Genomic DNA, 124,513 nt, shown 5'->3' on the forward strand with positions numbered 1-124,513 from the left:
TATGCAAAAAGACCCTTGTACGTTTTGGCCGGAGGTAGGCATTAGGGATGAACTGAAAGTTCAGCATCAGCCTAGGAACTTGTGCATTAGCTGCTCCTCAGATTTGGGTTTAGTTTTTGCAAGGTCTAACCACCGAATGCCAGCTCCAATCTGCCTTTTGGCCTCTACAAGTTGTGTGTGATCAATGACCATGTAATTCCATAGGTTATGGTCATACCCAGTTGGTATGGCATCTTGATTTATGATTCATAATTGAATATCTGCTCTCAAATACTTTTTTTTATAAGGCTTTTACTTATTCATTAGAGACATAAGGGAAAGCACAGGTAGGCACAGTGGCAGGGAGAGGGAGAGGGAGAAGCAGCCTCCCCACTGGGAGGGAACCCCATGAGGGGCTCCACCCCAGGACCCTGGGACCATGACCTGAGCCGAAGACAGACACTTAACCGACTGATTCACCCTGGTGCCCCAAGACAAACATTTCAGATATAATTGGAGTGGAGATCTCCTTAAATTGGATTCTATCAGTTTAAGTACAAATGTGCCTTTAGAATGTAAGGATTTCTTACATGATACTACTTGTTGTGAAGATTCTCTTTCTACCACAAGATGCCGAAATTAGCATGCACACAGTTAAAGATAATATGCAAGTGGAAAATTTAGTTGCATTTGTACCACTGTCACATTTTTAGAACCAAAGTCTATCAAAAAATTTTTTCTCAAGTAATTATGATGCAGTAATGTATGCAAGAACTTAGGAAAAAATAAACAAGGGCGACATGTTTTAGGTTTGTTTCTGGAAATACCACCGAATAATGCAGGAAGTTTCAGTTTGGGAGAATACTGCAATGAAATTTTATCATTAGCACTGACCCCCAAAACTTCAAATGCAGGAGTTAAAGAAGAAATGCCTTTAACTTATTCAGTTACTAATGGAGAAAAAGCAAATCTTACTAATTTGATAGCAACTTCGTGAGTTGCTCTCCACTCTCCACTTGAAAGTCAGTATTTAGGGGCACCTGGAGGGCTCAGTGGCTGAGCATCTGCTTTTGGTTCAGGTCATGATCCCGGGGTCCTGGGATCGAGTCCTGCATTGGGCTCCCCATAGGGAGCCTGCTCCTCCCTCTGCCTGTGTTTCTGCCTCTCTCTGTCTCTCATGAATAAATAAAATCTTTTTAAAAAGTAAGTCACTATTTAGAATTTTAAATGAGTGGTTTAACATGAGCACAGGAGCAATTTAGCAGTTGATAGAGGTGAGAAATGAATGATTCTGAACCACATTACACTTTAAAAATATAACTGACGAGGGATCCCTGGGTGGCGCAGCGGTTTAGTGCCTGCCTTTGGCCCAGGGCGTGATCCTGGAGACCCGGGATCGAATCCCACGTCAGGCTCCCAGTGCATGGAGCCTGCTTCTCCCTCTGCCTGTGTCTCTGCCTCTCCTTCTGCCTGTGTCTCTGCCTCTCTCTCTCTGTGTGACTATCATAAATAAATAAAAATTAAAAAATATATATATAACTGATGAAATAAAATTATAATAATTTTTAAATAAGACTTGTTCATATGTCTTAGAAGCTTATATTCTATAATGGTGATTTTCCTCTTAGGCCTTGGCCAAATATAATTCCAAGACCAGACGATTGAGCATTTGGTCAGTATGTACACTACGAATATGACTTAGCCTTATACCACAGTTAAGACATGGCAATCACAGGTTGCTTATCCAGTATCGTCCCATCTCCAGGCCACCCATGTCCCAGGTTTGTGGACCTCATGCAAGAAGTTGACCAGAACCCATCCCTCCACCTCATTCTCGAAGTTAAGAGAAAGTAGTAAAGTGCATTTAACTGGAAATAAGATATGGCCTCTCTGGCTAGGTTCCTCACTTTGATTTGCTAATTTATCTTACATTGTTCTTTTTAGGTCAAAACGACAGCCTGAGAACCTTTCTTGGAAATGAAGCATATTAGAGTTAGGCATGCTTGACCTGAAACGGTAATGACAGTAACGTGTATGGAAAGTTCGATTCATATAAATATCCAAATTTCAATATACCTAAAGCAACTTTCCACCCTGAAAATAATACCAAGTGGGCTCAATAAATACTGATTTTCCTTTCAATTCAACAGGACCAAATAACTAAATATCCATTTGTCATTAAAGATTAAAACATTTAAAATTTCAAACCAATCTTTTTATGAAAAGACAAGGGTCACAGCAAATCTTTAGAAAAAGGGGCACCTAGATGGCTCAGCGGTTGAGCACCTGCCTTTGGCCCAGGTCATGACCCCAGGGTCCCGGGATTGAGTCCCGCATCGGGCTACCCACAGGGAGCCTGCTTCTCCCTCTGCCTGTGTCTCTGCCTCTCTCTGTGCCTCTCATGAATAAATAAAACCTAAATAAAAAACTAAAATAAAGTAAAAAAGAGCCATTGTTTGAAAATCCAGGCCAATGCCATCAGATGAAAACGGGATGCCTGCCCGTGGGCCGTAGTCCTTGTTTGAGCTCTTACAAAACGCAAGAAGTGTATAACCCTGTAAAAAACTACTCATTGTCAGGAGCCCTTCTTGACTGTGAAGAGTGTGTTTCCCCAGCCCCTGGCCCAGCGTAGGCTCCAAGAACTCCTCCTGACCTCTAGAGATACTAAAGGCTTGCTCATTCTGCGTTAACACCTGTAAATTCGCAGAAGCCTTTTCTCCAGGGCCCTAATCCTAGTCCACTGAACTTTGGAGTTTTTCCATCCCATCTGGGTTAAGAGATCGGCAACACTAGCAGAACAATCAGCTGATTATGACTTAACAGCAAGGTGCACTCTGAGCTCCCGGAAGGTAGGTGCAAGATCTTACACGTCGCTTTCATCCCACTGTACGGACATATGCTCTCAGACCGACTGCACTACGGAACATTCTGTGACCGGATTTCCTGCATTAGCACCATCTATGAAGGTCAGGATTACAGTAAATAAAGATGACTTAATGACCAGGCAGCTTTTTTCTCACAAGGAATTATCTTAATTACATTTAAAATAATGTATGATATAGATTCCATTTCCTTTATGTATTTTTTCCTTCCTATTTGTAATAACAAAAAGGCCACTTTAGGAGCACCGGGGTGGCTCAGTTGGTTAAAGACCAACTCTCAATTTCAGGTCAGGTCATGATCTCAGGGTCATGAGATTGAGCCCCACATGGGGCTTGACCCTCAGCATGGAGTCTACTTGTCCTTGCCCTTCACTCTTCTCCCTGAACAATCTATCTCTAAAAACAAATAAATAAAATCTTTTTTTTTTAAAGGCCACTTAACCTTGGCTCTGAAAAATTTTGTAAAATGGAAAAACTTTCCATAACTTGAAGGCTGGGGTGGAATGAATGACAGAAACAATTTTATCAAGCCCATTAAAATATAAAGAGCTTTACAAATTAACTTTAGAGGATGTAACTGAAAGACAAAGGTTAACATTAATTACACTAATTTAGTTACTGAAGTCCTCTTTGGTCTTTTTTCTCTTTAAAAAAAATGATGTGTACCAGACTATTGGTATGAAAGGCAAGGAGTCTTACAACTTTTCGCCTTCTGATTGGTAGACATTTTTACTGAGAACATAGTTTTTAAAATGACATCTCCAAGGAATGAAGCTAAAAACTGCTGTGTATAGTCTCCTATATAGTATTTAAACACACAAACGGCATCTTTCTGAATTAGCTTAATATATAATTCATAATATACCTATTTAATAGAATAAAGGAATTGCAATCTCGGTGTAATTTTAATTGATTCTTAAATTCATGTATTAAAGATTTCATTTATTTATTTGAGAGCGAGACAGAAATAGTGACAGAGCTAAGTGAGAAAGAGCAAAAGCAAGGAGGAAAAGGAGAAGCATATTCTCCGCTGGACAGCCAGCCCCACGCAGGGCTTGATCCCAGGACCCTGAGATCACGACCTGAGCCCAAGGCGGACGGACACTGGGCCGACTGAGCCACCCAGGGGCCCCTAAGTTCATGTTTTTAAATTGGACATCTTTTCATTCTCTAACAGGTATACACACACACACACACACACACACACACACACACCCCTTTTAAATGAATGCCATTAACTTGGACTTGGAAATAAATGTCATATACTTCGAAAATTCAATTAAAATTCAGTTATCAAAGTAGCTGCATCCATGGGCAGCCCGGGTGGCTCAGCAGTTTAGCACCTGCCTTCAGCCCAGGGCGTGATCCTGGAGACCCGGGATCGAGTCCCACATCGGGCTCCCTGCATGGAGCCTGCTTCTCCCTCTGCCTGTGTCTCTGCCTCTCTCTCTCTTCTCAGTTTCTCATGGATAAATAAAATCTTTAAAAAAAAAAAAAAGTAGCTGCATCCTAACATTAATTACTATGCACTACTAGATTTTAACAGTCATATGACTACACTCAAGATTGTCTGGGAGCTATTTTCAACCCTATTATACTAAAAAATGTTTACATATGCAAATAAGTGTTCAATTGGTATTTTAAAACAACAGTTTTTCAACACTCCACTTAAAACAGTGAAAATGAAAAAAAATAACACAGTGAAAATGAGAAATTCATTTAAGAAATAAAAATAACCAATTAACACAAAAAAGATATTCCATCTCCCTAATGAATAAAGATATGTGAATTAAAACACAACATGTGTTTCACTTTTTGAAGAGGCAAAGATGCATTGGCAGTTAATAGAGGAAATTACATTCACATAACTGAAAAGGTAAAATTGATACAATCTTACTGGAAGGAACCTAACATGTTTCAAAGTTTAAAATGTGTACTTACAGATGTATTTATTTTGAGAGAGGCAGAACATGACTATATGAGCAGAGGGACAGGGAGAGAGTCTCAAGAAGACTCCCTGCTGCTGAGCATGGAGCCGGACTCGGGGCTTGATCCCAGGACCCGAGATCATGACCTGAGGCAAAATCAAGAGTTGGATGCTTAGATGACTGAGCCACCCAGCGCCCCAGAAAATTCCTTTTCTTTTCAAAAATCCTCACTGAACTACTGAAAATTTTCAACAGAGAGTGCTGACTATTCCCTGCTTGAAATATAGATTGGAAGGATCACACACAAAATAGCAACATGATAATCTTGTGGCACCTCAATTTCATTCTACTCTCTTACCTGAACAAAGAAGAATAATATATAACTGAGTTCATAGTAGCTTCCTTTTCTCTTAACGTGCTACTAGTGTATATTTAAGAAGCTGTGAGCAAAAGTTCTACTTGATATCCAGATACAAAGCTGTTGAGAAATAGTCTTTATAATGCCAATCAAAGCGCAAAACATCTGGTTAGTTTTTAAACAAAATTAGCTGCTCTACCCTCGGCCAACCACTAAGCAATTGGTCTTTCCCATTCATTACTGACTGATGTAGTAGCTCTCAGCAACACTTTACTGGTTCCATAATCAATCATTTTATTCCCATTCTTTCAAATAAAACTGTCCATTTGGTCACATGAAACTGCAAGCTGATGGCACATGAATATCCTTTTAGTGCTTAATTCTTAAAAAAATGTCATATGATTTTATTTTCTGATTTTTATTCAAAAAAAATTTTTTTCCAGTGGGATGTTTTTCAAAATATTTAAGCAGATTTTTCTGACAGCTGACTTGGTATCAAATGCTACAGTTAGACATTTCTAAACTAAAAGCTTATTTTAAACTAAATTGAAACTAAAACTTTCATATTTTTAATAAATTTCTAGAGATCCAAAATTAAAGAAATAATTCAAAATGTGATACAGTCTAGTGTTTATTTTATGTTATGGCAGGTACACTTGAATTTCAAAAATTTAAAACATATAAAAAGTGGTTAGGGACTAACATTTGTATCAACAGTTGATAAATGTCTAAGATTATTTATTATACAGCAGGGTACAATGGTAGTGCTATTGCCAGTAGGGCACCAGGGAAGTTAGTCTAAAAATCATCACCAGGCTTTATACAAGCAACAACATGTGCTGCCGTTTTAGAATTTCTGGACATAGCCTGCTTCTAATGCTAAGCAGTCCTTAAACATTTTTAATGTTATACAGTGTTACAGTATTTAGTTTGGCAAATGTTTCAAAATAAAGTAGAAATGTATTCATAACATCACAGAAATACACATCCAGTTTTGTTTTCAATGCGGACCATAGGTACAGATCAGAACTCTTCCCTATATGAAATAATTTACACACAGATGAATGCTATAATATCACTATCTAAAATAATCACTAAATACAATTCTTTTTCAGAAATAAACAAGCAAAGGGTTTTTTTGTTCATTTTCAAATATCAAAAACATAGAGATAAATGTATATTTCCCAAACAATGATATTCTAAAATTATAGGAATAATTTTAGTGAATTCAGTGAATGTGAAACCTAAATCAACCAAGTATACTGTAATACAACCATATTAAATGAAATCAATGATCAGAAAACACAACCGTATGAAAGAAATTTATAACCACAAAACTGTTTTTCAGGCCTTAAGGTAAAATTGTTCCACAGTTTACAGGTAAAACCAGACCAACAAAAATGCGTGCTTGTCTTCAATAAGTAGGTATTTTATGCAGAAGATGTAACACTTTGCTTGTAGACGGCATGGTATGCATTTCTCAGCAAGACGTAAGGAAAACAAGATTCCAAAAGATCCATGGTCAGGAATGGGGATTCCTGTACAATCTGAAAAGTGGCAAAAATGCATCACAGATTTGGGAGTTATTTATAGCAGCAACATTTACTCACAGCCAGTATTACAGTGTTATTAGAAACAGAAAATTATTTTCCTTTTAACTTTAAAACCTGAAATCTAAGTGTGCCACTGTTTTGCTATCAAAAATGTTTAAAACATCACTTTTCAATTAAGTCTATTAATCACAGGAACAGACTGAGTACTTTCATTTGCCCTCAACGGTACACTAGACATTTAAGAGAATATAAACATATTTTTTTGAGAATATAAACATATTTAAAATACGGTCCATAGCATCAAGTGTAATTGGGTTCTCAAGTCTAAGCTAGGAGGCCAGATCACACATAAGACCAACTGTATGTAACTAAGTGGAAAGCTAGAGGAGTTCAAAAGGGATGAAAGATTAACGTGGGGCAGAGTCATCAGGAAAGTCTATCCAGAAAAAGACGGGAGTGATGGGGTATTCTGAATCACAGAACAGATAGAGATCTCTGCAGGAAAAGGAAATTACTGTGAGAGAAGAGGGACGGTGTAGAAACAAGCAGAGCTGGTTCAAACAGTGAAGAGAAAGAACCGACGAGGCACAGAGACTCACAGGAAATTACAGTAGACGGTGGAAGAGAGTCAGGGTGTAGAAAACCAGAGGCGGTGAAATATAAGGCCCCAGGTGCTTCCCAGCTGGTTGAAAAACTACTCAGAAAGAATACCTTAGAATACCTTATAGATAATGCTACTCATCTTTGTTTTCTGACCTGATTATCATATGGTAAAGCACAAGCATGTCGGTCTTTCCTGCAATATTTAGAAAGTGTGTGGCTTGAGTCAACTACACAGAGGGGATCAAAAGGAATTTCAGCTCATGTTGTTATTTAATTATCTAAATGCCAAGAAAGACTATCAGACTGGAACTGTTTTCTTGTTAATAAAACATAAAATGAGACTTACCATATCTAGCAGTAAATACACAGATTCTCTGTTTCTCGTTGTTGTTTTATCTGTCTCCTGGCCAATTTTCAGTAGACTGGAAGATGCCAGCTTAGAAGGATACAGACAATTTAAGGAAGTTTTAATGAAATGTTCACAAGTTACTTGTTTATTTTCAGTATGTTTCAACTTACAATATATTTCAATTATTCAGTGGCTATCTGTAATATAATGGGCAAAATTCTAGGCAGTCCAAATACCAGCTTAGAAAAAAAGGTCATATTGCAGAGCTCTAGAAATGAGAGACAGCTAAGGGAACAAATGATAACTGGCTCCTTTATTTGGTTCTCCTTTCAGGGGGGGAAAAAGGAGACTGTATTCTGCTTTATTTGATAGTTATCATTTTAATTTTCCTTATAAAACATCATGAGTTCTGCTATTTGAGTATACCTACCGCCAGAAATTCCTTAAGACGGTCTTCAATGCTTCCTTTGTGAATTGTAAACAAAGCTGCGGCAATCTGGTTGATGGCTTTGGCCAAGCAATGTATGTTGTTGCAGTGCCCTGAGAAAGTTCATATAGGGTTTGTGGTTTCTGTGTGACTCCGATATTTCAAATAATACATAAATGGCAAGTCTTTAATAACTTCACAATCTATATAAATAGTGACATTATTAAAGAGCTAGGACATAGCCTGCCTTGCTCTCCTTTCATTTTCATGTGGACTAGTGCTTTTAAAAATACTATAGTAGAAAAGCAACAAGTGATGATGTCTCTATTAAAAAAAAATTCCTAAAAGAAATCATGTATCATTTTTATATTTCCTTAGAAACTTAAAAAAAAGAAGCTCTTAGCTGCTGTAGAAACATTCTGTCATTCAATCTTTAAAATAATCTTAAGAGTTGGGTACTCCTTCACCATCCCCTGCCGCACACATTCAGGCACCCAAAAGCTCACCCATACATATTTCATTTATCAGGAAACTAGGGCTGAGAAACTCAAGAAAAATCTATTTTCTCTTTCTAAAGAAAAAACTATTTATGGTTATCAAGCTAGTAAGTGGCTACTAAATTAATCCGCATTCTTTATATACAAACATTAATTACTTGAAAACTACCTATTATATCAAAAGTTACTTCTTCATTGCCAAAACAGTTTTAAAGCACTATTACCTTCTATAGCAGGGCTATACTGAGACATCACGTTACTTGCCAGTGTCGGCAAGGAAACTGCCACAAAGACCATAAGGAGGCAGGCAATTTTATATTCTTCTTCTGGACTTATGTTTTCTGAGGGAGAAAATTAAAAATAAAACCAAGGTATTTCTTCAAGATTAGTTAAGAGTTATCAATCTAAACCAGAAAATGCAAATTTTAATTTTTGTATAAAGTATATTACTGAGCTTCTACAGAACTAATCACAACTTTGCTGTAAGAAATATAGAAGTAACATATATTATTATTGGCTATTATTAACTATCCAAGAATATTTCAAGGACCTCTAAAAACCCAATAAGGCAAAAAAACAGAGGAGATGATAGGACAAAAAAGTACGATTAGGATAAGTGGAATCCTAAAACTTCCTAACTGAAAACTGATAAATTATTATTTCATAAGATAACTGTGTACTACAGTTTAGAAAATTATCTCATAAATTACTCTGTAAAATCTTCCTAAAAAATCCTTAAATAGATGTAATTAAAAAATTACTATTTAAAAGACATAAGTGTGGAAAGTGGACTGGATTTCCAACCTCTCCATTCTAAAAGACAGAAGGAACCAGTCATAAATGAAAATAACTAGCACTGCTCTAAGTCCTTGAAGACATAATCCTTTCTAAAATATTTACTGTAATGTGTACTAGAACTCTAGGTCACACCTCGGCACTTGAATTTGGTGCCTGGGAAATTCTAGTTACTCTACTATTCACCCTACCACGCATATGTAAGAATTGAACATAAGAGCCAGAATAGGTCTTAAAAATTTGGCTATGAAAAATAGAGCTGTAGCCAAACGAGTAATAATGGCAACTGCTCATGTGACCATAATTAACATATTGCACGAATGATAAAACAAAAAGCAGTGTTAAATAAAAAAAGAACTGATGAGCCCAGCCAAACATGCTGAGTACAACGGGATAGGGAAGGGCATTTTAGTATCAGAAACAGATAAAATGTTACCTACTTTGGAGACAAATTTAGAAATATCTAGAGCATTCTGGGTACTATATTTCGAAGACCTGGTTTTAAAATCTTTTTTTAAAAAAGATTTTATTTATTCATTTATTCATAGAGACACAAAGGGAGAGAGAGAGGCAGAGACACAGGCAGAAGGAGAAGCAGGCTCCATGCAGGGAGCTCGACGTGGGACTCGATCCAGGGTCTCCAGGATCACGCCCCAGGCTGCAGGCAGGGCCAAACTGCTGCGCCACCGGGGCTACCCGGTTTTAAAATCTTTTAAATATAACACAATGATGCACTGACTGGTAAATAGCTCTAGTCCAGTGAAAACAGGACACCCTTTTCCAGGTATCAATTTTGCTACCTACTGGTCCATCTCCATCAGTACGCAAATGCTGTTACTCTCTCACCTGAAAAAAATCCTTCTCTTGATTTTATTCCTGCCTCTGGCTACTGTAATTTCATTTCTTTGTTCCCTTTTATAGTAAAACTCTTTGATAGAGTTATTTTATACTTATTTCCAATTCCTTTTCTCGTGTTCTGTCTTAAGACCTCTCTAATCAGCCTTTTGCTCTGAAAACTCCACTGTAACTGCTTTTGGCAGCATTACCCATTAATTCTACATAGCTGATCATTCTCTCTCCACTTTGCTGGAAGCTCCTCTTTCCTAGTTTTTTTTCTCCTTCATCCATCCTTCTTTCTCAGCTTCTTTTCTGGTAATTACTCCTTTTCTTCCTGAGTTCTTGAAGTTGAAAGTATCCTAAGGCTCAGACCCTGATCCCTCTTACTTCTGCATTTATGCTAACTAACCTTAGAAATTCCATCTAGTCTTATGGCTTAAGTATCATCTGTATGATGACTATGCTAAAACATAAGTTCCAGAAAACAGGGATTTTTGTCTCTTCTACATTGCTATATTCCAACTACCAAAAAAAAAAAAAAAAAAAAGGCAAATATGACATTAAGTGGGTATTTGAATAGTGCCACAACCTGCATACCTGTATCTGTATTGCCCTGATAATTTTAACTAAGACTGATATGTATTTACTAATGCATTTTACCTGATTTTTGTGAGGAGAGAGCTACCACCAAGGCAGGATCAATCTCGCAAGGTAATCCAGCAGCTGATGATAACTCATACACATTCATTGCAACCTGATGAAATATGTAAGAATTATAGAGTAAGAAATATTTTAGCAAATTTCTAAGAAATCTCACTTTAAAAAAAAAAAAAAAAAAAAAAAAAAAGAAATCTCACTTTACTAAGAAAAGATATACTGTTTAAATTAGAATCTACCTATAAGAACACTAGAGAATTTCAAAACGTGGCTGAAATAGGAACCACAGCACACCCAGCCTACAATGAAAAACTGAGTTATTACTTCATGACGTACTGCTTATTTGAACTTCCTATTGTCATACTAAAGAAAGTTTGTATACTCTCTGTGGCAAATACCAACAAAATCATCCTAACATTATTTTTCTTGGAAGCATGGATGTAAAATATCAAGCCAAAAGAGATGAATAAATGAACAAAAGTGAATCAAAATCACTGAACTTTTATTTACATTCATACTTATTTAATGAGAAATTGGGGTGGTTCAATGCCTCATCATATCATAGCTAGTAAATTACTTATCCTTTTTTTTTTTTTTTTTTTTTTTTTTTTTTGTATGATAGTCACAGAGAGAGAGAGAGGCAGAGACATAGGCAGAGGGAGAAGCAGGCTCCATGCACCGGGAGCCTGACGTGGGACTCGATCCTGGGTCTCCAGGATCGCGACCTGGGCCAAAGGCAGGCGCCAAACCGCTGCGCCACCCAGGGATCCCTAAATTACTTATCCTAATAGATTTTTTTTTTCAAGCAAGCTCTATGCCCACCGTGGGACTTGAACTCACAACCCAGAGATCAAGAGTTGCATGTTCAACCAACTAAGCCATTCATGTGCTCCACAACAGATTTTTAAGGAGTAATGATTTAAAACCTGATAAAGGAATTTCTAATGACTAAAGTAATTCTTTTTGGTTCTCACATATGGATTTCAAGTATTTACAATACTCTGTTCAATACTTCAGTTAAAAACCACCTACACGGTTGGTTACCTCTGATACTACTAGAAGAAAAACCCTCAGGATAAAATATGAAGCAAAACTGTGTATCTTAAAATTAATGGAAATTGTCATGGAATAAGTTTCAAAAAAATCATTTGAGGGGGGTGGCTCAGTGGGTAAAGCATCTTGATTCCAGCTCAGGTCATGATCTCAGGGTGGTGAGAAGCCCTGCATTACGCTCTACACTCAGCAGATGAGTCTGCTTGAGATGCTCTTCCTCTCCCTCTCCCTCTCCCCACTGTGCATGCAAGCACAGTCTCCTTTTCTCAAATAAATCTTTTTTTTTTAAAAGGAAAAACTTTTTTTTGGTGATTCATTACTCACTCCACATACAAAAATTAACTCAAAATGGATCATAAACCTAAACATAAGAACTAAAATTATAAAATCCTTATAAGAAAATATAGATATAAATCTTTATGACTTGGGTTAGGCAATGGTTTCTTAGGGCACCAAAAAGAAGAGGCAACCAAATCAAAAATAGACAAACTGGACTTCACCAAAACCAACAACTTTTGTGCCACAGACGACATTATTAAGAAAATGAAAAAAACATCCACAGTACAACAGAAATTTGCAAATCATGTATCTGTTAATAGACTTGTATCCAGAATATATAATGAACTCTTAAATCTCAAAATTAAAACAGCAAAAAATCCAAGTGAAAAAAACAAGCGAAGGACATGAAAATATTCAATATTCATCGTTTCAGGAAAATGTGTAACAAAACAATGAGATACCATGTCATACATACTAGCATGGCTATAAGTAAGACAAACAGCAACAAATATTGACAGGATATGGAGAAAATGAAACCTTCACACATTGTTGCTTGAAATGCAAAATGGTACAACTACTTCGGAAACAATCCAGCAGTTTCTCAAAAGGTTACACATAGAGTTTCCATGTGACCTGGCAATCCAACTTCTGGTATATACCCAAGAAAAGGAAAGCGTATGTTCACACAATAACTTGTATATGGATATCCACAGTAGCATTATTTATAAGAGCCAAAAAGTGAAAACCACCCAAATGTCCATCAACTGATGAAAGGAAAAAGAAAATGTGGTATATCCATATAATGGACCACTATTCGGTAATAAAAAATGAAGTACTGATACATGCTACAAGATGAATAAAACTTGAAAGCATTATGCTAAGTAAAAGAAGCTAGCACCAAATGCCTACATATCATATGATTTATATTAAGTGTCAAGAATAGGCAAACTTGGGATGCCTGGGTGGCTTGGTGTGTTAACCACTTGACTCTTAATTTCAGATCAGGTCATCCTCTCCTGGGTCACGGGGTCAAGCCCTGTGTAGGGCTTTGTGCTCAGTGGGGAGCTGGTTTGAGGATGCCCTTCCGCAATCCCTTCCCCTATGCACACATGCACGTGTATTCTCTCTCTCTAAAATAAATAAATAAATCTTTAAAAAAAAAAAAAAGAGCAAACTTTAGATATAGAAGGCAGGTTAGTAGTTAACTAGGGTTGGGGACTAGGAAGATTTCTGGAATGACTGCTAATGGGCACAGGCTTCCTACCAGGAGATGAAAATGCTCTAAAACTGGCTGCAATGACTGCTGCACCGCTCTGTGAGTATACTTAGATCTGCTGAATTGTATACTATAAATGAGTAAATTTTAAGATATCTGAGTTATATTTTAATAAAGCCATTAAAAAGTATATATTTGGAGAACTGGTGGTTGCCAGAAGGGAAGGGAACTGGACAAACAGGTGAAGAGAATTAAGAGGCAACAAACTTCCAGATATAAAATAAGTAACTTGAATGAAAAGTACAGCATAGGGAATAAGTCAACAACGTAGCAACCTTGTATGGTGCCAGATGGCAGCTACACTTACCATTGTGAGCATTTCATTATGTGTATAAATGTGGAGTCACTATGTTGTACATCTGAAACTAGTGTAATATTTTATGGCAACTATATTTCAATTAAAAATAAATTTAAAAATATATGACTTTTCAAAAAAATATTAAGTTCTGTTGAAAGTTTGCTAAAAACTAAACATAATTATGTTGGGTGCTGAGAGAGCTGGATGGTTGCTTAGAATATTAATTAGTATTCTCATAATTCACACACCTGTGTATTTTTTTAAAATATTTTATTTATTTATTCATGAGAGACTCAGCGAGAGAGAGAGAGAGAGAGAGAGTGAGAGAGGGAGAGAGAGAGAGTCAGAGACACAGGCAGAGGGAGAAGTAGGCTCCATGCAGGGAGCCCGATGTGGGACTTGATTCTGGAACTCCAGGATCACAACCTGGGCGGAAGGCAGGCGCTAAATCAGTGAGCCACCCAGGGATCCCCACACTTGTGTATTTCAAGGAATGATTCTTCTTTCATGTTTTCTTAACTTTTTTTTCCTACAGTGTTTCCATTTAATCACTTTGTACTAATCATAATGGTTTTCAATCATAAAATCATAAGACAATCATTGATCTCTAACGATCACACTACATACTGTGTACACTAAGCATCGTGAGACACACAAAAATAAAGGAATAAAGGTCTTCAAAAAGTTCACAATCTAGCATAAATTGAGGAGAAAAAACACAATTATAATACAAGGCAGAACATATGTAACTGCACAATGGATAAACAAAAAGTTTTCTGATAATAATAATAAAAAAGAAAACCTTTACTGCCTGGGGATCAACGAATATTTCTTAGACGAGAACAACTGAATCTGGCCTCAAAAGAAATGCAGGATTTCCAAAGGCAGAAAATAGAAAAAGGGCAAGATTTTCAGGTAAAATAATTAAAGGATGAAACAGACAGATGTGAGATTGCACCCAGGAAGAACTAGTTACCTCACAGGATACATATGAAGAGAAGCATAGTGTAAGAAAGGGAGTAGCATGGGAGAAGGATGGAATAAGCCATGGAAGATAAGCCTCAGGAAGTGAGTGGCATCAATCTGAGAAGACCGGAGTGTCATACAAGAGAGTTTAAACAACTTTTTTCAGACGGTGTGCTTTAAAACATGTGAAACAAAATAATTTCTCCAAGACACATGAAAGTTTAGAAAACATACAGAAGAGATCACTTACTGGATGTGTAACCACTGGTTAATTATTACTGGGGTTAGATAAGGAGTTGGATTTCATGATCAAAAAAATTTCAAAACAAAAATTGTAAACTCATATATGGCTACTAATATTCTATATTTATAAAAACAGGATATGAAAATTTTAAAAAATCATACCCTATAATTGACATCCTTTTACAAGACTTTTTAATATCAATTTATAAAAAACTGATTTAATTTTAATTAAACAAAACAACTCTTATTTCACGGGCTTGTCAAATTACTCTGCTTAAGGCCATGTATAGACAGCTATCAGCAAAAGGGATAAACATCAATACCAACCCATTTTACATTGCTATAGGTAATCAAGGAAGATGAACTTTCAAAATGCCTATGTAGTAGCACTCTGGTGCTGAGCTCTCAAAGATGTATTGTGTTTTTTCTTTTCTTCTCACTTTTTATTTTTTAAGATTTTATGTATTTATTCATGAGAGACACATAGTGGCAGAAACAAAGGCAGAGGGAGAAGCAGGCTCCCTGCAGGGAGCCTGATGTGGGACTCGATCCCAGAACCCTGGGATCACACCCTGAGCCAAAGGCAGACACTCAACTGCTGAGCCACCCAGGCATCCCTCAAAGATATATTTTCAAAGGCAAGCATGCTAACTGATCACTCTAAAATAGACACTTTACAGTAGTTTAGAATTTATTAAGTTTTATTGCACGTGTAACTCAAATATTTCATTTTAAACACTGTAGAATTGGAACAGAAAGTTTATTACCTTCATATCAGTTTCCCTTGGAATGTGATCCTTGAAATCTTCAATTGAACTTACAAGAAAAGGAATGTGGTAAGATAAGACCTAGGCAGGACAACAAATAAAAATGCAGTTACTTTTAATTGTGAACCCCAAATTTATCAAATATTACCATTCAATTACTTCTAGTTTTCATAACTTTTTTTTAATATTTTCACGTGATTTTCTAAAGTATTAAGAAGAGTAATGCCAAACTGAATACAGCCAAAATGGGAAATGCTTCAATGAAGAGTAAAGTTGAAAAAGTAGTACAATATCCAGACAAGCTATACCCTCCCACCCCAATTTCAAAACCAAAATTAAAAATGTTTAAATAACTCTAATTTCTATATATTTGATTTTATATAACTATGTAAACTAGAATTTTAAGTAACTTTTAATTCCTGGGAAATTAAAAGGGATTATTTGACTATAGGATGTGTACTTATAATGGTTTCTTACATCTCTAAGTGCTTCTTGTGCCAACGATCGGAAGGATAAAATCACACCAATTATTGTCATCCTCTTCAAGACACTGTCGACAGCTAAATTGGAAGAAAGGAGAGGAGAAGAGTATGAATTTGATTCTTTCTTAACTAGGAGAAAACTCTTAGTCATAAAATTCCCATGATAAAAGGTACAAGAGCAATTTGATTACAACATTAAAGAGGCAAAGGTACCAAAAGATGATATTAAAAGGAAATTACAGTTCACATCAAGTACACACTATTCTTTAAAATGGTTTAGATGGTTCACCAGAATCTTGAAATAATCCCATAAGTAGCCACTTGTATAATCCTCTCAGAAATGGCAGAAGTAGGGGGAAGGAGAGAGAAAGCCTAGGGGAGAAACAGGAAGCTGCCAGAATGGAAAGGAGCTAAGTCCTCAAATGGTCCCAGAACTTGGAGACACTAAATTCTTAAACTGTTGAGGAGGTCTGGAGAGTCAAGAAACAAAAAAATGACTACTGAAATCACAAGCAGTTTTGGGAAGACCAGGTTGCTGACGACTACGAATGGATTTGATCATTTAACATTTTGGTTAGAAAGCATTACTTTGAAAATTATTACTATATATTCAATATTAAAACTTAGTTAACAAAATCAAGGGAGATTAGAATGGGAAGGATCAATACCTTCATATTTTAAAAAGCCAACATTTATGGAATTACTCCAAATATACAAGGCATCGTACTGTGTAATAAGAACACAAATATAAACAGAATAATGATCTAGCACCATGTAGGAAAGGAAAAGGGCAAATATAAGGAAGAAACCATTGAGAAGATGCAAGAGTAAAGTAACCTTATATGTGACTTTAAATAAAAACTTAAAATGAAAAAAAAAAGAATAATGATCTAGACTAAGTAACAGTCTAAATGGACTATCAAGAAAACTAAGAAAATATGACCCTATTTATAGGAGACAAAAAGATAAACAGCGACCCTTGAATAACACGGGTTTGAATTGTGTAGGTCCACTTACACATGGGTTTTTTTCTTTAAATATAGTGCTGTAAATGTACTTTCTCTTCCTTATGATTTTCTTAATAACATTTTCTCTTGCTCATTTTATTGTAAGAAAGCAGTATATAATACATATAATATATAAGATATGTTAACTATTTTATCAGCAAGGCTTCCAGTAAACAGTGCTACTAGTAGTTAAGTTTTGGAGGAGTCAAAAATTATATGCAGATTTTTGACTGCACCGGGAGTCAGCGACCCTACCCATATGTATATATGGGTGTGTATATATATATATATATATACACATACACACACACACATTTGTGTATACATAACAAATTTCTAGAAAGATGTACAGAAAAGCATTAACATAGTTACCTATGAGAAATAGGAATGGAGAGAATTGTTATGACTTTCTACCTCCTGCATGGTTTGCTTTAAACTGTGACCATAGCATCTTTTATTAAAACATACTAACAGCCAAAAAAAAAAAAAAAAAAACACAAAAAAACATACTAGCAGCCACAATATAAGCCAAAATGTGATGAAAATTAAAACAGTGGTGTTCACAAAATGAAGTAAGGCACAAATATGTTATACATTCCACATGAGCAGTTATCAGTTTAATCAATCTTTTCATCTTTCTTTAGCACTCAGAAAACTACAAAATGTTTAATGAAATGGTTATTCAAAAAATGAGACTAGAAAATTGTTACCATCCAGAAAAGGAGAGAAGAAAGAAGGGTGAAAGGAAATAGTTATCTGAGAAAATGTCATCTAAGTTGGTCATAAAGGAGGAGTAAGAAGACAAAAGCATTCCAGGCCAGGAAACAAAATAAAAGGGGATCTAGAAAAAGGAATGGCAGAGAATAAGGTGAATAATCAGAAAATAAGTAGTGGGGTAGAATCTCATATTTTCCAAGGGATGATACCCAGAATTCAATCAATTAATTTTGCCAGAACTATATCTTACGACCTCCTCTTGAATATACACAGTAATAATGACATATTAAAAGTTCTGAGAAACTTCATGGTAAGAAATGTTGTTTAACTGATCATTAATGGACTATTCGCTATACCTTTTTAAGCACTGGCATCTCCTTTTATCCCCCGTAATTTCCATTAACATCCTGCTCTGGTGTGAATGTTTATGTCCCTACAAAATTTATATATTAAAAACTTAAGCCCCCACAGCTGATGGTATTAGAAGGTGGGGCCTTTGAAGTGCACTCAAGCCATGAGGGTGAAGTCTCATGAATTTGATTACTGCCTTATAGAAGCTTCAGAGAGAACCCTATCCCTTTCAGTCACATGAAAATACAATGACGAGTCTGTGACCCCGAAGCGGGCCCTCACCAACCATGCCAGCACCATGATCTTGGACTTCCAGCCCCCAGAAATATGAGAAATAAATTTCTGTTGTTTATAAATTACCCAATCTGTGATATTTTGTTGTAGCAGCCCAAATAGACTAAGGCACATGCCAAGGAACTAACACTGAGCACAGGCTATGTTTGGATCTCAGGCCAGGCAGGCAAAAAGTAGTGGGGGGAAAAGAGGTTATCTAAATAATGGCTTCTGAATACATGCTAAGGATTTTTAGACTATCCTCCAAGCAAAGAGGAGGTAGTTCAGGGTTTTTAAATATAAGGAGTAATATGAAAAGAAATCTTTATCAATATGACTCTAAATGTGAGAGATGGGCTAGAGAGGGAAGACTGGACATGTTAGGAAACCAAGACTGGAGTTCACAAAATAATGACAAAGCCTTAAATGAGAACCATGGGAATAAAAGGAATAGATTTAGGCATCATATTTAAGAGGTGGGATCTGCAGCAGGAGTTACAGGCTCAAACATCTACAGTAGGTAACATAAAATAGTGAAGTAGACTAAGCGAAAGAACATTGGGGCGGGGGGGAACTGAAGAAAAACATTTCTAAAGGGGGCAACTGCTACTTAGCTCCAGTCCATCACTGCCATGTGGGGAAATACTGCCTAGGATTTGGGGGGAGGGGACCCAGAAGTTTGGATGTTTATGCAAAATCTTCCATTTTTAAAATAATGATCAAAAAATGTTTTTAAATTTAATGCAGCATAGAGTCAAAAATTTTTTCTCTTTGGGCCAAATGTGACCCATCAATTTGCAAACTCTGATCTGGAACATACAGCTACTCATAGATATGGAATGTGATTATAGGAAAAGTCAAGATAGCACACCCAAGTTTCCCTGTGAGAATCACTGGGTGAATGGCATGGGAGGTAATAAAATGGTCAGTAATAGAAGAAATCAGGCTTTTTCTCCTCACTCATTCATACCTCCAATGAGGGGAATATCCTTCCTATTCCAGAGATATTGCAAAGTATCTGTGGGTCATATAGCTGTAGATAATCTAACAATGTTTCTCAAACTTCAATGCAAATCAGAATTACTTGCTGGGCCTCAGCAAACTGATTTAGTAAGTCTGGGGTGGAAATAATTTACATTAACAAACTTCTACGTGCTATGCCTGCTTGTTGCTTGTGGTCCACAGACCACACACACCCTGACCAAACCAGCCCTTGGTATTAAATTCCTAGAGCTCCATATAGAGAGTCAAGGATGGGGATGAATATTTTAAAGATACACTGATAAATACGACTGGATGCATTTTCCCAATAGGATTATTAAAACAATGGCTTAAAAAGGTAAAATTACCGGAAAATGAAGAGAATAAAATTTCAATAAAAAGGAGGAAAAAAGAAATCTTATTCAAGTAGAATAAGAGGAAAGAGGCCCAGATTTTGAAAATGCGTAGTCACTAATGACCTCTTCCAGAAAAGTTTCAGAGAGTAGCCACATTATACTACTGAAAGCAGAAGACCAGGAAAACAAAACAGTGAATACAAGCTAGTCAAGAATTAAGCAATATGAAGAACACTAGAATGAATAAAAGGTAGGCTTAACAACAGACTTTAACAAGTGTTATTTTACAAGCAGTATCTGGCTTCCACGGAGCAGGAGACTTTTCTGGGATCAGGAAAATTGTTTGGAATGACAAACGTAGCAGAAAGTCAAAGATCTGATAGCAGAGGAGAATGCCATTAAAATCACTGAATTTTAAAGTCCAGAATGGATAAGGAAGTAAAGCCAGGAAGAAGCTGATTAGAAAACTAGGGAGACATCCAAGTTTCAAGGAGATAGAACAAAAGATTTAGTAGGAGTGAAGTGGGAAAGCTGGAAGACAGGACTATGACCTGAGAGTAAAGCTTCAAATTCAAGATCTTACCAGTGCAATAATTTCAGGTGATGACATTCAAAGTACTGCTAAAGTAAAGGTCTCTGGAAGCAACTTGTAGGTTTGTAGATGGTGGCAAGATCAGGGCAAAAGTGAATGAAATGGATTTTAAAAAGGAAGAATAACTACAGGAAAACTAGAAAATGAAGGTCTCTAGTAAGGGAGCCAATAAAGTGAGCCGAGCCCTAGGAGACACACTGTGAGAAAACAGAAAGAAATAGAGACAGTATTAAATTTGCTCAAGTCACATGGCTAAAAAGCCCAAAAACTGAAAATTATTTTGAGATTACCTCCCAATTCACAGCTACTTTTTAAAAAAGATTTATTTATTTGAGAGAGAGAGAGAGAGAGAGAGAGAGAGAGAAAGCCTGCATGCAAGAGTGAGCACAAAGGGAAGGACAGAAGGGAGAGAGATTCTCAAGCAGACTCCATGCTGAGCCTGAGGCCCCACGACTCTGAGATCATGACCTGCACCAAAATCAAGAGTCACACGCTTGACCGACTGCACCATCCAGCTGCCCCAATTAGGGTCACTTTTAATAAATTATATGGCTTTTTAAGGGTATTAAAAAGAATATGGTTGTTGACTATGAAAATCCAACTGCTACAAAAGTGTATCAACTTCTGGATATAAGGTGAAGGAAGTACGAAGATAACAAAGATAGGAATCCGAGACAACAGAGAGTATTTTAGAAAATATTTCAACTGAAAGAACAGCTTTCTCTAGTCCCCTAAGTAAGCCATTCTTGAGCAGCTTTTCTAATTTACAAAAAAGAATTAATAAATTCTACTTATAGGCAAATTTGATATACATGGGTTATTCAGACTCAGCAATTTAGATTTTGATTTTGGACAATTCCATAAACCATGACTCACCACTACCATATCCAGAATTCAAGTAAACAGAATCTACATAAAGGATTACGGATTTTATTTTGAAAATTTACAAACTGAAAAAAAAAATTTACAAACTGTCTGGAATTTTAACAAACTCCATTTTGTTTCAATTCCACAAACAGGAGAGTTAACATAACAGTAAACAGGCAATGAACAGTACGGTGGATTCCATGCTTCTCACCAGATGATACAGTGAAAACGTTATTTACTAGTAAGAAGTTAGGTAATTAGGCTGCTTGGGTGGTCAACTGAGTATTAAAAAATGGGAGAAACATGAAAAATATAAGAATAAAGAAAACGAGACTGGAAAATATAAGTATATAATACAACAATGAACCAAAGAGATCAGTCAGAAATTTAAAAAATAACCTCCTATTAAGTATTCATACTCTACCTCCCTTTAATACTACCAAGTCAGTATTTTCATTTTTATCATTAATTTCATTTCTTAAAGTCCCATATGGTAAACCTGACCTTCCTTCCCTCTTTTGGTAGATAGCTCTAGGAAAAAATTTTAACACATATAGATTTGTGTCACCACCACTGCCACCATGAGGAACAGTTCCAACAACGTAAAAAACTCCCTCATTGCCTTCCCAGTTCTGGCAACTGATCTGTTCTACAAGGTCACCTATCATGTAGTTTAATTTTATATGAATTTTTATTAAAGAAGTTTATATTTTTGAAGGTAGGCATAAGATAGCCTAATAAAATGATTCTCTAAAACTTTATACATTTATAAAATTTGAAAAAGCTACATAACAGTTAAAAGAAAAATATCAAAGGCGAAGTATTGAGTAAAATACATACATGGCTATAATTTTTTCAGGATTATTTTTTATTTGGGAGAATAAACTCTTTGGTTTTCTCAAACACAAAGAATATTTTATTTGGTATATCATTAATTTTTTAATGTTGGAAAGGCTTTTAAATGAATCAATAAAAGTATGACTTTAGAATGATTTTTAATTATACTTCAAGTTCCAGTGCCAAAGCAAATGAAAATGAAATTAATTCAAATGCATCTAAAATAGTTACCTGGCTAAATATAGTTTAATAAATATTTAAGATTCACTGTTATTCCACAATGAATCTTATTTCTTCTCCTACAAAGAACCAATGTCAAGAAGATATTAAAAACAATTTTTAGTTGTAGGGCTCAGGTTTTCATCCAATGGATACTAGATAGCAATGAAAAGGAACAGATTACTGATTCACTTCACATAGCCAGTGAAGCTCCAAAACACACCAAGTGAAAAGAGGCAAATACAAGAGTATATGCTGTGTGATTCCATTTAGGTGAAGTTCTAAAACAGGTAAATTTAATCCACAGTCATAGAAATCAGATCACTTTTCGTCTGGGTTTGGAGGATGGCCAGAAACTGGCTATGAAGGGACATGAGGGAACTTCTGAGGCAATGCAAGTGCTCTATGTCTTCACTGTGATGATGGTTACACAGATATACGCATCTGTCAATATTCATCAAAGCGTTCACTTACATGCGTAACTTCATCATATGCAAACTAAACCACCATAAAGTTGATTTTTAGAAAGTTATAGACTCAAAAGTTAATTCTCCTTTAGTCTAAATTAATATAGACTTACTTGGATTAAATGACTTTATAAACTAGTAATATTCATCAAGTATTTCATACATGGTACTAAGAGTATAGTAAAATAAATGTGAAATACGTAAGCCATAGACTTAAAATATTGTTTCACTGCAAATATTTTCTGCTCTCTTCATAAGCTAAGGAGTACTTATATTAACGTTTTAGCAAAAGCTAACTACTGAGTATCAAGGTCTTCTTAATGCTTATAGAAAGTTTCAAGAGTTACCCACATGATAATCTTTTAAAGAGTGCGGCCATCTGGTCTGGTTTGTCAAAGCTGGTCCTCATTTGTGTTAGCACATCAACATTCTCCACCACAAGTTTCTAAAAAAAAAAGAAAAGAAAGAAAGAAAGAAAAAAAAATAAAGATCCTAGGTTAGGCATAGACCACCTTGTGTTAATAGGAGCATGCTTGGAAATCATAATCCAGTAAAGTAGGAAATACAATTCATGAAATCCGGATGTTCTATGCTATATACTTCTGTTGGTGGTTTAATTAAAGAATCTTAAAATTATTCACATAGGATTAATGTTTTTCTTCAGTTTGCAAATTCAAGAAGGGAGGATGGTTCAGGAAAAAGCAATAAAGATATGCAGTAGGATAAAGGATTACCTAATGCTTAAACACAGAACAGCATCAATAATAAAAAACAGACACTGAAGTGGATATAGAGAGCAATAAATTCCAACCAAAATAAGAACTTGCTAAAGTTAAAGCTAGCCAAAGATAGCCTACAGTTCATCACTGGATGCATACAATCAGAGGGAGAATAACTTTTGGGGTATATACCACTTCATGGGGATTATAATAGAGCGAGGTTTCCCACACAAATTATAAAATGAAAGTGTTAACTATCTACCTTCTCTTTCAGAGACCACTGAGAAAAAGAAGCGAAGAGCTAAAAATAAGGGAGAGGAAGAGTAAAGGATAGTTACTCAAAGAAAAGTATAACTCATTAAAGAATGTTTTTCTTAAAAGGTACTTTGGAAAAGTAATTTAGTTTAAAAATTAAAATAAAAACAAATATAATTAATTTGATTCTGGCAGAGATAATGCCTATATATGAATGTGGAGAGCCTTGATGTAGTATTTAAATATCCAGGGAGGAAGCCTAGTATATTTCAAAATACATACAAATCCAAGCTTCATCCTTAGATATTTCAATTTAGCAAATCTGGTTGCAAAGATTTAACAGCAAACATACTGTTAAAATGCCATAAGGGTTTTGTTACAAGCCAAAGGATGATGGTAACTGACTTAAGAGAGCATGAAAACCTATTCAGAAAATTTATAAAAATCATTTTCCTATACTAGTATGAATTTTGTTTAGGTTACTTGATATTACAGGTATACCTCAGAGATATTGCAGATTTGGTTCCAGACCACTGTATTAAAGCAAATACTGCAGTAAAGCGAGTCAAAGGAATTTTTTGGTTTCCCAGTACATAAAAAAAGTTATGTTGACACTACACCATAGTCCATGAAGTGTGTAACAGCATTATGTCTAAAACCAGTGTACATACCTTAATTAGAAAATACTTCATTGCTAAAAATGCTAACCATCATTTGCACTTTCAGCAAATCATAAATCACTGATCACTATAACAAATATAATGAAAAAGCACAAAATACTGGAAGAATTACCAAAATGTGCCAAAGACATGAGCAAATACTGCTGGAGAAATGGTGCCAGTATACTTGTTCGACACAGGGTTGGCCACAAACCTGTAACTTGTAAAACTACAGTATATGTAAAGTGCAAGGAAACAAGGTGTTCCTGTATTCACATTATTTGTCTTCATGCTCCCAAAGAGATACATATTTCCAGTCATATCTGTTTGCTAAACTCAACTTCTACAGTCTCTGATTATAGTATCTGCTCCCTCCTGGGGCCAATTCAGTATCTGTTCCATGCTAAACCTTGATTCAATCAATACACACTCAAATATATGCTCAACCCTGACAGTGGTCCTGCACCTTGAACATGATACCACATGTATCACTGAATCAGACACCACTGAATTTTAAATGTACCATTATCTTATATGGCATTAAGGGAAAAAAAGTTTTTTTAGCAATTAAATTGATATAATGTTTCCAATCAAGTGACTTTAAGATACCTATAATTTCAGAAACATTAATATGTAATAACTATGTTTTAGAATCAATAAATTGTAGTGTATATTTAATGTTAAAGCTACTGTGATCACCTTTTAGCTCTGTACCAACCAATTTACAAACAAAACCATTTATCTGGTCTACACAAAAGAGGTGTTATTCCAGTTTTACAACTGAGGAAACTAAATGAAGGCTTAGAGAAATGAGGTAACTAGTCCAAAGTTGTAGAGATATTAAAACAGTGAGTTTTGGAATTTGAATTCAGGTATTTCTGATTTAAAAATCCATGCTCTTAATCCCTAAAGAAATGGTTCCCAATTTTTAGTGTATGAACAATCTGGAGGACTTATTAATTAGAACACACATTGCTGGGTTCTGGTCCCACAGATTTTGATTTAGCAAGTCTGAGGCAGAACCAAAAGTTGTGCATTGTTAAGTTCTGAGGTAAGGCTGCTGCCACTGATCTGAGGATCATACTTTTTACAAATTACCCTAAAATATTTGTTTGTACATTATTCCTTAAAAAAAAAAGTTAATGATATCTCCACTTAAAAAATAGTTTACATATTAAAAAACATTTTTTTCCTCCCTCAACTGCATCCTGAAACAGAGCTCTCTAAATATTTTAGGCCATTGATTAGTATCACTGGCAAATAGACCCTAAGCTGGAAGTAATACTAGTGAATACAAATCAAGTGAAATATATCAACAGTACTAAAAATAAATTTGGTTTTCAGTTAATAAGAAAGTGTTAAATTCTTGGCATAACTCATATTTAAATTTCCTACTTCATTTGAAAAAAAAAAGTCTTCTATGAAGAACTAGAAGAACTGATCTGTAAAATGCCAAAAAACGATTCTTTTGGCAGGATTAGAAGGAGACACTGACTCAATGGGCACACCACCAAATGAAACACTTCAAGAATTTTAGTAGGAAAGAAGACTGGCTGTTTTCTTCTCCAAAGAGCAACGAACACATTTTACCATGAATATGCATGCACAGTGTTGACTATGTCTGACACATGATTTATTCACAACCATTAAATATAAAGAAGTTCTCCTTTTTTCTGACACATAAACTTACTCTTTGAAACAATGAAGGTCATCTTTAAGATAAAAGAAAATATGTGACCACATATTTAGTTGATGTCAAGTTAGATTAAACGTGAAAAATAAAAACAGAAAAATAAAAGCTAAGAAGTTATAGAAATTATCTTAAAAGAATTATAATTCTCTCCAAAACATTTTATATACCAATTTAATTGTTTATTTATTTTTAGAAATCTCTACACCCAATGTGGAGCTCAGACTCACAACTCTTGAGATCAAGAGCTGCATGCTCTTCCAAATAAACCAACCAGATGTCCCTTTATATACTAATTTTAAAAAGATAAAAATGCGGGGCTGGCTCAGTCAATATAGTATGAGGCTCAAGCTCAGTGTTTGATTTCAAACCCCATATAAGGTATGGAACCTACTAAAAAAAAAAAAGGATAAAATGCTATTAGAGGCATCCTCATGTTCTAATGTGAAGAGTGTGAGTTACAATCTCTTCAGAGGGATACTTGGCAATATTAGAAAATATTTAGACATCCCTATCTTTTGATCCATTTTCAGAAATTTTTCCTATGCTCAAATTAAGTTTATAAACTATGCGGAAGTGCTGGTTAAATGTCGAGTGTTTTACACTCTAAAACTCTTCCAGAAATTCACTAAAGTGAAAGGAAAAGAATGAAAAAGAATAAATCCACAATAAATAAGAAAACATTACAGGAAACAAGATCAAATGAGAGAAGTCAACAAACTTCTAGAAGATGGAAACTGGACCAAAGAATAAGTAGAGGGGAGAAATGTGACCCAGCAAATTCCTGCAGGGGAGATACGGTAGAGAAGGCAAGCTGATACATGCCTTTAGGACCCAAGTAGGATGTAAAAGTTGTAGGCAGTGGCACAGAAAGACTGGAAGATGAAAACAAGACAGTTATTACATGTCTAAATGGGAGGTTGTCACACACCTCTCACCATCTTAAGAAGTGATGCCATTTACGACAACTCTAAAATCAGGAGCAAAAGTTGACAGGAGGAAGAGAAGGGGCAGAAAATGACCCGAGACAGCCAGACAGATGTATAAAAACTCCTACCTCCACATTCCAATGATCTCTAACAGACTTCTACTCTCTAGCTGGAGGTTACTGTTTTTGAAAAAGGACTGTAGGAATCATTTGAAACCTATGATGAAGATACCTTCCTCCAAAGAGTATTTGTTAGCTTTTGTCAAGCCCTTTGAGGCAATACTAATCTAGGACCACCTTAATCCAAGTTTCAGAAAACAGATTCCTTGGTCAAAAAAAGCAACACCATAACGGCTGGAGATCCTGGGCAGGGGCAAATCATTTCCAGTTCATGATTACCCTGCAGATACAACCCTTTGGGGGTATATGTGTAAAGAAGGTCGAGAGGAATTTAAACAGATTTTCCACTCTCCACTTTAGCAGGCTTTTTTACTACAGAACCCCACCAGTACACAAGGCCACAAAACCTACGTATTACTCTCACAAATATTGCTTCTAGATAAGCAAATGTCCTCAGGTCAAGGGTAGCTTCCAGTGCTAGCCTTATGTCTCTGAGTTCCCACATTCTCCTAATTTTGGCCTACACCTTTTTCACTTCTTTAAAAGAAGAATCTTTATATCTCTCTCCAACTTTTTAAGTTGTCTTTAGGAGAAAAGATGGTCTAAATAACCTAGCCTATCAATACTTGAAGCAAATATTTGTATACTATTTTGTTTCTGTGTTTTCATAAATTAGGTCCTTCTAAGGAAAGTAACTTTATACGACATTTAAAAATGTAAAACAAGTAGAATCATCACTGAGAGACTGAATACTTTCAAAGATTTATCTCAATGGGACAGAATAGTACACAACACATTGAACTTGTCTATGCGATACACCAATGTATTATAAGATTTCTTACATTATAAGATACAAGAATATACATGGAAGTATGCCTCAGCATTCAGAGGCTAAGAAAACAAAGTCATAAATAACATCTTCTCCAGTTCTTAATAATATACAAGTAGTTGAATCCAGATAAAACTGGATTACATCTTGGGGTTGTTAAAAAAGGATCTGTAAGAAAATGGCTGTAAAGCACTGTGCAATTCCAGAAAATTGAATCATTAGGACTAGCTTTGTTTTGAAGAAACTTAAAGGTAAAGGCACAATGCTAGAAATGTAAAGCTTTCATATTTATGGCTGCCTACATGAAGGAGCCTTTTGAAAATATTTAAATCAGGATTTACTACTTCAGAAGTAAAAAGGTAAAAACAGGAAGTCCCTAAATACCAAAATATAATCATGGTTTTTAAAAAGTCTTCCTGTAACTACAACTTCTTGTCATTAATAAAATATGCAAGTTTCTATGAAGATAAAATGAAAACTCAAGTAAAAAAATCACATGGATTTCCCAAATGCTAAAATCTATGAAAAACTACATGCCAACAATTTGAACAACCTGGAAGAAATGAATAACTCTTAGAAACCTATAAACTACCAAAACTGAAACAGGAATAGGAAACTTGAACATACTGATAACCTGCAAAGAAACTGCATCAGTAATAAAAAAATCTCCCAACAAATGAAAAGTCAAGGACCAAACGGCTTCACAGGCAAATTCTACCAAATATTTAAAGAAGAGTTAATAGCTATTCTTCTCAAACTATTCCAAAAAACAGACAGGGAAGGAAAACTTCCAAACTCATTCTACAAGGCCAGCATTACCCCGATAACAAAACCAGATAAAGACTCCACAAAAAAAGAGAACTACAGGCCAAAATCTTTGATGAACACAGATGAAAAAATTCTCAACAAAATACCAGCCAAGAGAATCCAACAACACTTTACAAAAAATCAATCACTACGATCAGGTGGGATTTATGCCCAATATGCAAAGGTGAATCAATATTTGCAAATCAATCCACGTAATACATTACATCAATAAGGAAAAGGATAAAAATTATGTGATCATTTCAACAGATACAGGAAAAGTATTTGACAAAGTATAACATTCATTCTTGATAAAAGCCCTCAACAAAGTAGGAACATACCTCAACATAATAAAGGTCATATATGAAAAGCCCACAGTGAACATGACACTCAATGAGGAAACACTGAGAGCTTTTCCCATTAAAGTCAGGTACAAGATAAGGATGTCCAATCTCCCACTTTTTTTCAACATAGTACTAGAAATCCTAGCCACAACAATCAGACAACAAAAAGAAAGAAAAGGCATCCAAATTGGTTAGAAAGAAGTAAAACTCCATTTGCAGATGATATGATACTATACATAGAAAACCCAAAGACTCCACCAAACACTACTAGAACTGATAAAAGAATTCAGTAAGGTCACAGCATACAAAATCAATGTAGAGAAATCCACTGCATTTGTATACACTAATCATGAAGCAGCAGAAAGAAAACAATCCCACTTACAATTGCAACAAAAAATAGTAAGATACCTAGGAATAAACCTAACCAAAGAGGAGAAAGATCTATATTCTGAAAATTACAAAACACTGATAAAAGAAATTGAAGATGGGGTGCCTGAGTGGCTCAGTCAGTTAAGCATTCAACTCTTGGTCATGATCTCAGGGTCATGATCTCAGGGTCCTGGGATGGAGCCCCATGTTGGGACTCCATGCTGAGGAGGGAGTCTGTCCTTCTCCCTCTGACTTTGCCCCTTCCCCAGCTCACATGTGCACGTGTGTCTGAGCACACACTATCTCTCTCATAAATAAAATCTTAAAAAAAATGTAAATACATGTCATGTTCATGAATTGAAGGAATATTGTTAAAATGTCTATATCACACAAAGCAATCTACACACATTTGATGTAATCTCTATCAAAATACCAAAAGCATTTTTCATAGAACTAGAATAAACAATCCTAGAGAATTTATATGGAACCACAAAAAATCCCAAATTGCCAAAGCAATCATGAAAAAGAAAAGCAAAGCTGGAGGCATCACGATTCCAGACTTCAAGTTATACTACAGAGCTGTGGTCATCAAAACAGTACGGTACTGGCACAAAAATAGACACACAGATCAATGGAACAGAACGGAAAACCCAGAAATGAACCCACAACCATATGGTCAATTAATCTTTTGCAAAGCAGGAAAGACAGTCCCTTCAACAAAAGGTGTTGGAAAAACTGGACAGCAACATGCAAAAGAATGTTGCAACCTATCTATGTACACTATATACAAAAATAAATTCAAAATGAATTAAAGAACTACAAAAAAATAAAAAATGTAAAAAAAAAATGAATTAAAGACCTAAGTATGAAACATGAAACAATTAAAATCCTAGAGGAGAACATAAGCAGTCACCTCTTTAACATTGGCTGTAGCAAGTTCTTTCTAGCTACGTCTCCTGAGTTAAGAGAAACAAAAGCAAACATACACCATTGGGACTATATCAAAATAAAAAGCTTCTATACAGTAAAACTAAAAGGCAACCTACCAAATGGGAGAAGGTATTTGCAAATGACATATCTAATAAAGTAATATCTAAAATACATAAAGAACTTACACAAACCAACACCCCTCAAAATAATCCAATTAAAAATGGGAACAACAGACATTTCTCCAAAAAATACATACAGCCAACAGACACATAAAAGATGCTCATCATCACTTATCATCAGAATGCAAATCAAAACCACAATGCAATCTCACTGTATACCTGTTGGGATGACTAAAACCAAAAACACAAGAAACAACAGGTGTTAGCAAGGATGTAGAGAAAGGAGAACCCTCTTGCACTGTTGTTGGGAATGCAAACTGGTGCAGGCAGCCACTCTAGAAAACAGTATGGAAGTTCCTTAAGAAAACTAAAAACAGAACTACTCTATGATACAGTAATCACACTACTAGATATTTACCCAACAAATACAAAAATACTAATTCAAAGGGATACATGCAGACCAATATTTATAGCAGCATTTTCTACAATAGCCAAATCACGTAAACAGCCCAAATATCCATCAACTGATGAATGGATATAGAAGATGTAGTCTGTGTGTACACACACTGGAATATCACAGCCATAAAAAAGAACAAATTCTTGCCATTTGCAATGATGTGGATGGAGCTATAGAGTATTAGGCTAAGTGAAATAAGTCAGAGAAAGACAAATACCATATGATTTCACTCATATGTGGAATTCAAGAAACAAAACAGATGAACATGGGGAAAAAGAGAGAGAGGCAAACCAAGAAACAGACTCCTAACTATAGAGAACACACTAGGGGTTACCAGAAGGGAGAGGAGGAAGGATGGGTTAAATAGGTGATGGGGGATTAAGGAGTGCTTTGGTTGTGGAGAGCACCAAATATTGTATGGGAGTGCTGAATCACTAAATTGTACACTTGAAATTAATATTACGCTGCATGTTCACCAACTAGAACTTAAAAACTTAAAAATAGGGCAGCCCCAGTGGCTCAGCGGTTTGGCGCCACCTTTGGCCCAGGGGCGGATCCTGGAGATGGGGAATCGAGTCCCACGTCGGGCTCCCTGCATGGAGTCTGCTTCTCCCTCTGCCTGTGTGTGTCTCTGCCTCTCTCTCTCCCTCTATTACTCTCATGAGTAAATCAATAAAATCTTTAAAAACAAAATAAAAAATACATTAAAAAAAACTTAAAAATATTACAGTATAGCTACCGAAAGTGTCAACATAATCTTTACCTGTACTAGTAAACATAGTATCCAGAAAAGGTAAGTGCATCTTCACTAATCGGATCTCTAACTAAAGTTTATTCTCAATTCAAGGCACTATTCTCTAAGGATGAGACAAACAATTTCAACAGAATTTGTACAGGGGAGACTAAGCATCAGTATATTTCACATGCGGAAGACAAAGGCAATACACTACAAAAGTTTTTAAAATATATGAAGCGTAATTTTGTCAAAGGCAATCTTTACCTCTTGATGTTAGAATAAAAAACAATCAAAAATCGCTACTTAGATACTGACTCAACAGAGATATGTAGTTAACTAAAAAGACTGCCTCATTTTCAAAAATACCAGACCATCCTCCTGGAAAAATGTAGTATATTTTCCTGCATCATGTAAGCGTGGGTAGATGACTGCTTAGATCCCTTTCATTTCTAAGAACAGTCTAGCACAGTACTAGTAGGATAAGCTCTAAGTCTAGATTGACTAGACAGGTTCAAATTTTAGTCGTACCACTTCTAATAAGCATGTGAACCTAGACAAGGTACTTAATATTTCTTGGTTTTATTTTTCTAGTTTGTATATTAGGAACAATACCAGTTTTATTTAAGGAGCTTAGAAAAGTCCTGGAAAAAAGTAAAAAGTCAAAATAGCTACCTATTTTTATTTCTATACCCAACAAATATTTAGTGCATACTTTCTATGTGTGGATATTAATTTAGTACCAAAGTTTTAAGAGAGTTTATAACTGAGACTTTATTCTAGTGACAGGGACATAAACAAATACCTGACATGAGAGTCACAAGTAAGATACACAGGAAGCTGAATAAAGAGAATAAAAAGTGATGCTTGCTATTTTACAAAGTGTGGTGAAGAAAGGATATTCTGATAAGGCAACATTTGAAAAATACATGATGCATATTACGAGAAAGTAAGCTAAGACAATACCTCAGTGAAGAGTATTTTGAAATAAGAACAAGTAGGCCAACCACGCTGGGTGAGTTAAGGTGAGAAAAGTGAAAGGCTAGCTCTATATTCCAGGCTGCCTTCAGTACTGTTAAGGACATCATGCCTTTGAACTCTCATGGGATATGGATACAGAGATCTAAATAGGCTAATTTCTTCTACTACATGACAATATTCAATCTATCACATTAAATGGCAAACAAGCACTAAAAATACTTAAGAATTCTAAAAGTACCTATTATTCAGTCTGAAATAAAAAATAGCTGGTGCAAGTAAAATTCTTTTCTAGAATTCAAGAACAAGAATATCTTGTCGTAAAAAAAAAAAAAAAAAAAAAAAAAGAGTACCTTGTCCTAATTTTTCTCTCCTACTGAAAAGAACACAAGAAAGTATGTTGAGAAATTTGTTACCTAAGAACAACAGGATGGAAAAGAGATCATGTATTTAGAGGTGAATGAGTCTAATAAACAGAAATTAGACTGCCTGTAAAGAACCAAAATTGTCAAATGTTTATGTCTTCAAAACTATATCAAGTATACAGCTTATGTATTTAAAACCCATATTACAAAGTATCTAAAAGTTAACTTTTATACAAAAATTGCAAAACACTCTTTTGAAAAAGAACAGTAAGAGGATAATGGACATGATGAATACCAAGTAAGATTTATTTAACGTTTATTGTGGGCCAAGGACTAGTCTCAGAACCCAAGTATCTGATATGTATTATCTCATATATTTCTCTCAAAGTAAAAGTTTAGGAATTTAAACTTTGCCCAATGTCAAAGCTCCTAAGTGAGAGGAATGAAATTCAAGATAATTTCAGTCTCGAAGGCTTGAGTTCTTGGGGCACCTGAGTGGCTTAGTCAGTTGTGTGTCCAACTCTTGGTTTCCACTCAGGTGATGATCCCAAGGTCATGAGACGGAGCCCTGCATCAGGCTCCATGCTCAGCGTGGAGTCTGCTTGAGATTTTCTCCCTCCATTCCTCTCCCCACTCATGCACTCTCTCTCTAAAATAAAATAAATAAAATCTTAAAAAAAAAGCGTGAGTTCTTAAACACTGGGTAATATCACCTCTCCTTTTAGTCACAGACTCTTGCCATCTATTTTATTCATTCAGTAAAATATTTCTCACCTTGCCGGAACTGACTTATCCCATATATTTGCTCAATTTTCAATAAATAAGATTATCACATTTAGACCTCTCTAAGTGCTACATTTAAAATGCAAGCTACTTAACAGTGCTATATACTATATTGCTAGGAAATTAAAAATGCAAGGCACAAGTAACCACCAAAAAATTTCACAAAGGGCATATCTTTCTACAATTTGTTTTAAGATTTTATTTTCTCTACACCCAATGTGGGGCTCAAGCTTACAATCTCAAACTCAAGAGTCTCACACTCCAGCAACTGAGCCAACTAGTTGCCCCTAAAAGAGCACATTTAAAAATATGCCTCTTCTATTTTGTTTGTAAGTTGAAAAGTTTTAGTGGCTCAAATTCAAATTCTTTCAAACACTTGAAAGCTACAAACTAAAACTAACTCATTCAAAGTAAATCACCTTGACACTGGGATATTTCTAAAAGGCTTTTTTAAAAAGTCATTTAAAATGCTGTTGCTTCAGCTCTTTTACATCTTTAATAAAATGCTAAGCATGCTCAGAGCACCTGGGTGGCTCAGGGGTTGAGTGTCTGCCTTCAGCTCAGGTCGTGACCCCGGGGTCCTGGGATCGAGTCCTGCATTAGAGAGAGCCTGCTTCTCTCTCTGCCTGTGTCTCTGCCTCTCTCTATCTCTCTCATGAATAAATAAACAAAGCCTTTTTTAAAAATGCTAAGTAAGCATTCTAAAGACATTTTTTTTAATCCAGCGTAAAGGGTATAAGATAATTTAAAAGATTACTTAGAAAAGTGAGCCTAGGGATGGCCTGACTGGTTCAGTTGATAGATCATGTGACTCTTGATCTCAGGATCATGAGTCTGAGTCCCAAAGTGGGCAGAGAAATTAAGATTACTTAGGGAAAAAAAACAAAAAACAAAAACCAGTGAGCCTAATAATGTTTGTAATATAATCTGTGGAAAGCAATACATTCAAACTACAAATTTAAATAAATGACTTTAAACAGAAACACCATGGTACAATAGAATAAAGACGTGACCAACGGTCAAGAAATCTGAGTTTAGCAAGTCATTTCACCTCTCTAGGTTCTCAGTTTTTTCTTCTGTAAAAGAGAGAGTACTAAATGAAAATGCTATTGAAAGGCCATGCTAGGGGCACCTGGACGGCTCAGTAGCTGAGCGTCTGCCTTTGGCTCTGATTGTGATCCCAGGGTCCCAGGATCGAGTCCTGCATCAGGCTCCCTACATGGAGCCTGCCTCTCCCTCTGCCTGTGTCTCTGCCTTTCTCTCTGGGTCTCTCATGAATAAATAAATAAAATCTTAAAAAAAAAAAAAAAAAAAAAAAGGCCATGCTAGCTCTATAATTTCATTTATATATGAGAACTTTCATGTTGGGTTAAAGTAATTAACATTCTAGGCTTGCTGTTCATATTCTTAAAATGTTTTGCAGGAAATAGTTTTAATATTTCAAAGCTAAAACCGATAAAGACTATATTACCTTAAGTTCAGCAACTTGTGATGAAATGTGCCACATAAGGCTCTCACTTAGGAACTTCATACCATATGGGCCTAGGAGCTCTGATAACGATCTCATTTCTGAAAGGAAATGTAATTAATTTTATACTTTGACAGAGCAAACACTTTCAGAAAACGAATGTTAACACACTGGAATGTTTCATTATAGAAGCAAATTATTAATGCAAAAATCCTGAGAAGTCTCTAGAATAAACAAGGTAACACAAAAGCAAAGTAAGTCTAAGATATAATGTATGATTATGCACTGAATGAATTAAATGAAAACAGTCATAACAATCAAAAGCCAAAAGAATCGAGGTGTCTTCACTCTAGAGAACATGTCCGTTTTATTCACCTGATATGTCAGAGTATTCCTCTGCATTGAATGTTAACTCATTTTCTGTAGGTAAGTTCACAAACGCTTTCATTGCAGGGAAATAAGCTATGTGACCATTGCTGACTTGTCTTAACAAAGTTTCCAAATACCTAAGAAGAAAAAGTAAATTTAAAATCAGGAGAAATTAAGTCAATACTTATTATGGTATAAATTCCTACATAAGTTGACTGATAACAAAAATGAGCACTTATTAATAAAAAAAAACTTCCCTAAGCAGTTCGTTACAAAGAAACTTTGTATCACTCCAAATTTCTAAATGTGCTTACCAATTTGTGTATAGACTTGTGATGGTTGGTTCTCCATGACTGTCTAAATGTTGTGTTTGTTGAAGAAGAACGTTGTTAAACACTCTTGTAATGTCAATTTGCACATAGTTTTCTATGGACTGTAGTACAGTCATATATGCTCTTACACTTGTTAGAAGCTCTGATGGTTTTGCAATTTCCTGTGTGGCTTGATTATACATAGTCATTCCAACAATTGACCTGTTGGGGGTGAATAAAAGAACTGACTTTTCCATTTATTAAGCAGGCCATTTAACCTACTGGTAGCAAGAACATTAATTTTAAAGACAATTTGTTACAAAGCCATGAAATTACTATCATTATCTCCAAAAAAAATGAACACCTAAAAGCTACAATAAAGTAGAAATATGATTTTAAAAATTCTAAGGACATCAATATTAAAAATGATTTAAGGATAAAGAGGGCTTAAAAAAATTCCTTAACAAGATACACTGTCTATAGCAAGTACAATGGATTATTTAATCCACAGCTCAAATTTATCTGGCACTCTAACACACCAGTAAGCTTTATACCGATCATTCTCATATTTAATAACTCTACTATGTAGTTATTATCACCACCATTTCACAGATTTAAACACCACCACCACCACTACCTAAGGCTCAGAACTCAAGTAAACTGAATAAGGTCACTTTGTTTGGAAGTAGGGGGTCTAGGGTTTGAGTCCACATCTGCCTGACAGTGCTGCCACTCAACAAAATGCACAACAGTCAAACAAGGCAACAAAAAACCTCCCATGTTGTTTTTTAATCATTTGCAGCACACAAAACACAGTTCTGTTATATTTATACCCCAATGAACTATAAGCCTGAAAGGAAACACAAATTTTGAAAATACTTTCCTACCTGTTCTTTTCCTATGTTGGCCACCCCATCTTACCATCTTTAAAACTCTGAGCTTTGGATCTGTAAAGATCTTAAACTTGTGTTTGTAAGGATAAATCCTTAAAGACAACATCAAATTCCATCAATAGAAACAAACCCCAGAAGATCAACTCAAGGCAATAACTGCTATCCTTGCATATAACCCCTCAAGTTCCAAGACTGTACTCAAGTGATCAGCAAAAATCAACAAACTAATGCAACCTATTGTTTTGGCATGAAAATCTTTCCCAGGTAAACAAGTTTACAGCCTTGCTTTGATTCTGATAACTAAGTAGATGTTTTGTCAAAAGAACATCTGTTTCTCTATGGATTAACAGACCAGACTACTTACAGAAGGAAAACAAGGGGGGTGTAAAGTCAACCCTATCTTCCACCCACCATCCTCTCATTCCCACCGAGTTGAGAATAATAAATACCAGAGTGCATAATGTCCCTTTGGTTTAAAAACTATTCTAGGTTTCACTGTCAGAATGCCTGCCTTACTAAAGGATAGCAAAAGACAGTCTTTGTTTAACATCTCACTAGGCAACTGATGACTTAACACACAATTTAGTACCCACTTACATATTCTCCTATTTTGTTCTCTAATTGTTGTAGCCTTCTCACAAACTATAGCTCTAAGCTTTATACTATTTCATTACTACTTACAGGACCTAACACAATGTCAAGCACATGGTATAAATACTACTTGTTAACGACCACAAAACTGAAAAATCTTCAGCTAAATTTTGTTTTATAAATTGATGTTCAAAGAAAAACTTCTCAAATCAATCAATATTTTCTTGAATAAATACATGTGTAACTTTAGAAAAAAGCTGAAGCAACATTTATAAAACTGAAAGGTTTCTGATATCACATGCAATATGACTTCAAGAAACATATATAAGACTTATAGAACTCTAATTAGGGGTGCCTCAAGAGTCTAGAATTCTACTGACCTAAGAGCATACATGTGAACTCAGAAAAAAACAAGATATCATCTAGTCCTGATGGTTTCAAACATTTGACTGTGACCGACTTATAAGATATGTATGTGGCATCATGACTGGGTACATATATACATATAAGTGAAAAATTTCATGAAGCAGTATTTATACTTACTACATGCAGTGGATGATTTTTTCTATTCTTGTTTCTTTTCCTTCCCTGCCTCTTCTTTCTTTTTTTAAATGTTTACTACAACCTTCTACATTGATTTCATGACCCGACTTGGTTGCTACCTACCAGCTGAAATATACTGATTCGCTTCAATCTTCTCATTTTACTTATAGGGAATCTAAGGCTCACAGAATTAACTGGCTTGTCCGGTGTTAAAACTGGTTAATAACAAGTATGGGACAAGAATCTGGGTAACTTAAGTGATTCCTAGTTCACCACTCTCTATACTTCCCCATTCATTATTCTTGATACTATATCAGTTCTACTACTACTTTTCCTCGTAACAAGGATATGAAGTACATAACAAATTCATTAACTGAACCAACAAAAAAGTTTGTTATTCTTTCTTACTTTGTAAAGCGGATTTCCAGATGAGAAGTCAAATATTCTCGTGGGGTAAAAGTATGTTCCCAAACCACCATGTTTGGTACATAATTTATAGAGAAACACAACTCAGAAAGTGCAGTGTGCAATTTATCAAGGCTGAAAAAATATTAATGAACAGTAAATGAAATGTTCAATGTTTCATCATAAAAATACAAAATTACTTTTATAAATGTATCAGATCTCATTTGGGGATAATAATTCCAGAATTCAGTATTTTTCTTCCTAAATTGACAAGTTCAAAATCTTTAAGGATATCACTAACATGAGAGCAGTTTTCTAAAGACAGTATCACTCATTTGTTTCTCCATTCAGATGACAATTACATTGATTTAATATACAAGAAAGTTTATTACATGCTCATAGACAATCTTGCTGTACTTTCTGTATTGGAGGACGAAAGTTGTCTACAAAATGGCAAACAGCTTGCTCAACATAAAAAAAGCCAAGAAGTAAGAAATTTACTTTAAACAAAACAAATGTTCATCCATTATTGTCCACCAATGCCTACCCTCCAAAAACACAATCCTTAATATCTAGTCTGATATACGTACTATAAAAATGATTTATGTTCTAATACAACAATATGCCAAAATAAAGTCTCAGATTACCTGCTTTTTAATAAATGGAAAATTATGGATTACTTATAGTGTATCCTCCCAATTTTTAGACAGATTTTTGGCCTTTTGCATTCATTATATATAGACAAATATTACCTATTAAATGAATTTTCTTTAAATCCAAAATTTTCAAAAATCCAAAATCTGTATTTTGGAAATAAGCACTAATTATTCAAATACACAAAGGTAAAATAATAGTAATAATAATGATGATACTTAATGACAAGAAATGAAGAATTTACAACTATGAGCATTCCCTCAGTACTAATGCCATACAAAAAGTGAAAAACTTCTACTTGTAACAAAAAGATACAATAAAATTGGATGGCTTACTTGGTCACTACCAGCCTGTTTTTCCTCATACTCTCAACTCCTGGCTTTTCCCTTTCAGGTTCCCCTTTCTTACCAGTCTGTTTTTTTGACTTCTTATTCACTGCTTGACTAATGGTTTTGGCACAATGCTTGGGCAACAACTAAATTTAAAAAGAAATTAAATCTTATATTACACCAATTATTTTGAAAAAACATTAACTATTTAAGCAAATCTCAGCTGAATCCAGACAAGGTAGCAAATAGCATCTAGCACAAAGAACAGAGGCATATGTGAGATGCAGTTTACCTACCCAGGTCAGGGAAGTCACACAGCTTGGTAGAAAACAGAAATAGGTAAATCTTGTGTGAAGAAAGCTTCATAGAGTAAGTTATATCAAAACTAAAGTTTAAATGGTAAGTAAAAACAGACTAGACAAGCAAAGAATGAGAACATTTTACTGGAAAGAAAAGTTCAGAATTTAGTGAGAACTACTCGGTGTTAAAACACCAAGTGAAGGGTGAAGTAGATGGTTTGAGCTATGAGGAAGGGACTTGAATGCCAAGCTAGAGGCTGGATTTTAAACAGTAAGACAGTGGCAAATTTTTAAAAACCTAAAAATGATGTTTTATAAGAAGAGGTAAGGAGATTTACTAACATTTTAACAATAAAAAAATTACAACTGCCTAACACTTAATTCTCTTGCCTTCGTACACAAAAGTCCTGTCTGTAAGGAAACACGTAAATTATTACCTGGTCACTAAGAGTACACTGTTCTGTGCAAATATCAGTGATGAGATTTCGAGCTTGTTTGGCCATTTCATCCAAGAACATATTACATAAAGAAAGACTGCGATCTCCAATATGATGTCGCTGTCAAAGCCGAATGATAACAATAATAAAAGTTATAAGAAAGTAGCTTGAATTAAAATATTTTTTTAAATAAACACGGAAAATAAAGTTAAAGTCCATTGTACACTAAGGAGTGGTAGTAGAGAATGTTCTAGATTACTTTTATCTCTTAGAACAACTAACCTATCATACTGTTTTTACATAGTTGACATAAAATAAATATTTGGTGATTATACAAGTCAAGCACAATTGGGGAGATCTTAGAGGACCAGTAATTTCTTTACCATGAAAAGCTATTAATCTTCAATTTTTGCAAGGTCCTACATTCGTTCTTATTTAAATACTGAACCATCAAACAGAAGATGTGAAAGAACACATTTAGAGTAATGTTCTCTAATCTTAACTGATACACACACACACACTATATATACAGATAAATGTAAATCTTGGCACAAAAAATAACTTGGTAATATATAAACAAAAAAGCTTAAATATTTAATTAAAATTGTGAGAAATCGTGTCAATAAAACAAAGTCACAAGACATTCAACTTGCTAAAATCAAACTCCCCAACCCAGAAGAGATAAAAAGCTGACCATGCATTTTCTGAACACAACAGCGGAAAAAAAGAATTATTATTTTTATATTATGTTTAATTTTAAGGAGATTTTATATATATATATATATAGAGAGAGAGAGAGAGAGAGCACGCCACACACTCACTTAAATCCATCCATCTTTCTCTATAGGAATCTGATCTTTTTAGTTTTGGTGGGTGCCATAATAATTTAATAGGTTTTTCTTGTCAATGGTAACTAGAATGTTGAGTATATAATGCAATAAAATTTTGTATTACACTTTTGCAATACTTTACAAAGAGATAAATTTTTGAAAGTTTACCTTACCAAATCTTCCGTAATTACATAACAAATATACCGAGAGTTTACATTTGGTATTTCTATGTGCTAAAACAAATGCAATATACAAGAATATAAAAATACTTCAATACCTAAAGTAACAGTTCCTAGATCTATCATGATACCTTAATGTATTTTATTCTAAGCACCACTGAAAATTTTAATAGGAAACCAAACCAAAAGGAACCTCCAGGACAGATACAATTAAATATTGGTTTACATAAGGAAAGATTTCAAATAGTAAACATTTAAGGTTTTATGTAACCAAATTCTGACTCCTGGAAGATGAAACATATCCCTTGCTATCACTTAATTCCGAAAAAAGACCACTGAACTAGCATTTCTTCAAACTTACTAGACTTATTTAAAATACAAATCTGATATCACTACTCCCCTTCAATGGCTCAGAAATGCTGAGACTGGGTGAAAAACAGAACAAATAGTCTCTTAATATCACAAAGTCTCTCCATGATCTGCCTCAGCCTCGGGCTACAGTGCTGAGAAAGATTTTAGGAAAACAATGTCAGAAGTGGAGACCATTTAGGAGACTACAACAATAATCCAAGAAAAAAGATGTGGCTTTGACAAGGATGAAAAGAGGGAGGAGTTTGGATAAGTTTGGATATATATGAAGCCAAAGGCAGAAAAGGCTTCAAAGGATGATGACTGAGTAACGTGGAGAATCAAGTTCTATTCTGGACATGCTACATGTCAGATGGCTAAAAATACCTGATCCAGAAAATGGAGATCTTTCAGTAAAGGTCTGGAGTGGAGATAAAGACCCAGGCAACATCAGCAATATGCTAACTGAAATAAGCCAGACACAAAAAGACATATACTGCATGGTTCCACCTATATCAACTACCTAGAATAGGCAAATTCTTAGAGACAGAAAATAGACTAGAGGATATACCAAGAGTTGGAGGGATGAGAAGTTCAACTTAATGATTACAAAGTTTATCCTTCGGGTGACAAACATTTTGGAAATGGATAGTGGTGGTGGCTGTACAACACTGTGAAAGTAATTAATGCCACTGACTAAACATTTAAAAATAATTTAAATGGAAAAGTTTTATGTGATATATATATATATCACATATATTAAATATATGTATATACATATATTTTTAATTATAAGGTTTTTGTTTTTAAAGATTTTATTTATTTATGAGAGACACAGGCAGAGGGAGAAGCAGGCTCCCAGAAGGGAGCCCACTGTGGGACTCGATCCTAGGACCCCAGAATCACGCCCTGAGCCAAATGCAACCACTCAACTACTGAGTCACCCAGGTGCCCCTAATTACAGTTTTTTTTAAGAGAAAAAAAGAATGAGAGTCCAAATTGCTGAAGATCTAAGTGCTTTGGTGAGAAATGTTTACTTTCTCCATATGCAACAGACAACCACTGAGGATTCTCCCAGAAGGAAAGAGACTCTGGTGGCATTGTATTAGATAATCTTAAAGGCAGAAATACTGAAGGCAGGAAAACTATTTAGCAGTACATGTGGGGGCAGCCCGGGTGGCTCAGCGGTTTAGTGCCACCTTCAGTCCAGGGCGTGATCCTGGAGACCTAGGATGGAGTCCCGCATCGGGCTCCCTGCATGGAGCCTGCTTCTCCCTCTGCCTGTGTCTCTGCCTCCTCTCTGTATGTGTCTCTCATGAATAAATAAATAAAATCTTAAAAAAAAACAAAACAAAACAGGAGTACATGTGAAGAGTACTGCAAATTTGAGCTACAATAGTCACAAAAGCAAAACTGAGGGTAGAGGGTGAATTCAAGAAATGAAACCAGACAAAATTAAGAAGACTTCATGGGTGATTGAATGGGAAGGATGACTGAAGAAAAAATTAATAGTATACCTTGGGTATAAAGCTCAAGGAAAGAATCTATTACATCTAAAAAGTCTAAAATTTGCTGGCGTTGCTATCCCCTCACAGTTAATATTCCTAAAAGCAATTCCTCCTAAACCTCTTGCAGGCTAAGTTCTGTCTCAGAGTCCCCTTCCAATGCACTGAGGAATACAATCTGCAACAGATGTTACTTAATGCTTAAAGACATTAATAATGCTACTGCTATTTGTTAGTTTCTTTTCTCCAAGCTCTGTAGTTCTAAGTAAAGGGACTCAACATAAGTTAAACTATAAAAAACCAGACCACTTAACTCTAATATATAGTCTTATCACACTTACAAAGTGACATTTCTTCTCTAAAATCAGGAGAAATACTGCATACTTTTTTGATACTTTTTATTGATAAAAGTACCAAGTAATTAAAATATTCAATAACTATGTGTGGCTGTATGTCTTACAAATACTAATAATGTTAATTTTGTTTACTATATCTATCATATTAACATCAGTAAAATTCCTCCTTGACATGTTTTATGTTTACAGTCAGTAATCGGTAATTCAATTTTTGATTCTTTCCAATAATAATTTAAGAGGAAAAGTAAGCATACAAAATCAATTACTGTATGTAGCTTTACCATAAATATGAATATTTAATCCATTTAATAAATGTAACCCCAAGTGATTTTATAATATGTTCTTAAAAATATATATGTGTATTTATTCATCTGTGGAAGTAAATGCTACATCTATTTTAATCTATTGAAACATTCTTCTGATTCTGCAAACAGAGAAATTAGGTAAGAAACTAGATTAGGTAATTGTGACTTTGCAAAATGTAGCCAGCTACATTTTGGTGTACTCTGGTGTATTCTACATACCATATAAATCATAATACTACCCTGAAATTACCTCTTCAGGACACAGTTCATGTGTGCAACTCATAAAATGAGTGCAAAGTAGTGGAAATGCAATGGAGTATCTTGACTGAGAGGGTAACTCCAAACACTGTTGAAACATCTTCTCGAAAGCACGACTATAAAAACTATATAAGGAAACAAATTAAAAATTAGAATATTTTATAGTAAAAAATTTTATGATACAGTTAATTTTGTTTGATTCAAGTGAATGAAAGCTATCAACTGGTAGCCTTTATTCCCTTAAGAAGAGAGTAGTTATTTCTCCAAAGACTATCTTTTATACACCAACAATCATTACAGAATAAAAGAAATATTATTTTATAATATTAACCAAGTTTTAAAATAAAAAAACACAAAATAAACTGTATCTATGGCATATGAACATATGACATTCAAATCTCACACTACCAGATTTATCAAAGCCAAGTCATTATCAATTTTAAGAAACACCACTATTTTATGTACCACCAAGAAAGAAAAGCACGGTCAATTAAATAATGATGCACCATCAATTTAAAATTACTTCTGGATTTAGGAGATATTAAATATAAAAGACTATGAGTCAATAAAATATAGTACATCTTGGAATAGACAACCAGAAGTAGTAAACATGTCTTTATTTTGGATGTAGTAGACAAAATAAGAATGTGACAAGAAAAAAATGGGTAAAAATTAATTAAATATGACTGAAAATCACAAATTTTAAACATTACTCAATGTATTTTTACTTCTAAGGAAAGGGAAAAGGATTTTTTATTGCAGCAGCTTTCTTTTACCAATAGGTACCTTGCTGTAGATCAAATATATGTAGACCTAAAATGTTCCATTTTTCTTTCCAAGTCAGACAATAGTATACAGTTCTAAAAATAATCTTAAAATTCTTACAAATCTGACATGTGATATATTGTGTTTCAGTGATACATTGTTTCAGGAATTCCCTTAAGAAACCTCTCATGCCTTCCCTATCTGATGACCCGGATTTCTTCTGCAATACTGTTAATTAAAGCTATCCTAAGAAACGGCCCAATCAGTGTGGACTGGGGGTATCTCCCCACACTAAAAAAAAAAACAACAACAACAGAAAAACAGTGAGAAGCTATTCATAATGATAGCTTTCAACACACAGAAACTACTATTAGTATCCACTGAGATTATCTCAGCATTGTAGAAATAAAGGATAATAGGTTACTCCAATTAGCCTCCATACACAGAAAAAAAGCCAAGAAGCAGATACAGCATTGATACTGCACAGCTTAGGAGCCAGAATACTTGAGTATGAATCCTGGTCCCACTGTTTATTAGTTTGATCACAATCAGGTTCATTTATTCTTTCAAACATTTATTAAGTATCTACCATGTTAGATACTAAGAAAACAAAAACCTGACCTTCCTTCAAGGACCACATTATGTAAGGGGAAAGAGAGGGAAGAAAAGAACTAAAAAGGCTATGATAAGAGCAGAGGAAAAAAAAAAAAAGAGCAGAGAGGAACAGAGCACCATGGAGGAGTAGTCACCACATCATCATAATATTAACGTCTAATTTAATACTGCAGAGCGAAATTACTTGCCATTTAGTTTCCAACATTTGCTCTATTTGACCCTGATTCACAACTTCTTTTCCTTCATATAATGATGCAAAAGAGGGCCTTGAGGCAATCTAAAGTGACTGTTTTTTACCTCCTCAAAAAAAGTAAAATAAATTCACAACTCTTAGAACTAAAAAAAAAAGACATAAGATCCCTAACTTTGTAGACTTTTTGTTAGCAAGTTGCCAACTATTCCATTTATTTATTTTTTTTTTGAAGATTTTATTTTTAAGTAATCTCTACATCCAACATGGGGCTCAAACCCCTATCATTGAGATCATGAGTCACATGTTCTACTGGTTGAGCCAGCTAGACACCCCTGTTCTTTTTATTCTTAGGAGTCTTTTACTGAATGGGCTCAAGGACTACAACACTAACATAAAAACAACCAACAAAGATATCTTTGAATACTAAAAATTTCAAATTCTGATTTTTAAAAAATTACCACATACCAAAATATGGAGAGATCTGATGTTTCCACCAACATTTCCACCAAAGAATCTACCATTTTTGTATGAAAAATTATTGTATTCATCATCTTTCCAAGTTCTCTGTGATCTGCAAGGCTAAGTGAAGCCTTAGAAACACTAGTATATGCCTGTGAAAGTCAAAAACAAAAGTAGTTTAAGAACAGACCAATATTTCAGCCTTGACATTCTACAGGGGAAAAAAAAAAACCCACTACTGAAAAATTTCTAGTGTTTATTTTGACACTGTATCAATAACATCACCTTTTTAAAGCTGTCAATAGTGACCAACTTGAAATTCCTATCAAGAAAATTATTTACATAAACAAACAGGTATTACTGTCAATAAAACAAAATCTAATATGTGGGTCATTCATATTGAACCCCAAAGGAACTGAAGTTACAATATCAAAAGTATAAAACAGTGAATTATCAGTTAACCCTACTAAAAGAAATTTTCAATCTAGTTTGAAAGAAAACATACGTGGGAAACACAGAGATGAAAGGAAGTACTGTACGTTTTGATTCACTGAGGTTTTAGATTATACTGAATAATTAAAAACTAGGTAATATGACACACTGTACTAACTGATGGATTCTAGAAAAGAACTGAAGATAGTAAAAATTAATGTAGGTTGACCAATAAGGTGACAGAACTTAACCAAAACCATGAGGATAGCTTTATGGGAAAAGAAACACTGTAACAGTGTTTATTACAAGGGTATCAAATCAGAGAGCAGAAATCTGTCCATGGACAGTGAGCATTCCAGAAAGGCACAGAATGAGAATAGGAGGAGTGTCTACAGAATAAATACTGTTCACTATGGCTACAGTTAAAGTGAAAAGAAGAGAGGGGATCCCTGGGGGGCTCAGCGGTTTAGCACCTGCCTTTGGCCCAGGGCGTGATTCTGGGGTCCTGGGATCGAGTCCCGCATTGGGCTCCCTGCAGGGAGCCTGCTTCTCCCCCTGTGTCTCTGCTTCTCTCTCTCTCCCTCTCTGTCTCTCATGAATAAATAAATAATCTTAAAAAGAAAAAAAAAAAAGAGAGAGAGAGAAAGTGGTATAAGACGAGAGTCCACCAGATCTTGTAGACCCCTTTCATGAACTAAAGGTTTTGCACAGTGGCCAATTATTGTTTTAGAAAGATTATTCTATGCAGTGGAGGGAATTGGGGAAAGGTGGACAGAAAAGGAATAGGAGGCAGAGATCTGTTAGCAGGCAGGAGTGGCAATAATCCAGACAGGATCATGATGGTCTGGTCTACAATGGTGGTATAGTTTAAAACAGTTTCATCCGGGAAATGACTAGAAATGGTGGGCAACTGAAGAGCTACGAATCGTGGCCAGGGTTCTGGCTTTTGGGAAATACTTCCTCGTGGATCTCATGTATGCCTACACATTGGATATGCCAAGAATGCAAGACCCAGAGCACTCATTACTCAGGCCATTTCTCAAGGTTGTATTTGCAGCTACCAAACTTGAGGAATGAGGTCATCTCGACCTCTGGATCAAAGAGCTAGTATGCTTGTATTGGTAAAAGGGAGGGTGCATCAAATTCAGTGTTCCCTAGCTGCAACATAAACCTACTGTGTACCCACCATTCATCTGGGTTCCTCTGGGCCTTCCACCATGGGTCATGGAAGCAAGGGGAAAAAATGATACATATACACTAATGCTCATGATGCTTCCTGTGCAGTGAATAATTAAGTCCTTTGTCTCTGATGCAGGGGCCCCATGTCTTCTGCCAGTTTCCATGAAATAGTAGACTATAAACAATTATTTCCTTGTAAACTGGATAAAAATCAACTCTTAGCCTCTACAATAACAAGGGGCCAGAGCATGGATAATTACTGTTTACTAACACAGAAACACCACAGACAAAACAGAGTTTTATAGTTTTTGAATAAATGAAGAAGAATGAGGGCAATATTCTGACGGCATGGACATATATTACAAATTAAGTCTAACAGAAGTTTATCTTTAATCAGCTTTACAGTTTAAAGAGGAAACACAGTTGTGGCCATGAGCTTAATAAAGACTTTCATTAACTGACCTTCATTTCAAAAATTCTGAATTAAAATATCACTGTGGAAACAATTTCAGATGAAATGGATGGTGACAAAATGAGATAATTTAACGTAAAAGACTTATTTGAAATACTTGACAACAATGAAAGGAGAAATAGGTTATTTTTTTTAAAAAAAAAAGGTTTAAATAAAAGTGTAAGATATGAACAACCCAAGTAAATTTGATGACAGAAGAAAAGAAGATAAATGAAGATAGATGACTAAAGATGCTTAAGACACTACTGGAATACATAGGGGAACAAGAAGTAGGAAGGAGAAAAATAATGACAGAGAATACATGGAGAAAGAATGCTTTAAAGATTAGAAAAAAGGAAAAAGATCAAAATGACGTATAAAAGACCAATGACCTTAAGATCAAATTGGATAGGACTCCAGTTAAGGCAGAAAACAATTACAAAATTCTCCCAAAGCCTTATCCTTCTGGCCCTGCACTACAAGAATTACTGCTACCTAGAGAACTCTACACCCTCTCGGGCCACGCGCTCATACCCAACTCTTATCCTTCTATTTGATCACTCATCAGTCATCTCTCTTGTGAAGGCTTCTTCCCTCTTGTAGTAATACTTTACACTAAAAAGTCTCTTTACTTGCCCTTTCCTCCTGTGTAGGCTATTTTCCTATTCAATTTCTACCCATCTTTCAAGATCTGGGCAAAATGATGCTTTCTCTATAGTCGTTATTAGCAATTCCAACATGAAAAAAAGCTTTCTCCCCTCTAAGAAAACTATAGTTAATTATAATCATACTCTGTCAAGTAGCATCTTTTACACTTTCAACTGCTACTTAATTTTCATTATCTTTTATGCCTGTCTCCACACCCAAATTTATAATATCCTCAAAACAAGATTTGTACTCCTCTACAGATTATAAAATAATGTTCAATATTTTATCTCCTGTATCCTATGGTCTAGTCAGTAGGCATGGAACCTTCATTGCTGACCTATTCTTCATCACCTATGCAAACCTTCTGGATTCTCACCACTGCCTCACAAGTTGCACTTTCCCGCTCAGACAAGACTTCTCTGGCTTAGTTGTATGTCCCACTGCTTTCTTCCTTGTATGCTCTGCCCTTCTGTCACTAAAAATGAAGAGTTATAGAGAGTGACTTTATGTCCCAGTCACGATTATGAGCAATGTTATGGGTTAAATTCTATCCACAAAAAATATGTTGAAGTCATAGTCCCCAGTACCTCAGAAAGTGACCTTACTTGGAAACAGCGTCTTTACTGAGGTAATCAAGTTAAAAAAGAGGTCATTAGAGTGGGCCCTAATCCAATAAGACCGGTATCCTTATAAGAGGAAAAATTTGGACACAGAGATATGTACAGATTATATGAAGAGAGACAGGGACAATGCCATGACAGTGACTCATCTACAAGCCAAAAAACATCAAAGATTGCCAGCAAATCACCAGAAGCTAGGAAAAAAGCATAGAAAAGATTTTCCCTCATAGCCCTCAGAAGGAATCAATCCAGCTGACACCTTGATTTCAGTCTTCTAGCCTCCGTAACTATAAAACAACAAATTTCTATTGTTTAAGCCATCCAGCTTTGGTATGCTATCACGGGAGCCTTAGCAAACTAATAAAAGCAAGAATACAACATATGAAAAAATCAGAGAGAGTGATATTCTTATAATCACTCATAAAAATTAAAAATACTTACAAAGGGATCTGTCAGTTCTACATTCTTAATGCTTATACAAATGCTTTATATTTTGCCATATGACTGAACACAGCTAAATTATCAAGTGATTCCTTCAAATGAGTAAGCTTAATAATCCTGAAAGTATTTAATAAGGGTAAATTTGGGATGTACCTAAATCTCTATAATTTTCTGAACCCAAATGTTGGTTTAGGCACTCTCACAAACTGACAGCAGAAGACTTAAATACTAAATAGTTCAAGCTTTTTGACAATGAATGACTTTCAAAATTCTAAATGTGGATATCCTTTGGCAGAGCAATTTCACTTTTATTTTCACCTTATATGCTCCACTTCTATATTGTTTCACAGATCTTGTTAAAACAAAGAAATGTTCATTTCTAAACTTTATTTTTAATAGGAAGAAAAAAATCTTTTATACATACACACTTATTATTTTGGGGTAGTGGTGTTAAGTGTTCTTCCCTGATTTCCCACTAACCAACTCTGCAACTTCAGGCAAGTTACTTAATACTAGTGGTCTTCTTTATAAAATCATCTCCAAAAGTATGCAACCACAGAACAAAGAACGAGAATGAAAAAAATGTCCATGTATTTTGAGGTTCGAAGAAAAGAACCTGAGAGCAAAATTACCTCAGGGAACTAAGCAGACTGCCAGAAAAGCATGCTCTTCCTAGGAGTCCTTCCTGAGACTGGGCTGATCTAAAAATGACTTCCACCAATATATATTGGTTATATTTTTACTTTATAATTAAACAAACAAAAATTAATTTAAGTTGCACAGCCATGTGTATATATAGTATAATCCCACTTACCGTTTGAATACCTAAAAGGATATAAGCCACTTATTAAGTGAGTATTTCTGAGGTATGAAACTGGGAAAAGTACAAACTTTCATTTCCTACTTTACCTCTGGGTATTCTGACATTTTATAATGAGAACATAATATTATTATTTTAAAAATATATTTTAAAAATATGCAGTTATTGAAAAAACTGGGCCATAGTCTCCACATAATTACTAGAACTATTTAAGGGGCAATTAAATCCCATCATTAAATTCATAGTATACACAAAGATTTTAAGCTTGAATTTAAAAGTCCTTAAAAACTATGTATGTGAGTTATATATTAAATGAAAACTGAACTTTTAAAGTCTACTACCACTTATTTCTGCATTTCAGAAAAATGAAGCTTATGACACTATATCGGGACAACAAACTACACCCTGTGAGCTGCCTGCTTGTTCTTTTCTAAAGAAGATATCCAGACAGCTAACAAACACATGAAAAGGTGCTCAACATCATTAATCATCAGGGAAATCAAAATCAAAATCACAATGACATATCACCTCACATCTGTTAGAAAAGCTATTATCAAAAACACAAGGCAAGAATGTGGAGAAAAGGGAAGCCTCATGCACTTAGTGGGAATGTAAATGGATGCAGCCACTATGGAAAACAGTATGGAGACACCTCAAAAAATTAAAACTACCATATGATCCAATAATTCCATTTCCAGGTATTTATCTGAAGGAAATGAAACACTACCTCAAAAAGATTATCTACAAACCCATGTTCACTGCAGCACTATTTGCAACAGCCAAGACATGGAAATAGCCTAAGTGGCAACTGGTGGATAAACAGATAAAAGAAATGGCATTGTAAATACATATATGTATAAACACACACACAATATTATTTAATCAGAAGAATGGGGCAAATCCCACCATGCCCAACAACACGGGTGGACCCTGAAGGCATTATGCTAAGTGAAGTAAGTCAGATACAGAAAGTCAAAGATCAAATGATCTCACATGTGGAATTTTTAAAAATAACAAAACCCCCAAAAATCTAAAACTGAACTCTCAGACAACAGATTGCTGGTTGCCAGAGGTGGGGAGCCAGAGTTGAGCATTATGGGTGAAGGTAATCTGAAGGTATAGACTTCCAGTATTAAGATAAATAAGTCCTGGAGATTTCATGTACAGCATGATTACTGTCTCAGGAATACTGTACTGCATATTTGAAATTTGCTAAGACAGCAGATCTTAAAAGTCCTCATCATAAGAAAAAATATTTCTAACTATGTGTGGTGATGGATGTTAATTAGACTTATTATGATCATGTTGCAATATGTACAAAACTCATTATGTTGTAAACCTGAAAACTCATATGTTGATACCTTAATAAAAATGTTTCTTCTATGAGGTAAAAAATTATAGTTACACAAAACTAGTCTTTTCAACACATACACAACAATGAATCTTTTTCTTATTAAACGTTTTCATGTTAACAAAAATATTCAATACTCAAAACAGAATGACAAAATTATTAATTATTCTTACCTGTAATCTAAACCAATCTAATCTCATTCCTCTGAAATCAAATACTTCCCCATCTTCAACTACAATAAGAGAAAAAAGATTACAAAGGAAGTTAATGTTTCACAGATACAGAATCAGAGTTTTAAAATTTAAGATCTAAAACAATTCCATGTATGGCCATCTACATAAAAGAATTAAAACCAGAGTCTTAAAGAGGTATTTGTACACCATGCTCACAGCAGTATGATTTACAAGAGCCAAAAGGCAAAAGCAGCCCAAATGTCCATCAACAGAGGAATAGATGAACAAAATGTGGTACATTATTCAGCCTTAAAAAGGAAGGAAATTCTGGCACATGCTATAGCGTAGTTGAACCTTGAGGACATTATGCTAGTGAAGTAAGTTAGTGACAAAAAGACAAATACTACATGATCCCACTTATGAGGCATCTGGAGTAGTCAAACCCCTGGAACCAGAAAGCAGAATGGTAGATGTCAGGGGCAAGGGAAAAATCAAGAGCTGTCTTTAATAGCTATGGAGTTGCAGTTTTCAAGACGAAAAGTTCTGGGGACTGGTTGCACAACTATGTGAATACACTAAACACCATTACACAGCACACTTAAAAAAAAAAAACAAAAATAATTTAATCACTAAGACACTGAAGTCATTCTCAAATCCTATAAAGATGTTGATATAAGGAGGGAGTTATATGCTAGGAGAAGTGTAAAGTACAGACTTCTGCCCTAAACTCTAAATGCCAATTTTGAAGAAGCTAGAACAGAGCTTGAGAAGTCCTGTTAACAGAGGCTTTTGCAGAGCATGGTGAAGCTCCTCCAAGTAACTATAAACCAAGTATCACCAGGCAACTTTACAATAGTTTCTCTATTTTTAAGTGTGATAAAGACCGATTAAAATTTATTACTCGGGATCCCTGGGTGGCTCAGCGGTTTAGCGCCTCCCTTTGGCCCAGGGCGCGATCCTGGAGTCCCGGGATCAAGTCCCGCATCAGGCTCCTGGCATGGAGCCTGCTTATCCCTCCTCCTGTGTCTCTGCCTCTCTCTCTCTCTCTCTGTGTGACTATCATGAATAAATAAATAAAATCTTTAAAAAAAAAAAAAAACTTATGTGAATTAAATAGGATAATATGTATATGCCTACCACTTTTTAAAACATTTTATCAGTGGTACCAAATATTGTCATAGCTGATGCTTGGGCTGTATATACACTTCGTTATGCTTTGTTTTTTTAATTACAAAATACCTTCTTTCTCCCTGCTGAAAAATAAGATATTTCAAGCTATAATTCTCATTTTTTTTAAGACTTTATTTATTAATTCATGAGAGACACAGAGAGAGGCAGAGACTCAGGCAGAGGGAGAAGCAGGCTCCTCACAGGAGCCCGATGTGGGACTGGATCCCAGGACCCGAGGAGGTAGACACTCAACTGCTGAGCCATCCAGGCGTCCCCTCATTATTTTGATAAACATTATGACACACACACTTTGGCAACTTTTGCTTCAGAGAGAACAAATTAAATGTGTCCAAAAATAAGTATATAAAAATTAACTGTTAAATCCCCTCCTTAATAATCACATTTGAAAACCTAATCAGAAGAAAATATGCTTTTATTTGGAAGACTTACCTTGTTTTACACTCAAGGAAGTCATAGTGTTAACAAAAGAGGACATGATGATTGATTCATCTTCAGGGCAAACAGAAAGATTCTGAAAAAAGAAACAAAGAACAATGTTAAAAACATCTAACTCAGGAAACAATTCATAGGTCCGTCAATTTGGTGGATGGATAAACAAGCTGGTATGGCCATATTATGGAATATTTTTCAGCCTGAAACAGGAATGAAATGTTGATACATACATTAATATGGATCAATCTCAAAAACACTATGCTAATTCAAATAAATCACAAACAATAGATTATATAGCATATGATAGCATTTATATGAAAAAAAAATTTTTTTTAAGGTAAAAGTGACAAAAAGCAGATCAAAAGCAGATCAATGGTTGCCCAGGGTTAGAGAATGAATCAATTACAAAAGTACACAAGAAAAAAAAAAAAAAAAGGACACAAGAAAACTGTTAAGTGTTGGAAACTTTCTAGGTCTTGACTGCAGTGGTAGTAACATGAATGTACACAGTTGTCAAAATTGAAATGGTATACTGAGAACAAGTGACTTTTATTGTGTATAAATTATACTTCATCAAAAGACCAAAAAATCCCTCTCAAGCCAGCTAAAAAAATGAATACCTTATAAACTGCACCTGAAGTGCATGCTGAATAATATTTTTTCAAAAAGTAGATACTTAGCTCACAAACAGCATAATTTTCTAAAACCTATACAATATGTGCATAATTTCACTATACTGTACACTTAAAAATAGTTAACATAAAAATTTGCATATGATACTTATTTTACCACAACAAAAAAATTTAACACCTATTACAATGAACTATATTAACAAATTAATCTTAGTTCTAAATTTAAATCCTAGTAAATGGGTAAAAACACCATGCATGTACCTTACAACCAAAAAGGGTATAAGAAGCTCGGGCTATGGAGTTAATAAAGCCTATGCTCAAATACTGGTTCTATTACTTATGAACTGTATGATACTGAGCAAGTCATACAAAGTCTTTTTTCCCCAACAAATGGTAACAATACCTACCCCCAGAGAATTGTTGTATAGATATAGTAAAATACATCATCAACAGATCTGATAATAATTAGTATTAGTATTATTATTGGTAATGTGACTGTAATTCCAGAAAAAAATAAAACATTATTTTTCCTAGTATTGTTAAAACACAACTGATGTAAAAGATACCTAAAGAGATGGAATGACTTAAAAAATTTAATATTATATAACATAAATCTGAAATGTATTAATTAATATCCAACACTTCAGCAAGTTTCAAAATGACATGAAAGCAGGAGTCTGGTTTATTTTTTAAATTGTGATAGCACAAAAGCCTCTCCTTTATCTGGTAAGTGACAACTATTTAAATAAAAGTACAGAAAACAGTAACATTTTAGGGATAAAATCAGCTCTTCCATTTCCTTTTTTAATGGACATTCTAGACAAGAAGCATCTGAGCTCCATCTAGTGGATAAAGGAAGAAATACACCAGTTCAGGATACCAAACTATAAGGTGTGTATGTTCCAAGATAAACAATTTACAATTTTTTCTTTTCTTATGTGCATTTTTAGGTAGGTTTGAAAAAAAATCAGTATTTCAAAGTATGGTTATTTCATTGGAAAATGAGTAATTTTTTTTTAAGATTTTATTTATTTATGAGAGATACAGAAAGGGAGAGAGAGAGGCAGAGACACAGGCAGAGGGAGAAGCAGGCTCCATGCAGGGAGCCCGACGTGGGACTCGATCCTGAGTCTCTGGGATCATGCCCTGAGCTGAAGGCGGCACTAAACCACTGAGCCACCTGGGCTGCCCGGAAAATGAGTAATTTCAGAATAGTCTTATAAAGAGAATTCATGCTGTTCTTTATACTGTGTTAGCTTATGACACTCTTTAGACATCTTTATTTTTATAAAATGAAGTGAAAAAAAATTTTCCTTACAGTTAGCTTATTTGGAATAAAAGTAAAACAAATTTATATTAAGATGAAAAAGACTGAATAAAGAAATTATGGAGACAAAAGTAAGACTAAAAATCCATAGAGGAAGTCCAAATTGAAAATAAAATAAAATCAGGACAACTAGATGATTCTTTTTTTTTTTTTTTAAATCTGGTCATTTACTAACACACTATGCCAAAAGATTTATATTCTATTTTTCCTCTAAAACTTGGTTACCAATTATAATGTCTCCATCATCTCATCTTTATTGCCATAGCCGCCGACCAAGTTCAGGCTCTCATCAGCTCTCTTCTGACCTCTCTGCCTCCTCCTTTGGCCCCCAGCAAATCCATCATCCACACTGAGCCAGAGGGATTCTGTTAGTAAATCTTTTTGCAAGGCCTTCTAAAATTTTGCCACTGTATACCTCCACCCCCACAGTAAAGAATTATTCCCTGCATTGTGTTCACTCTGAGCTTTGTACACACTTAAGCATAACACCTATTACATATCTCCTTGACAAGATATGACAATGACTTACTTATATTTGTATCTCCACCACCTGACACTAAATTATTTTGAGCAAGCAAATTAGTTACTAGAAAGGAGGGAAGGAAGGAATAAGAGGGAGAACAGCATGAGACAGTTTTTACCTGCACAAGTTCATTGAGAACAACAGCATCAAAGCCAGAAAGGTACTGTACATAATACCTCTGCATTACAGGTCCGTATTTCCTTACATGTGCTCTAAGCTCTTCCATGTAAAATATTAATTCAGCAATGTGCCTTTTAAAAAAAAATTCAAGAGAAGTACACAAAAAATAAATTCATCAATCTCAAGGAACACATAAAATGCCTTTTCTTAGAAAAAGCACTGCTAAATATCATCTTATGTGAACTACTTTTTAAAGATATCTCCTATGATGGAAAGTAAAATTAAAAAAACAGCAAAACAGCTATAACTAAAAAATTAACAAAGGACCACCCAAAATGAAAATAAAATTAGGGTATCTCAAAAATTACATCATTAAAAAAAATATCACAAATAAAAGACGATTAGAGGATTGGGAAGAAATAAGATTTTTATATATGCTCTTACTTCTCTGCTTCATTTATCTAACTCTTATTGAAAGACTGTAGACTAAAAAGATAGACATTTCAAATAACACACTTGGTACAACTCTACTTCATAAGGATTCTTATTTAAATTTTTGTGTGGTTAATCATTTTAAAAACTGAATTCCAAAAGAAATATTACTGGTTATAGCAAGAAAACAAGTAAGAACTTTACTTTATACCTAGGGTATTGGAAAGGAAACATTAAAAGCCCTAATATTAAGCTACAGTTGACTTTGCATTATAATTTGTATCATCTAATGATATATTACAAATATTACTTTACTATGAAATATGAAAAGCCCTAAAAAAGATTTTTCAAAATAATTTAACTCCACGTTTTCAAATTCCACATTCCATATATCAAAATATTCAAAAAATAACTTTTTAAATGTCGCTAACTTACTTGTCTATAAAGTCATCTGCACTCTTCTTTGGCATGTTATCTGCATGACGAAGTAGCCAGATAATTTCATCACGGGCAAAGGATAATGCCATAAAAACAAAAAGTGCCTAATTAAAAAAATAAACAACATTGCTTATTCTCATGCCAAGATTATAAACAAAACCTTACTCATAATCTTTCTGTAAGCAAAGTCACTGGCAAAAGCTAATAAAATCAAGTTCAATAAACAAAAATGAAAACAGAAGAAAACTTGGGAAAGTATACATGTAAGGAAGAAGTGAGAAAAACGCAAAGAAGTGTGATATGTGAGTGTCAATTCATTCTCAGTTTTAGTAAGACTTCAAATTTTAGCACAACTTCCCATAGAGTATTTTTAAATTTTAATATGGTACACCAATAGTTGAGATAAGAATTAAAACAAATTTTAGTAAAACTTCACAATGAGTTTTTCATTTTAAGAAGGCATACCTATAATTAAAATAAGAATTAAATTAATTACCTTAGGACCTAGCAAGCCAGGTTGATCAGAGAGGACAGTAGCCAATTCTTTCAGCGCAGACCTTAAAAATTTGCGTCTTTCTCTGTGCATTGAACCACTATAGGGAAAGACATCATTATAATTTATCTGTTTCCACTAAAATCATTACTGGCTATTAAATGACTTATCATTTCAGGTCAATTTCCAAAGATTTTTTTAGAAAGCAGAAGCCCTACAAATATCTTCTATGGTATGTCATCTCATTAAATGACTTTCCAATCTTATGTTTATCCTCACCTTTCTTGCATTGTTTTTATAACCATGTTTATTCTGTTACTCTCCACCTATCAAAATCCTACTCAAACTTTAAGACCAATCCTTCAAGAAGCATTTCCCAAAATCCAGATGTCTGTTTCTAAATAATTTCCATAAATTTAATAACATTTAGCATAGCACTTCATAAACTGAACTGTGAAATCCTTGAAAGCAAGCAATGCTCTACTATATAGTTTCTGTCATCCCCACACACACACACACACAAAAATCAATGAACACAAGTTAATATCTGATTATGTATATCCTAGTTTCCTAAGTACATTCCTGTTAAATATGTGAGACCCTTTAAAGAGCTATATACAATAAAGATATTAGGATGAGATCATTTGGCACTCTTGTTCAAAAGCAGAAAGATGAGGAAGGGAAGAGATAATTATAAATATTCATTACTAGGTATTTTTAAAATACAAAATTTTAAAAAATAATTACTCTTACATATTAACATGGAAAAAAAAATCACAGAATATCCTAAGTATTCCAACTCTTCATCACACTATGCAAGACATACACTGTCCCAATTTAAGTTTTAATTTTAAGATTGTGATAGGTTTAAAAAAAAGGCAGTCCTCAACACACACACACACATACACACACTATGTATATATGCCAAAACAGCAAGTATAAAGAATACAGAATACCAGAAATTTGGCTGGGACACAGCAGGTTAGTTTTAGAAGACACAGATACTTCTAGTTCCAGCCTCTCATCTATAAAAAAGGGATGATGATACCTGCCTCAAAGGATACATCTTTCATAATGGCTGATACATAGTACTTTTACAATGTTAGGTTAATTCCAATGACAAGCACTTTTTTAATCTAACGATAACAAAGTCATCCAGTACGATTTCTAAGACGAAAAAGGGCAAGGTTATTTGGACTATTTTACTACACAGAGTTGTTGCAAGGAGCCTGCGGTGTTATTAATACAGAGAGAAAAGGTCTATAAAGTAGTATGCCTGGCACATGGTAATGAGGAATTCCTATGAAAAATTACTACTGCTTACTGTTTATGATTACTTTATAATAATAAAGGGGGGGAAATGCCTTACCTTTAAAAGAGTTTCATAAAAGATAGCTATGACACCATATATGTGCTTAAAACAGGGTGTATCCCATGAAGAAGTGAAAAACATTTGTATTTCTGTATGTTAAGAAAGGAATTCTAACACACTCCAAAGTATGTTATTTGTACTAGAAAATAACTTGTTAATCATATAAGCATTTCATTCAAGTAAAAAAATATGCATGAAGAAATGATATAGCACTGACAGCAATGAATAAAGATGGTTTAAATTCCCAACATCCATCCCTTAACTTAAACCTAAATTCTAAAACTTCTTGCTTGTGGCTTTACATCTGGCAGTGCTATAATGACAAAGGTGCATTATCTTCTCTCTGGCTTATAGAAATAAGATAGGTCAAATATTACTTCTACCTAGGCTCACCAGAGAAAAGATATACACAAGTATACCATATATTTAACAATTAAGTTGAAATATCAAGTTATTTATAATTATTTCTGAGAAAATTGGGAAGTTGCTCAAAGATCTTAAATATGCTAATTTTTAAGTTATTCTACTTACTAATGTAAAATATTTACCACAATTCAGGAAAGCCATATTTTGAAAAGTAAATACTATTGAGGGGAGTGTAAAGATGTCAATTTTCATGAAATAGTACAAAAATCATCACAACTTGCAAAGTATTGACACAAAAGCATGGTAATAGTAAAAGACTTGAGTGACACCTAAAATAAAGGCTCTGTAAGGTACTTCCTAGAGTATTTTTATTAATACCTCAAAAATACTTAAGGACTGTATGTATGCACTAACTTGAAGCTTACAAGATACTGATATATATTTATTTTTCATTGATTCAAAGTCCCCCATTTCTATCACATCTTGCATACCAAAAGTCTGCAATCATTGAACAAAATTATGCTTTAAGAAAAGAATTCTTCTTGATTGTAACTTCCACAGATAAGATTGAACTACTTACGCATGTGACACAGCTGCCTCTTTGCATTCTCTTATGTCATTAATACGCTTATTATAGCTACATGCAAAAAAAAAATTTAGAGCCATGTTAATCTTAATTTCATCAGTAACAGTCAAAACGAGTTAGCCAAATACTAAAAGTCAATTATAAATGACTATTAGCAACAAGAAAAACTAGCCCTCAAACTAGAAGTGCATGGAAGAAATCTACCTCCCTCCTTTCTCGGTCCCTTACAGTACCAGTTAAGTCTTCTTAGAAAAACAGATCTCATATTATATTATATCTAACAAAAAAAAAATAAAGCTCACTATGTAGATCTTGAGTAAATACACCTCATTCAGCCCCCATAAAGACATTAAAATTATACTTCCATTGCAATTAATAGTGGTTTCTAAAAAATCTCAAGTAATAACAAAGCTATTTAATGCTATCTCATTAAAAAAAATTCTGAAAGAACATATATTAGGTCAGCAACACTAGTGAATGTTTAGACATACTAGTTTTGTTGTATAAAAAACTGGGGTGGGAAAGCATATGACTACTTTAAACTAAAACAGGACACCAACATCAAAAAGTTTAAAGGTAACATCTGAAAAATAAGTGCTAATAAATGTTATTTTCGTAACTACTACATACAAAAACTGAAAATTCCTATAATGTTAAAGAAAAACTATATTCCTAAAAAAAAAAAAAAACTATATTCCTGACAACCTGGCTAAAACCAGTTATACCAAAAACTTCAACTTCTAAATTAAATACTCTTAAGATTTATATGTTCTTTGAGCAAATGTCCAAAATACACTAATTCTGTAATCACTGTCCTTTACAATTAAGAAGCTTTTATACTTAATGATCTGACTTGTAACTACTGCTAAGTCATATTTTAAATTGATCACTCATGATTGAATAAAAAATTAACAATTTCCAACTTTAAATAAGATTCTTAACTGGTAAATTTATTAGAAAAGCATAACAAAAAAAAAGGGAAAGAAAAGTGTAACAAAAAGACAGTCTCATGATGCCATGAAGCGTATGTGTATCATAAATAACATAAGCTTGCTCAATATATAGACCACCTGGTTCTAAATGCTTATAATTTATATATAAATATGATTTCACAGAGACGTTATCAATATGGTAAGACACAATACAAGTTTCAGGATTTTCAATCTGAATTAATTAGAAAATGAAAAATCAATTAGAAAATATCCCAAAAGACAGGGGGTAGTTGCAGGTACTCTAGCATCTAAAATAAAAGCCACATAAGAGTTGGAAAGTACACGGGGCACTAGACCTCAGTTTATGACTAAGAATGTCAGAAACACCCATGCTGACAGAAATCAGAATAGTCACTTGAGAAGGGGATTGATGGATGGGAGATGGAGCGTGGCAGCAGTGACCCAGAAGGGTGCAAATCAATTTTCTAGGGATAATGGAAATGTTCTATATCTTGATCTAGGAAATCAACAACAGTATTCATATGCAAAGTTGTTGAGTTATACACCTAAAATTTATGCATTTTTCTGTCTGTAAATTTTACTTCAAAATTACTAGGGAAACAAAAAGCAGATTCCATTAACCTCTTCAAGATATAGATATAGGAAATACAAGTCAGGAATGATGTCCAGGCTTTTAATTCACATCACAGAGTAATTCTTACACTAAAATTTGAGGCTTAAGTTGATAGTCTTAAACAAGACTATCAAGTTGATAGTCTTTATTGACTAACAGATGCTTTGTATCAATTTCATCAAGACGTTTCCAAACTGGATATGAAGTAAATCTAGGTAAACTTCATTTCTACCTCAGCTAAAAAACAAAACATAATTATTTGACATTCTCAGGTACAGGGGGTCCCAGAATATTTTAGATGCTTCTAATTTCAAAAGATTTCAAAATTGCCACCAAGTCTGAGCTCAGCCTGACTTCTATACAACAGCTACAGAACCTCAAGTGGAAAGAAATGCAGGCATTAAAAATTTCAAGGACACGAATTTGTATGAACTGTTTGCTTTACAGGGAATGAATATAAATGAGTCACTTGGAACATCTTATTAAAAGGAACCGTGATTTCTCTTGTGCAGTGGTCTGAGTTCTATAATTGCTGTAATTAATTTAAAGAGGAGCTTTTGACTGATTCACATACTTAATTTTAAATAGCACTTATAAAAATGTCAAAACTCTAAAATGTATATGGTGCTTTTAGCAATACTTATGTCTAAACCCACATCATGATTTGAAAAAGAGGAGACATCTTCTCTATCCTAGAATGAAAATTTTGAAAAGGCAGAAACACTAGAAACTTTAATCTACAAAGTTACCTATAAAATTATGAATATTACCATAACAGGACAATTGTTAAAAACAACTTGCTATGGCCAGTAGGAAAGTACAGGTGATCACCACATGATCCTTCTCTATCACCAAACTTCAATAAAAATAATCTGCTCACTACCCTTCTCCAAAAAAAATAAAAGACAAGATAAATGAAAATGTCATACCCTCGTATGTTTACAAATAAGTCTTCTGCAGCTTTATGAATGTGGAAAACTTCATCCCGAAAGAGAGAGAGGCAAGAGCTACTTTGAAGAGCTAGCTTCCAAAGGTTCAAAGCTGTCGCATCAGTATTTAGAATCCCATGGCACAAAATGAAGCCAACTTTAAAGAAACAGAAGTAAATACAAATATAAAAGTATTCCAAAATTGAAATCTTTCAGTTACAAAGTTGCTTTCAAAAATTTCAGAAATATAAACATAATCACTAAATTGAGGATTTCAAGTGACAGGCAATAATTCATATACATAAAGATGGCAACATGTTTCTCTCAATCTTCTGTATACTGCAAAATCAGTTCTTTGAACCCACACTGATGAGAAAAGGAAATGTTGCTTCTGGGTTGTATAAGTCATTTTAATAAATGAATATATTTATTTATAAAATCTTTATATTTTAAACAAAAGATCAGAAGTTACTAATTAACACATAACTTGCTAATCGTTACAACTGTTAAAATAACTGAAAAATAAGGCTAATCTACTTTTCTAAATCACCAGAAGAGATGTAATGGCATCTCGTATTTTCATAGCAATTCATAGTTTACCAAATAAGTTCCATGTATATTATCTCACATGATTCTGCGGAGAAGATAAAACAGATGGTATCTTTTTCTTTCATAGTTGAAAAAATGAGGGTTCAAGGACTTACATAAAGTTATATTATTAACATGTTAGAGCTAGAGTTAGCCTCAAGTATTTACCCTATGCTGCTCTCTAGTATATGAATTCAGGTAACTCTTTCATCTTTTGTTATCTACTTTGGAAACCCTACACAAATGTATAATCATATATATGTTTGTGAGCGCTCTCTCTAGCCCTCTGAACTAGGCCACAAAACCTCAACTGTCATTCATTCAACGTCTACTCAGTGCGGGCTATACACAAAGTACTATACTGGGCCAGTTACAAATCAACCGTATTTCCCATGAAATCTCGCTAGGATTCTCAGTAGTCACCCCCACCTTTAAACAAACTCCTGAATCATTAACATACAACTTGCCATTTATCTTTTTATTTTTAGCTCAAGAACCTTCCTTTAACAGAGTTACTACACAAGCAAGTTAACTTTAAAAGAAAAAAAAAAAGATTTTATTTATTTATTCATGAGAGACCCAGAGAGAGAGAGAGGCAGAGACACAGGCAGAGGGAGAAGCAGGCTCCCTGCAGGGAACCTGATGTGGGACTCGATCCTGGGACCCAGGGGTCATGCCCTGAGCCAAAGGCAGACACTCAACCCCTGAGCCACCTGGACAGCCCCAAAGGTTAACTTTTTAAGTTACGTAGACATATTTTTAATGCAAGAGGACCCCTAAACACAAGCCAATTATACGACCTGGTACACAACCAAAGACAGAGAACACAAGCATGGAAATTTAAAGAATCCTTATGAGAAATTGTAAAAGATTCTTTCCTTATATAATGACTTAAAAAGTCATTATAAATGACTAAAAAGAGTAAAAAGAGATTTCACCTAGTGTCTTATACCTTGTGGAATACTTAGATTCACAAAATTGCTGCTGATAATTTAACATTTCTCTAAAAATATTAGCAGTTATACTATGTGTTACCATGTTTTATTTTTTAAGATATGGATTACCTCTGAATTTAGTGTATCTATTTGTTTATGATAGAATCAAAAAAAGTAAATTAATTTAAGATTGCCCAGATCAGGATAGTTTTTGTTTGTTTGTTTTGTTTTTAAGATTTTACTTATTTACTCATGAGAAACAGAGAGAGTAAGAGGCAGAGACACAGGCAGAGGGAGAAGCAGACTCCATGCAGGGAGCCTGATGTGGGACTCGATCCCGGGTCTCCAGGATCATGCCCTGGGCTGAAGACAGCGCTAAATCGCTGAGCTACCCAGGCTACCCCAGGATAGTTTATTAAATCACATTTTACCCATCTTTCCCCACCAAGGTCCCAATAAAAGAACTGAACATTTTTTTTCATTTTTTAAGCCACAAAATTGTTGGAAAACAAGATAAAAGACCAATACTAGACAAGAAAGTTGGAGAAAATCTTTTAAGAAAGAATCAACTATCAATTTAAAAAGAAACAGAAATTAGTAACACAAAACTCTAGAAATGAAAAAGAAATCTTTTCCAAGGAGTCCTTCTGAGTGCAACCAATATAGTAAGAACAACAGGGTAAGTTATTTTATAACTGCATTCCAAAAAGCTGGGTCTTCAACATTCCAGACTCTCAGTAACTCTTGGCCCCAGGTTACAATCTAGACCTGTGATCCTCAAACTTTAGCTTGTATCAGCACTGGAAAGGCTTATTAAATCACACTGCCACGATCCATTTACAGTCTATGTTGGTAGGTCTAGGCCGACATCAAGATTCTGTGTATCTAACAAGCTCCTAGGTGATGCTGCTGACCCAGGGACCACACTTTGAACTAATCTAAAGCAAAGTGCTAAAGAAAGTAGACTATCTTCTACAGAAAAAGTCCTACTATGAATATCAGGGTCAAAAAAGCACTGAGCTGGAGTTAATTCTTAACCTCTGTTAACTCTACTCAAGGCTCAGCAAAGCTCAGAGTTAACACTTTCCATACTTCAGCAACTGTTATCATACCAAATCTATCTGCCTTATATATGACCCTGTGTAGCCTGCCTTCTGACCCACATCCCTGCCCATCGTACAGAGCCTTGAAATCAGCATTCCTGTATAGCCTGGGGGAACTAGTGCTATTAATTCTAGAAGTCACCCATGCCACCTAATTCTACTAATCACCTCTGTTCTACAACCATACTTCCATAAACATGAACAATCAGGGATCAGGATACATTTAAGCAAAATCAACACTTTGAAAGCTGTCTTTTGAATCAACCAAGAGGCAAAGAATGAAAATCTTAATTATCATAATGGAAGAAAATATAAGTATCAAAAAAATGATCAATGTGAAAAATATAATTAATAAAAATGACTAAGGAGGGGCACCTGGATGGTTAAGCATCCAACTCTTGATTTTGGCTCAAGTCATTATCTCAGGGTGGTGGGATCAAGTCTCATGACAGGTTTCACACTGAGTCCCTCTGTTTGAGATTCTCTCTCTCTCTCCCCCTGCCCCACCCCGCCACTCGTGTGTGCACACTCAGAAAGAAAGAAAGAAAGAAAGAAAGAAAGAAAGAAAGAAAGAAAGAAAGAAAGAAGGAAAACCTTATTTTTTTTTAAAAAAAAAGGCTAAGGATAGGGAGTATGTCCTAAATTACTTTTCTTTCATAATAAAAACAGTGCTATTCAAAATGACAGGGCATACTGAGATTAAGTAAAGAAAACGAGTATTTAGAAATTTTCATAAAAATTTGACATTTATAGTAGAAATCTAGTAACAATCTATTAGACCAATCTAGTAATTAAAAATGTGGATTTTGGGATCCCTGGGTGGCGCAGCGGTTTGGCGCCTGCCTTTGGCCCAGGGCGCGATCCTGGAGACCCAGGATCGAATCCCATGTCGGGCTCCCAGTGCTTGGAGCCTGCTTCTCCCTCTGCCTATGTCTCTGCCTTTCTCTCTCCCTGTGTGACTATCATAAATAAATAAAAATTAAAAAAAAAATACCTTTAAAAAAAAATGTGGATTTTTTTAAAGATTCTATTTATTTACTCATGAGAGACACAGAGAGAGAAGCAGAGACACAACACAGGAAGAGGGAGAAGCAAGCTCCATGCAGGGAGCCTGATGTGGGACTGGATCCTAGGACCCCGGGATCACAACCCAAACTGAAGGCAGATGCTCAACCACTGAGCCACCCCTAAAAATGTGAGCTTTTCTTTTGTATCTTTATTACTTTATTTCTGGTAACTTTAGTAATTCACTTTCAGTTATTAGTTTAGTCATTCATATTTTATGTAAGTATCAATCTAAAAATTTGTTTAAAAAAAAACCTGATCCTTCACTATAATTTGAGGCATAATAAAAAAATCAACAAATACTGCCTAACAGTGAAAAAATCAAGAAACAAGAACTAGAGAAAGTAAAAAACACAAACTGCTTAAAATCATTCCCCTCTGCCACTGGACCGGGGGGTGATACAAGCAGCTGTATTATAGCAATTCTCATTCTCTATTTTATCTGTGTGTCACCATGTCTATTTCCCCGAAAATCTGTGAACTTTTCAGGAGCACAAGAAATTTTATCCTCCATGCATCTAACTGCCAACCATGAACCGCTATTATATGTACTGAAGTAAATCAAAACCAAAAACATTAAGTGAATAAACAAAATATTTTTTAAAATCCTTAAAAACAAAACAAAAATGTAGTTTTGACAGCTATACTGAGAGGCAACATAATACACCATGAGCCCTGGCATTAGCCTGGGTTCTTATTTTGCCTTTATCGCTTATCACGTATGTGAATTAAGCTTTAGATTCCTTATCTATAAAAGAAACGATCTATCTTGACAGGGTCATAAAAGAACTGAATGAAGTAACGCACAGAGAAGGCGCAGGACAGTGCTTAGCATAGAAGTAATCCATGTTACCTGTTATTTTTCTCTAAAAACTTAAAACCTGAGGGGTAATTACAAAACTAATTTTACTTACAGATTATCCATTTTTCCATTGCATCCAAAGAAAGATATTCACAAGGCATCTTAAAAAGAGAAGATACAAAAAAAAAAAAAAAAATCTGTGATTAAAAGAATTTCTAAAAACACAAATCCTATACCGAGTTACACTCCTTTTTTTCCTCCTAAAAATTCTTACTACTCAATAGTTGGCTCAAATACCACCATGACATATTTGAAAAGCTAGATAATAGTTTTATAACTTATATTTAAATGTGCAGTTATAAAGGACAATAAGAGCTGTGCCCCTTTCATATTTACACTCCCTGAAACCTCCCTTAAATTAATACTCCTGCTTGTCTTCAATTTGGTAAATGACAACTTCCAAATTTCCTATTTCAGAGTTTGCAGTATTCCAAAAGATAATATTTTAATCAAGTTAAAAAAGATTAATGTACATAGATGTTCACTGTCTCACCCAAATCAGTAATTATGTGTGTACTCTCCACCTGCAGAACATCTTTGTTCACAGGGAAAAGATTAAACAACACGAGGGTTAGGAGTGCCAAAACCCCCTCCCTGCGCAGCTGAAAATTCACACAGAACTTCTGACTCCCAAAGACGTATCTACTAATGGCCTACTATTGACCAGAAGCCCTACCAATAACACAAAGTCAATTAACATATATTTTGCATGTTAATACACATTATATAATGTACTCTTACAGTAAATTAAGCTACAGAAAAGAAAATGTTATTAAGAAAATCTTAAGGAAGAGAAAATACGGTATTTATGAAAAAGAAAAAACCCAAATGTAAGTAGACCCACACACTTCAAACTTGTGTTGTTCAAGGGTCAACTTTGTGAAAGAATTAGTAATGATTTTCTCGGGTTGGTGAAGATTGAGATTTTTTTTTTTTCTTTAAAACTTTCTGCTTTTTCCAAATTTTCTACCATAACAGAACAAAACATTTAAATTAGTGTAAGAAAATACTTACACTAATTGTATTAACTCAGCATCAGAATTTAGAAATAAAACTCAACAGTAGGACTTAATGAACATTTAGCAAATTTCACTGATGAGCTAATATCAATTAGAAGAAAAACTGCAACAATACTGTAAAACTTATGTTATTTTAAAAATCAACTTTACTATTTTCATTTGAAAAGGGAAAAATAGAACCATACAGTGTCAGACTGTGCAGGATTAAGCATTGTACTAGGTGCACTGATGAGACTCAATAATTGGGCATTTCTCCACTGGTCAGCTGAAAGATTCCTTCGAGGATACACCATCTGAAGAGAAATCAGTGCATCTGAAAGAGACTAAAATAGGAAAAAAGGAAGTTGAGGAATAACATTTTCCTTTCTCATTTAAATTTCAGCTACAACTGCTGTGTGTTTCTAAAACTGTACCATCCTAAAACAACAAAGCCTAATCACAACTATGCTCCGTAAAATATTTGAGAGGGTCTGGCAATCTCCTTTAGAATTTTTTTTTTAACTTCATAAAAGCAAAATAGATTCTGCATTCCTGGGCAAGAGCTTAACTCAGGAAATCATGTTACTTCCTTAGAAGTTAAAATGTTTGGCAATCTTGAGATACTTATTTCAAAAGGGGTAGGAAACCTAGTGTCATTCTTTTGTACTCTGATAATTTTCACTGAAATAACAGAACATTAGGGTTATATGACTAAGTGTTAAGAGAGCCCAACTTATTTCATATTTCTCCAAAGAATGCCTTATAAAAAAATGTACTCTATCTTAACAAATTGCTTAACTTCTTTCTGCCTCTTGGTTTGTTAACTACAGCTTTATCATCAAGATACTCAATGTTTCTTCTCATCTGCTTCTTGTTTGCTTTTAACTGTGCTTTGGTACTCATCTCTGCTTCCTAAAACTTCTGTATAAGAGTGATTCTTTAATCTGGCTGCCCATGAACTATCATGGGATTTGTTCAGGAAACAGAAAGTTATATAGTTATAACTATATAGTTATATAGTTATATAGTTTACTATAGCTTAGTAAACTAGAACCTCTGAGAGTAGACTCTAGAAATCTGTATTTTTATTATGCTCTATCAAATGATATTTTTTAAACTAAATTAATTTTAACAAATTCTAGCAAATACAAGATAGACTTTCCACTAAAACTTGGGATACTAGGATGCCTAGGTGGCTCAGTTGGTTAAGCATCTGACTCTTGATTTCAGCTCAGTTCATGATCACAGGGCCATGGGCTTGAGCCCTCTATCAGGCTCTGCACTCAGTGCAGTCTGTTTGAGATTTTTCTTTCTCCCTCTCCCTTTGCTCTTCCCCCACTCACACTCTCAAAAAGAAGAAAAAGAAAATCTTAAAACAAAAAACCTGGAATATCATCGTACATCAGAAAAAATCATAATAAGGAAATAAATGGTCTAATCCAACTGTATGATTGTCCTCAAGCAATTTAATAGCCTAGTATATGTGAATGAGTATGGAGAGTTTATTTAAAAAGAGATCCAATCCAATCTCTTTAAAAAGAGATCCCAATCCCTGGGTGGCGCAGTGGTTTAATGCCTGCCTTTGGCCCAGGGCGCGATCCTGGAGACCCGGAATCGAATCCCACGTCGGGCTCCCGGTGCATGGAGCCTGCTTCTCCCTCTGCCTGTGTCTCTGCCTGTCTCTCTCTCTCTCTGTGTGTGACTATCATAAATAAATAAAAATTAAAAAAAAAAAAAAAGAGAGATCCAACCCTTAAGCCTTTAAGGAAATTTTTATCACCTAAGTGGGAAAAAAAAAACAAATTTGAAGTGGATAAATAAAAAAAAGGTCAGACATGATTGGCAAGAAGTCAGACACAGATCCAGAGAAAAAACAAGGGAGAAGTAGGGAAGCTAGTTCAAGGTGAGGAAAAAGAGACAGATGACTAAAATCAGAGACAGATGACTATGATGTGCTCATCAACACTCTGAGGAATCCTGACACTTCCATCTATAAGGATGATTTTTACTTCAAATCTGATGCCATCTATTAGCTTGTAACTAATGATCCAACTAACTTCAAAACATTAGATATATAAATTTGTGGCTATAATACAGCTATGCAAAAATTAAACTGCAAATGCACCTTCAGAATTTTCAGAGGTAAGAAAACTAAAGGAAAATTTTGGCGTTAACAGATGCATACAAAATAGTGTATTATTAAAATGTCTAATTCTCATCATTCAAAAAGAATGAACTAAGGTTCTGAAATCTTGGCTTTTGCTCTGGTTTTGCCATTACTGCCAAATGCCTAATTGTGTCAGTTCTCCAGCGCTCAACTTCCTTACCTATAATGAGGATTTATGAGATACCTATACATTTCCTTCATGTGCTTACGTACACTGAATCAGCCTTAACTGCAGAGAAGCCATAATGGCAAGACTCCTTCGAACAGAAATTTTTTCAATGTATTGTAAAAGACAGACATTCCCAAGTATTTTCACAAAACTCGTCATTTTTTCCTCATTAAAAGGCTTTACGAATTAATATAGCTAAAATTTATCAAATACTATGTATCCAAACACTTTTTATGAAGTAACTCATTGAAACATCCTAACAACCATGAGGCAAGTACCATTACTCCATTTTTACGGATAAGAAAAGTGAGATACAATGAAAACAGTTAAGTAACTTTCCCAATATTACATACTTAATAATCGGCAGCATTGGGATTAGTATCAAGATAGTCTGGTATCAGAGTAGACATTCTCAAATACTAAATTTCACTACCTCTATACCCAATACCAAATGTGAAAACTATAATGAATGATCCCTGAGTCTCCATATACTATTTGGAATCTAACTAATGAGTGCTCCAGTTCACAATTAGATAAAACCATGCCTGCCTACTATTCATATCCCATTTTAATGTTTTTCATAAAAGAAGTTTGTTAACTCTATTCACCCTTATGTCATCTCATATGCCTATTTATTTCTTTATTCATTCATTCTTTGAGAGAGAGAAAGAGAGAGAGCAAGTGTGCATGGGTGGGCAGTGGGGGGTGGGGGCGCAGGAGGCAGAGAATGGGAGAGAATCTTAAGCAGGCTCCATGCTCAGCATGGAACCTGATGTGGAGCTCAATCTCATTACCCTGTATCTCACATGCACATTTAAAAACCAGGTCCTACCTTGCTGTGGGGTACAAATTCTTCCATCATCTTCTTTAAAGGGTTTTCATAATCCACAATCATCTGACCAAGGCGCGGATATTCTCGGTCACTTAAAACAGACATATCAAATATCAGTGAGTTGTTAGCCATCAAACTAAGAACTTCACAAAGATTTGTATAATGGAGGTCTACCTTGCTCCATGGGTCATTTCGTGAGCATAGTTGTATAATCCAATGATTGCCTTCCTTTCTTCAATTCGAGACAGCAGTATCATTAGTGTCGTATAGGTTATGATCAAATCTAAGTAGTTCTTTGTTAAATCAAAGTTTACAGTCTAGAAAACAAAAATCAAGTTTAACTCCTTATTTTGCTAACTTTTAAAGGCACAAAAATCTTCACAGCAGCTACTGAAATCCAATCTATAGTTATTTATTTTATTCCCATTTCTAAAATTCTAATTCCTTTCACCAAAAAACATACCTAAAATTTGGAAGTTACAGATAATAGTTTTGTGTTGGTGACACAATTTTATGGATGAAAAAAAGTTGTTATTGCCTTAATTGGTAACAGTTTAAAAGAATAAACAAAACTAGAATAACAAGGAATATGGAGCCAATCTCACTAAGCAAGAAAAAGAAGTATTAAATAAATAATAAAAGTCATTCAATAAGTAAATTGTCACCGGAGACATTCTTCACTTTGATTTTCTGTATATAGAAATTGTCTCACCTAAGAAAGATCCCATCAAGTATGTCTTTTACAGAGAAAAATATTATTCACTTAACTTTTTAAAAGACCTACTAAAATAAAATACTAGAATTAAGAACTATTTCCCAATATGTGCAAGACTCATACTCAGTGACAATTAAATAAACAAAAACAGAGAATACATTATAACTTCTTACCTTAAAAAAATGCTACAAAATAAGCCAAATTAACAATGCTAAAATTTCACACACTAGTCATGGAGATTTTTTCTAAAGAAAAATATTCAGTCTCCTTAGTTCTATTAGAAAATCAGAAGAGAACTGGAAACTTTTCTGAAAATAATACTTACAATATCAAAGAAGACTTGGCAAACATCAATAGTATTCAGCAATTCACAAACATGGTCCTAAAAATAAAAGCTGATTTTAATCTTTCACCTATATAAATAATACTGAATTTAGAAAACACATACAAATAAAATACATTTTAATTTTTAGTTCTAAGAATTCTAATGTTATTATCTACAAGTTACAAAGCAATTTATACAATTAACAAACATCATTCTATGTTAAATTTTACATATTAAAATACTTACCTTAAATTCCATAACATCTACAAATGTGAAATAGTACAATGCCAGATTTTTCAGAATCTCTGATTTTTCTTTCTGTAGCTGTGCAAGCTGTTGCTGTAAAAACAAAATCAGAATGCATTATTCATTCAGAACAAAGATATTTAATATTACTACAAACTATCTTCTTTTATGATTACTATATGGAAGCACAAGCTCTTAGAACAACATCTCTAGATGACTAAGGCTTTTTTAAAAAACCAAAATACTTGAGACAGCAATTGCTAAAGTGATCAGCAACTGACAGCGTGAGGCTATAAAACCAATCAAAGCAGATTAGTATCAAACTGTACTACTATTAAGGAAAGTTGGAAAATGTTAGGAAAAAATACAAATGAACTCTTCAAAAAAAATTAAAAACAACTCATGAGCATGAGCACATTACTAGAAGTGAGAGGGGGAAAAAAAGATGAAAAACACTGTAACTTACACTACAAAAAAACAATATGCTTTATAAATTTGGAACTTACCAAAAAGAACATCCAGGCAAAGCCACGTTACGCATGCAAAATAAAATGTAGATACAAACATAAAATACAGTAACGGTTCCCTGACCAGATCCACAAAACACAATAATACATTAAACAAAAGCAAAAAACCACAACAACAAAAAAAAAAGAAATGAGAAAGAAGCAAACCTAGAGTTAAGACACAGGTAAACATGAAAGAGGGAAATGTGAATATAAAAGATAAATATTATTCAATCAGCTGTATTATTAAATTTACAGAAGTACTAAGTTTTCTTTTTAAAACTATTGATAATTCTGAAAGAATCCAGGTAATAACTTAATGCCCTGTATCCTAAGATTTACAGAATTCCAGTAAACTTTTTAGAACCTTTGGTCCTGAGTGCAGTCTACAGAATAGCAACTCCACACCATTTAGGAGCTTATTAGAAAAGCAGATTCTCAGGCCCACAGATCTACTGAATCAGAATTAGCCTTTTAACAAAATACCCAAGTGATCTGAATGTACATCAAGTGCCTGAGAATCTCTTGTCTAGAATATGAGAAAACTAGAAAATATGGGAAAGTGGCTTGAAATAACAATCTGGCTATCAAAATCCATAGTGTTGAAGCTCTCAGGCAGTTCTTACTTCTACAGGACGGCCGGGGGGAAAGATGCCTCTGCATAATCGAATTGAACCATCATGAAAAGCCAGAAAATTACAGCACTGCGTCTATCATCAAGGGAAGATCTTAAAAACTGTAACAAGAGTATTTAAAACAGCAAGCACAGCAGTCCGGAAGACCAGCTAATACAAGGTAAACTACCCTGAAGACTGCAGTCCCTGAAGACATTTAAAGAATTATGTTGAGAAAACACGTGTAAATGAAGTACCTCATTACTTCCCCTAAATGCCAGACTTACTGAAGGGTATTCTTACAGTGACGTGTAATTGTCTTTAGCTTTGTCTATGAGAGTAACGGACTTTATTTTGAACAATATACGTTTCAAAACAATTCCATGTTCATATGCACGTTTTTAGTCATCACCACTCGTACGTAACATCAAGCAGATACTTAATTAAAAATGATTCTATTTCTGGGGGGTGGTAGATGGTCAAAATGCGTGAAGGGGAGTGGGAGGTACAGGCTTCCGGTTATGAGTCAGTCACGAGAACAAAAGTCCAGCACGAGGAATACAGTCAAGGGTGTTACAGCAGCACTGCAGGTAACAGATGGGAGCCACCCTGGTGGTGAGCACAGCATTAACACGTAAACTTGTGGAATCACTACGTTACACACCTGAAACAAATGTGACGTCGAGTGCCAATTATACTTTAATTAAAGATAATGTTTAAAAGATTATATTTCCTCAGATTATACTACTTTTACCTTGGTTCAACATTAAACATATATGATTTATGTCTTAGTTCTTTTTCTTTTCAGTAGCTTAAATTTGAGTTTTGAAATAGGTGAAAGTAGACTCATAATAAGAAGCAAGAATATAATTCAGTTGCTACTGAGCTTAATTATTAATAGTACCTCCTTTCAATTTCAGCATCTTAGTTTAGACAAGAAAAGACACAGTCACCATCTCATTATGGCTTTAATGATCTTTTATACAAACCTCATTTTACATACTGAGAAACTGATGCACATAGAATGTAAAAGGCCTATCCTGACATTATATAACTACTTCATGGCAGGGCAAGGATTAGAAATTTCATTCCCTTTTTCCTAATAAAATGAATATTCTTTCTACCATTCTGCATGCCCACCAATTTCCCTTTTTAATAAAATCTCATCGTGGTCTAAATTTCTCATTCCCTTTTATTTTCCCCAAACCATATGTACCTAGCTTCTATAGTGACTAAAAGAAATGCACTCAACTAATGAATGTCTGAATTCAAAACAGTCACGTTTTCAAGATCCTACACAATTTGGTCCTAAATTTAATTTACCTTTTCAATCTAAAATTTCCCCTAGAGGGCAGCCCGGGTGGCTCAGCAGTTTAGCGCCTGCCTTCAGCCCAGGGTGTAATCCTGGAGATGGGGATCAAGTCCCACATCAGGCTTCCTGCATGGAGCCTGCTTCTCCCTCTGCCTGCCTGTCCCTGTCTCTCTCTCTCTCTCTCTCTCTCTGTGTCTCATGAATAAATAAAATCTTTTAAAAATAAATAATAAAATTTCCCCTACATTCATTCATTCACACACAGTAGCCAAAACAAACTACACACTATTTTCTATACACATCTCATGTTTTGTTATTGTTTCTTCAACTAAGTCATCCAAATCCCACTCCTCCAAATCACTCAGTTTAAATGTTAACTGTTTTCAAGAAACCATCCCTGAGGGCACCTGGGTGGCTCAGTCGGTTAAGTATCTGACTCTTGATTTAGGCTCAGGTCATGATCTCTGGGTTATGGGATCTTGGTCCTTTGTCAGGCTCCACACTCAGGGCAGAATTTGCTCCAGATTTTCTTTCTCTGCTCCCAACCCCTGCTCGTGTGGGTGCGCACGCTCTCTCCTCAATCTCTCTCTCTCTCATAAGTAAATAAATAAATGAAAAAATAAATAAATAAATAAATAAATGAATGAACGAATAAAATCTTTAAAAAAAAAAAAATCCCTGATTAAACTTCTTCCCTGAAGCAAACATCTCTGTCCTCTAAGTGTGTATAATTTCTAATAATACCAGTTTTTACCTTGTATCTCAGTGTCTCCCACACTACAAGACACTGTACCAAAAATATCTTCAATCTCCATAGCCCATATCCTATAGCTCTGCATATAAGAAAGTATCCAATATATACATTTATCAGGAGTGATTTTGACAAATTAAAAAGCCTTTTATGTCAACAACAGATGGCAGGTTTGGGTGTTTTGTAAGAAAGCCTACCTCTTATGCAACCATGACTCAATAACTTCACATCTCAGAGCCTATTACCCTAATCATAAGCCAAAATAATGTACATGAGAACATCTGACACTGCCTGACACCCAGAAGCTACCCATTAGATATTAGGTGAATAACAAAGGGGGCTCACAGACCACTTCTTCAAAACAAGCAAAAATAAAGCTATTTTAAATAATCCCAATCCCACTTACAGTACTTCTAATAAGAGTTGATATTAAGTAAGCATGAACTCCTTGCCAGACTTTGTTCCAAATATTCTACAAGTATTTCACTCAATCCTCTCAATTATGTTCCCTCTTTAATGAAAATAAATTCCATAAAGCCATGCATTAAAGAGTTGAATTATAACAAAGAACAAAAGTATCTACAATTTTCAGACTTCCACCACAAAAAAAATGTTACCTTTTAGTTCTTAAAGTGAAGGAGAGTAGATACTACTAAAAAGTACTTAATTTTAGGTTCAACATTCAGAACAAGGTTTATTTAATTCATCACCTCATTGTTTTTATAGAAAACAAAAAGCTGGAAATAGTTTAAGTAAATTAGCAAATTGTTTGATGTTACAGAACATTAGAAAACTACAATTTTGAGAATAATTCATGAATTTCATTAATACTTTAAAAGCATATCATAGGGGGCATCCCTGGGTGGCTCAGCGGTTTAGCGCCTGCCTTCCGCCCAGGGCATGATCCTGGAGTCCCGGGATCAAGTCCCATGTCCGGCTTCCTGCATGGAGCCTGCTTCTCCCTCTGCCTGTGTCTCTGCCTCTCTGTGTCTTTCATGAATAAATAAAATCTTTTTAAAAAATGAATAAATAAATATAAGCACCATCATAGATCTATAAATTAACTATATACATTGGCAAAATATTTGTACAATGCTTTCCTTAAACTTTCATTTCAAACTATGGGTCATATTCTTAACTTTCAAGTAAAATATGTAAAAATTGAAAATAAAAAGGATAAAGATTAGCCATGCAGATTATATCTTTGCCCTGAAAAATCCTGGTAATCAATCTTTGCCAAATTAAGAAGCATTTTCCACACAAAGTAAAAACTTGAAATGTGTGTGATATTTACTTGTTTTCTTTTTCAAAGAAAAACTACTGGCAACTTACAATAATGGAACCAATGCCTAAGCAACTCACTGATTTTCAAGATAGATAAATGTGGCTATTGTTCTTTATTCACCTGTGTCAATTACTACCTTCTTTCATTATCAAAATTGCTTATACATAATATTTTTCTTGATCTAAATTATGCTAGTATTTTGTTCCTCTTAAAAAATAACCAAGTACAGAAGTTTGGTCTCAGGGAATGCTTTCTGCAGTTTCTTGGTAAGATACTCTACTCTAAAGCAGGTTTTTAAAAATATGAGTTCCAAGAAGCTACTTGGGTACATCTCTTTTAAGGAACTGTCAGCTTCCCACCCTCATCAACTCTCTGCTAGCCCACTACACTAGCCTCCGAACTGGTCTCCAGACTTCATCTCTTGCCTCTTCAGTCTTCACATAGAAGCAGGAGAGTGCAAATTTTAAAGCAATATACTACCTCAAGGGCGGCCTGGGTGGCTCAGAGGTTTAGCGCCGCCTTCAGCCCAGGGCCTGATCCTGGAGACCCTGGATCGAGTCCCACGTCAGGTTCCCTGCACAGAGTCTGCGTCTCCCTCTGCCTGTGTCTCTGCCTCTCTCTCTGTGTCTCTCATGAATCAATAAATAAAATCTTAAAAAAAAAAAATACTACCTCAAAAAACTGATTCCAATAATAGTTATGCAAGATATTGATACTGGGTGAAGAATATATGGGCACTCCTCACTATTTCTGCAAATTTTTAAAGTCTAATACCATTTCAAAATAAAAGGCTTTTAAAAAAATTCCAATGGTTTCCCATCACACTTAAAATACAAAGTCCCTACTAGTGCCTCAGAAAAAAATTTAAATAGGACACCTATCTTTAAGACCTCACCTTCTTTCATGTTCCTCTAGCCTCACTCAGTAGTTGTCACTACTGGACTTCCTGCTCTATCAACTTCACCACCCTTGGCCCTACCTCAAAGCCTTTGCACTTGCTATTTCTCAAATCTGGGATGCTCTTGGCCACTTGTTTGCATAGCTCACTCCCACACTTCTCTTCAGAGATGCCAACATTAGACCCTTTTCTCTAAAATAGTCTCTTCTTCCTCATTACTCTCTTAACTTCTTATCCTGCCTTTTTAGTTCTTTCTACCACTTATCTCCAAATCAAAGTACGTATTTATTTCCATTAATTATTGACTAAAATCTCAACTTGAATTTAAATCCATGAGAGCCAGGACATTTGTATTATTATCTACTGTATCTCCAGTATCTAGAACACTAGCACATATTAGATGAACTGTCAATCAATTACCAATCTTCAAGATTCTTAACATAAAAATCATGAATTAATTTTTCAAATTGCACTGCTGACTATAAATGAATGCAGTATCAGGCATCAATTCATGTCTCAAGTGAGTTTATGTATCCTAACAAAGAGTAGTAGTATTTAACCCCTTGAATAAATCCCCACTGTTGGGCAAAGTATTTCATTATGTCCTTCTGGGACAAGAAAGCATAAAAGAAGAAAACGAGAAACATCTAAAGAGAACGACATATTTTTTTTTTTTTTGAGAACGACATATTCTATCCAATATAAGCAAATCTCTTGATTACCTGAAAATCCAAATTCACCCAGAGTACTCATTTTTAAAAAGGTTCATGGGATTTTGTAGGATTCTCTTTTTATCATATATAAAATGATTCTACCAGTAGTCAATATTTCAGAAACACATTTCTCTGAGTAAAGGTTAAATAAATTTTAGGGAAAGTAACCCTAACAAGCTGCCTAGTGAATAAGCATAACTGAGTGTCTGTTACTAAATCTAATCCTCATAAGTGCTTTTCAAGGTACATGTTTTGTTTTGTTTTTTTTACTGCAATAAAATATACATAACATAAAATCTACTTTAAGCATTTCAGTCATTTTTAGGTGTTGAGTTCACCCTTAAAAATATACCAGCGTTGGGGCACGTGGGTTCAGTCTGTTGAGCATCCGACTCTTGTTTTTGGCTCAGGTAATGATCTCAAGAGTCATGGGATGGAGCCCAAGCCCCACATAGGGCTCTGCACTCAACGAAAAGTCTGCTCGTCCCTCTCCCTCCCACTTTGTCCAGTTACTCCCTCCCCCATGTGTGCACTCTCTCACTCTCTAAATGAATAAAATCTTTAAAAAGATATATACTGGGATCCCTGGGTGGCGCAGCAGTTTGGCGCCTGCCTTTGGCCCAGGGCGCGATCCTGGAGACCCGGGATCGAATCCCACATCAGGCTCCCGGTGCATGGAGCCTGCTTCTCCCTCGGCCTATGTCTCTGCCTCTCTCTCTCTCTCTCTCTGTGACTATCATAAATAAATAAAAATTGAAAAAAAAATATTAAAAAAAATAAAAAAATAAAAAGATATATACTAGCACTGTTGTGCAACCATCATTTCCATCTATCTCTAGAACTTTTTTTTATCTTCCTAATCCAGATATATTTTTATCCTCACGTTCCAGATACAGAAACAGACCATAAAAGCATAAAATGCCCATCCAGGTCAATCAAATTTCAAAGCTCAAAACACCTCTTCTCACTTCAACATTCAAGTTGCCATACAATGACATGATAGTAGTATAGAAACAAGCAAAGCTAAAGCTATTTTCTTTTCAGAAAATACTTGTATTTACGTGTAGCCTCATCAGACTGAAGCTTCCAAGAACTCCTCTAAGTCAACCTCTTCATTTTTTATATTAAAGCAAACCTTTTCAAGTTTATATTCCTAGTCATCTGTTCCAATTAATTCTGAAAAGCAGAATTTTTTATTTTAAAGAACAGAAAGGCCAAAAAAAAAAAAAAAAAAAGGAAACATTGTATGCATGCCTCTTTTGTCATAGGACTTTACTGCTCCTCCCATCAAGAGTTGTAGTCTACTTTCCCACCCTTATAATCTCAGCCCGCCTTGTGACTTGCTTTGACCAACAAAAAGCAGCAGAAATGACACTCTTAACTTAAGGCCTTACAACTTCTGATTTTGCTCTTTTGTGAACACTGCCCTAAAGCACTATGTGTGAAGAACCCTCAGATATCATATCATGTGGCAAGAAGCAGCTCAGCATCTCGCTAAGCCCAGCTAGGCCCATCCCCTGGCCCATCCCCCAGGCAACCCATCTGCTAAATGCAGCTGTGATGTAAGACTTACCTGGTAAGACAAGCACAAGAACTGCCCAATCAACCCACAGAATGATGAAAGATAAGTTGTTTTAAGCTCAGTAAGATTTGGGGTGGTCTGTTATGTAGTACTAGGTTAAAACTAGCACCAAACTAAAACAACCTTTATTTTACCATCTGAATGCATTAACTTGCATCAGAAAAAAAATCCTGAAAGTTTTAAGATTTCTAGTTACAAGACAGTCAAGTTAATGCAAACTGATGAAACTACTGTAATTTTATCATTAATACTAGAAAAATCACTAATTACAGGTCCTAGTATAGTGTGATTCGTCAGGTGTAACATGACCAAGACAGCACACTATTAATATAATTTACCTCATACATTGGCACCATTTTCCAATATAAATAAAAGCATAAATGAAGCTGGTTCCTTTACATCAAATTTTAATAATTAATTTTTATAAATTTTTACATAATTACCTTGCTTTCATAACCTAGGGACACAGAAATAAATCAAGCTTTTCTTACTGATTAGATGTCATCACTGTAATCAGTAATTATACCAAGCTATTAATGTCAAGATGGCCTCAGGTGCTACTGACATATATAAGGTAACAAGCCAACATTAAACACTCTTTGCTGGATAAACTTTTTACTTTTTTTTTTTTATTTTATTTATTTATTCATGAGACACACACACACACACACACACACACACACACGGCAGAGACATAGGCAGAGGGAGAAGCTGGCTCCACGCAGGGAGCCCGACGTGGGACTCGATTCCAGGACTTCAGGATCACACCCTGGGCCGAAGGCGGCGCTAAACTGCTGAGCCACCCAGGCTGTCCTACTTTTTACTTTTTAAAGCTTTTATTTCTTTTCCGTCAATCATCATTTGCTCCTGATCAGTATCTTTTAAATGTACAATGTGTACACTGTGTTAGAAAATAGACTGGTTACAATTTTGCCTAAGTAAACTCAACAAGCTTGGCATAGTGAGAACCAAAAAGCTTATTTCTGGATAAACTTCATTTTTTCTAAAATACCTCATCTGGATGCTCAAAATTATTTGTTCTTCATAGCTTTATTGTGATACAATTTACATTCCATAAAATTCATTGATAATATATGAACAATTAAGTAATTTGTGTAAAATTTAGATTTGTGCAACCACAAACCCTATTTGAGAAAATCTCCATTATCCCAAAAACTTCCCTTGTGCCTATTTATAGTTAACCTCATTCTTACCTCACTACCCCCAGCACCAAGGAACTATTGATCTACTTTCTCTCTCAACAAATTTGCTTTTTCTAGAGGGACATTTCCTATAAGATAGAATCACACCGTATGTACCTTTTTGCATCTGGCTTCTTTCACTTGTCTAAACTTTTCTGGAGTTCACTGATACTATAATATGTTTCAGTAGTGTTTTGCTGAACAGTGTATTCCATTAAATAGATATACCACATTTTGTTTATTTATTCATCAATTGCTGGGCATTTGAACTGTTTCCAGTTCTAGGCTATTATGAATAATAAATGCTTTTATAAACATATCTTTATAAGTGGACACATACTTTCTTTTTCTTGGAAGATGCTTTAAAAAAAAAAAAAGATTTTATTTATTTCTTTGAGAGAGAGAGCACCAGTGGTGAGATGAGGCAGGGGAGAGGGAGAAGCAAACTCCCCACCGATCAGGGGCCAAACTCAGGGCTTGAACCCAGGACCCTGAGATCCCAGGACCTTGAGATCATGGCCTGAGCCAAAGGCAGGTGCTTAACTGACTGAGTCACCCAGGTGGTCCTCTTGGGAAGATTCTTAAAAGTGGAATTGCTTCCTTCCTAGTTCTCAGATGTAATGCAAAGCGGCAAGTGATATGAAAAGTAACCTCTAGGAAAGGGAAGACTGTAATAATATATTATTCATTGAGTCAACAAATATCCTAACCTATTAGATTATCAGGCATTGTGGGGGGACCTGGGGATAAAACAATAAAATGATGGCCCTCTAAATCAGTATATAATCTACTAAGGGATGTATATGTAGATATACAGGTAATTCTCACTTTTTTTTCTAGGTAAATATCCAGTTTTAGAAGCTGGTTACACCACAATTAACTTCTAGGTACAAAGTACATGGCGAAAAACTATCATGTATAATGCTTCAAACAAGACACAGACCCTCACCAACTAGTAATTACATGGAAGAGGTTTAAAACACACACACACACACACACACACACACACACACACACACACTCCAGTTTGAGGAAGACCGCAATAAGAATTGTCAGAGTTTCTAAGGGTAGTGAGGATGGTGAGGAAGAGGGGAAAGTTAAAGGAGATCTTAAAACAGAGAAGACTGGAATTATTTTTCTTACATACTGACAGAGAGTGGCTCATGTTAAATTTCCTCAATTCACAGGCCTATAAACAGGAGTAACGTTTATGCTTAAACTGCCTTGGCTTCTTTCTGGCCTTTTTATTTGTGTTCATGGCAGATTTAGAGACAAGGTAAAATGGCATCAATGGAAGAGTAACTCCCACTTAATACCTCTAGGGATCCCTGGGTGGCGCAGCGGTTTGGCGCCTGCCTTTGGCCCAGGGCGTGATCCTGGAGACCCGGGATCGAATCCCATATCAGGCTCCCGATGCATGGAGCCTGCTTCTCCCTCTGCCTGTGTCTCTGCCTCTCTCTCTCTCTCTCTCTGTGACTATCATAAGTAAATAAATAAAAATTAAAAAAAAAAATACCTCTAATACCCTCTTAATACCTGTATATCCTTATCAAGTCTTCGAACTCGGAGGCACCTCCTATCCATTTACCCTACCATCTTTTCACTCACCATCTTATGCCCTATTTCCTTTTTTATCCATCTTAAGATTGAATGGCCCATCACTGTATTACTTCCTTGTCCCTGTCTCCCTCTATCATTATTGCCTGATAAAACCCACAATGAGAGAAAGCATATACATGTGCTGCCTTGACCTCAACCTGAATTCATGGTCATAAACCATAACGAGTAACTACTCCATTTTCACTGCCAATTTTTACTATCAATTCATTCTCCTACACTCAGTCATTATGCCACTTCTCCTCCCTCTTAAAACATTCAGTAATTCCTCTTCAACTTCTCAGGTCCAGGCTAGCCTGAGCTCAAGACTCATATATACAACTGGCTACTCAACATCTCCACTCAGATTTCTAGTATGCCCCTCAAATTTAACATATCTAATATTGAGCTGGTGAGTACTATCTCTTCTACACCCCTATCCCAAACCCGTTCCTTTTGTGTCCTCATCCAAGGAAATTTTGTTATCCACTCAAGCCAGAATCTTGGGGTCTTATTTCTTATTGTCTCACATATCCCGTATCAACTCATGAGTAAGTTACTGTTGATTCTATTTTCAAAAACATTTCCAGCATCTGAACATTTCTCACTGCTACCATTCTACCCCAAGCCACTATCACCTCTCATCTCAAGGACTACAAGTTTCATACTCCTCAGAATGGCATTCCCTGGTCACTTTAAGTAAATAAGCATCTCCCCACACTCTCTCTGCTTTGTTCTTCTTCTTAGAACTCACCTCTACCTAGTATTACATTTAAATCCTTTTCTGTCTATCTCTACCCAATAGAATGTAAGCTCTACAGGGGCAGTAATTTGTCTATTCATTACTGCCTTCTCGAATAGGATTTGGCTCACAGACAGCACTCCACAAAATTTTTAAATAAATGAATAAAGTGATAAAAATGAGTGATAAAAGGAGAAAACTATACATGCAGCACACAACCTAATTTGAAAGGGTTAAAGAAAGCTTCTCTAGAATGATGACATCTAAGGATAGACCCAAAAGACAAGTAGAAGTTAGCCTAATGAAGGATTATAGAGAAAAGTATTTTTCCAGAGTAAAAACAACATAAACAAAGGCCTAGAGGCAAAGTAAAGCATGGCTATTTGTATATACACTATATCTTCCCAAAGTAAAATACTTCTTAAAAAACAAGCAATTTAGGGGTGCCTAAGTGACTCAGCTGGTTAAGCATCTGACTCTTTTTTTTTTTTTTTTTTTTTAATTTTTATTTATTTATGATAGTCACAGAGAGAGAGAGAGGCAGAGACACAGGCAGAGGGAGAAGCAGGCTCCATGCACCGGGAGCCTGATGTGGGATTCGATCCTGGGTCTCCAGGATCACGCCCTGGGCCAAAGGCAGGCGCCAAACCGCTGCGCCACCCAGGGATCCCGCATCTGACTCTTGATTTTAGCTCAGGTCATGATCTCAGGGTCATAAGATCAAGCCCTGCTTGGGGCTCCACTTTCAGTGTGGAGTCCACTTAAGATTCTCTCCCTCTCACCCTCTCCTGGCCCCTCCCCCTACTGGCGCATCCATGCTCTCTCTCTCTCAGATGAATAAGTAAATTCTTAAAAAATATATAAGCAATTAAATTTTCTCATGCTCTACACCTACCCAACACTATAGACAGAGGACTAACACAATATATACTACCCTATTTATTTTTAGCCAAAGATCATTGGTATACATATTTAAAACATTTTTAGCCAAGATCACCACTAGGAAGAAGAATAAAGAAAAATAAGAGTTTCTGCAACATTTCTTATTTACTCCATTGTAATTTCTTTTGTTGTCTTTTATTCTGGATGTTGGCAAATAACTTTTGCTGTGATAAAGTTAAGACCAGAACTGCCATGATAAATGCTAAGAGTACTCAAAGGGCACCAGGCTAAAAATGGCTAAAGCCTCCTTCAAACAAATGACCAAGAAAAATAAAAATTAAAGATCAACAAGTGATTAGGTATTGGTAACATCCTTTGTTATTACAAAGGGCATCATAATCACCATTGCAGCCAAAGGGAGAAAGAATTGAAAAGCTATCACTAAAGGTAAGATATAACTTTAGGAAATTTGAGGAAAATATAAAGATGATTGCAAATACCAGGAATGTATCTCTTTGGGGGCTATGCTAGGGGCTACGCTATAAAACCCCAGTATAATGTCCACTTGCAGTCTCATTTGCAAGAAAACAGCATCAATGAGCTGAAGAGGTTATGATTACAGTTTTGTATAATTAGCATATACAGTACACAATACTGTGATTCAAAGCAGATGTGGTTTGGGATCATAAAAACCATCCTGGAGAATACAATGAAAGCTGAAAGTATATTCACACTCAAACGTTGTGCACAATTTCAAGGGATTCCCAAACTCTAAGAAAACTCCTCCATATGAAAGCCCAGGTGGGACAACAAAAAGAAGATTTCCCGGGATGAAAACTATGCAGCAGACATAAGCAAACTGTCCAGAGAGAAGTTAGAAGACTGCGGGTTATAGGAGGGTGGGCTTCACAAAAAAAGGAAAGCTTATAAAAGTGATATGATTATTAGGATAAATTTAAGAATTCTATCAAAACACATTACTGTAAGTCCAGAAAAATCAACATATACCTTTGAGACAAATTTAAGTATGAAATAATACTAGAAGAATCCATTTAATTTTACTGTTACATATATATAAACATAAATAAATACATGTAATAAAAGTTATTTTAAGTCCAGTGTGACAATGGAGTGAAGCAATGCAAAATAATCACTCAGGTCTTTACCAGTTTTTAATTTTTAGAATCAGCATATAGTTCAATCTCAGAACACTTTATGATTTCAGAAACAAAAGGGAGCACTAACAATTCTGACAACATTTAAATATATGACCAAGAGTAAGGCTATAAAAATAGAGAACTATATTATTTAAAGTTTAAAAAGAAAGTAACCAATGATCTAAAAATATTAACCAAAAAAAAAAAAAAACTATCAAATATCAGGAGAAGAGTAAGCAAGAAGTGAGAAATTGAATGAAATAAACTTTCATTTTTTATAGCAAAGAATTTATAACAGATATTGTCTAACACTATTAAATTAATTTATAAAAGAAAAAAGAATAAGCATATTTCTTATAACAGTTCCTGGGACGTGTGGGTGGCTCAGCGGTTAAGCACCTGCCTTCGGCCCAGGTCGTGATCCTGGGGTCCCAGGATTGAGTCCCGCATCGGGGCTCCCTGCATGGTGCCTACTTCTCCCTCTGCCTGTGTCTCTGCCTCTCTCTCTGTGTGTCTCTCATGAATAAATAAAATATTTTAAAAAAAGAAATAGAAGTTCCTTCTGAGAAACATGACCAGGTTGGGAAAGAGTGGAATAGGAGATATACTCACTTTTTATCCTAAATTCTTCTGAATTTCTTGACTCATTACCATGCATTCATATTATTTTGATAAAATTAAAAGATCATTTAAACCAGTTTAGGTAAGTCATTAGTGCTAATGCAATTCCCTGCCAGCATCTGACCAATTTCAAATACTTTTCAAATATATCTAAGCATGACTTACTTGCATCTGCTAATGAGGGGTTCATTCTTTTATTTACTGTTTATTCAAGTTAGAATTAAAGACCATTACATGTAGAAAAAATATTAAATGAATACTGATAATACCTTTTTATTTTCTTTTAAAATTTTATTTATTGACACAGAGAGAGAGAGAACACGCTAGCAGGGAACTCAGCAGGCAGAGGGAGGAGGAAAAGGAGGCTCCCCACTGAGCAAGAAGCAGGATGTGGGGCTTGATCCCATGACCCTGGGATCATGACCTGAGCTCTCTGTGCCAAACAAGCACCCTGATGATTCTTTTTTCAAAGAACAGACATTTTAGTTAGTTCTGCTTCTTAATTTTGGTAAAGTTTAATTAATTGGTCAAGACCAAATATTTCTTTAAGTTTCCATTAGCATATATACAGATATAGGGAGAGACATACTGACTAAGGACAAAATATGCCATGAAAATACTGTAACATCATTTTATTGTAAGATAAATCCTTTTAAAACCAAAGTATTATTTGCTGGCCTACTATATGCTAGTGAAAAGGATTCAGGGCAGCCCGGTGGCTCAGCGGTTTAGCGCCGCCTTCAGCTCAGGGTGTGATCCTGGAGTCCCAGGATCAAGTCCCACATCGGGCTCCTTGCATGGAGCCTGCTTCTCCCTCTGCCTATGTCTCTGCCTCTCTGTGTGTGTGTGTGTGTGTGTGTTTCTCATGAATAAATAAATAAAATCTTAGAAAAAAAAAAAAGGATTCAAAGATGAGTGCTTGGGCCAGGAAGAGATGTGAGTTACCACAGAGAGGGGTTTTGTTTTGTTTGGTCTCCCCTAGTGTGGGAGGCAGAGGGTGACAACAGTAAGAGAAATTGGAAGAGACGAAAAGCAGTGTTTGGATTATCACAGCGTTTCTCCCAGCAGGAGATGCAGACCTTAAGGGGATAAATTCAAGACATTATTAAAACTGACAAGTATTAAAACTGATGAGCCCTAAATAACTTGACATTTTATAAAAGTCAAAGGGGTTTCTGAAAATTCTAGCGTAGGTAACCAAGTAGAGGATGATGGCTCAAGACAGAAACCACAGAAGAGAAACAAAATGGATCACAATCATGTGTTCAATAACTGGATATGAAGTTTGCTATTTAACTTGTGCTGCTGTCCAAAGGGTAGCTAATCCAGAACCCAGAGAACAGAAGAGAGTATATCACTTAGTTGAAGCCATGGAAGTAAATGTTTTCATACATATACACTGCAGGCAAGGGGGGCAGGGAGGAGTGGGGAGGTGGGGGAAATTATTCAGAAACACCCACATTTAAAAGGCAACTACAAAAAAAGCCAGTGAAGTAGACCAAAAAGAGAGGTAATCTAAGTAACAGCTTCCTTTTCTCAGAAGCAATTTGTCACACAGATCTGTGAAGTACTTAGAAGATATTAAACTGCTTCTTGAGAATTGGGTTTTATCATAATTTTATAGATAAGAACCAACGGGCTTTTAGATGTGAAAGGACGCCCAAACCACTCAGCTAGTAAGTTGAAAGACCAGAACTCAAATTCTGGTTTATTAGCTCTGAAGTCCATCCTCTTAACTACCTCATCATAATGGAAGCCAGGACAAGACAACACATGCTCTCTTAGAGATTAGCTAGAAACAAGGAAGTCCTTCCCCTTTCCTTCTAACTACTAACTAAACCACAGTGCGTGTGTCAGGCTTCCCTGTACCCATCCTCCATACCACCATCCCACTCCCACATACATTCATGTTTTTAAGAAGCTAGGACTCCTATTCTTATTCCAGTTTACTCTCAATAGTATCATTAATGAGATGTATTTGTGTAGCTCTACTAAAAAGGATATTTTTTTAGCTAATAACATAATGAAGTTAAAAAATTATTACTAAGTTTGAGTTCTGATATAAATTTAAAACAATGATTGAATAAAGGAAACCTTATGCACTCATCAAACATATATTTATTTTCTTACGTACTCAGCACTAGGGATAAAACGGTGTTTAAAAACACATTCTAGGGGCACCTGGGTATTTCAATCGGTTGAGCATGTGCCTTTGGCTAAGGGATGATCCCAGAGTCCTGGGATGGAGCCCCACATCTGGCTCCCTGCTCAGGGAGGAGGCTGCTTCTCCCTCTCCCTCTGCCCCTTCCCCTGTTCATGTGTGTGCACACGCACTCACTCTCTTAAAATCTTTTAAAAATAAATAATAAAAAAATAGAAATAGATTCCAAAGCTATGTCTCACAACCAACATTAGAGTTGCTTTATTTTGTCTTTCTGTAAATGATGCTATAAGCTACTTAAATTTATTACAAGGTATCCTATAATACCGTGTTCCTTAAGAGCGGAGATAACTAACATCTACAAAAAAGTATTCCTAGAAGTTTGAAAACTTAATTTTCAAATTGTATTTAAAAAAAAAAATTCTTTTTTAAATTTGAGAAAGAAAGAGAGCACAAGCAGGGGGAGTAGCAGAGGGAGAGGGAGAAGGAGACTCCTCCCTGAGCAGGGAGCTGATGCGAGCCTGGATCCCAGGACTCCAGGATCATGACCTGAGCCAAAGGCAGACACTTCAATCAACTGAACCACCCAGGTGCCCCTCAAATTATTTCAATAATGGCCTATATCTCACTTCAGAATCCCTGTAAGATTGTTAATAGCACTCTCCTCACCAACAATGCCTTCATTCTTAGGGAGTTAAGACCTAATCCAACATATACAGGGCAGTAATTTATATCACTTTACCATTAATTTGGGAATTAAATCCAAAATTTTATACTGAAATGTACAGTAAATAGACAAATCTTATAATAACACCTCTGTGTCAGATAACTTTACTGTTTTAAAAAACACAAATTAGGGCGCTCGGGTGGCTCAGTCAGGTCAAGCATCTGCCTTTGGCTCAGGTCATGATCCTAGGGTCCTGGGATCAAGCCCCACATTGGGCACTCTTGCTTCTCCCTTTCCCTCTGCCATTCCCCCCACTTGTGATCTCGGACTCTCTCTCTCTCTCTCTGTAAAATAAATAAATAAAATCTTTAAAAAATACAAATTAGCTTTTGGATGGAAATACAACACAGGAACAAGCAGGAAATTAAGTTTAAAATATTTTAGGAAAAATATTTCAGAAGAAACGTTTTAACATACATACACCCAAACATTTCCTTAAAATGCCCCTTAGAATTTCCTGGACAAAACAATTTTTACCTGTTAATAAAATAAGAAATTTCTACTATTTTCTTTTTATCCAGGAAAATAACAGATTCCCTCTATATGCTCATAAGAAACTTACAGGAGACAAATTATGCACCCATCTGGCAGTCACATATTCAAAATACTAGAAGATATCATGTTATAGATAAATTAGACAATCAGCTCACACATGCTTTCCTTAATTTAAAATTAAATAAGGGATGCCTGGTTGAGCATCTGCCTTCAGCTTAGGTCGTGATCCCGGGGTCCTACGATGGAGTCCTACATGGGGCTCCCTACAGAGAGCCTGCTTGTCCCTCTGCCTGTGTCTCTGCCTCTCTCTGTGTCTCATGAATAAATAAAATCTTTAAAAATAAATAAATAATAAATTAATTAAATTAAATAAGAAAATCTATGAACTCTATTAAACTACATAGCCTGACACATATTAGACACTCAGTAAGTGCTGGTATAATTATAAACTGGTATCACTTTTATTCAGTTGAATAAAATGATGTTTAAAGAGATTCTAGGGGCACCTGGGTGGTTCAGTCAATTAAGCATGTGCCTTTGGCTCAGGTCATGATCCCAGGATCCTGGGATGGAGCCCCGCGTTGGGCTCCCTGCTCAGCGAGAAGTCTGCTTCTCCCTCTCCCTCCGCCCCTTCCCCTGTTCATGCATGTGTGTGTGTGCACACACTCTCTCTCTCTCAAATAAATAAAATCTTTAAAAAATAAATAAAAATAAAACCAGATTCTAAAGCTATGTCTTACATTAGAGTTACTTTGTCTTTCTGTAAATGATGCTATAAACTACTTAATTTGTTATGTAATATTTTAAAAATTATTACATAATATTCTATATTATATATTAATTTAATCAGCCTGCTTTGAAGCCTACAGGGCATCTTGTTCAACATCATGACTCAGAAAAAAAAAAAAAAAATTCTTTGATCCAGACTTTCCCTAAACCCAAAATTGAGTATAAAAGTTTCTACCTAGTTACAAAGGGGCCTGAGCAAGACAGTAAAACTGACTCAACAGAACCCAACAGCATCATTGTTAAAGCTATGTTAGGCACCAATCCGGCTAGATCTGTCAGCAGCGCCCTCCTTTCTTAGAGTGTAAGATAATCATCCATCTGTGAGCACATAGGTAGCTTTTTCACACGACTCTAATCATGGAAACTTCAAAATAAATTTGTGCTTAATTTTCATCAAAACAATTTATAATGGCCTTTTATGAAACTGTGGTGCTTATCTGAATCAAAATAGAAACGATGCTAACCAGTAATTCTCCCTGAGATAAAGGGAGATAAATACGCTCTGGGGCACATATTTATACTATGACTCAATGACCCAAATAACAAGGGAAAAAAACCCCCGACCATGATATCAATACTGTATCTTCAGTGTACCTAACAGCCAGAAGTCTACGAGTATCTATCATTCCCAGATGCTACTACCATTCCCAGTCCTTAAACCTCCATTAAATATTTCTATGAAATTAAACGAAAACAAAACAGAACTCATTTCTCATTTCGTAACCCAAGTTTGCCAGGAACCTCTCACCAGGATTTTAGCAGGCTCAGATCAAAACTGAGATCACAAAACTTCCTAAGCAGGCAGCCCTAGTGGTGCAGCGGTTTAGCGCTGCCTGCAGCCCGGGGAGTGATCCTGGAGACCTGGGATTGAGTCCCATGTCGGGCTCTCTGCACGGAGCCTGCTTCTCCCTCTCTCTCTCTCTCTCTCTCAATGAGAGAATGTATTGTATAAATGTATAAATAAATACATGTATAAATAAATCTCAATGTATAAATAAATCTTTAAAAAAAAAAAAAAAAAAACCTTCCTAAGCACCCAATACATAGTACCTCAGTTGGCAAAATACAAAAGAACAGCATCACAGAATAGATGCAAAGGTTCTAAGACAAAAGTCAGGCTTTGCAAACAAAACACCAGAGTCAATTCCACAAGCAGCCTAATATTCAACAATACCATATAATTGATTTTATAGGTCAAACAAAAAATCACCACATGACTAATTCCACATCTAAGGATACATATCCGAGAGAAATGAAAACATAAGTTCACACAACTTTTACACATATGTTCACAATAGCATTAATCATAATTGTAAAAAAAAAAAGTAGAAACAACTCAAACATCTATCAATTGATGAATAAATAAAATGGTGTATCTGAACAATGGAGTATTTTTTGGCAACAAAAAGAAATGAAGTACTGATCTATGCTACAACCTGGATAAACCTAAAAACATTATGCAAAATGTAAAGAAGCCAGTCACAAAAGACCACATGTTATATGATTCTATTTATATAAAATCTCCACAACAGGCATACAGTAAGAAAGATTAGTGTTTGCCTAGGGATGGGAGATTGACAAAAGTGAATGCTAACAGGTGTGGGGTTTCTGGGGTGACAAAAGGGTTCTAAAATTGATTGTGGTACTGGATGCATAACTCCGTGGATGTACTATAGACCCGCTGAACCCACTTTAAGTGGGTAAACTGGATATATGTGAATTATACCTTAATAAAACTGTTACTTAAAAAAAAAAAATCAGTTTTATACTACAGAAGTTGAGAAGGGAAGTAAAACTATTAAAAAGCAAAAAACAGAGGCATTATAAAGTTTGCCCTGCAAATCAGGAAGAGCAAAGATTCTTAATTTACTCTTTAACAAAAAAATGTTACTGTTATAAAAACAGTGAATATGTATTTAATTGTATCTTATTAATTTTCTAAAAAAAGACCTCAGATTTAGGAACTATGGTTATTTTTATATGGAAATTTACACACACACACACACACACACTAAATTTAAATGACTCTCGGAAGAGCTCATATCACAGAGATTTTATGAGCCCGGAGAAAAAGAAGTGTCAACAACGAAAAAAGAATTCTCCACACAAATAATGGTATTCTTAAGAAGTGCATACTTTGAATCACCCATTTGTAATCAGGAACTAATTGTGATACATTAATATACCAATTATAAAACACAATCTTCTAACAAAGGGAGACTTCTATTAACTTGTACTTATAAGAATCACAGACTTTCTAGTTCTTTAAAAAGCACTTTACCAGACTTTATAAATTCTGACTAGTGTTTTCTTCCTACATTAAAATATTTTCAAGTAAAGATGATATCCATAGGTTAAATATGAATCTTCAATAAATACACGTGATTTGAGGAAACCAAAAAATGACAAAATATTTTTTAAACAGTTTCTTAGGAATAGGGAGACCATATATATGAGGAAATTTCTAGACTAAGTTTGTACATAAAAAGAGAACAAAGATTGTAACATGAGACTACAAACAGAAAAAATTTAAAAGAAGACATGCAGAAAGATTCCAAGTCAATAAAATTCATATGAAAAGACCAGAGTGAGATAAAAATTAACTCCAATTTTCTAAAATTAGTTAAATGTAGAAATTATCATAAAGAACTACCAAAAGATTATGTAAACCTATCAGGAAAACTGTGAATATGACTGTATTTTATATATTATGAAAAAGTATCCCATCTGAAAAAATATGGAAAAATAAAGGTCCAACAGTATTACCTTGCTACATACTTTTCAGAAAGTTTTCTCAATTGTAAAAATACTAAACAAATATATTTTAGAATAAACACAGCTAATTTCTAAAAACAATACAAGTTCTATGAAGACATTCACTTACCTCAAAATAAGGTTTATTACCATAAAGAAAAACTCCCCAACTAGTCATGCAAATATCTGGAATATATATACATATTACCTTACTTTCTGTTGCAACTTGAAAGGGAAGAAGTGTGTAAGAAATTAAGATTTTATTTTTTCTATAATAAAATGATTCAGAGTCTTTTTTTTTCCAGTTTCAGAGATAAAAATATTGTCCCAAAAAGCCCTTAATCAACGTACATAAATGGCATACCAAAATATAAAGAATTAGACAAATAACAACTACTTCAAGTATTACACTAACCATTACTTTCTCTCACACATGGCAAAAATCAAGTAATACGAAAATTTCTATGACTCACATTGTTGTTGCGAGTTTCTACAGCAGGGAACTTTCTGACTATGAATTTCACAGCAGATTCCAGGTTTTTGTCAATAAGGTAGGATGGTTTTGCCTTGGGATCTCCACATGCCTATAAAACAACAGTAATAAAAAGGTGAAATGCATCCTTGTTCTAAAACCAAGTAATAGCAAATCTGTAATCAGAAATTAAAGATATTTATTGTTTTTGGTGAGCAGGTGATAAAATGAATAGGCAAAGTGCAGGGATTGTCACAGCTGAAATATGCAATGGGAGACAGTACAGAGATGTTCTTCTACTGAAAAAAATGCATGGAAAGTTTCAAAGCAGTTAGCGCAGAACAGCAGTGAAGGAAAAAGCTCAAACCTAAAAAAAAAGAAAAAGAAAATAAAAGTCTTGGTTTGAGGTAGGATTGTATTCATCTGAAGCTAATAAAATATTACAAAATTAAATATTCAGAAGAGTACTGGAAATGTTTCTAAGTGTTATAAAATAAAAGCTTATGTTTAAATGTCTTTTCCAGAATGTCTTCCTCATTCACTTTAAACATTTTAATACAAGAGCCCTAGTTCAAAAGAACTGGAAGCTGCTAAAATTGTCTTTATAGTACTAAAGTGTATTGCCTGTTCCTCTGAACATCTGAGTTACAGCACTATCTTTCCATCATACCAGCAGCACTTAAAACAATGAATCTGCATCTGTCCTACGTCTCGTCTCGTAAGCACAGAATGAATGGGAATGTTTACATTTTGACCACATCAGCCGTACAGCCAGCGTTCTCTGTAGTAAACTGTATTAGAAAGAACTTTTTACCTAAACTATTAGCACTACCAAATATAATCAATACTATTCAGCATTTTGTAATGTGACATTTAATTAACTGCGTGCTAGTGAGATGTTATTTCTTAGGGAATTACTAAAATTGTAGCACTGCTATTTAACTTCTCATTGCATTTTTTTTAAGTGTGTCCTTTGCAAAGTTTCGTCTCTCCCTTATATATCTCTACTTCGTGTGAGGAAACACCGTATTGCAATTTAATGTTTCTTTCATTGTTTACTATGGCTATGTTGTGAATTGCAGAAAGAGAAGTTATGAAACATGAAACTGATCTGAAAGCGGGCAAGCGGGCAGAGGGAAGGTGAAAAGCTTTGCAAACCTTCCAAACTTGTCCTTGCTGGGGAAGCATTGTAATAAAAAGAGAGAAAATTACGTGTAAACAATGATTGTCAAACTATGACATACGTTTCAGTAGAGAACTTTATGCACTGCAGACTATGAATAACAAAACAACTATATGGTGCTACAACTCTAAAGGTATTCTAAGTAGCGAGTTTAGTATACAATAGATTTTATAGAGTTTATATTATTCATATATATATTTAAATACTATTGTGTAAGTGTACAACCATGTAAGTTTCTTGGTGCTCTTTCTAAATAAACTTAAAATAATACTAGAAGAAAAAAAATGAAGACTACATGCAGCTATAAAAGTAGGAGCAAAACCGTCAGTGAAATTTTACATACCTTAAAAAGAAACGGTAGCCAAGAATAAAAATAAATCGTTATTGGATGACTCTTTTACTTCAGCTCAAATTGTAACTACTTTTCGAATTTCACCTAACTCCCTTCCAACTCAAAGTATAAAAATCAATGCAAACATTCCTGTATTTTCCAAACGGAAATAGGAATGCAGTAAGAATTCTCCTAATTCTGAAACATAAGTAGATAAAACAAAATTAACTCAAGAAACTTAGAATTTCATAATCCTTAACCAGAGTGACACAAGGCAGCTTTGCAAATTTCATTTCAACATCATAAATACTAACTGTATCTGACTTTTCCTCAGAGCAGACCATCGTTCATTTAAAATATTATTTCTTATAAATTCATTTGCCAATTAATCCACTTCCCCAAAAATATTATACTATATAAGAGAATAACTAAGAACCACATACTAAGAGTTTGTCCAAATAGAAATACCTACAGATTAGCATTTCCTTACACCGATGTAATACAATGAAAATCAAGTTCCCTAAATACGCCTGAGGTGGTCCAGAATCCTAACGTGATTCCGAATTATACTCGGTTTTTTAATGGTATGTTTTATCTTCCATATTCTAGTATTTTAAAATTTAGCTTTCCATTCCAACAATATCAGTGATTTTAGAATAATGAAAATACATCAGGTTACCATATGCATTTCCCATGATCACAAATTATACTGTATGAGAATTTAATCAAATATCTACAAACTAACTTATGTATTCTCATACACATACATGCATGTATGTACGTAAGGAACTCTTCCTTCTTACACTGAAAACAAAAAGAATCCAATTTCATTTCAATGGAAAAATAAATGGTTGTTTAATTTTCCCTTGGAATTGATTTACCTTTTTCCACACTGCTCAATGAGCCATACCTAAACATCCTATCCCAGGAGGCAGGAGACACATTCTAGAATAAGACTTACTGAGTTTCAATCTTCACCACTTAACGATCCATAGGACCTTGAATATATTACAAAATACCTCCTACTCTGTTTCTTCGTGTTTAAATGGGGAAATTAGTACTTACCTCCTAGGGTCATTATGAGGATTAGAAAAGAGACAGATAAACCATGTACGGTACTTAGCAGGACTAACAGGTAAGTGCTCTAAGATGCTCTAAAAATGTTTGCTGTTGCCAAAAACCGCCTCAAAAATTATAATTACCCAAGTAAAAGTCTCATAAGAATATAACTGCAAAATCGTCTTTCTCATAATATACAGAACTAACGATAATGACTAAAATTCCCTCTTCCAATCGCACATTTCCTTCATTTGTCCTAAGTCTGAATGCCAAATATGTTGTACTTACAGAAAGGGTTTAGCCTGGTAGTTAAGAACATGAGTCCTAAGACTGTCCAGGTTCATATTCTAACTCCATCAATTCTTAGTTGCAGAACCATAGGCACGTGATTTTACTTCTCTGTGCCTCAACTTTTCCATCTGCTAAATAGGTTAATAATAATTGCAATTTACCCTAAAAAGTTTTTAGGCCGATTACGTGTGTGCACACATGTGTGCATGCAGTTTACACAAATATCTTGAATACTATGAGCACTCCAATATGCCAATAAACTACACGAGGCTCATAGATACTATACAGAACTAGACCCTATTTTTTTTGTTGTTTTTTTTTTTCTGAAATCAATCTGCTTGATTTATTTACTTAATACCAACAGTGATACTGTATAGGGAACACTCAGGCCAAAAAAAACTCATGTCTAAGTAATTAAAATCTGACAAAAAGCCATACTTTTAGTAATTCAGTTAAAATGGGTTTCTTACCATACCAAAGTAGTATAGCAAAATTGCAACTAGCCAGATGTCTCAGTTTATAAAAATTATTCTTCTCTACCCTAACTGAAAGCATTCTCAGGACACAGAGGACAAAGAAATCATAAAATAACCTAGATTTCAAAAACAATGCCTGCAGTTGTACACCTGAAACTCTACTTCATCCTAATACAACTACAAAATTACACAAAATTAATCTTTCACTCTCAAAAATATCACCCTTTGAAGTACCACATTTAAGAAAACACATACAATGGTGATTAATAAATTTTAGACTGATATATATCAGAAAGGCTTACCACAAAGACTGAACCAAAGGTTTAACAAGTTACTAATTCAATCAAACAAAACTTTTGAATACTTCTATCTCTCCCATACCAAAAAAGAAAAAGAAAAAGTGAGTACAGGGCAAAATTGCATCTAAATAACTGAACCTTATGGTCCCATCAAAAAACAAAAGTTTTTTTGCATGAGTGGTTAAAACAGCTACTTTTCCTAGACAAAAAGGAAACCATATCTGAACCACAGAACTTAAAAAAAAAAAACCCACAACCTCAAAACCGTGTATGTGACTTTATCTTGACTCAGCAAGCTTTCATATTGCCTAAAATATTGTAATTTAAAATTCCAATTTAAAATTCCAGAAGATCTAAAGGAAATTTAAATATCTATGTACTTAAATTTCCAGTTCTCACAATTAGAACTTTATTTTCTATGAATATTCTATTTATCTTTAAATTCAACAAAGTTAGAACTATTTAATGTAGAAGATAAAATTGTACTCGTGTTAAAGGGAATGTTTAAATATAATAATTAAAAAATCTGTCTCTGAGTCAAGGAGCACAGCCCATATGACTTCCTGGCAAGCTGTTTAATCTCTGAACCTCAATTCTCTAAGCCATAAACTTAAGGGCACTAATACTACCTGCTTCACTGGGTAAACTGCTCAGATTTTTAAGACAAAATGTACATAAAGTGCTTATTCCAGTGACTGATACCTAAGTACTAAGTTCTAAGTAATCATCTTCTACTTTTTAAAATAAAACTTCTCAAAAATACATGGATATTTATAGTGAGTTCCCAATTATTAAAGTAAGATTTTCCATTTGACTTCAGTATTAGCTCAGTATTAATTATCAATCAACATCTCCAAGTTCATTTTCTTCATGAAACATAAATATAATATTACTATCAAAAATAAAGAATAAAAATGTTTTAGAAAACCGCAATATATTTTATTCAGGCCACAAAATAAAGATCTTTGACTAAAAACTTTAAGACCAAACTTTAGTATGACTTTAAAACTAATTTTTCTGCCGATCTAACACCAAAAAACCCCTTCCCAAGTCCTTTCCTCAGGCTGTAACAACGTCAGATTACATCCCACAGACTAACCTTACACGGTCAATGCTATGTACTTTTTCAAAAACTTATCATGTTAACAAAAATCAAATATAGAAATAGTCTTCTATCTATTCATAACAGGTTAAGCAACAATCAAGGAAAAAAAAAAAAACAAAGAGTGGGGAATAAAAAGAAAATTTACTGGGCACCTGTTGTGTGTAAAACATCTATGCTTTTGAAACTATCTAAAGTGTCTCTCAGCAGAGAGGAAAGGAGCTTCAGAAAAATTAAGTGACTTGCTCAAGGTTTAGCTGTGAGTACTTAAAGATTCCAAAGCACTAAAATGGTTATTTAAAAATATATGCTTGGGAAAAAAGTAAAAAAAATACTAAAAAAACCACACAAAAGATCTCCATTCTTTAATTACCTCAACCGCCCAAAACTTTCATTGGAGTAATTACTATCAAAGGAAGTATCTGGGGACGCCTGGGTGGCGGGGCGGTTGGGCGGCTGCCTTTGGCTCAGGGCGTGATCCTGAGGTTCCAGGATGGGTCACGGTCCCACATCGGGCTCCCCCCGCAGGGAGCCTGCTTCTCCCTCTGCCTGTGTCTCTGCCTCTGTCTCTATGTCTCTCATGAATAAATAAATAAAATCTTTTTAAAAAATAAAAATAAAATAAAAATATTTTTAAAAAGGAAGTATCTGCTTAATTTGATCAGTTTCATTTTTAACTGTTAGTCTAACTCAGCAATAAAATACATTCCTTTGCCAAAATACTGTAGAACAAACCAATTTTTTAAATATAATAACATAATTGAAAATATGAACAAAATTCCAGAGTTCAGAGTGAGAATGCTATTTGTGAGAATACAGGAAATAAACTATCCCTATCTGAATATGTCAGGGAAGGAGAGAAAAATGTAAAATGTGACCAATTTATGCTAGAAACAGGAATTTGATTTTTACTCAGTAAACAAGAAAAATCATAGTTTTTAAAGGTTTTGCAAACCAGGACCAAGATTCTCCATTGAGTCTGAAAGGAAATTAACTGTCATTAATGCTTAGAAGGAAAACAGACATTACCTAAAATCAAAAACTATAGAAACAACTTACCTATCATTCTTTTATTTTCTAATTTTAAAAATGATGAAAGTAATACAATGAAAATTTTCAATAAATATTGGAAAATTATCAAGAGCAAAACAAGCCTTAAATTCTTGCAGTAATAAAACTGCAGTTTTTTAGAAACTAAGTGGTTTAGTCTCTAATTGTTTTGTTTTCTTGTGTATCACCTACATTTTGGCCAATCTGCTTTGAACTTCCCCTTGAGCTGAGTAGGTGGGAAAAAAAGCAACTCACTGCTAAAATTTAGATTAAGAGGCTTTATAGGCAAGTATATTGGAATTATTGGAAATACTTTTGAGTTAATGCAAATTTATCAATAACTGTTACTTAGAGCCAATAATGGCCAACTTAAAAATATATATTATGGTATTTGGTCTCAAAGCACAAGTTCTGGGAATTTCACAAACTTAAATATTTCAAAGCATTATATATTTCAAAATTCATTATTAAAAACTTTAATGATTCAAATGAGTTACCAATTACTATTCAATTCATAAGAAGATGTGTATGTCACTATTGCTCTTAAACACTTTTCAGGGGGCAACCCCGGCGGCTCAGCGGTTTAGCGCCGCCTTCAGCCCAGGTCATGAACCTGGAGACCTGTGATCGAGTCCCACGTCAAGCTCCCTGCATGGAGCCTGTTTCCTCCTCTGCCTGTGTCTCTGCCTCTCTTTCTCTCTCTCATGAAGAAATAAATAAAATCTTTAAAAAAAAATTTTTTTTCAGCTTGCAATATACAGAAACATCTCAATATAAAACAAAGGTGCTTTATAGGTTTTTTTAAAGTATTATATATACATGGCCACATTTTTACTGTTTTCAAGAAGCTGTTCTTGGGGTGCCTGGATGGCTTAGTGGGTTAAGTGCATCTGTCTGACTCTTGATCTCAGCTGAGGTCTTAATCTCAGGGTCATGACTTCAAGCCCCATGTTGGGCTCCACTGTACTTAATGAATGAATGAATGAATGAATGAATGAATGAATGAATATTTTAAAAAATAAAATAAAATAAGCTGCTCTCTTTAAAGACCTACTGAAAAAAAGAAGGGAAAAAAATAAAAAATAAAAAATAAAATAAAAAGACCTACTGAAGAACACACTCCTGAAATACAAATACTTATTTTGTACTAACAGTAAGTAGATATCAAACTGTAATGTCAGGTAGTAAAAAAGAAGTAAGTAATGTTTCCTAAAGGTGGCCTTGAGCTGTATTTAACAGGAGAAAAAGATGAACACTTATTAAATGTCCACTCTGTTTCAAGCCCCAGAAATAGATTTAATAACAACAGCCTAAACATATTCATTTCTTACTCTTAAGCCTGCACTAGCACTTTAAATGAATTAACTCACTTAACCTTATAAGGTTAACTAAAGAGTATTCCACACACCTGGGAGAGCTGGATACCTATTTTAGATTTCAGGAATTCGAGGGGCTCCTGGGTGGCTTAGTTGGTTAAGCATCTGCCTTCAGCTCAGGTCATGACCTCAGGGTCCTGGGATGGAGCCCCATGTCAGGCTCTCTGCTCAGAGCCTGCTTCTCCCTCCCTCTGTCTGCCACTCTGTCTACTTGTGCTCTCTGTGTCAAATTAATAAGTAAAATCTTTAAAAAAAATTTCGGATTTCAAGAATTCAAATCAAGAAGAATAACATGGCTTAGAAAACAAAAATATATAGCTTGGAGCCTAACAGACACGGAGAACAAATAAGTACTCTGTAAATGGTTCTGCTATATAAACTCTATGTGCAAGCCCAGCATTCCAGAAATTTGGTTTTACCCCCAAAACAAAGTTACATCACTATTGTGAACTATATAAGAAAGAAAAAATAAACAGATATTAAGAACTTACATCTGACTTATTTCAGTGGTTCTTAATATCAGAATCACTTCCAGGGCATTTTCTTACTAACTTTGGGTCAAGATACAGATGTATTTTTAAAAACCTTTTAAAGGACAGCCAGGGTAGCTCAGCGGTTTAGTGCCGCCTTCAGCCCAGGGCCTGATCCTGGAGACCTGGGGTCGAGTCCCACGTCAGGCTCCCTGCATGGAGCCTGCTTCTCCCTCTGCCTGTGCCTCTGCCTCCCACTCTCTCTCTCTGTCTCTCATGAATAAACAAACAAAATCTTAAAAAAAAAAACTTTTAAAACTGGTCTCCCCAATTTATAAGAAACTATAACCGGGAACAACAGTTAAATAGCTTGTCCAAAGCTTAAAAAAATAGTATCAGAGCTTTATCTTGAATCAAGCTCTCTCAAGCTATAGAATATACTGCAAGTATGGAAAATGAGAGAGAAGTTTAGAGGCTGTATGCCAGCAAGAAGGACATTAGACATTACTAGGGCATTATTTTGTAACCTTATATATATCTATCTTTATATATTCTGCTGAACAAAAGTTCTGGCACCTTAAATAATGACTGACTATACCTGTCACTGCCTCCCTGAAACTATTAGTACTTCAAAATCAAGCATAAAAGTTACTATCTCTTCTTACCCAGAATGGAATCTTCAACACCCTTCTCAAGACTCCCATAAGAACACTTACATAATACATTTTAGGTAAGTATCTGTAAATCTCTTGTACCTACTAAAATGTGAATCTCTTGGCATTGGAGACTGCATCTTAATTTATTTGTCTCCCCAGACATTCAATAAAAGAGGAAATGAATGAATGAAAAGGAAACCCTCAAAATTTGAGATTAACTAAAAGAATAGTTCATATGATTTATAAAACACTTTAAAAATGCAGTTTTATTACTGTCAAGTATCTAAAATAATCAACTATGCAATAACAAAATTATTTTCCAGTACAGGCTTTTACTTAAAACAAGAAATTCCTTTAAAACTGGCACATGTACAACCCTACTTAAAAATTAGCAACTTAAGAGCGTATGAAGTTTGTTAACTTATTTAAGACACTGCAGAATAATATTTGAAGAAATGAGGAGCCAGTCTCCTCACTGTCAGATAAGTAAAGGATCTGCCAGTCTAATTATACTACTTGCAAATGTCTAATAGGATCCAAATAAGATTTTGCTACATTTACTGATAAAGGCAATAATAAAAAGCCGCCAACAACAACAAAACTCATTTTGAGAATAGAAAAAGCATACGACTGACTGACGTACCACCAATTACTAGTTTCTGCCCAAGACAGAAAGAAACAAACTTACCAGTTGACTTTCTTAATTGCATTTCTTATATTTCATGTTACAGAATTTTTGTGGTTTTTTTTTTGTTTTTTTTTTTTAGAGATTTATCTGAGACAGAGAGTGTGCAAAAAAGGGGAAGAGCAGAGGGACAGGAAGAAGCAGGCTCCGCTGAGCAGAGAGCCCAACCTGAAAATGTTACCATTTAACTGTATGTAAGATTTAAAATGAAAAAGTACATTCAAATTCCCAAATTCAGGAGCTCCTGGGTAGCTCAGTCGGTTAAGTACCCCACTCTTGATTTCAGCTCAGGTCACGATCTCACGGTCCTGGGATAGAACCCTGTGTGGGGCTCATTTAGCAGGGAGTTTAAGATTCTCTCCCTCTCCCTTTGCCCGTACCTGTGTGAGCCCACGCGCTCTCTCTCTCTCTCTCTCTCAAATAAATAAATAAATCTGCGTGGGGCTCCACCTGCCCTCCGCCTCCCTCTTTCTCTTTCTCTCTCACAAATAATCTTTCTAAAAAAAAAAAAATAATTACCCAGGGTGCCTGGGTGGCTCAGTTAAACATCTGCCTTTGGCTGGGGTCATGATCCCAAGGGCCTGGAACCAAGCCCTACGTCAGGCTCCCTGCTCAGCGGGGAGCCTGCTTATCCCTCCCCTGCTCCCCCTACTTGTGCTCTCTCTCTCTCTCCCCCTGCCTCTCTCCCTCTGTCAAATTAATTTAAAAAAATCATTCTGATACACGGTTAGTATGATCTCAATGATCTTTTCATGCAAATCCACAGAAAGTTCATACAAAAGTCATCTCCAGTAAAAAAAAAAAAAAAAAAAAAAAAGGTTTCTGTACTATGTTTATGTACATGTTTCTTTAAGGATACTATGTGTTCAGGCAGCCCGGGTGGGCTCAGCGGTTTAGCGCCACCTTCAGCCCAGGGCATGATCCTGGAGACCTGGGATCGAGTCCCACATCGGGCTCCCTGTATGGAGCCTGCTTCTCCCTCTGCCTGTGTCTCTGCATCTCCCTGTGTCTCTCATGAATACATAAATAAAAATCTTAAAAAAAAAAAAATCTAATTGTATCTCCCACAAAAATGTCAATAATGACTATAAATCTAATGGCAAAAATAATTAAATTAGAAACCATTTTAGTGGTCAATAAAAAAAGGTGTCAATCTAAATTCTTATTATTTTCTAGAATAAGAATTGGGCAGGGGGCATCTGGCCAACTCAGTCAGAGCAACATGTGACTCTTGATCTGAGAGTCATGAATTAGAGTCCCATACTGGTTGTAGGTTACTAAACATAAAGTTTAAAAAAAAAAAAAAAAGAAAGGATACAATAAATATCTTGGGTAAGTTATTTAACCTCTCCAAATTCAACTTTTTTTCAACTGTTTTATTAATTAATAAGTATATGTCACAGACCTAAAGACAAAAAAAAAAAAAAATACAGAGTATACAGTACAGCCTCAATAAATGGCAGCAAGTGTTAATTTCATTACACATTTTTATTGGGCAATAAAGAGATGAAATTATTTAGTTCTAGTAACATTTAAAATGTGCAACTACTGGAGCTGACTCAAAATTACTGCTGGAACTTAAGTTAATGTGAACATTCCTATACTATCAAACAAGAATATGGAATAGATCTTTCAATCATCCCAACCAGTAAGGACGGGAACTTTTGACACTGACATAATTTTCATCTGAGCTCCCTCATTTTTTACATATTGGATACAGATAGTTAAGTATGTGCATTCTTTTATAATTTTCTTACTAGTCTAAGTACACAAGCAATATATTAAGGACCCTAATTTCATTGATATGCAAACTGCACCATGCTGCTTCAATTTTATTTTTGTGAAGAGTCTAATTTAATCAAAATATAATAAAATATGCATGCACATATGTTAGCATTTGTACAGAAAAGGATGTAAGTATATAGGCTTATTTTTAAAAATGGGAGAAGGGGAGGCAAAGAATTTCTGAAGTGACACAATGCTCTTATGTTTGAGTTGCTGATAATAAACATATATTCCTTTTGTATTAGTTAAAAAAGCTTAATATTAAGTTATTTAACAAGTCCATAAGGGACAATCTATCATTGCCACTTGAAAAAAAAAATTTTTTTTTCCTAAGTATTTTTCAGTGACCTTTATCTCTTCAGCCTACCATCCAACGTAACAAGAAAAAAGATTATCAAATCCTTATTTTTATGAGTAGCTTTCCTGAAAAATAAAATTACAAATAGACATGATAGGATCTGTTTAAAAAAAATAATATATACTATTTAATTCAGATTTATGAAGAGGTGTATGTTTCCTTAACATGTTTAAGGCTCTTAATAATGAAACCCCATAATGATGAGAAAAAAAATCTCATACTAATAATACTTATTAGTTTACAATTTGCTACAAGCCAATCTTTGGAGCATGTTTCTGCTCCTGATTGAGGAACAGAGAAAATACCCTAAATGAAAAGAAAGGTTAACACTGAAAGAGAAAGCTAAAGGTGGCTCCCCCTCCCTTTACCTTGCACTACACCCTTCACACACATCCTTTTTTTCTCCATTAAATAAGCAGATACCAGCCAAATACTTTCAATTTTTTACACTGCTATTTTAATTCATTTTTTTCCTCATAAAATAAACATATCCAAAATCACGGGGGAAAAACTACGGAAAAAAAAAAAAAAGAAAAATAGTCACTAATAAGAGAAATTTTTTTTTTTGAGGAATTTTTTTAAAAACAAGTGGAAGTGCATCGAAATCTGCAAACACACGCCATTCAAAAAAAGTCTGCAACAGTTGGGTGGCTCTTCTTTTCTGTCCCTTAGAATTAAGGGAATAATGTAGCAAGAAAAATTATGCAACTATTACCAGAGACCTCTGCGGTACAGAACCATCAAGTTCAGGTTGGTGACAGGTAGGAAAAGAAAGACAAAAAAAAAAACAAAACAAGTATTTTCTGAACTCAGCTAAAATGTTTTGGTATTTGGGAATGTGTTTGCAAATAGCAGTAAAATTTCAGAGAAACAAATGTTGCCCAAAAATAGTCGCTGAGACTCCTAAATAAATACTATCTCACGTTCACTGAAGCTCTGAACTGTGTTCACTTTTATATTCATGCGGGATCCTGTGAGGTAGGCAGAGAAGGTACTGCCATCTGTGTATTACAGAAAACTAGCCTGAGCCTAGGCACTGTTTAAAATGGGCTATCACTTCTAGAGATAAGATAATCAGAGCTGGAATGGACTTTAGCATTTTTTTTAAACAGTTAACTTTCCCATTTTACAGATGAGGAAAAAATGGAGTTCAGGGAAGTCAAGACATCTCCCAATGTTAAAGAACTCTCAGCGACAGACTCAAGACTGGGAGGCAGGTCCCCCCAAACCTGGCCTAGTACTCCACTTCCACAACCACACTGCCTACCATGCCACGGTAAAAGATATAAAAGTAGTCTGGAAAATGTTAAAAATCAAGATAGAAGTGAGTAGCATTATCAGGTCTGGAAAAAGACATATTTTCAATAAAAAAAAAAAACAGAATTTGTAAGAAACCAAGAAACAAATAAATTTAAATGTAAAACTACCTACCACCCTACCACCTTCCTGTCTTTTCTCTAAAATACTCCTTCATGTGTTCTCACATCCCTGAAGTGTCTACGATCTTGCTAAATTTTCCATAATCTGTACATATTAAGACCTCAAAAATATTTTCAGCTGATGAAATTTTCTTTAAAAAAGCAAAACATTTTCAACAACCATGTTACCTTCCTATGACAAGCATTAAAGCACATTATTTTTGATCACAGTATGAAGCTATCTTACTCAGGTCATTTAAATATTTTCATTGTGTATGCTCACTAAAATATTTCCATGCAGACTCCCAATAGAAACAGAGCAACTGGACCTGACAGGCAATGTGATGCACACATGCATTAATAAAAACGTAACAACTGATTGGTAGACGTGTATTGTGTAGTGGAAGGGTTTGGTTTGTGTTTTTTTGAGGACTCTATGAGATTGAGATCTAAAAGATTATGTAGCTTATACTGTCATAAAAAATGCAGGCGGCATGAACCTTACAAACACATGGTGAACGAATCTTACTCACTTTTTTTGGCAAGATTTCTGAACAAATGTTTCAATCCCTAGTCAGCCAGGAAGATGTGCCAGTCTTACAGACAACTCTACAGGCTAAAATATTCTAAACCTATCTGATGCATTTGTATGCAAAATTACACAAGGAGAGCAAACCCAAAGGTATTATTTAAACTAGATAAAGATCATACGCTCATATGCTAAACATATACGTATAACCTAAGACATACGGTGTATTCATCCTTTTCAACAAGACTTGACTCAAGACTCCGTAGACCAGGTAAGGGCCTGAGCACGAGTAATTCAAAAATGAGTAGCACTCTCCCTGCCCAGAGGGAACTCACAATCAGGCAGGGGAGACAAAACATTTCTCAATAAACTCTAAATGTGTGTTAAGGGCTGAAACACATTCCAGTAACTCAAAATATTTGACCCTAGGATGTCACCCTTGGGGTTCGATCCATTTTAAATTTCAGCAGCTCAGTGATATAAGAGCCTGAAGTTCCTCAACAAACAGGAAGTGAAAAAATATGCTTCTGAGGCAGTGAACTGAAATAATACGAGTTGAAACGCTTAAAACTTGGTTTAATCTTCTGTATAATTTATATGAGGGTGGAGTAGGTAAAGTCTGGTTGTATTTTACGCCATAAACGTGTTTCAAGGCGCACTTCGAAAGGTAGGTCGTCCAAACACCCAAATCACTTTCGATGTTACTCTCACTTCCTCTTCTGAAAACCATCATAACCATTTCCTCTAACCACAATACCACAGGTCTAGTAATTTTCAGTACTGTTTGCCTTGCTCGTCTTTTTGGACAAAGCTCATAGAGGAACCAGTTTCAGAGTCTGTCAAGAAGCATAATAATCTGGCCAGAAAGCTCAGGTCAACCCCTGAGTTAGGAAAATCAAGTTCTTTGCAAGTGCACAAGCGTGTGGCCGAGGCTGTCCGGTCAATGCAGAGGGCTTCTTTGTAATGATGCTGCGCTCCTGCCCCCCCCCCCCCATGTGACAACCTGGACCGGTTTCAGGGACTCTTCAGGCCGCAGGTGAGCTCGCAGCCCGCTGGGCCACAGGAGCGGCGATCCTTACACACCCTGTGCCCCTACCTAGAGGCGCACCGTCCTCCCTGGGCGCCCAGGATCCTCAGCAAACGGCTGCAGCGAATTACTTTTGTGCTCGAACCTCACTGTTTGCATTTCTGAACCGTGTCCGCAGCCGCAGCAGCAGCCCCGAGGGCCCACGCTGGGGTCCCAGGGTCGTCCAGCCCCAGGGGACGCTCGTCATACACGGAAAGGCCGACACTGGAGACTCGGGGGGGTCGGCCGTGCCCACAAATCCCCCTCATTTCCCTCCTGACCGAGGCCTCGGGTGCACCGACCGGCTCTGCCTTCACCGGGAGGGAGGGCTCTTGCTGTGTCTGCTCTACCTGGACGGGCCCGGGCTGCAGCCCCGCCTGCCCCGGCTCAGTCGGCGGAGCCATTTGCAGACTTCTCCGGGGCCTCGGGGCCTCGGGGCCTCTGCGCCGCGGCGGGGGAGGGGGGCACGGCAGGCCGCACCGGGTGCGCTCTCAGCCCCGCGCCCGCAGCGAGCAGGGGACGGGCCCGGGGCGTCGGACCAGGTGGGGGGGGCGGGGGGCGGGCCGGGAGGGGAGGCGGTTATTCCGGTTGCAGTGACTCACGGCCAGAAGTATTTCGGAAGAAAACTGGTTCCACCCTCGCGGCCCCCCCGCGGGCGGCCCCTGCCCTCCCAGGCCCCGCCGCCCCGCCCGCCGCGCGCTCCCCCTGCCCCTGCCCCTCCCCCTCCCCGGGGACCCCGCTGGGGGGGCCGCCGGGGGGGCCGCGGGGGGGCGCGGACGGCCGACGCGGGCGTCACCCCGGCCCCGGGCCCCGCCGCAGGACCCGCCCGCAGGACCCGCCCGCAGGCCCCGGCGCTCGGCGGCCGCCCGGGACCGGGCCCGGCCCCGCGCCCCCCGCCCCCGCCCCCGCCTCGCCGGCCCGCGCGCACCTTCTTGATGTTGTAGAGACGAGTCAGCATGCCGACGCCCCGGTCGTTGAGGATGGTGAGCTTCTCCGCCAGCTTCTGCTGACTGGGCTGCAGCACCGCGCGCGACATGGTGCCGGGCCCCGCCGCCGCCGCCGCCGCCGCCGCCTCGCGCCCCGTCCCCCGCCGCGGCCTCCGGCTCAGGCCAGCGCGCCCATGACCCCGGCGCCCACACCGGCCTCGGGCCCGGCCCCGCAGCCGCCCGCGCCCGCGCCCCCGCCGCCCCCGCCCGCCGCCCGCCGCCCTTCCGCCCGCGCCCGCGCCGCCCTCCGCCCCGCCGCCCTCCGCGCCGCCCTCCCCGGCTCCTCCGCGAGGTGTGGCGGCGGCGGCGGCGTCTCCGGCGGCTGAGAACGAGGCCGCTTCCCGCAGCCCCGGACGGACGCTCGGTCACCTGATCCGACGCTCGCGCGCCCCCGCCAGGCCGGACGGGGAGCTGCGCCCGGGGGGAGGGGAGGGGACCGGAGGGGACCGGGGGCCGCCGCCGCGACGCCCGGCCACGCCCCACGCCCCGCCCCCCGCACTCCCAGCCCCGCCCCTCCCGGGCTCCCGGTCGCCTCCCGGCCCCGCCCCCGCGTCCCGGCCCCGCCCCCCAGTCCCGGCCCCGCCCCACGCATTCCAGGCTCCGCCCCTCCCGGGCTCCCAGCCGCCCCCTCGCCTCCGGGCCCCGCATCCCGGCCCCGCCCCCGGCCACTTGGCCCTGCATCCCGGCCTCCTGGCCCCGCCCCCGCATCCCGGCCCCGCCCCCCACATTCCAGGCTCCGCCCCTCCCAGGCTCCCAGCCGCCCCCTCGCCTCCGGGCCCCTCATCCCGGCCACGCCCCCGGCCTCCTGGCCCCGCCCCCGCGTCCCGGCCCCGCCCCCCCGCATTCCAGGCTCCGCCCCTCCCGGGCTCCCAGCCGCCCCCTCGCCTCCGGGCCCCTCATCCCGGCCCCGCCCCCAGCCTCCTGGCCCCGCCCCCCGCCTCCCCATCCTGGATCCGGCCCCGCCCCCCGCATCCCCGGCTCCGCCCCTCCCGGGCTCCCTGCCGCCCCGCCCCCCCACCTTCCCGCCGCCCGGGTCTCCCCCACACACCCCGCGTCCCCACCTCCCGGCCCCGCCCGGCCTCCCCGCCTCCGCCGCCCGGGACTGGATCCCCGGCGCCCCACACGCCGCTCCTACGAGCCCCCGCAGCGCCCCCCGGAGGGGTGGAGGGGGGGTGGCCCCAAGCCCTTCCCTCCCCACCCCCCCGCCCCGCCCCGCCCCGCCCCGGTGGGGACCCGAGGTCGGAAGCGAGGGCCGCTGCAGCTCCGGAGGTACTCGGCGTCCGGAATCCGTTGGCTGGCGGCTCCCATCCGGAGAGGAGTCCCGGTGGCCCTGGCCTGGCCTGCGGGAGCCCAAGGTTTGCGCAGGGACCGGGCCTCCACCCTCAATCCCCCCTCCTCTTGGAAACATTCTGCTTTTCCTGCCCACTGTGTGTGCTGCTCCCCGGCCGCGCTCCAACACGGCCCCTCGGGCCCGCGAGCGGAGGAGCCAAGCCCTTGGGTCGCCGGCGTGAGCGGAGCCAGGAGCATCTGCCCTGAACTTCCTTCCAGGTGTCGGTGTTTCCAGTGTATTCCTTGATTTTAAGTGAATGACAAAATGCTCTGGCACCTGCAAAAAAAAATACAGAAATATTTATTTTAACGTCTTGACCAGGGAAAGGGAATGGGCTGAATGCATTTGACTTAAGGGGCGTTAAAGGAATCCAACATCCACCAATCAGACCTGACACTGCGCTTTAAATTCTACAAATAGAACTGCTTTGCCTTGAATGAAGGCTTTGTACCTAGAGTCCTTTTTTTTTTTTTTTTTTTTTTTTTAATCCAGATGCCTCAGAGAGATGACCTATTGAGCTATTATTACTCAGTAACCTGTTGGGGGATTTAATTTATCTGGTTACTCTCCAACCTGAGAGTTAAAACTTTAGAGGAGGCGATTACCTGGAGCCTGCCACGGTGAGAATGGATCTGGGAAAAACTAAGCTGCATGAGGGGTTTGAGACCAGCCGAGAAGAGAACTGAAAAGATGTTGAATGTGGAGGGAAAGATGTGCTCTTTGGGGCGACCACAAACAAATTTAGCTAGAAGCAGAACTACAGAGTCCCACCAATGAAAGTTTACATCACGGGGCGCCTGGGTGGCTCAGTCCATTGAGCATCTGTCTTCAGCTCGGGTCATGACCTTGGGGTCCTGGGATCCAGCCTCACCTGGGACCTTGCTCAACCCAGAGTCTGCTACTCCCTCTGCCTCTCCCCCCTGCTCATACACACACACACTCTCTCTCTCTGCTCATATGAATAGTTTGAAAAAAGAAAGTTTACATCATTTTCCAGTTTTTCAAAAGTGTTGCATAAAGAAAACCAGGAAATGGCACCATATTATAATTTGAACACAACTGTTACTCCTCAAGAAAAGTTCCCACATGAACTTGAACACTTGTACCTACTTATAATTCAGAATACCCAATAGAGGGAGAACTCTGTAGATACTCGTTCATTATCCAGTTTTTATTACGATGGATTTCTAGACATATTGACCGTAGACTGAAAATAGAATATGCCTATTTGAGTAAAAGGGATTAGATCTAGATGAAGTATTCATAATTCTTGCATTTTTTTCCTACAGTTTGCATCAAAAAGCATTTTGTTGCTAAGATTCAACCCTTTCAAGTATTTGCCTATATGTATAAAAACTATACTATCAGAGCTAAGGTAATTATATAATTTGCCATGTACAGATGATTTTACGGCAGTTTTAGTCAGTATATATCATTTTATATTTTCTTTTGGTTCTTCAGTCTTTGAAAATATATGCTGTATCATGTTAATCAGCCTATAAGGCTATTATGAAAAAGTGTGACTGTTATGTTTCTTTTCCTACCATACATAGCTTTCTGGAAAAGCATAAAATTTTAAAAATGATTAGGAAACTAAGCTTTAAAAGCATTACTGGAGATAATTATTCCCCTCATCATGTGAGGCATAGTCTTAACAGTTCCTTTGGTACTAAAGATCTCCAAATAGTTTCCCTTCAGTTAAGAGATTTCTACTGTTTTGTCCCTAAAACATATTCAGACATCATTAAAATTGTAAGCCTTCAGAGATGTAGAAAGTAGATAATAGCTTCAAATTTGTAGTAATCTTAGAAAATTAACTAGTAAAAAAAAAAATTAACTAGTAAAATTAACTGGCTGAGACCAGTATGCCTAAGAAAGTATGAATTTTATTGTATATACATTATCTCAATAAATCTGATTCTTAAAAAGTTATGTATCTAAATTTGAAAAATTGTTTTCTAAGCCAGGCAAAATGTACTCACTCTAAGCAAAGTAAGGATTTGGAAATCCAAACTAGAAAATATTTAAATTGTAGGAGGAGTGAAGTTGGCCTTATAGAAGAACTTATAATAGAATTATAATTTGTGGCTCCCAAATATATTTTACAATGATTCAATTATAAAAATTCTACTCATAAAATTTCAGAAACTAATCTATGGCACACAGCTCTTTGTATAGGTATTATAAAACATTTGATCATTTACAGTAACAATTGTGGATGGATTTAATGAATATTATCCAGTTCTAAATAATACATTAAAATAATCAAGTACTTAAAATATGCAGAGTACTGTTTTTTTTTTTTTGAGGACATATGCAGCTATGTACGATAATAAATTTTTATCTCCTTAAACTCATATCCTGATGAGAAAAGAAATAGGAAACAGCTCTAACATGAGGCAGCCTGAGATACAAGGCTATAGGAGAAGACCTAAAGAGAACGGTTTCAAACTGAAGCTTCTAGGAACCCTTTTCAGAATAACCTATAATTGAACTTTGAATTAAAGTGTGAAGTCTTGGACCTACAAACCTGTAGAAAATGACATTCTATGCACGAAGTTCAACTTTAGTAAAGGCAAAAATAGCAGGAAAATAATAAGAATGTTCATTACATACACAAAAGACAGAATGAGAAATGAAGGTGGAAAGAAAAGTGGAACAGAAAATATATAGGCTTAGGAATGCTAAGGCAGGAAAAAAAATTCAGTGGAGAAGAAGAAAAAAAGAAAGCCAGAGAACAAAAGATGACTTTGGGGAACTTGAGGATAATAAAGATAATTTGAGACCATTGCTGACTGTGACAAGGGTTATAGACTATCCTTCAATATCCATGGTCTCTTTCTCCCTTAGAAATTAAATAAAAACTGCATTTCCCAGCATCTCTTGCAGCCCACTATGGCCATATGACTGACATTCTGGCCAATAGGATATAAGCTTTCAAGAATGTTCCTTAAGAGACCGATGCAGCTTTCCTTTTGCCAGTTCTACACTTAACCTCATTCGGCCACAGGGAAACCAGGATGCAACGACTGCCATCTAGGACCCTTCTTTAAACTCTTCAAATAACAGCTAGACTCTGTCATATTTTCCCCTAATATGCCAGCTTTTTTAGATAGCTTTCTTTAGCTTTGTTTTCTCCAGAAAATTAGGATAAAAATTATTTCTGTATTGCTTTTTGCAAATCATGAGGAATATTTCAGTCTAATTTTAAAAATCACTTATGAGACCCAGCCTTTTGGTGCCTCCCTGCTTAAGGCAAGGAGAGAGAAGAATTGACAAGAGAACCCGAAACCCATCATTTTGGGTTCTTGGGATAAAGCCATTTGATTAGGATGTTCCTTGTCAAAGGTAATGTTCCACTTATTCTTCAAGACAAATGCAACACTTTTTTTCCCCATCAGACTTCAGAGATAGAGGGCCAAATTTCTCACAGCCTGAGCATGGTGCAGCAGATATATATTGGGTTTCTCTATCCTCCATCCCTTCCTTTGGGAAACTGCTACATTCTGATAGAATCGAGCACAGAAAGAAAAAAAGTGGGAAGGGTCAGACCACCTATGAAGTAGAAATTAATGGAGTTTTGCAAGGAATTGGCGTTTTTAAAAATTGTTTTAAAGACTACATTTGGTTGGACCATATTGCAAACAGAAGAACCAAGTTGGGGTGAAGAAGCTTGGAAAAGGACAATCGAAGATTTCACTGTTTAACAGTGTTCATAGACAGTAACATATATGGCTAAATCAATACTTGAAGTTCTGTACCCCATACATCCAAAGACAACCAGGCATGAAAATGTACTGTTACTGGAAAATAATTAGGAAAGAGGATAGGGAACAGATGGAGCAACAGTATCCCAGTATCTGTAGTAAATGAAGTAAGGAGTTCAGACTTAGCCAGAGATTGCAACTTGGTATTGCAAAGGAGTAACGAAGACAGGCCTAAATGAAACATAAGATGTCTCCAGTAATCAGCAGAAGAGATGCCAGAAATAGGACCGAGCCAGAAAGTTCAAAAAGAAAACAATGAAAAATCAATTAACAGTCTTGATCTTGACCATTCACATCCAATTAGATTCATCTTTTAGCGGGCTGGATCTCTGATAAGGCACTTCATAGGTGTTTTTTTTGCTTCTGCTCTGCAAAACTAATGATAGACTTGTCTTTCCTATTAAAGTCACCCAGAAAACTTCTGTTTTCCCTGTAGAAAAATTCGAATGTAATGAAAAATTTTATGATTGGTTTCACTTCTTATTTTCCCAATACAAAGGATTTGTGAGTTTCTTGGTTTTGTTTTAGATAAGTGTTATGCTTAGACTGACACTTAAATAGTGGATGACGAGGACGCCTGGGTGGCTCGGTCGGTTAAGTGTCTGCCTTCTGCTGGGATCATGAGCTCAGGGTCCTGGGACCCAGTCCCATATGGAGCTCCCTGCTCAGTGGGGAGTCAGCCTCGCCCTCTGTCCCTCCTCTGCTCATTCTCTCTCTCTCTACAATAAGTAAATAAAATGTTTTTTAGAATGGTGGATGATGAAATATGAATCAGTATATACAAATATTGGTGGCTCTTTTTAGTTTGATCTTAAGTCTTCTTTAAATATGAGAATGCATAGAAAATTAGCAAAGTCAATGGTAGAATAAAACTTGAATTAGAATACAAGATAAGGGGATCCCTGGGTGGCTCAGCGGTTTGGCACCTGCCTTTGGCCCAGGGCGCGATCCTGGAGTCCCGGGATCGAGTCCCACGTCGGGCTCCCGACATAGAGCCTGCTTCTCCCTCTGCCTGTGTCTCTCTCTCTCTCTCTCTCTATGTCTATCATGAATAAATAAATAAATGAATATTTTTTAAAAAAAGAATACAGGATAAACCTATGATGATACTTAAGTTCCAGCTGAACATATGAGACCCAACATTTTTACATTTAGTGGACCCCAAAAGTAAACGGTCTTTCAAAAATTTGGAGGGATATTGAGTATACTGAACTGGATGGACATCCCAGGAATGACCTAGACTGTAGGTCAGATACAGTCTGTATCAGGTCCCAGATACAAATCTGGGATCATCAGAATATGGATTATTTGAAGCCACAGGGATAGATGAGATCATTTTTGGAGGAAGTATTTTAAAAAAAAACAAAATAAAGTCTAGTCAAAAGCCCTAAGGAACTCCCAACTTTTAAGATCAAGAGCCAGCAAACTGAGACTCAAAAGAATTATGAAAGGGACCAAAGACTGGGGCAGTATCTGGAGGGGTTAAGGGAGGGTTTTTGTTTATTTTCAGTGGTGGTTGCCAAATTATCCTATGGAAAGGGAGATTTTATAACTCAGTGCAGAGAAACAGGATAATCAAAAGAGCAGAAGCTTTGGGGCACGTGGGTGGCATCCAACTCTTGGCTTTGCCTCAAGTCTTGATCTCAGGGTCCAGGGACTGGCCCCACTGCACCCCGCCCTGCCCCTACCTCCCCCTCAGCATGGAGTCCGCTTGAGATTCTCTCTCCTACCCCCCCCCCCAGCTCTGGTGCACACATGTGCACTCTCTCTCTCTCTCTCAAATAAATAAAATCTTAAAAAAAAAAAGAATAGAAGCTTTGATGAAACAGGAAGGAAAGGGATGATGGGGAAGCAGATAACATAGAGCCAGACTGATTTTTGATTGGGGGTTGTAGGGAGAGACAAGATAATGTTAGCTAATATTTACTGAGTACTTGCAATGTGTCATGTTCTATTCCAAGTGCTTTTCGTGGATTAATGTGTTTCATATTCGTAACAAATAGTTCGTTAGACTAAATGGAAGGTCATGTGTCAGAAAAATGTTAAGTGTTCATTTGAGCTTGGTGTTATATATTTAAATCATTCGCAGAGGAAAGCCTAAGCTCTGAGGTCAGACTGCTAGAGCTGGATCCTGCCTTTGCCACATGCAGCAACGTGACGTTGAACGTGTGACTAAAGCTCTCTAAATCTCAATCTCAATTTTTCACCTTAAATGGGCATCATTGTTGTGACGAATGCATGAGATAATTCTTAGCACTGTACCTTATACAATTGAGAATAAATGTTGCCTATGATTACTACTGTTATGGTTATTATTATTATCATTACTGCCCCAGTCTGCTCAGTTGTGTAATTTTCTATATTGAGAATGGCACAAAGAAAGATGGAAAGTTGTGATTTTTCTTTTTTTAAGTGAATGCAAAGGAGGGAAAAAGTAGCAAAGGAGTTGAGAGAAGTGGTTAGGGAATAATATAGCCAACTCACTGCGCTTTAACATTCGAAAAAAAAAAAATTAAAAGCCCACCTAATTGTATTAACATTGCTTTGCTTGACAAATTCCTATTCCAAAGTAATAATTTCTGAAAATGATATTTTCACTATTTCATGTTAGACACACACCATAATCATTAAGCTTCTAAGTGTTGATTATGTGCAAATGTTAAGAACATTAAATTTCTTATTATAAAATATACATTATGCTAAAATATTATAAACTCATTATAAGATGATTTTTTCCCCATTAAAACATCACTGAAGTCTAACTGTTTACAATAAGTCAGGTGTTCGCTGATGCTTAAATTCAAATTTGTATTCCCACTTAAATTCAAATCCAGTGTTACTTAACCACTATCCTAAAAGCTAAGCTGCTACTGCCAAATCCTTTTTTTTTTTCCTGCTTTGAAATTATAAATATACAACTGCCCCACCTGGATTGTCTGCATGTTAAAGTTTTACCATTTCTTCCACTATTTGTAATTCCTTCAACAGATCACTATTTTCACAATAAAACTTCAAGAATCAGAATTTATTTATTTTTTTTAAGATTTTATTTATTTATTCATGACAGACACAGAGAGAGAGAGAGTCAGAGATATAGGCAGAGGGAGAAGCAGGCTCCATGCAGGAGTCCCTGGTCTCCAGGATCATGCCCCAGGCTGAAGGCAGGGCCAAACCGCTGGGCCATCAGGGCTGCCCCAGAATCAGAATTTATTCCGATTTTTCATACTTTTTGTATTTCTCCCATTCCTAATGGTCTTTATTTGTGCCATATTTGAAATGATAGGATAAGCAATTAACTTTTAGTTTATAAAGCAAGGACAACTACTTCTAACTAGTTTCAAAACATCACTTATTTTATATAGTAGGTTCTGCATTTAAAATATTAGGAGCATATTAAAGCAAACTTTTGCATATAGGTGTATATATGTATATACATAAACACTTTCTTATGTCAGATTTTAATTATAGAATAGTTTGACATGAATAGTAAGCATTTGTAAATTGATATATTTTTAAAATTTTTTTAAAAGGTTATATTTATTTACTCATGAGAGACACAGAGAGAGAGTCAGAGACACAGGCAGAGGGAGAAGCAGGCTCCCTGCAGGGAGCGTGATGCGGCACTCGATCCCAGGAACCCAGGATCACGACCCGAGCCAAAGGCAGCTCAACCCCAGAAACACCCAGGCGTCCCTGTAAATTGATTTAAATTGCAAGTAGTTATGGTAGTTCTGTTATCTGTTAGATAGATCAACTGCATGGTAATCTTCCCACAGACGTCATCTTATCAGGCTAATATCAGGACTAAACATCCCACTGTAGATGGATGACTCAGGTTCTCTCTTTATCTACCTCCTCTGGCTGCCAGAACTTTGGCACCTCCAGCAGAAGGTGGGAAAGAGTCCGGAAAGCAAGAAACTCAAGTTGTTTTGTTTTTCTTTCAGTTGAATACCTTGACTAAACAGCTTAGCACGAGGAAAAGGTGGAAACTGCTGTTTAGCACTAAGGCTTTGAATTGCATGCGGGTTATCATTTGCCTACCTACCCTTTTCTCCTATTGTTACTGCAGTACAGGGTTGGCTGCCTCCTTAATGAAATGTGCAGTGCTTTAAAGAGCTCCTGTGGCTTCTGCACATTACATAAGCCACAGTTAGTCGGCCTCGGAATGATTGCAGGGAAATTGTAAATTTAGTCTCAGAAACCTGCTGCTTAAAGCAGACTCAGCCAGCTTTTTGGTTTTCAAAGCTGCTCTGTATAAAGCCGCACATTTGGAAATCTGTTGCTGATACACACTCTGTTCGTAAGAAGTAAGACTTTACAAACTTAACTCGAGCAAGAAAGGGACCTAGCATACATGAAAGGATCACAAAAATGGAAGAAGCAATGAATTCTAAGAAAATTCAGTGTTGGTTGGTTTTCAAATACCTGGACATGAAACGTGTCTTTGAACGTTGATAATATACTCCTGCCAGGTGGCAAGTTCCCACTCTACCACCATATAATTGGCCCTATTTTTTTTTCCACTGCTAATGCTTTTCCAGGTAGGCAAAACATGGATATAAAGTAAGTGCAACCGCCACCACTACCAGCATTATTTAACATTAAGTAACAGTTTGACACAAAACGATGGACTTGACTACAGTTACCAGAGTTAAGTAAGGTGCCTCAAATTCTGTGACATCATGTAAAAATATAACCAAATACTAAGATTAAGGGATTTTTTTTCCCCTTCCCTCCATGGGAGACAGTTTTGTTTAATTCATACAAAAGATTTATTTTTCTTCATGTGTCTTTTTTACTTCAAGAGGTATTTCTTTAGGGGATCCCAGGGTGGCTCAGTGGTTTAGCACCTGCCTTCAGCCCAGGGCATGTTCCTGGAGTCCCAGGATGGAGTCCCACATCGGGGTCCCTGCATCTCCCTCTGCCTGTGTCTCTGACTCTCTGTGTCTCTCATGAATAAAGGAATAAAATCTTTTTTAAAAAAGAGGTATTTCTTTAATTTCAAGAGATATTTATTCAAAAGGAAGGTTTTTCTAAGTTTTAATTTTTATTGCAAAATTGTTTCAAACATAAAAAGAGTAGAGTATAATTATCCCATGTACCCATTACCCAGGTTTGACACGTAACATTTTCCCAAACTTGACTGTAAAGGATTTTAATTTGTCTGTAATCCAAACCAGAATATTTAAATTTATTTAAATTCTTATAATAAATAATAAATGATTATAATAAATAATAAATTCTTAAATTATTATAATAAATAATAAATGATTATAATATAAATAATAAATAACTAGGGAATATTGATGAAGAGATCACTTTAAATTATTTTTCTTTTTTAAAAAATTTAATTTCAATTTAATTAACATATGGTGTATTATTAATTTCAGAGGTAGAATTTAGTGAATCATCAGTTACGTGTAACACCCAGCGTTTATTCCATAAAATGCCCATCACCTGGTTACCTCATCCACCTACTTTGAATTATTTTTTAAAAGACAACTATTGGGATGCCTGGGTGGCTCAGTGGTTGAGCATCTGCCTTTGGCTCAGGGTATGATCCCAGGATTCTGGGATCGAGTCCCACATCGGGATCCTGGCAGGGAGCCTGCTTCTCCCTCTGCCTGTGTTTGCTTCTCTCTGTGTGTCCCTCACGAATGAATAAAATCTTAAAAAATAATAATAAAAAATTAAAGACAACTATTTAGGGGTACCTGGCTGGTTCAATTGGTGGAGTATGAAACACTTGATCTCAGGGTTGTAAGTTAAAGCCCCATGTTGAATTTAGAGACTACTTAGAAATAAAATCTAAAAAAAAAAAAAAAAAGACCAGTAGTTATTGTTTCCTAAGGAAGGACCTAGAATTATAAATAGTATTCTTAAGATAGGGTTAATTTTATTTTGACGTTTTTTAGTGGTAATGTTTAGCCAGATTTTTTAAAAGAGGAGACCATAAGGATAAATATCCAAGGGGCATGACTAGCAATTAGCCAAACCAAGTGGTAAATTTAAGAACAGTTAAATACGTATCTCTTTATCAAACTGAAGCTAAGCTAGCAGCATGTGATATCACAGCTATCCGAGTGGCACTTCCTAAATCTTGCTTTGATCAGAGCAAATAAAGAATGCACCAAGCACATTCATTGTGCTGAGTCACTGGGTTGAAAGAAAGATAAACCACCTACTGAAACAATGATATATTTTTTCTTCTACGTGACTCAGGAGTCTTTGAGGACTGGTAGGAGGAAAGCCACCAGGCCTTTTGTTACCTGTCCTGTCCACAATAATACTCACCCAGTGCTTGTTCTGTATATTTTCATCTCAGGTAACTGTGACTATGAGAATTTGCTTATGTGAAAAGCTCTCTGGCTGGTACGTAGGTGTAAGTAAAAAAAAATTTTTTTTTTGATCAGATAATATTGAAAATCATAGCAAAGTATTTTGTTAAACAAAACCTTTTTTAGGTTAGTATTAAACATTTGCTAGATATTTACACTAATTGACAAGAAAATTACAAAAATCACTTTGACTGACTCAGCCTAAGAACAGTTTCTCCTTTTTTCATATCCAAAAAAATAATGGAAGAGCATTTTTGCTGGCGATATTGGCTAGCTTTGGGAAATTTAGCTTATTATATTGGCAATTATATTAGCTTGACAAGCTTGATAAATATACTCCCCAGTTAGTTATTGTGTAGTAAATTTTAAGTTAAGCCTAAGATTAATTGTAAGAAAAAGAGCTACAACAACATAGAAAAATATTAATCTTTATAGTTTTGTGTTATCCATGATATCAAATGCCTTTTCCTTCCTATAACACAAAAAATCCAAACTGTATTTTCTTCATGAATTTATAGTACGGGAAAAAGGAGATTTCCAAAAATTAAAGCAGCAAGACTTCATACTTTGGAAAACAAAAATTAAGTTTAAAAATAAGGTGCTTTTGGGCACCTGTGTGGCTCAGTTGGTTGGGCAACTGCTATCGGCTCAGGTCACAGTCCCTGGGTCCTGGGATCAAGCGTCATGGTCCCAAGGTCCTACTTCTCCTCTTCCTGCTTGTGCTCACTCTGTGAAATAAATAAATAAATAAATAAATAAATAAATAAATAAATAAATAAATAAATAAAAATAAAGATAAGCTGCTTATGAAGTAAAAAGACCATTTTTAAACAGTGCTGTAACCCTTTTGGAGGTCAGTTTGGACATATATGTGAAAAACATTCAAAATATCCATAACTTCTAGATACAGGTATATAAATACTTACATAAATTGAATATTTGACTACTGGAAATTCCCTAAGAAAAAAAATCCAAAATAAAAACAATTTTGCTTGTCAGGATACTATTTATAATTACATAGATTAAACACAACTTAAATTATTATAGTCACAGGAGTCATAGCATATCCCTACTAAGAAATTTCTAAGCAATTCCATGTCAATGAAAGAAAACAAGGATATTCAGGTCTTATTAAAACCTGTTACATGTCTGCTGCTAGCTGAGGCTTTTGATAGAAGTTCTTAGTCTTCTATTTAGTTTTTGAGAACTAGAAGGTGTGTATTTATTGGTAAAGTAGGCCCTATAATAAAAGCATGTAGATCACCAACTTGATGTGATATGAGTAACACTGTAAGCTCTTGATACGTAAAGCATTATGGTATTACTCATCTTCAGATTCTTAGCAGAAAGGAGAAACTAGATGAAATACTAAACTACCGCTCAGGCTCCTTCAAAGTTCTTGGGTCATACATAACCCAAGATTCTTTTATATGAAATGGGTCTTGAGGGAGGGACACCTGGAACCTTGATAGTCCAAAAAGAAATGGTCAAGACAAGGCAAGCACTGCCGTTTCCAGTCCTACGTGGCCTCTGGACAATGACTGATAGAGTTGGACTTTTATTTTATTTTATTTTATTTTTTAAAGACTTTATTTTTTTATTCATGAGAGACACAGAGAGAGAAAGAGGCAGAGACCCAGGCAGAGGGAGAAGCAGGCCCATGCAGGGAGCCCGACGTGGGACTCGATCCCAGGACTCCAGGATCACACCCTGGGCCAAAGGCAGGTGTTAAACCGCTGCGCCACCCAGGGATCCCCAGAGTTGGACTTTTAGATATAAAGTTCACTAACCTGTGGAAACCGACGTGAAGTTTCCACTTGGGGTTCTTTGCGTTTTCTGTGGCATTCACAAAGCCCAATGCCAAAATCATCCCTTTCGTTGGCTGAAGGGGCCATTGCGCAAACTATGCCTTTGGTAGGCATTCTGTGGTGCCGCCCTACCTTCTGAAAGTCCCCCACATTCATGAGGCGAGCCAGAAAATGTAATGGCCCTGACTGCAAAGGCTGCTTTTGAAGTATACTTGTATCCCAAAGGTAGACCCCAGTTCTCCAGCCCCTCTTTTCCTTCATTAGCATGGATGAGGGCCCGAGGCCGCCAGCCTTGTGCTGAGGGGGAAGGCCTAGGAGGAGTTGGTACGTGTGAGAGGGAGTCTGGGTTTGGCGAGAATAATAAGGATGATGGTTTCAGTGGTCTGGCCAAGGTGCGCTGTTAGAAACACCTATACCCAGATAAGAGAAAGAGGAAGTTTCCTCTCCCTGGGGAAAGTACAAGAGGAGGACATAGCAGCATTCAGATGAGCTCTGAGAGAAGACGTGATACTCCAAAGGAAGGAAACTACTTCAAAGGAATTCTTAAAGGATCAAAGAACCCTTATTTTGGGCCCCAAGTAAGGATTGCTCTCCAAGGAAAAGAAAGTATGGTGTTAACAGTTCTGCTGCAGGCTGCTCTGAGTGAAAGCTTAGGGAAACTGCCCCTCCCCTCCCCTCTCCTTACAAATCTTGGGGGAGAGAGAATGTACTGGCCCCAGAGGTGGTTGGGGCGGGGGAGGAGGAGTGGTAGAGACACGAAAACCCAAGGAATCAGCCTTCCATTCCCCAAGAACTGAAAAGGGTTGGGGAGAATCAGCCCTGCTTTTTACAGTCCTCTCCATGGAGGTAAATTCTGACCCAGCCCATCTAGGGTCACAGAGACTTTCCCAGTCCCTTGGAGGACTCGGATATTGAAACTCCAACCGAGGGGATGTGGAGGAGTGGGTGCAAAATGAGCATCTTTAAAACTACAGAAAGGATTTCCCCCAATGTAAGAACTCAACTTGCCTTCATTTTTAGAAAACCAAGATATTCTAATGAAAGTTAAGAACATCTAGACAACTGACAGAGGAAAAAAAAAAAAGACTAACAACTTGGAATTTATAGGAACAGCAATCCCGTCATTATGATAAATAGTTTTAATTATTTTTATTTTTTTGATAAATAGTTTTTTTTTTTTTTTTTTTTTATGATAGTCAGAGAGAGAGAGAGAGAGAGGCAGAGACACAAGCAGGCTCCATGCACCGGGAGCCCGACGTGGGATTTGATCCCGGGTCTCCAGGATCACGCCCTGGGCCAAAGGCAGGCACCAAACTGCTGCGCCACCCAGGGATCCCAATAAATAGTTTTAAAACTGTCCTTTATAGGGGTGCCTGGCTGGCTCAGTAGAGCATACATCTCTTGATGTCAGGGTCATGAGTTCAAGCCCCATGTTGGGCATGGAACCTACTTAAAGAAAAAAAGTGTATGGGCACCTGAGCTGGTGTGCCTTCAGCTCAGGTCATGATCCCAGGGTCCTGGGATGGAGCCCTGCATCAGGCTCCCGAGGCAGCTGAGGAGGGAGCCTGTCTCTCCCACACCCTCTGCCTGCCTACGCCCCTGCTACGCCTATGCTCTCTTATGCTCTGTCAAATAAAAAAATTAAAGATCTTTAAAAAAAAAAAGATGCAACAATACTAATAAAGCAGACTCTTTAAAAAACAAAACCCAACTCTCCTCTTTCTGAGTAAAAGGAGAAAAAATTGCCTGACTTAGGTCCCAATTATTTTTATTTTCCAAGCTCATTTTCTCATAATGTTTCAAGTTGAGTAGAGAAATCATAAAAACATAAAATCTCAGGGCTGCAAGAGACCTGCAAGATCATTTCTTCCTCTTCATTTTATAGCCAAGAACTCTCAAAAAGAGGATAAATGGCTAAAATGTATGAAGCCAAAAACTTGCAGGAGAGGCAATAAATACAGATAACCCATTAAATGAAAATGAGACTGAACAAAATCTTGAGTTTATTATAGAAATTGTTATTGCACTTAACCGTAGTTTCTTCACGGATTTGGAAATATGTTTGTTTTCTCTACTTTTGTTGGTTAAGGAATGGATCAAAAATTTTCAAAATTGTTTTTTTGCTGCTACAATGGAAATCTACAAAAATGGTTAACAGACTATTTTGGGATCATTGTTCAGCAGCGCATTTATCTTAGAGATGGTTGCCATGGAGACAAGCACACGTTGTATGACTCTACAGCTTGTAAATTACAAGTCATCTATGCTACTAAG

The 124,513-nt window shown here is 36.2% G+C and overlaps 1 protein-coding gene and 2 long non-coding RNA genes across 7 annotated transcripts; 2 read left to right on the top strand and 1 right to left on the bottom strand.

Moving 5' to 3' along the window:
* Nucleotides 1-2,800: 2,800 nt before the first annotated feature.
* Nucleotides 2,801-10,098, top strand: LOC125754431 (uncharacterized). Its single transcript, XR_007408620.1, has 2 exons — nucleotides 2,801-2,945; nucleotides 9,920-10,098. It is a non-coding gene; the product is annotated as an uncharacterized LOC125754431 (long non-coding RNA).
* NCKAP1 (NCK associated protein 1) lies at nucleotides 5,761-109,098 on the bottom strand. Of its 5 annotated transcripts, none has more exons than XM_025460418.3 (32): nucleotides 108,939-109,093; nucleotides 95,035-95,052; nucleotides 93,878-93,988; nucleotides 72,618-72,704; nucleotides 72,372-72,428; nucleotides 71,506-71,648; nucleotides 71,332-71,422; nucleotides 68,370-68,507; nucleotides 67,218-67,266; nucleotides 62,613-62,769; nucleotides 60,112-60,168; nucleotides 57,797-57,893; nucleotides 57,298-57,404; nucleotides 56,429-56,561; nucleotides 53,826-53,907; nucleotides 52,206-52,264; nucleotides 46,097-46,242; nucleotides 44,051-44,183; nucleotides 40,278-40,397; nucleotides 39,548-39,687; nucleotides 38,562-38,693; nucleotides 36,130-36,348; nucleotides 35,822-35,952; nucleotides 35,450-35,547; nucleotides 23,248-23,341; nucleotides 16,225-16,307; nucleotides 15,748-15,828; nucleotides 10,869-10,962; nucleotides 8,801-8,917; nucleotides 8,083-8,192; nucleotides 7,650-7,739; nucleotides 5,761-6,694 (listed from the first exon to the last, which is right to left on the bottom strand). In XM_025460418.3, exons 1-32 carry the CDS (start codon nucleotides 109,044-109,046, stop codon nucleotides 6,578-6,580), a joined length of 3,399 nt encoding a protein of 1,132 aa, XP_025316203.1. In that variant the 5' UTR covers nucleotides 109,047-109,093; the 3' UTR covers nucleotides 5,761-6,577. The 5 variants fall into 5 exon arrangements, with proteins under 5 accessions (XP_025316203.1, XP_025316202.1, XP_025316205.1 ...); XM_025460417.3 differs by having other exon boundaries at nucleotides 72,618-72,710; nucleotides 108,939-109,092; XM_025460420.3 differs by lacking the exon at nucleotides 95,035-95,052 and having other exon boundaries at nucleotides 108,939-109,098.
* A 991-nt stretch (nucleotides 109,099-110,089) lies between these two features.
* On the top strand, nucleotides 110,090-116,390 carry LOC112668220 (uncharacterized). Its single transcript, XR_003141584.3, has 2 exons — nucleotides 110,090-110,351; nucleotides 110,819-116,390. It is a non-coding gene; the product is annotated as an uncharacterized LOC112668220 (long non-coding RNA).
* The last annotated feature ends 8,123 nt before the right edge of the window (nucleotides 116,391-124,513 follow it).

This window comes from Canis lupus, chromosome 36, assembly GCF_003254725.2.
Source record: "Canis lupus dingo isolate Sandy chromosome 36, ASM325472v2, whole genome shotgun sequence".
NCBI lineage: Eukaryota > Metazoa > Chordata > Mammalia > Carnivora > Canidae > Canis > Canis lupus.

Excerpts from the sequence above, each read along its gene's own strand:
- NCKAP1 (XM_025460417.3), bottom strand. The coding sequence starts at position 109,046 with ATGTCGCGCGCGGTGCTGCAGCCCAGTCAGCAGAAGCTGGCGGAGAAG. Across the intron at positions 44,184-46,096 it reads TCAGATCTCTCCATATTTTG|TTTTTATAGTCGTGCTTTCG; the intron begins GTATGTGGTAAT and ends TTCCTTATATAG. Across the intron at positions 36,349-38,561 it reads CTGGAAATCCGCTTTACAAA|GTCAATTGTTGGAATGACTA; the intron begins GTAAGAAAGAAT and ends CACCCCCAACAG.